The 144,179-nt window shown below is 39.5% G+C and overlaps 7 protein-coding genes and 1 non-coding gene across 16 annotated transcripts in view; 5 read left to right on the top strand and 3 right to left on the bottom strand.

Annotated features, from left to right (window-relative positions):
* Positions 1-12,259: 12,259 nt before the first annotated feature.
* Positions 12,260-14,015, bottom strand: LOC135475962 (uncharacterized). Its single transcript, XM_064755940.1, has one exon. The coding sequence runs from the start codon at positions 14,013-14,015 to the stop codon at positions 13,035-13,037; it is 981 nt and encodes a 326-aa protein (XP_064612010.1). The 3' UTR covers positions 12,260-13,034.
* A 6,117-nt stretch (positions 14,016-20,132) lies between these two features.
* LOC135475210 (integrator complex subunit 11-like) lies at positions 20,133-38,725 on the top strand. Of its 2 annotated transcripts, XM_064755019.1 has the most exons (16): positions 20,133-20,238; positions 21,785-21,858; positions 23,014-23,125; positions 23,708-23,824; positions 24,439-24,537; positions 25,553-25,726; positions 26,189-26,308; positions 27,568-27,663; positions 28,797-28,919; positions 29,150-29,239; positions 30,043-30,205; positions 30,523-30,633; positions 31,816-31,880; positions 33,647-33,789; positions 36,044-36,167; positions 37,617-38,725. In XM_064755019.1, the coding sequence occupies exons 1-16, from the start codon at positions 20,200-20,202 to the stop codon at positions 37,668-37,670; spliced, it is 1,704 nt and encodes a 567-aa protein (XP_064611089.1). In that variant the 5' UTR covers positions 20,133-20,199; the 3' UTR covers positions 37,671-38,725. The 2 variants fall into 2 exon arrangements, with proteins under 2 accessions (XP_064611089.1, XP_064611090.1); XM_064755020.1 differs by lacking the exons at positions 31,816-31,880; positions 33,647-33,789; positions 36,044-36,167; positions 37,617-38,725 and adding an exon at positions 31,374-31,571.
* Positions 38,726-39,221: 496 nt separating this feature from the next.
* LOC135475410 (prostamide/prostaglandin F synthase-like) lies at positions 39,222-44,405 on the bottom strand. Its single transcript, XM_064755295.1, has 6 exons — positions 44,264-44,405; positions 43,726-43,930; positions 42,915-42,966; positions 42,562-42,625; positions 41,787-41,862; positions 39,222-40,143 (listed from the first exon to the last, which is right to left on the bottom strand). The coding sequence occupies exons 2-6, from the start codon at positions 43,832-43,834 to the stop codon at positions 39,971-39,973; spliced, it is 474 nt and encodes a 157-aa protein (XP_064611365.1). The 5' UTR covers positions 43,835-43,930; positions 44,264-44,405; the 3' UTR covers positions 39,222-39,970.
* Positions 44,406-46,562: 2,157 nt separating this feature from the next.
* On the top strand, positions 46,563-61,598 carry LOC135475420 (NACHT and WD repeat domain-containing protein 2-like). 2 transcript variants are annotated; one of them, XM_064755307.1, is made up of 9 exons: positions 46,563-46,632; positions 49,931-50,079; positions 50,470-50,558; positions 51,647-51,763; positions 52,715-52,912; positions 53,596-53,719; positions 54,434-54,665; positions 56,316-56,640; positions 57,783-61,598. In XM_064755307.1, exons 2-9 carry the CDS (start codon positions 49,980-49,982, stop codon positions 61,590-61,592), a joined length of 4,995 nt encoding a protein of 1,664 aa, XP_064611377.1. In that variant the 5' UTR covers positions 46,563-46,632; positions 49,931-49,979; the 3' UTR covers positions 61,593-61,598. The 2 variants fall into 2 exon arrangements, with proteins under 2 accessions (XP_064611377.1, XP_064611376.1); XM_064755306.1 differs by lacking the exon at positions 46,563-46,632 and adding an exon at positions 46,702-46,827.
* Positions 61,599-70,051: 8,453 nt separating this feature from the next.
* LOC135475195 (cytochrome P450 2B4-like) lies at positions 70,052-83,425 on the top strand. 4 transcript variants are annotated; one of them, XM_064754999.1, is made up of 7 exons: positions 70,052-70,155; positions 70,913-71,809; positions 73,381-73,593; positions 74,280-74,400; positions 76,978-77,243; positions 79,727-79,854; positions 80,708-83,425. In XM_064754999.1, the coding sequence occupies exons 2-7, from the start codon at positions 71,234-71,236 to the stop codon at positions 80,916-80,918; spliced, it is 1,515 nt and encodes a 504-aa protein (XP_064611069.1). In that variant the 5' UTR covers positions 70,052-70,155; positions 70,913-71,233; the 3' UTR covers positions 80,919-83,425. The 4 variants fall into 4 exon arrangements, with proteins under 4 accessions (XP_064611069.1, XP_064611068.1, XP_064611067.1 ...); XM_064754998.1 differs by having other exon boundaries at positions 70,078-70,200; XM_064754997.1 differs by having other exon boundaries at positions 70,079-70,214.
* Positions 83,426-93,888: 10,463 nt separating this feature from the next.
* On the top strand, positions 93,889-108,833 carry LOC135475135 (mitochondrial 2-oxoglutarate/malate carrier protein-like). The gene is made up of 10 exons (XM_064754895.1): positions 93,889-94,031; positions 96,325-96,386; positions 97,938-98,028; positions 98,639-98,722; positions 99,284-99,403; positions 99,806-99,896; positions 101,765-101,855; positions 102,680-102,779; positions 103,402-103,453; positions 108,273-108,833. Exons 1-10 carry the CDS (start codon positions 93,958-93,960, stop codon positions 108,447-108,449), a joined length of 942 nt encoding a protein of 313 aa, XP_064610965.1. The 5' UTR covers positions 93,889-93,957; the 3' UTR covers positions 108,450-108,833.
* An 18,742-nt stretch (positions 108,834-127,575) lies between these two features.
* On the top strand, positions 127,576-127,648 carry Trnai-aau (transfer RNA isoleucine (anticodon AAU)). The gene has a single exon. It is a non-coding gene; the product is annotated as a tRNA-Ile (tRNA).
* An 8,091-nt stretch (positions 127,649-135,739) lies between these two features.
* LOC135474886 (APOBEC1 complementation factor-like) overlaps positions 135,740-144,179 on the bottom strand; it is a 9,018-nt gene continuing 578 nt past the window's right edge. Inside the window, exons 1-9 of one of the 4 annotated variants that reach the window (XM_064754547.1) lie at positions 144,171-144,179; positions 141,830-142,010; positions 140,764-140,819; positions 140,313-140,411; positions 139,227-139,294; positions 138,100-138,196; positions 137,479-137,595; positions 137,056-137,191; positions 135,740-136,570 (exon numbers count right to left, since the gene is read on the bottom strand). The exon at positions 144,171-144,179 is cut by the window's right edge and continues 578 nt beyond it. In XM_064754547.1, coding sequence (XP_064610617.1) covers positions 136,476-136,570; positions 137,056-137,191; positions 137,479-137,595; positions 138,100-138,196; positions 139,227-139,294; positions 140,313-140,411; positions 140,764-140,819; positions 141,830-141,983 — 822 coding nt within the window. In that variant the 5' untranslated portion in view covers positions 141,984-142,010; positions 144,171-144,179 and the 3' untranslated portion in view covers positions 135,740-136,475. Of the gene's footprint in view, positions 136,571-137,055; positions 137,192-137,478; positions 137,596-138,099; positions 138,197-139,226; positions 139,295-140,312; positions 140,412-140,763; positions 140,820-141,829; positions 143,485-144,170 lie in introns of those variants that run through there. The other 3 variants (XM_064754545.1, XM_064754546.1, XM_064754544.1) reach the window with 3 other exon arrangements.

Genomic DNA, 144,179 nt, shown 5'->3' on the forward strand with positions numbered 1-144,179 from the left:
TTGCACAGGTTTAACCTACATGGCTCTGGCCTTGTGTTAATTGTCAGGTTGATGAATTCACTGCGCATTTTATGTTCCATTGCAAACCGTTTTGTGCCCAGAGGGCTGAACTATATTTTAAATTGTTATGTGCAGGTATCCCTGACTCTAGCCTTGATTCTGTCTTAAAGCCGGTAAGGGATCTTGATAACGTTTTTCAAGCATCATCCAATTTTATTATTAAATGTCGTAGATTTTAAAATGTCATTCCCTTTTTCTCCTGCTTGTTGGTTTTATCGGAATACTGTACTTACTGCCATGATGTTCTTGTGATGTTCTATTTGCATAATGTCTTTATCTGCTTGATGTATTTATCAGCTTGATGTTCCTAACTGTGTGCATGTTATTCCTGTCTATGTGATTTGTTTGACAGTATATACATATCTATAATTTTTTTATTTCTATGAGCATATATATAAGTAGGGTGTCACCCTGTCATATTTTCTGAATTTAATGTACATTTAGTTTAGACGCTAGAAAGAAGCCGCGCTCCAGGAGTTCCTTTTAGTTTTCTTTACGAATGTCTGTTATTCTGTATATTCGTTTTCTGTAGGTGGACAGGTGAATAGACTGAAAATGAATGGCCCTGTCCATCAGGCTTTATCTGTGGAGGATAAAAAGCATTTCGCGCAAAACGACTTGGTAAATGACAACACGTAGCGTAATCATATTTACACAATTATAACAACCGTTTGGTGAATCACAACACGTAACGTAATCATATTTACACAATTGTAACAACGGTTTGGTAAATGACAACACGTAAAATAATCATGTTTACACAATTTTAATAACCATTTGGTGAATAAAAACACAAAACGTAATCATATTTACACAACTGTAACAACCATTTTGTGAATGAAGAAACGTACCATCGACATCTTTACACAATGGTCACAACGATCTGGCGAATGAAAAAATGTACAACCATCGTGACGACAATTTTGTAAATGACAAAATGTAACAACGTTACCTTTACACATTCGTGACGAAACGGCAATATATTACTGCGTCATCTTTGCACAAACGTGACGAGCAGGCAATATGTAACATCATCATCTAGTTGTGACGAAACGGCATGTGTAACTGCATCATCTTCAAACAATTGTGACGAAACTGCAGTATGTAACGCCAGTTATCTTTACCAGACCGTGACGAAACGGCAATACAAAACGGCTTAATCTTTATACAATCGTGACGAAACGGTTATATGTAACGCTGTCATCTTTACACAATCGTCATGAACAGGCAATATGTAACATCGTGATCTTTACACAATCGAGACGAAAGAGCAACATGAAATGGCGTCATCTTTACACAATCGTGACGAACTGGCAATGTGGCACGGAGTCAGAGTTACACATTCGTGACGAAACAACAGTATATCATGGCGTCATGGTTACAAAACGGTTACAACAATTGGAAGAGGATGGCAAAAATGTGTATAAACTCAACCCGTTTATACAAACGTGACCAGTTCCCACAAGTCTCATATTTTGGCCCAAAATTAATGCTAAAACACACTCATGGTTACTTGGAATAAAGTCAGCTAAAGCAAATCAACATTTACCCAGTACTTCACCTTTTGGGATCATAAAAGCTTATTAGAGTTACCATGGAAACTAACATAAGGACTTACGTCACCTGCATTAAATACAGCATACACTCAGCTCAGAGCTCAACTCACGCTGTGTTAACTGTGAACAAGTCAGAACAGTGAATGGAATATGATTTCACCGAAAGGGAATTCGAAGACGGAATCAAGAGGTTTGGGAGAATCTAGCCTCAGGTCATTAGTGAAGCCTTTGATGGCTCTCTTGCGCGTTGGTGGCATTTATTACAACCCCAAACGTTCTTCCTCGTCATTGAGTCGGCTGATGCAGCTACTTCACTGTCTTGTGGTCAACCTGTTTCAGTGGAGTACAGTTATCAGAATGATTTGGTGCACCACGGAGTCTGATTCCATTGACACTAACGTTCTCATGAACACCTCGTTTGCTTTGTTTTATGGAATGGTCAGTACAGTCTTGAGTTTCTTCACGATTGTCAGCTCCTTATATCTACCAAACGTTATCAGCTCGATACAGAATATGCATGAGAAATATGGACAACCCTTTTACATAAGGAATGGTGAATTAAAATTTCGGAAATGTGTAGGTATCTGCACTGCAGTGGTCTACGGTACAACATTAACAATGATCCTCACATTCCTTTTTACCAAGGAGGTGCGAAAAGGGCAGATGTGTCTCATGGCGCCGTTCGTAGACACTGAACCTGTAAAGTTCCACGGATTAATGCTTGGCTTTCTTGTTATCACAGTTTTCCAAATAATGGGCTTCACTGGGATTGTGTTGGCACTTGGAATGACGTGTTACTTTTTAGGAAAGAGTTTTCGTTAAACTCAGAACGGTTGCGTCAGCTTTTGAATGAAAAAGTAATCGTTACATCTCATGACACTGAGAAAGTGCGTTTGCAGTACGAAGACATAATCCATCTAGTACACAAATGCAATCGGCTGTTTTCGTTCACCATTTTAAGTGTGTACGCCATCGCTGTTCCTTTTTTTTGTCTGACCGTGTTTGCCACTGTCACAGAGACCTACACAATAGTGTTCACTCTTCAGTCTGTCTGTGACATCGCCGTCATCGCTTCTGGCGTCGTAGCGTTGACCGTAGCCGGGGTGTTTGTGACAGCTAAGGTAAAACGCTCTTTTTATGCATATTTTGAGATTTTGTACTACTTTAATGGCTCAGTTTCAAGCTTTAAGAGATCTTTTTATGATATTGACTTTACATTCCAAGATAAGGCTAGGAGGCCTGTAATTTGCTACTATTTATACATTTACATGAACAGTTTAAATAAAAGCCTAACTGAGGTAAATTTACAACGGGTCCATATTTCACCAGTTATATATGACCATTTTCCAACTAACACTGTCGTCGCTGCTCTGGATATTCTTTCTATATTGTACGTCTTTTATAGTGTTGGTACATCATATTCTTTATGATATGTGGGGTCAATGTTATATCAAAACCGCTGTTACATCATAAGCTGTGGCACGTTCAAACGGTCTCACTTCCCAGACTGTCACATGACCCCAAATCCGCAGAACGCGTCGCCTCCTATTCTGCGCCACCTCTCAGGCCATGTCATATGACAGCCCCTAGTTACATCACAGGCTGTGTAACGTTCAAATGGTGTCATTTCCCAGACCGTGTCACCTCCTCGACCGTCCCATATCTCAGACCGAGTCATATTCCAGACCATGTCGCATCCTAGTAAGTGTCACATTACAGACCTTGTCACATCCTAGCAAGTCTAACATTCCAGTCCATGTCAAATCCCGGACCTTGTCACATCCCAGGCCTTGTCAAATCCCAGGCCTGTGTCAAATTTCGTTCCGTGTCACATCCAAGGTCTTGTCACATCCTAGGCCTTGTCACATCCCAGACCTTGTGACATCCGAGACCTGTGTCATATTTCAGTCCGTGTCAGATCCCAGTAAGTGTCATATTCCAGACATTGTCACTTCCCGGTAAGCGCCACATTTCAGCACGTGTCACATCCCAGTAAGTGTCACATTCCAGATCATGTCACAACCCAGTAAGTGTCACATTCTAGTCCGTGTCGCATTCCAGACCGTGTAACATCCATTAAATGTCACATTCCAGTCTGTATCACATCCCAGTAAATGTCACATTCCAGACCTTGTCACATCCCAGTAAGTGTCACATTCTAGTCCGTGTCGCATTCCAGTAAGTGTCATATTCTAGTCCATGTCACATTCCAGTCCGTATAACATCCCGGAGCTTGTCACATCCCAGGCCTTGTCACACCCCAGTTTGTGTCATATTCCAGACCTTGTAACATCCCAGCGGGTGTAACATTCCAGTCCGTGTCACATCCCGGAATAAATTTGAAATCGTTCTGTAACTTGCGCTGTCCTGAACATTCCAACGCTGTACGCCAAAAAAACGGATTTAATTTAATATGTTTTTGGCTTCACAATTCCTTTTTGTTCTTTGATAACAACTACCATAACGTCACAATTAACATAAATCTGTGTAATTGTTGCAAGGACTGTCATTTTGGAATTACGTTGCTAGAGCATGGTAGCTTCACTCGGCATCGTCCGAAAGAAGGATGAACAAAAAGTGTATAGATTATGTCATGGAGGTAATACAACTTATCAGTGTGGTACACTACATTCACATGTTTGAGTACAGCCTTTATCTATTCTACAAATGATGAACAAAAAGTGTATAGATTATGTTATGGAGGTAATACACATTATCAATGTGGTATACTACATTCACATGCTTGAGTACAGCCTTTATCTATTCTACAAATGATGAACAAAAAGTGTATAGATTATGTTATGGAGGTAATACAACTTATCAATGTGGTATACTACATTCACATGCTTGAGTACAGCCTTTATCTATTCTACAAATGATGAACAAAAAGTGTATAGATTATGTTATGGAGGTAATACACATTATCAGTGTGGTACACTACATTCACATGCTTGAGTACAGCCTTTATGTATTCTACAAATGATGAACAAAAAGTGTATAGATTATGTTATGGAGGTAATACACATTATCAGTGTGGTACACTGCATTCACATGTTTGAGTACAGCCTTTATCTATTCTACAAATGATGAACAAAAAGTGTATAGATTATGTTATGGAGGTAATACACATTATCAGTGTGGTACACTACATTCACATGCTTGGGTACAGCCTTTATCTATTCTACAAATGATGAACAAAAAGTGTATAGATTATGTTATGGAGATAATACACATTATCAGTGTGGTACACTACATTCACATACTTGAGTACAGCCTTTATCTATTCTACAAATGATGAACAAAAAGTGTATAGATTATGTTATGGAGGTAATACACATTATCAATGTGGTACACTACATTCACATGCTTGAGTACAGCCTTTATCTATTCTACAAATGATGAACAGAAAGAAATAGTATTAGAAAGGAAATATTGCTTTTGAGTTTTGAGAAGAGATGAGTCCAGCTTTGGTCACGTGAGTTGAAATGTATATTAGAGCACAAGAAGATATGATCATGAATCAGAGTTGCTTGAGGTTTAACAAAGGCCTGTTTTACAATAACAAAAAATAAATAAGTAAAACTTTTATATCCCTTGTACAAAACTTCCAGTAATACGTTTGAAAAAGGAGTAGCAACTCCATAGCAGGAGTATACATATGCTATGGTGAAGTTTATCTAGAATACATGTTACCATGGGCGTTGAACATGGCGTAAGGCGTAACAGGACCCTATCATGTTTCTGCGCCAAAGTGCAAGTGTAACATTACAACATGAAATAAAGGAACATGATTTACATTTCACGAAATACGAGCCAGATTTCCCTTCCTTTTTCAGTCTCAAGCTGCAAATGATGTCATTCTACAGGCAGATTTCAGCAAGTTGGATAATGAAGTGACAACGTCTGTGAGTTCCATTCGTGGAATATTTAAGATATTGTTTTATTGTACACTCATCGTCCTATTATATATTCCACACGTCAAGAAATACATCGAGGAAGAAAAAGATAGTTATAAATCGATCGGCAACTAGGGTTGTTTGCTCAGAAATATGTATGGTTTTTACTCTTTCTCTTCAAAATTACATCACTCTCTTCAATGTAAAAGAATGCACTGACCGTATTTCTATATTAGTAGCAACTATGAATGCATAAATCTGCGGCATACTGTCATCTATTTATTATATTTCCCTGGTGAATAAGAATTAGCATTGTACCTATTTTTGACTGAGTTAGGACAATTATTTTCTGTTCCTTTTTTCTTTGCTAAATGCATGTGTCTCAGGCAATAACGGCTTCAGCAAAACGAAAAATTAGCATTCTTCTGACTTGATTCTAGGACACGTATCCTTCTGGATCAATTGTTTTACAATCGAAAATACAGATGAACTGTGGACTACATCCATTCAAAACCTCTAATTTTAATCTTCATTTTAGCTATCCATGTTCCTTGCCCGTCTGTCCAGAAATCAGGTCGGGATGTCGGCCGGTGGGCTGTTCAAGGTTGATGGTCGCGCCTTTCTGACGGTATGTTCTTGTGCATATCATCATACCACCATGGTCTTCACACTATTAACGATTTATCTCAATGCAATCGCTGTGAGTTCAAGTCCAGCCTATGCTGGCTTCCTCCGGTCGTATGTGGAAAGGTTTGCAGCAACCTGCGGATGGTCGTGGTTTCCCCAGGTTTCCTCGCACCATGATGCCGGCCGCGATGGTCTAGGTGAAATATTCTACAGTATGGCGTTAAACAGCAACGAAATAAATAAATCGTTAATAATTTTTGCAACTGCACTGCAGGTATTGTTTCGGAAAATCCCAGACGTGTATGCTATGTGTCATGTATTTCAGATCTTAGGACTGGTTATCACGTACACCGTTGTGATCTTCCAGTTTTACCCGGCTATTGGGTTGATCCACGGGGCCACCATCAACAACACCGGCATAAATTAGGTCTTGTGGATCCCATCAAAACCTGTAGCGCCATTGACAGTTAACTATCCTATGTATTCCCATCAGCAGCACCGCCATCATTTAGGTGCTCAGTAATCCCAACAACAATACCATTAGAAACAAAGTCCTGTGTATCCCTATCAGCAGCAGCACCATGATATGTTCAGTAATCCCACCAACAACACCATTAGCAATAAAGTCCAATGTATCCCCATCAACAGCACCACCATCATTTAGGCCTTCTGTAATCCAATCAACAACATCATTAGCAATAAAGACTTATGTATCCCCATCAACAGCACCACCATCATTTAGGTCTTCTGTAATCCAATCAACAACATCATTAACAATAAAGTCCTATGTATCCCCATCAACAGCACCACCATCATTTAGTCCTTCTGCAATCCAATCAACAACATCATTAGCAATAAAGTTCTATGTATCCCCTTCAACAGCACCACCATCATTTAGGCCTTCTGTAATCCAATCAACAACATCATTAGCAATAAAGTTCTATGTATCCCCATCAACAGCACCACCATCATTTAGGCCTTCTGTAATCCAATCAACAACATCATTAGCAATAAAGTTCTATGTATCCCCATCAACAGCACCACCATCATTTAGGCCTTCTGTAATCCAATCAACAACATCATTAGCAATAAAGTTCTATGTATCCCCATCAACAGCACACCATCATTTAGGCCTTCTGTAATCCAATCAACAACATCATTAGCAATAAAGTTCTATGTATCCCCATCAACAGCACCACCATCATTTAGGCCTTCTGTAATCTAATCAACAACATCATTAGCAATAAAGTCCAATGTATCCCCATCAACAGCACCACCATCATTTAGGTCTTCTGTAATCCAATCAACAACATCATTAGCAATAAAGTTCTATGTATCCCCATCAACAGCACCACCATCATTTAGGTCTTCTGTAATCCCACCAACAACACCATTAGCAATAAAGTCCAATGTATCCCCATCAACAGCACCACCATCATTTAGGCCTTCTGTAATCCAATCAACAACATCATTAGCAAAAACGTTCTATGTATCCCCATCAACAGCACCACCATCATTTTGGCCTTCTGTAATCTAATCAACAACATCAATTAGCAATAAAGTTCTATGTATCCCCCATCAACAGCACCACCATCATTTAGGTCTTCTGTAATCCAATCAACAACATCATTAACAATAAAGTCTTATGTATCCCCATCAACAGCACCACCATCATTTAGGTCTTCTGTAATCCAATCAACAACATCATTAGCATAAAGTTCTATGTATCCCCATCAACAGCACCACCATCATTTAGGTGTTCAGTAATTCAATCAACAACATCATTAGCAATAAAGTTCTATGTATCCCCATCAACAGCACCACCATCATTTAGGCCTTCTGTAATCTAATCAACAACATCATTAGCAATAAAGTCCAATGTATCCCCATCAACAGCACCACCATCATTTAGGTCTTCTGTAATCCAATCAACAACATCATTAGCAATAAAGTTCTATGTATCCCCATCAACAGCACCACCATCATTTAGGTCTTCTGTAATCCCACCAACAACACCATTAGCAATAAAGTCCAATGTATCCCCATCAACAGCACCACCATCATTTAGGCCTTCTGTAATCCAATCAACAACATCATTAGCAAAAACGTTCTATGTATCCCCATCAACAGCACCACCATCATTTAGGTGTTCAGTAATTCAATCAACAGCATCATTAGCAATAAAGTTCTATGTATCCCCATCAACAGCACCACCATCATTTAGGTGTTCAGTAATTCAATCAACAACATCATTAGCACTAATGTCCTACGCATCCCCATCAACAGCATCACCATTATTAAGGTGTTCAGTAATCCCTCCAACAGCACCATTAGCAATAAAGTCTTATGATAATCCCATCAACAGCACCACCATTATATAGATGTTCTGTAACCTCGTCAACAGCACCGTCATCAGTCAGATATTCAATAACCTTATCAACAGCACCACCACCAATCAGACGTTCTGTAACCTCATCAACAGCACCACCATCAATTATAGATGTTCTGTATCCCCATCAACAGCACCACCATCAATTATAGATGTTCTGTAACCTCATCAACAGCACCACCATCAATTAGGAGTTATGTAATCCCACCAACTACACCATTAGATCTCAAGCTTTATGTATCCCAATGAACATCACCATCAATTAGGTGATCTATATCCCCATCAACAGCACCATTAGCAATGGCGTTTTATGTATTCCAATCAACAGCACCACGATCAATTAGATGTTCTGTAACCTTATAAACAGCGCCATCATAAGTTAGATGTTCTGTAGCCTTATCAACAGCACCAACATCAATTAGGTGTTATGTAATCCCATCACCAATACCGGTAGCAATAGAGTTTTCTATATCCCCACCAACAGCACCACCATCAGTCAGATGTAATTCCTTTAACAATACCATCAGCAAAAATGTTTTATGTATCCCAATCAACAGCACCGTCAATTAGGTGATCCATAACCCCATAAACAGCGCCATTAGCAGTAAAATTTGATGTATCCCAATCAACAACACCATCATCAATTAGGTGTTCTGTGTTCCCACCAAGAGGAGCATCATCAGTCAGATTTATTCCGATCAACAACACCATCATCAAATTTGGGTTTTTTTCACCTCATCAACAGCACCATTAGAGGTAGAGTTTTATTTATTGATTAATTTCATTGGTATTGTACGTCGTACTCAATAATGCTCCTCTCTATACGACGGCGGCCTTTAAAATTTTATATATCCCAGTCGATGGCACCATGACCAGTGAGGTGTTTATGCCTTTAAATAGAACCAATACAACTTAAATGTTGATCATTAATTGCATCAGTTAATTTTCATCTACTTGAATGTTTACCTAGACACTTTTATAACGATTATCACAACAGTAAGGCTGCAATAGTGTCGAAGAGGCGTTAAGCCATAATCATTCATTCATTCCGATTATGAACTGTATATTTGTTGTTAGATTTATTACCGAGTGTGTATTATTGTAAGTAGTGTAAATATTATATCTGTGAAACGTATCGAGCTCCTCACAATAAAGACACCATATGAGCACTCTCGATAAAAGCCTTGTTTTGATGTCTTCACTAAACAAGGTGGCGTACACTTACAAGTGACGCGTGGACTGGGATTGTTCATTAAAGTCAAATGTTAATATCCGACTACAGCAATACCGGATGCAGATACATTCTATTACGCCTGTCATATTTGGCCCCTGTACAAATATAGCTATGCAGTTGTCCATCAAAATCGATCAGCCAAATCCAAGCGCATTTTTGCTATAATTGTAGAATAGTCCACAAAGCATCAGCCTTCTCTATCCACGTTTCACCATTTAAAATTTGTAATAAAGTTCGTAAATTCATAATGCAATACGTTTTATAACAAACTTAAGAATAAATTTAACACTATAAATAGTACATCTACCAATCTAATATTTTCTGAGATGTAATTATTTGGGCGATTCTAAAATAAGAGCAAAAATTCTATTACAGGATGTGCGATGACAGATTTTTTCCCAAAATCTCCGATGTAATCTAAACAATGCCCTGTTAATCATTGATTGCCCTTAATAACATAAAATCTTGCCATTTTTGGCACAGAAAATCAAAAACCTATATATCTACCTCATTTTATGAACTTGTTGCCGTGTAATACATTACCTATCGATATAAATTTTCCCTATACAGTATTAATTATACTACCTTGGCAACTCTTCAATTATTCATAGACGCTGATTAGCCAACACGATTATATGTCTCAAAAAGCTAGGAATATGCTATTACAAGTTGACAAGAGAAATGAGATGAATGTTTGTTCTATTTATTTTGATTCACCATTCAACACCATTCAACAAAGTAAGCAGTATAGTATTATAAATACCTAAACATTATACTTATTTCCGTCTGGCATACAACCCAAGCTCCCTTGCGTAATTTGTGCAACAGCCCTCCACAATATCAGGTTTACGTAGATGCCACAATATCAGGATTACATAGATGTCACAATATCAGGAATACATAGATGCCACAATACCAGGATTATATAGATACCACAATATTAGGATTACATAGATATCACAATACCAGGATTACACAGATGCCACAATATCAGGATTACATAGATGACAATACCAGGATTACATAGATGTGACAATATCAGAATTACATAGATGCCACATTATCAGAATTACATAGATGCCACAATATCAGGATTACATAGATGTCACAATATCAGGATTACATAGATGTCACAATATCAGGATTACATAGATGCCACAATATCAGGATTACATAGATGCCACAATATCAGGATTACATAGATGCCACAATACCAGGATTACATAGATGCCACAATGTCAGAATTACATAGATGCCACAATACCAGGATTACAAAGATGCCACAATATCAGGATTACATAGATGCCACAATACCAGGATTACATAGATGCCACAATATCTTGATTACATAGATGCCACAATATCTGCTTTACATAGATGTGATAAGTTTCATTTCCCTAAAACTGTTCTTTCATGCTTTAAGGATGTTCTGGACTGTAGCATTAGTTGGTTCGCTGGTGTTCCATGCTGTACTCAAGAATATTTCACATATGCGGAGAAACTGGAGTATCCAGAGTGATCCACCGACCTTTGCATAAAAAATGACTTCTCTGTTAAGCTTTTTGTATTTCACCACTGTACTGACGGCCCATTTGAAAATACAGGGTCCATGCCGTCAAAGTGCTGCCGTCACTGAAATATCATACCAAAGACACCAGACAAGACACCTCACCCAGTCGCATACTGAAACCGGGGAACCAGTCCTGTTTCCCTTGCTAAACCTATCAGTGCTGAGCGTAAGGCGAGACAGCAACAAGCACCATTTTTAAAGTCTTTGGTATAGCCCGATCCAAGTTTGATCCCAGGTCGGAGGACTTCGAGGCGGATACTCTAACTATTGGGTCATCGAAAAGAGGCGGATACTCTAACTATTAGGTCACCGAAAGGAGGCGGATACTCCAACTATTAGGTCACCGAAAAGATTCCATACCGGTGTTGGATTATCAATCAGAATTCTAATTCTCCATACAAGAATTGTTTATTTACTTATTTATTTGAGCATTTTTTAACGCCATCCTCAAGAATGTTTCACTCATACGATGTCGTTCATAGGCAGAAGAAAACCGGAGCGAGTTAGTGACGAACTTTAATTTTTCCTACGAGTGAAGTATAGATTTGCATATCGTTGGTGGAAGGCAAGTGCATGGTCTTCAAAGAACGTTAAACTGAGCAACGACCACACCAGCGTCGTTGATCGCTTATTGCGTCCTCAGAAGCACTGAAAACTGGGGAGCACCCGAACTGACAGGTCTGAACCCGCGCCTTGCATGTGTTCCAGCGACTGAAAGGCAAGCGCCTCCAATCATGATGTTGGCTTCCCCCACATACGCAGAATGAACGGAACAGTCAACGTATGAGATTCTCACAGTGGATAGTCAATCCCATTGTGAATAGCTTGATATTACATTTACAGTCCATGGAGTCATTTGTTACATTTTCACAGCCCATGGAATCAGATATTACATTCTCAAGTTCATGTAGTCAGGTATTACATTCTTTTTACAAGTCCATGGAATCAAATATTACATTCTGACAGTTGATAGTCGGATGTTACATTCTCAGAGTGGATAGCCAGATATTATTTTCACACAGTCCATGGAGTTACATGTTACACTTTCACAGTCCATGCATTTAAATATTCCATTCTCACAGTCCACGGAGTCAGATGTTACATTCTCACAGCGAGTCAATGACGCCAGATATTACCTTCACATAGTCCGTGGAGCCAGATATTAGATTTTCACAGCTCTTGGAATCAGATATTGCATTGTCATAGTCCATGAGTTAGATATTACATTCTCATAGTCCATGAGGTCAGATATTACATTTTCTGTGTCCATAGTGACTCGCGTGTAGATGTCTGTTTTGAATGTGAGAAATTAAACGACAATGGCGATTAACCAAAACAACAAAAACAATCATTTATCCGCATCCTCTAGATGTACAAATTTTAATTTACAATTTAAACATGCCAGTCCTTGACCAAGGCCTGTAGATAACTCCATATAAAATTCTCTGTTTAGATTATTTTCATATAATAATCTATACTCGCATCAGAGAAACTGTATTGTTAACATAATGAGTGAGTCTTTCGGTTACAAGTAATGTATAATGCACGGTCCCACAATGTGTCATCATCAATGCATACAATAAGACCTGAAATTAAAGCACACATTGGTCCGTCTTGAAAAACGTCCCTATACATGTGCGAATGCAGTAACATTGTTGTGCTCCATCGTCCCGTTCTCGTGTTTCATACCAAACCGTTGTAATTACTGCCGAATTACATCATTGTCCCATTTCGGAGACCAGTCTGGTCCATTCGGTTCGCCATCGTCAAAATCATACTTCACTACTCCACAAAGCCTCTTGGCGTCCTCCGATCGGCCTATCTCGGGCATTTCAGTAATGGCTGGAATATCAATAAATCCTTCCGGCGGTGATTTGGGGAAAAGTACGACATACTGAGATGCTCGATGGGCTGTTAATACAAGTCTGTTGTATGCATCAACTTTCTTTTCGATATCTTTTTCCGGCGCCCAAATCGCTGGTGTCATGCAGACGAATACAACTCTGCGCCATCTACCGGCGTGTTGTCTCCCCTGAAGGGCACGTGCGTTGGCGTGGACAAGTCGTGAGTCCCATAGCACCATTCCTCCCCTTGGTACAGGCACTCTTTTGAGCTTACACCCTCGCTCTTCAAACCACAAAGTGTCATCTTTCTGCAGCCTGCAGGACATCACGTTCGGGATCCGAATGTTAAAGTCAGGTTTAGCTTCCTTGAATTCTTCCAGGAGGTTGTGGGATCCTTCGATGACGCAAAATGTCCAGTCGTCTTCGTCAGCCGTCTCCAGGTAGACTGCCCCTTGGTAAGAGTGTAGACCTCGTTGTTCCGGGAACTGGTCGACATGGAGCCAGTGTTCGCCGGGGGTGTGGAAAGGTTCTTCGCCACCCTCCGGCGGACGCCCTACAGCGATGGCGTCCACACTACTGAGCAACTTATCTGTGCCCCACAGCTTGGAAAAAACGGGCTTTGCGGCAAGCCGGACTCTCCAGGACGGGTCAGAGTAACCGATGCTGTAATGATGGATGATCGAGTTGTAGGAGCGGGGCCACGCGCCTTTCTCTGTAAACTCGGACAGCCATTCGTCATACTGAGCAACACAACTTTGGCATAGCGAGCCTTCTAACACGCCCTCAACGACTGTCATGCCTTTTGTCTTCAGCTCATCCCGATGTCTCTCAGTAAACATTTTGGAAGTTCAAAGCCTGCAAGAAAATAATAAAGAAGAAAGTACTCAACGGCACCACGAATAACAGTTGAACGACGGAGACGTTTATATTTATTTATTTCATTGGTGTTTTACGCCGTAGTCAAGAACATTTCACTTATTCGACGACGGCCAGTATAATGGTGGGAAGAAAACTGGAAGAGCCCGAGGGACACCCACCACCATCCGGAGGTTGCTGACAGACCTTCTCACGTTCGACGGCCGGACAGGAAGTCATCACGAACCGGACTTGAACTCATAGCCACCGTATTGGTGAGAGGGCCCTGGGTCATTGTGCCTTGCGGGCACGCTAATCATGGAGGCTACCCGAAGACGCTTATAATTTTTACATATAGGTTTCCTTGTTGTGGGCGCACCGTTAGTTCAGGAGCACACCAGTCTATGTAGGGCCTACGTTATTGTCGGTTGAATGCATCTTCTGATTCTGAATCATTCTTATCCGTATATACATGCGACTATGTCCGTTGCGTGTGACGAAACCGACCGACACAAGAGATGTCTTATCAGAGTCAGGTCAAGGGCGGGGTAGTGAATAACGGCACATAAAGGATCTTCGCTATAATCGGGATGTGTGGTCAGTCGTACCAAAACATGAGACGTCTTTCTCAAGGCTAGGAGAGGATGTGTAGCCCGTACTACCAACACATGCTGGAGGATGTGTAGCCAGTCATACCAACATATGAGATGTTTTCCTCAAGGCTATGCAGGATTGTGGCCTGTCATACCGACACATGAGATGTCTTCCTCAAGGCTAGGGGAAGGATGTGTGGTCGGTCATACCGACACATGAGATGTCTTCCTCAAGGCTAGGGGAAGGATGTGTGGTCGGTCATACCGACACATTAGACGTCTTCCTCAAGGCCTGGGGAACGACGTGTGGTCGGTCATACCGACACATGAGACGTCTTCCTCAAGGCCTGGGGAACGACGTGTGGTCGGTCATACCGACACATGAGACATCTTCTGCAAGGCTAGCCAGGATTTGTGGTCTGTCATACCGACACATGAGACATCGCTTCCTCCAGGCTAGGTGCAGAATATGACCACTCATACCGACACATGAAGCGTCTTCCTCAACGCTATGCGGAGTATGTGACCAATCATACCGACACAGGACACGTCTTCCTCAAGTTTAGGGGACGGACATGTGTGTCCCCTTCCTAGGGGAAGGATGTGTGGTCGGTCATACCGACACATGAGACGTCCTCATGGCTAGGAGAAGAATGTGTGGATAATAGTACTGACACATGAAAACGTATGGACATATCATCAGGGATGTCGGGGCCAACAGCATTGCCATTCACTTAAATCCTGACACATAAGCCTATAAAGAAGCTACATGGCCCACGGAGTTTGTTAGCTAATTATCCACGAGCAAGGAGAGACTATAGATGCTGCGATCTCTATGGAATCTACATTCAAGCAACAGTAAGATGTTGCTCCAGCTTAAATGCTCCACCTTAAAAGTCAGAGTATATTGCATCAGTATGGGCGGGAGAAGTTGCAACATTACAGACACATAGTAAAAATACACAGCTGTTACCATTCGTTTTATTGAGGAAACGGTGCAAAACGACTTATATCTTGCAAAATTCCCGTCATTGAGTCACTTCACGTACCACTATCTCTTCGTTAGCGAAGGTGAAGAAGTACGTGGGGTTACTTTTTGAGCAGGCTATAACATGGAACATTACACTGACTCTAAACCACATCTCGCTATACCTAGTTTATGGTCAAAACTTCAATCACAAACTCAAGAATATTTCACTTATACAACGGCGACCAACACTGTGGTGGGAGGAAACCCGGCAGAGCCCGGTGAAAACCCACGACCAACCGCAGGTTGCTGCAGACCTTCCCGCGTACGGTTGCACATTTCGAATTTCAACTAAGGTCAAAACTGGCTGAGTGGAATCGTCCCCTACATTTGACTGACAATATCCTGGCTGTTGTCAGATGTAGGCCTATGTATGATAAGAAGAATGGTGTAGGAGACCTACATGGCTGATATCCAATATTGCTAGTTATACGTGTAACACATACATACAGTTACAGCTGTCCCTACGCCCTGACAGACTTAACTGACCAATGTATTGGTACCAAATTTGGTTTCCTAAAGAAGCCAATAAAAGCAGTGTGATTGGTGATCTAAATTCGAACCAATGTCGCTGTGGTATGTGTTCAACATTGGGCCTGATGTTCAAAAGTTCAGTAAAAGTTAATACCGGTTTGCAATAAAAAATCTAATGAGTATTGGCTCGTAATACACTTTTAAGCAATTTGGTAAACCTAACTGTAGTCTTAAACTGGATCAAAATGCCCAGAGAAGCCAGCATACCTGTTAAACGTTAGCCACAGGCACAGGTACAAAGTATGCCATGCTCGTACACTGGTAGGCCCTGAATATAGTCTACTCAATCGTCCGACCTGTTTTCACACATCAATATGCATGGGAAGAATCTACATGTTAAATGATGTCCGCCGACAGTCACCTGACTGTTATAATGTGAGATAAGGCAGCCTGTATAGCGTCCATATAAAATAGTCGCCTTGTTGGTACTATTTTTATCTTAATAAAATCTTACACGTATAGGTAGAGGTGACCGCCTCTATAAACCAGCATGCATAAGACATGGGGGAGGGACAGGAGACGGGGGCGGGTTGTGAAGGGCTGTCACATCTACCTAAAATAAGCCTTTCACTACACACAGTCGGTGATATACAGATCGACGTGTACAAAAATCGCCATGTAAAAGCCGTCGTACTCCAGTTTTAAAGGCATATCTGGTACTAATATGACAGTATTGTATTAACTGGTCATGTACAGGCCCTTATGTGCAGTCACATACTCAAGAAGATAAGCGATATAGGCCTATAGTATACCCTTGTTTACACTAGACATGTTATATAGGCTACAGCACAAATGCACAGCTAAAATTACATAAATGAACAATTAAAGTGAATTATTTTGACAAATTAAAACAACAAATAACAGGGAGAGGCATAAAACAACACGCAGTTGTACACAATTTAACTGTTAGCTACCGGTAGACTACATGTATTTGTCACCAGGAACAAAATACGCTCTGAATGCATGCGTAGGCCCCTATTACCTCAAAACCAACAAGGGCAAACAATCCCATTTAATTTACATAAATTATTTATGTTACATTATGAATTGAAAAGTAGAAAAAAATATTGCCTTATATATATAATACATATGTCATTGGACCATTTTTCACATGAAAAAGCCCATTCTAAATTTATACGGCCAGGCCTAGCTGGATTATAAAATTAGCCTGCTTACACGTTACCACTATCAACAAATAGGGCCTATATACGTCACCAAAAAGAAAAGTGAACAACCGCCCGCTTTCTTCCCACCATAATGCTGACCATCGTAGTTTAAGAAATATTCTTAAGTATGCCTATGCTGCGGTATAAATCACCAATCAACTAAATAAATAAAGTACTTCATAATGCATATAAAATGTTTCGCAAGGAGAATACCGCACAGTTGCTTACGCCTTACCTCGGCCAAAAGCACCACCGTCGACTGGCCCAGATAGCACAGTTGGTAGAGCGTCCATTTCGGAGGCGGTAGATCCAGGGTCAATCCTGGGTCGGTTCAGGCATAAAACCTTGGCTTTCAGCATTAAGGGAATAGTGCAACGGCTGGTTGTCCCGTATCACTATCAGTATAATGGCTCGGGCGGGGCAGCTTACTTGCCTTCAGTGAAGCAGCACTAGATAAACGAGCAATGGAAATCCGTCCCGCAGCAAGAATGTACATTTCATGCACTTTAAGGACTCCTTCGTCATCATAAAAATGACTGAAAAATTGTCCATACAACGTTAAACTCCCCAAACTCTCACTCACTCACTCAGCTACTAGCCACTCGTAGACCTACTTTTCAGACTGCAGAGATTGTTTTCCTTTCTGGAAATTCTGCGTGCCACAACAAATGTGCAGAGGACTTGCTTGAAACTCCAGCGGACCTCGCCAGAAACCTGAATATGACAGAAATTAAAGTAGTTCCACTAGGTAAGAGACATATTAAACATGAGAGTCACTTGTAGACTTACGCAGTGAGAGGCCAATGTTAAATCTCAGTGTAAAGCAGACCTGGCCAATACTAATCGTCTCCTCTCTTTACGGTTTTGTGCTATAAAGGGGCCAATTTTCGTATCGTACCTAAGACAACTGCTGTTCGTCGTATACAGGACATTTTACATTCTAACATTGGTGTTATTTTCCCAGTGAAAATATCCTTATTATGCATGCTGATCAGTTCAGATGATTATTTCTTGTGTGTTTAGTGTTTTGTGTGTGATGCCTAAAGCCATTTACCTATCTAAGCTAGATCAGTGGTCACAGCTGGACTGGTCGGTTTATGACTGATATGGCTGTTTTTACAGTTCGACCTAGAGAGTGAATTATTGATTCATCTGAGAAAAAAAAAAAACATTTATATTAAACCCTATGGAGGGTATGAAGTACGCAAAGCATGAAAATAAAGAGTGCAGTAATGTACATGTAAGCCTATGGAAATGATCTCTTTCTACTGAGGCCTGCCAGCAACCTGGGGATGGCTGTGGGTTTCCTCCGGGTTCTGCCCGGTTTCCACCCACCATAATGCTGGCTGCTGTCGTATAAGTGAAATATTCTAGAGAATGGCGTAAAACAAATAAATAAATCATTCTATTGAAGACATGCATACAAAGTTAGCACCCACAGCTTTTCAACTGCCAGAACAAGAGTGCCCTATTTAAACAAACAGCAGTCAATTACTAACAAAATTTCGGAGCAATTTTGGAGGTGGCTCAGCTAGTGAATACAAGTAAGGTATGCATTTCCTGGTCATAACACACAAGTTGCGGGTTCAATCCCCACCTTGGACAAGGAGTTATTTAAACCTGTATATTAGCATTTTAGGGAGCATTTTTAGATGTGGCTCATCTAGTGAATACATGTAAGATGTACAATGGGGTTCAGTCCCAACCTGGGGCAGAGTTTGTAGATTCCTCCCCCCTCCCCCCACCCCTTCCCCTTCTGCCATTGTTAGAAAGGATCTTCTTGACAATAAGTAGGCAATGGGATTTGTGGAGGCGTTTGCATGTGTTACATTAATCACCCTTGTCTTCCAGTAGAATGCATATGGTGTGCAAGTTTGTGGATCACAGGTGAGAAAAATGGTTAACTTGCCAAAGGTCTGTGGTTTATTCTCCTGTATCATAGTATGTATTCTCATGTGTGTGTTCTCCAGTATGTCTGTTTGCATAATCCTGGGTTCCTTTTCGTGTTTCAGGTGCTGGCCAGGGTAAGTAGTTATGCTCAGTTTCCTGGTAACATAATACATTTTCAGGTGATGATGTTTTAAATAGATGTACACTACCCTAATTCCTCAACCTTTTCGCATATGAAAGAACAACTTCCAGTGCAATTTATGCAGCCTGTGGAGTTGATTTTGGATACAAAACTACATTGCTTCACAAACAGTATAATTTTATCAACAGACACAGAATAATGCCTTGAACAAACATGTGAAAAAGTTGAAGAATTACAGTAGATATCATCGCTTTGCTGGGGTTTGATAACAGGTGAAAGCTTCCGAAACATCGGTAGGCATATTCTTGTACACTTTAATATCCATTAGGGTTTGGGATTGTGAAATACAACCAAAATTGGACAATGTTTTGGTTCATTCTGTCAGTATGACATTTCTAAGGCTTGTGGTAAATGACCCAAAATTTAGCCAGTTAAAGTGCATTTTTACAGGAAGACAAATGTCACAAAAGATTACCGTTAAGAGAAAGTTACATTTTTCAGGAGAATACCATCCTACTATCCAAACAAGCAACAAAACACCTTTCTTTCATCATTGTAAGGCAAAATGTGCAACTTTCTGTTTTATTATTAGTTGTTGTTAATTTATTGATATTAATTTAAAATGCTACGGCTTTGTTTCAAATTGTATGTACAGATACCAGGCTTATTTGACATCGTAAGCTGTGGGTATAGTACTGTATGTGCCCATCCTCAGTACATGTACATGTTCATGATATATGTCCACCTCACAGCTGTGTTGTGTTTACAGATGTTGGCAGGAGCTGTATTATCATTACATTGGGGGGGAAGAACATTATGCTGGACTGTGGTATGCACATGGGCTATAATGATGAGGTGAGTGGTTACTGAACAGCCTAGCCATTTTAGGAATAAAAAAAAAATGGATGAAGTTCATAGCTGAGTCATTTCAGGATTAGAAAAAAATTAGCAGAGCTTATAGTTTAGTCATTTCGAAAATAGTAAACAAAATTTATGAACCTTACAGATTAGTCATTTCAGGAATAGAAAACAAAGGAAGAAGCTTATAGTTAAGTCATTTCACGATTAGAAAACAAAATATACGAAGTTTATAGTTTAGTCGTTTGGAGATTAGTAAACAAAGTTGATGAAGCTTATAGTTTAGTAATTTCAGGAATAGAAAACAAAATTGACAAAGCCCTTAGCTTTGTCATTTTCAGAGTAGAAAATAAAATTGACAAAGCCCTTAGCTTTGTCATTTTCGGAGTAGGAAACAAAATTGACAAAGCTTATAGTTTTATCATTGCAGAGTTAGAAAACAAAATTTACTGAGCTTATGGTTCAGTAATTTCAGGATAATAAAACAAAATTGGTGAGGCTTTAACGTTTGTCAATACAGGATTAGGAAATAAATTTGACAGACCTTTATACAGTTGAGTCATTTCAGTTTTAGAAAACAAAATTTACAAAGCTTATAGTTTTGTGATTTTGGAATTTGAAGATAAAATTATGGCAATATTGACAGTTTCTTTGTTCATATACAGCAGTTTTGCTATGACACATATATTTGTGATAAAAGTAAGCCTGTTGTTAATTCTAGATGTCATCATGTTATATTCAATAGATGTACACTACTGCAGACCGGCCATTTTGGCTATAATTGGCTATAAGGCAGTGTCCACTGTAACACTTGTCACAATATTAGTCGTGGTTCAATGATGAAAACAAGTAAACGTATGGCACAATCATTTTTATTGAGTACATAATAAAGACATTCAATACAAACACATTATGTGTTGAGCAAATGAGTAAAAATCATTAATATTTTTTATGCATTTTTAATGTCGTACTTAACAATTTTTCAGTCATATGATGACGAGGAGTCATCATTTATGTGTATATATAGAGTGTCTTCTTGTGGTAGGGTGAGTCCACGTTGCCAAAGTGCTATTGCCTCTGAAACATCGTGCAGAAGACACCAGATGTGACATCCCAGCAAGTCACATTATACTGACACCGGGACAACCAGTCCTGTTGCCTTGCTCTAACCTGAGCACCAAGAAAGGCAGCTAAAAGTACAATTTTTAAAGTCTTTGACATGACCTGACCGGGTCTCCTGATTGCGTTCAAACTTGGAAGTAGTATGACACCAGTGAGAAGACTACTTTCAGTTAGAATGTTAACTCCATTAGACTACATTTAACTTACATTCTATATTCATGTTTCTTTTCCTTTATGTCTAAGAGGTATTTACCAGAAAAAAATAATGTTTGAAAATTTGAAGTACTGGCTGCTATGACAGTAACTATTACTTTGGAATCAGTCATTATGAGATGGATTCTGAATGTAGTTTGATTTTTAGTCAATAAAAATAGTTGCTCTGTTTGATGTAAGGTATGTCCGTTTTGTTTTATTTCCACAGAGGCGGTTCCCAGACTTCAGCTATATCACCAAAAATGGAAGTCTGACAGAACATTTGGACTGTGTTATTATCAGGTCTGACATTGAATTAATATGAATATAATTGTACTAGTAGAAATGTAAGATTCAGCATTCAGGCTTTGTACATGTAGTATGTCCATATCAAATCAGGGATTGGGGAAGTTCCATTGTGGCTACATGCTAGCCAGTTTGTGATACACGTAGCAGCACATTTATGATGTCACACCACCCAAATTCTCCGACCTTTTCGACCACCACTGCAACCAGTATTTTGAAACATTCTGAGATAACTATGGAGTGTAGAGAAATAGTTTGCTTCATAATTTTATGAAGCTTGCATCTTTAATGACACAAACAAATCATTTTTAGCATTATTCTCATAATAATTGTACGCATAAGTTCCACTGTAAAAAGGGAACAGTGGTTGGAAAGGCTGAAGATTTACAGTACATGTTTATGGGTTTGTCAAGTAGTTTGAGTGAGTGAGTGCTTGGGGTTTAACGTCGTACTCAACAATTTTTCAGTCATATGACGACGAAGGAATCATTAGGGTGCATGTACGTGTAATGTGCCTCCTTGTTGCAGGACGGATTTCCACCGCTCTTTTATTTAGTGCTGCTTCACTGAGACGACTTACCGAAGGCAAGTAAGCCGCCCCGCCCGAGCCATTATACTGATACGGGTCAACCAGTCGTTGCACTATCCCCTTCACGCTGAACGCCAAGCGAGGAAGTTACAACTTCCTCTTTTAAAGTCTTAGGTGTGACTCGATCAAGGATTGATCCTGGATCTACCGGTCCTGAAGCGGACGCTCTACCAACTGTGCTATCCGGGCCGATCCAAGTAGTTTGATGATCCAAAGCTTCATGTTTGTGTGTGTCCGTAAAGTACTTTAATGGTATGAATCTTCAGAAGGGGCCTCTACAGGGCAATGACCCAGGAGCCTCCCACCATTGCGATCGCTGGCCGTGTGTGAAAAGGTCTTCTAGCAACCTGCAGATGGTCGTGGATTTTCCTCCTACCATAATGATGGCCACCGTCATATAAATGAAATATTCTTGACTACGACATAAAACACTAATCATATAAATAAATAAATAAATAAATAAATAAATCATATCAGAAAAAAGCTTTCCAAGTTATGTCTTCAATTAAAACAAATGTGAAAGTAAAAAATGAACATTGAGCAATTGTGTTCACCATTTGCAGCCATTTTCACCTGGATCACTGTGGTGCTCTGCCATTCATGTCTGAAATGGTCGGCTATGATGGACCGATCTACATGACACATCCTACCAAAGCCATCTGCCCCATTTTACTAGTAAGTGTCATTGTTACATGCAGCTTCAAAAAACTAAAAACATCCAGTTTTCTGATCACTAGAGATTGACTGATTAAGTCACATGTTCAAACCCTGCTCCTTGTAGTGCTTCACCATTGATTTTCATGATTATAAGTAATATGTTATTTTTAGAATACAGCTTTTGGTGTGGCTTTATATGTAGACATTATATGTTTTCCTGGGGGGACCTTTATGGTCAAGGTGGTTAGCATGCCAGCACGGCACAATGACCCAGGAGCCTCTCATCAATGCAGTCGCTTCCTCTCTGGCCATATGTGGAAAGGTCTGGTAACAACTTGCAAATTGTCATAGGTTTTTGCCTAGTTTCTTGCTAACATAATGCTGGCCGCTGTCGTATAAGTGAGTATGGCGTAAAACACAAATCAAATAAATAAATAAATTTATTTTTTCCCTGTGAAGGTGTTGTTTCAGAAACCTCTGCAAAGCTTCCTCTTCTTACAAATGTGCGTGCTAACTCAGAAGTTAACTAATCTCTTTCGTAGAATCAAACCTGAATTTCCATATATATGTATTAAAGTAAATGATAATGTTTCTCTTCAGGAAGATTTCAGGAAGATCATGGTGGACAGGAAAGGAGAGCTGAACTTCTTTACATCAGAGATGATAAAGACATGCATGAAGAAAGCTGTGGCTGTCAACCTGCATCAAACAATTCAAGTACAGTGTATATATCTTGAACTGACTGTAGGGCTTAATTCTCTTTTTGTCATTAACAAGTCAGATTTCTTGTTCAGATTGTTATAAAACGGAACTTTTGTAAACTGGTTTTAGGCTGTTAAAATTTATTATTAATATGAAGTGTGAGAATCTGACTGTGGGTTAAAGATATAGCAAAGTTCATTATGCTGGATAATGCATTATGCTGGATAAATTTACAGGGCTTTGAATATTATGTAACAAAGGCTGAATTCTTGAAGCTGATACAGGGGCTTAAAAGCTAGTTGGTAAAAAAGTATATTGCACAGTAAGGTTAAAAATGGTCGTTGAAAAGAGATGTAAGGAAAGCTACCTATTTCCATCACTGAGATGATTGGAAAATAAAGTGTGCATCCAGATGAAGAAAGTCTGTTCCAGTTTTACAACTAACAAACCTCAAGAAGGTATTTTGTAACCGTTCAATGTGGTTGAATAACACATATTGCAAGTCCAGTCAACACAACACAGCAGATTACATGTACTTTAAACAACAGCTAAATGTAAAAGAAAGCTCCTGTTAGAAGTTATGTACAAAACCATTACTGCGCAGGTTTAATTTGTACATATATTTGCAGGTTGATGATGAGATGGAGATTAAAGCTTATTATGCAGGCCATGTCCTGGGAGCAGCCATGTTTTACATCCGGGTAGGACAGCAGTCTGTGGTGTACACGGTTAGTACTTCAGCCAGCTGATTTGGTCTGTTCTTACAGTGGCATGATCGGTTTGGTCTCACCTTTAAAAGAATGGTTTGTTGTCATTGTTACAAGCGCACATGTTCAGTTTTTTTTCTCACCACAAGATTGACTTGTCCTCACCATTACACAGTTGACTTGTTCTCGCCATTACAGGATTGACTTGTTCTCAACAATACACATTTGGTTTGTTCTCATCATTACTCGATTGGTTTGTTCACATCATGACACAACTGCTTTGTCCTCACCTTTACACAATTGTTTCTTTCTCACCATTACACAATTCCTTTGTTCTCACAATTACACAATTGCTCCGTTGTGATCATTACATGATTTGGCTGTTCTCAACTTGACACAATTGGTTTGTTCACACAATTATATGATTGGTTTCTTCTCACCATTACATACATGTAATTGATCATTGGTCTGTTCTCTTGATTGTATGATTGGTCTTTTCCCACAAATAGTTCTCTCCAATTTCTTTGCTAATGATGTCAGGCTTTTGGGGGCCAATTGTACATACGTGTATGTTTTTGCTGTCAGTCTGAGAATTGAAGTGAATAAGATCACAGGTGCATTTCTGGCTCCAGCTCTCCACTTTTCCTGTCCAACTGACCTTAAACAGGGTTAAATGCAGGTTCAATCTCAGACTCTGACAGGGAATTTTCAGGATTTCTCATTTATTGCTCTCCATCGATGCTCTCTGTGTGGTCTGCCATGAAGTTCTTTGGAAACCACTTGATTTATCTATCTATATGTGGCACAAGCAGACAATTGGGACAGTTCACCAGTATCACGCCCAGACTATCAAATAAAGAAATAAATCTTCGAAACATAGACATGACCATGGTGCTGATTTTCTAGGCTTTCTCTAAGATCATATTACCACAACTAACATTAAAGACCAATCATGTAATTAATGAGCTTTTAAACTGAAATTGTGACTTTCTGAGGAAAAAAGCCTTGTTGTACCGATACACTGTTCCCTTCACAGGGGGATTACAACATGACTCCAGACCGACATCTTGGATCTGCGTGGATAGACAAATGCCGACCTGACCTCCTCATCACAGAGTCGACCTACGCCACAACAATTCGCGATTCCAAACGCTGTCGGGAAAGAGATTTCCTCAAGAAGGTGCACGACTGTGTGGAGAAAGGTGGCAAAGTAAGTCATTTGCAGGAAGGATGAAAGATAGAAGAAAGGCGATAAGCCCATATAAGCAAATATAAATTACATGTAGCTGTATATACACGCACATATATATATATATATATATATATATATATATATATATATATATATATATATATATATATATGTAAGCTCTCTTACATACCTAGGGTTTGAGACAAAAACACCAAACGAATGCTGTGTGTGTAAAGTCAGTTCACATTGTGTTTGGGCACACATATATGTGTTGTGGGTTTTCCCAGGTCATGTGTTTCCCCTGGGCTCTGTCCGGTTTCCTCCCATCATAATGCTGGCTGCCGTTATATAAGTGAAATATTCTTGGGAAATTACCAGTTCTAGGGTGAACATTTTCATTTTGCATGGAGAGAGCTAAATCTGAAGGAAATAAACTCCATAAATGATAAATGATACAGAGTACACCTTGGTGGTTTTCAGGTTCTTATTCCTGTGTTTGCTCTGGGAAGGGCTCAGGAGTTGTGTATTTTACTGGAGTCTTACTGGGAGAGAATGAATCTCAAAGTCCCTATATACTTCTCACTTGGCTTGACTGAAAAGGTGAGTAATTTTTTGTCTTGGTTTTTCAGAAGCATATTTTTATCATAATTAGAAATAATGGAGTGCATCATGTCTGTGTGCTTAAGATCCTTGTTAGCCAGAAACCACATGGCATGCCTACTACCAGTATGACTAAGGTTCTTGTTAGCTGGAAACCATGTGGCATGCCTATTACCAGTATGACTAAGGTTCTTGTTAGCTGGAAACCATGTGGCATGCCTATTACCAGTATGACTAAGATCCTTGTTAGCTGGAAACCACGTGGCATGCCTACTACCAGTATGACTAAGATCCTTGTTAGCTGGAAACCACTTGGCATGCCTACTACCAGTATGACCAAGATCCTTGTTAGCTGGAAACCACATGGCATGCCTACTACTAGTATGACAAAGATCCTTGTTAGCTGAAAACCACATGGCATGCCTACTACCAGTATGACTAAGATCCTTGTTAGCCAGAAACCACATGGCATGCCTACTACCAGTATGACTAAGATTCTTGTTAGTTGAAGACCATGTGGCATGCCTACTACCAGTATGACTAAGATCCTTGTTAGCTGGAGACCATGTGGCATGCCTACTACCAGTATGACTAAGATCCTTGTTAGCTGAAAACCACATGGCATGCCTACTACCAGTATGACTAAGATCCTTGTTAGCTGAAAACCACATGGCATGCCTACTACCAGTATGACTAAGATTCTTGTTAGCTGGAAACCATGTGGCATGCCTATTACCAGTATGACTAAGATCCTTGTTAGCTGGAAACCACAACCTACTACCAGTATGACATCCATATATGTGTTGAATTGATTGAATTTCAACCATTTTCAGGCAATGAGCTTCTGATTACCCACAGTCATAGCATTGTAGACATTAATATGATATTAGGTACACGTTAGTTCACCTGAATAACTCATCTTTAACACATTTGTCAGGTCCATTTATGATAACAGTTAATTTGGAGAAGTCTATGATGTGTTTTAATGTATTATGGTTGTAAGAAAATGTGCTTAGCTTAATCTTCCTGCTATGGGGAGATCAGAAAAAGCTGACCATCTTGTGAAAATATACTTTCATTTGCCGGTTTGATTTTGCTTCTCCTGTAATAAAACAAACTGTTGTTGTCTAATTCAAAAATTTACGTGGACTTCACTAAATAATGTGGCTGCATGATTAATGTGGTTGTAAGTTTTGAGCCTTAAAGTTTGACCCTTAAAGTCAAGTAGGCCTAACTTGCTTTTTATTTTTTGTCTTCAGGCCAATCATTACTATAAACTGTTTATCACATGGACTAGTCAGAAGATCAAAAAGACATTTGTGCAGAGGAACATGTTTGAGTTCAACCACATACGGGTGAGTTTATTTAGAGGAACATGTTTGAGTTCAACCACATATGGCTGAGTTTGTTCATAAGAACATGTTTGAGTACAACCACATGTGGGTGAGTTTGTGTAGAGGAACATGTTTGAGTTCAACCACATCCAAGTGAGTTTGTGTAGAGGAACATGTTTGAGTTCAACCACATATGGCTGAGTTTGTTCATAAGAACATGTTTGAGTACAACCACATGTGGGTGAGTTTGTGTAGAGGAACATGTTTGAGTTCAACCACATGTGGGTGAGTTTGTGTAGAGGAACATGTTTGAGTTCAACCACATATGGCTGAGTTTGTTCATAAGAACATGTTTGAGTTCAACCACATGTGGGTGAGTTTGTGTAGAGGAACATGTTTGAGTTCAACCACATGTGGGTGAGTTTGTGTAGAGGAACATGTTTGAGTTCAACCACATATGGCTGAGTTTGTTCATAAGAACATGTTTGAGTTCAACCACATGTGGGTGAGTTTGTGTAGAGGAACATGTTTGAGTTCAACCACATCCAAGTGAGTTTGTGTAGAGGAACATGTTTGAGTTCAACCACATATGGCTGAGTTTGTTCATAAGAACATGTTTGAGTTCAACCACATGTGGGTGAGTTTGTGTAGCGGAACATGTTTGAGTTCAACCACATCTAAGTGAGTTTGTTCAGAGGAGCATGCTTGAGTTCAACCTCACCTGGATGAGTATGCGTTGAGGGACATGTTTGAGTTCAACCATACATGGGTGAGTTGGATCAGAGGAACATGTTTGAGTTCATGTTTGAGTGACAGCTTGTCAATTACTGTGTTATCTTTGAACTGTTTCTAATATATTGATGACTAATGTGATTTTGTGATTTGTGTTTTTGATGGAAAAAATCACCAACTTCCCTTAAAATTTTTTAAGATATACATATACATGGTACAAGTGGTATAAGTTATACAACAATTTCAAATCCAATCTGTTCATTTAATAATCTTCATCATTAAACATGAAGATTAGCCAGAAGTGTTGTATGTTAGGTCACATATTTTTTGTAAGGTTTTGGTTGTTCTAGGTTAGTTTATGGAACATTCCTTTTCAAAAACATTGGGAAAAACATTGAGCCAAGTATTTGTATATTTGTTAGGCTTTTGACAAGGCTTACATCGACAACCCTGGTCCGATGGTTGTTTTTGCCACGCCTGGAATGTTGCATGCTGGTCTGTCGTTACAAATCTTCAAAAAGTGGGCTCCAAATGAAAACAATATGGTGAGTAAATACACAAAGGCACTGATTGTGACTGCACTGATTTCATTTAGATTTCCACAGCGCAGAGGTATTTGGGTGACAAAAGTTGCAGAATATTTAATGAATTTTATCTGAAAGCAGTTGTGGCTTGTAACTTTTGTGAATAGTGTTGATGTTTTAGGTTTCGTAATTCTTGTATAAGATAAACCATAGGCAAATAGGACATGACTAACTGTCTCCTTTTTTTCAAGGTAATTATGCCAGGATACTGTGTAGCGGGTACAATTGGACACAAGATTCTGAATGGTATGCGCAGGCTAGAGATGGAAAATAAGCAGACGGTATGTGAAAATTTTTGTTTTTATGTTTGACTGTTGTCTAACACCACACTCAGAAATGTTCCTCCTATACATATCTGATGGCAGTCAGCTTTATGAGTGGAGATGTGGTACCCACACTACACATCACGATATGGAATATTTCTTTTTTTTTATGCATTTGTGCTCAGTTGGTGGAGAAAGTTGTTTTCATTGTGTTTTAAAGAAAGAATTTGACATGTATTTCAGAATTGCATCATGTATGGGGTTCTTATTGCATGAAGGTAATAAATCTGACAAAGTAATGTGGGGAAAAATCACTTCCTGTGATGCAGGTGTCATATATGTATTTCAGATTTTAATATTAAACAACAGATGCATAAGTACCAACTAATGAAGTACTACCTTTAATACACCATTCATATGTAGCTGACCCCTGAGGAGATTGTATGCCTACCTAACAAAATTTTGTGCCTGCAAACATTTGCCTTTGATATCTTTGAAAAGGATTCTGCACTATTTTCAATTCTATTCACTCTACTTTGTTGGAGAAAGATTTATACACTCTTTCTGTAGAGTTCAGAAAATCAAATACAACACTGAAAAACCTGTGTGACAACATCATTCTGATATTGTCAGTTTGCTGTGGCCATACATGGGAAGTTCTTCCAGCAACCTGCTGGTGGTCGTGGGTTTCCCCGTGCTCTGCTCGGTTTCCTCCCAACATAATTCTGGTTGCCGTCGTATAAGTGAAATATTCTTAAGCACAGCGTAAAACACCAATCAAATGAATAGATAAATATATCAATCAATTTGCTGTATTTCAGCTTGAGGTGAAACTGTCGGTACAGTACATGTCGTTCAGCGCGCATGCAGATGCTAAGGGAATCATGCAGTTGATTTCTCAGTGTGAACCCAGGAATGTGTTACTCGTTCATGGGGAAGCTGCCAAGATGGACTTCCTCAAAACAAAAATACAACAAGAGTTTGGTGAGGATTTATTCTTTATATTGGTACATGTAGGATTAAAAATTAATATAATATAATATCGTAAGAGAATGTTATGACTTTGAAATTAGGCCCGTGGAAGGCATCTTTGAGACACTAAAATTTTCAAAAATTCCACATTTGACTTGCTTATTTTATGTGTAACACAAGTTTCTCCATTTCAGCCTTTGTGCTCTTCTGTCAACATTTTACAGATGTGTTGTAATTCATCAGTCAAATAAAAAATATAATATAATCAGTATGATTAATGAAAGGAGTGTTGCACTTATCGTCATGATGTTCTTGTGTTGCCTTGGTAGGAATTGACTGTTTCAAACCAGCCAATGGAGAAACAGTCTCCATAGCAACCCAACACAACATCCCTGTAGATATATCACTGAGTTTGTTGAAGAGAGAAGCTGCAGCTGCAGGTATGTGGCAAAACATAATTCAGTATTTTCCAGAATTGAATTTCTTATTCAGTAGGACTTTTACAGATACTGTTAGCATGGTTTAAAAACTGGAAATGAGAGTACAGATGGTCGTAAATTCCGTTGCCATTGTGTGGAACAGAAAGCCTGAATGATTTTCAGTTTTTGTTACGACAATATGTACTAGTAAAAGCCAATAAACCTGTTACTTTTCATGTGGTCCTGATTTCACAAAATGTCATTCATTTCATTGCTTAATTGCTAAAGTTGATATTTCTTTTGGTTCAGAGTCTTATGTCCAACATGGAGTGTTTCTTGATAAACTTAAGTCAAACACTTTGTAAATATAGTGTTAAGTTACATTTGCTTAAGCATGTTAAACAGAAGAATGTAAAAGTTTCGTGAAACCAGCCTTAAAGGAGAAGAAAACTTAAAAAACATGACACTATATGCTGAAAAGAGCACATTTTTTTCTCTCTGGTGGTGCCTGCTGCATAATTTTGCGATTTTTTCTTGCCATACATGTAAAGCCTGAAAACTGCAAAGCTGGCATAAATCGCCGAGTCCTTCGCATCTTCCATCTTTAATACCCTGTAATTTATGCTGAGGTGTGTTGCCTCTCAGCCAATGAGAGTCCTTAAAACTGCCTGCTTGTTTGTGTAAACGTGGAACCTACATCCAACATTCCGGTTTCCTGATCGTCAAGCGGAAAACAAACTGTACTGTTCACTACCTTCTAGGAAGAAGAGTTCTGCCGGAAATGTATGAACTGCACTTCGGCGGTTTCCAATGGCATTTCTCCTCCTAACACAGAAAACTTCAGGACTAGTTCTTATGCAAAGTGGAGTCGCCCACAGCAGATTTTGGCGCGGACTTTATATATAATTTATCAACTTGAGGTACATATTAGAATTTTTTTATGACATGCACCTGCGAGGCAAAGCATACTCTTTCAACGGTGTTTGCTTGATATTTAAATTTTCTTCTCCTTTAAATCTTTGTACTTATGTCCTAATGATGTTTTGAAGACTCCTCAACTGAGCAATGGTTTATAAGCACAACAAGTTTTAAAACAAAGGAAACGTCAGTTTGAAAATCTGTCCTGGAAACAGATCATTAATGTAGCATTGATTACTTTGTCCTTTCAACAAATATTCCTGTGTCTCTTATCATTTTCTACAGCACTGGTTCCACCAGACCCAAAGAAACCCAGAATTCTGCATGGAGCTCTTCTCATGAAGGGAAATGTAGGTTTGGATTCTGATACATGTACTTGATAGTTTTTACATTTTAAAGAACTTTTAACTTTTAAAGAAGTTTTATTTCAATTGACCATTTCTGTACATTGTATGTGAGTCGTACAGTGTATGTGGAAGAGTAAATGTGACATGTTTCCTTGTGTAGTAGAATTATATAACCAATTCATTACATGGGGAGAACATTTGTGAGATTTCATGTGTGCCTGACCGAGTTCATGGGCTCTTAAGATTATGCGGAAACACCACTGTCACCAGCTTACGAGGACCAATCACCTAACAATAACGCCGATTGACATCACATGATTGGCTAGACTAGGCTGGTAACGCTGGTGTTTCCGTATAATCGTAAGTGCCCCATATGTCTGTAAAGTTCAAATTCTGATGATCAGTTAAACTGTGTTGTTGGTTCTGATAGAAGTGGTGCTGAGTGTAAAAGTGGCTGCTCAAGAGTTGTGAACAGAGGTTTTTGCACAGGTGTGGTTCTTGCACAGGTGTGGTTCTTGCACAGGTGTGGTTCTTGCACAGGTGTGCTATTCCCAAAAATGGGATATTTCAGTTGCTGTTGATATATCTTGAAAAGATAATTATATGAATCATTGTGAATGAATAAGAAATAGAGAGATGAACACGAATACATGTTCTCAATGATGTCAGGATAATAAAATACATGTTCTCAATGATGTCAGGATAATACCATCCAGGTGTTTGAATGACATGCATATGAATCTGAATGGCATGCCTTTTTCGAAATTTGCATTCACACTTGTCAGGCAGCTTTCATACATTTGAATGATTGGGGTATGGACAGTCACCCCCTCATCCCCACCACCCCGGACGTATTTGACCCCCCTGGGCTATTCATTACAAGACACCCCACTTAGAAGATCATGTTTATATTTCCCACTGATCGTATATACAAGTAGATATATAGGGAGGGGGAAAAATGTCCAGGAGGGGAAAATGTCCAGGAGGGAAAAATGTCCCAGAGGGGAAAATGTCCGAAAGGAAATGTCCGAAAGGGAAAATGTGCGTGGGAGAAAATGTCCTACAGTTGAATGATCAGGTCATAACATATAGTTTTCTTCATCAGATGTAGTTCATGGTGTCCTTGTTAATAGGGGCATTAATTTATCAAATTATAAATGTTAAATATTGGGGGCCTCCGTGGCTCATTTGGTTAGCGCGCTAGCATAGCGTAATGACACGGTAGTCTCTCACCAATGAAGTCACTGTGAGTTCAAGTCCAGCTCATGCTGGCTTCCTCTCTGGCCGTATGTGGGAAGGTCTGCCAGTAACCTGCGAATGATCATGAGTTTTCTCTCGGGCTCTGCCCAGTTTCCTCACACCATAATGCTGGCCGCCATCGTATAAGTGAAATATTCTTGAGTACGGCGTTAAACACCAATCAAATAAATAAAAGAAATACATATTAAATATTAATACGGCCGTATGTGGGAAAGTCTGCCAGAAACCTGCAGATGGTCGTGGGTATACCCTGAGCTCTGCCAGGTTCCCTCTCACCATATTGCTAGCTGCCATCATATGAAATACATATATTCTTGAGTGTGGCATAAACCACCAATCGAATAAATAAATTAATAAATGTTATCACCTGGGGATCATTTGTATAGAATATCTTATACATTTTCTGAATAATATATAACAGCTGATTTGCAAGTTTTTGAAGCATTATAAAATATATTCTAGAAACTGAAGAAGTGTTGACTGTTTAAAGATGATGTGTCTTGTTTTAGAAGCTACAGCTGGTAGAGCCTGCGTCTGCCATGAGAGAGCTGGGAATAGATGAGCACCATATCCGCTTTACCTCCACTGTGTCCATAGAAGATGATGGTCCACCCTCCAATACTGCAGACAAGATATACCAGATGGTCAAGAGGTAGGTACAAAAGTCCACATATCATGTACCTAAGTGTAATACCCACCACATACACAGCATCATTCTGATAGTTTTTTTGTATCAGCGGCTGATTCCACAAAGCCTTTTCTGACTTAAGTCAAATTTAAAATTAAACTTTTTGGTACTGTAAGGTGAAATTTGTACATATTTGTCTAAAGATAACATTGATGAAGTGCACAAAATTTTCATGTCTAAGGAGGAAAAAATAAGCTTTGAGGCCATACTTCAAAGTTTGATAGTCAGAAATGGCTTTCTGGAATCGACCTCAGATTCTTGTGCTTGCAGACTACTTCCAAGTGTTTTATTGTGTGTAAGCACTTTCTACAGGGGAAACTTCCATTGTTCGTTGTTCTACAGGAATGCCACGTATATGTAGGATACAATGATGCCACGACAGACGTCTGCTATATATGTGCAGTGAAATATATGTGAAAGGTTAAAAACAAAAACAAACAAACTTGTTTTTGGTGACATTTATGCTTATTTGATTTTATCAAGTCCTTTTGTAAAATTCTAGAATACCCTGTTCATGTTAAAAACATTGGACCCCTTGGAGTCCCACATCAAATATCCTGAATTAATTATTTGTAACTTAATAAACAAGAAACAAAGTTACTCTTGATTCACCTGCTGTGTGTAAATGTAGTAGCTTTACACGTATATAGATACTGCTGAGTTCATCCAAAGCCCTAATGTAATTTAAAAAATAATGCACTCTAACAGTTGAATTTTACTTAAAGTTGTATTTATTCACTAATGGAAATAAAAACATTCAGAGTTTAAAAAACGTAGATCCAACCACAAAAATGGCGCATCCAAAGCCTGAAATACAGAAGAGTCTAACGAAGCAAATTAATCCAGTACACTGGCATGGTCTGCCCTCACTTGGTCTGCCCTCACATGGTCTGCCCTCACTTGGTCTGCCCTCACATGGTCTGCCCTCACTTGGTCTGCCCTCACATGGTCTACCCTCACATGGTTTGCCCTCATTTGGTCTGCCCTCACATGGTCTGCCCTCACATGGTCTGCCCTCACATGGTCTGCCCTCACTTGGACTGCCCTCACTTGGTCTGCCCTCAGATGGTCTGCCCTCACATGGCCTGCCCTCACTTGGTCTGCCCTCACATGGTCTGCCCTCACATGATCTGCCCTCACTTGGTCTGCCCTCACTTGGACTGCCCTCACTTGGTCTGCCCTCACATGGTCTGCCCTCACATGGTCTGCCCTCACTTGGTCTGCCCTCACATGGTCTGCCCTCACTTGGTCTGCCCTCACATGGTCTACCCTCACATGGTTTGCCCTCATTTGGTCTGCCCTCACATGGTCTGCCTTCACATGGTCTGCCCTCACTTGGACTGCCCTCACTTGGTCTGCCCTCAGATGGTCTGCCCTCACATGGCCTGCCCTCACTTGGTCTGCCCTCACATGGTCTGCCCTCACTTGGTCTGCCCTCACATGATCTGCCCTCACTTGGTCTGCCCTCACATGGTCTGCCCTCACTTGGAAGCAACATCACCTTGTCTGCTTTCAAAGCAGTCCACAGCCAAATGCATTAATTTCACTGTTCAGATTTTCTAAACCTTCTACTAGTCATCATTTTAGAAATTATACATTTCACTAACCATCCAGTTTGAAATTTCACGTGCTGAAGCTTTGCCTACACTTTCCATGCACAATTTGAGCTTTAGTTGCTGTGGATGGATTCCTATCATGTAGCACAGCTGAGCTGGTTATCTTTGGTATGTGAGCTTTAGATAGAGTAAAAGCTGTGAAAGTAAGAAAGCCTGTTAAAACACAAAACAATATCTGCATTATATATAGGAACTATATATTCTAGACAAAATGTTACAATTTGAACAATTATGCCATCTTTTAAAAATTTAGGTGCAGAAATTGACGTATATAATAAACAGGTTATCATGCCAATGTCCACGCAGTTTTATCAGCTTGTTGGAGATCATCTTTGAGCTTTGAGCTTGGTTGATAAATTAGACTGACTTCAAATAACACACTGTCATGACAAACCTCTACATTGGTAATTATTTTTAGAAGTGGTAGACATACATTAGTATAACAAATTGAAGTTAAAATGAAGATCAAAAAACTCTGTTAAATTGGAAGAGATAAGCTGGAACTTATATGACAAAAGAACAAGCATTAATAGTTAGTGCATTATAGATGTATTTCAGTTTATGTATAGATGTACTGCATTTTCTGGAGTTCTTTGTTTCAGTAAACTGAGAGAGTACCCGGCGCAGTATTCCACTGATGGCTCCATAACTATCTCTGAGTCTGTGCTTGTCAAGGTGTCTGGTGAGGATGAGAATAAAGACATTCTGGTGTCCTGGTCACATCAGGTGAGACTGATGACATCGAAAATAATGATATCATTTTATGAATGAATATATTGAATTTATATTTACTTGATTGGTGTTTTACATCATACTCAAGAATATTTCACATACACGATGACAGCCAGAATTATGCTGGGAGTAAAAAGGGTAGAGACTGAGGGAAACCACAAACATCTGTAGGTTGTTACATACCTTCTCATGTCAGATCAGACCGAAAGTCAGCATCAGAGGAGCATGATGTCAATGAGAATAAGGATACCTTGTTTGTGAAGGTCACATCAGATGAGCATGATGTCAGTGAGAATAGTGGTACCTTGTTTGTGAAGGTCACATCAGATAAGCATGACGTCAGTGAGAATAATGATACCTTGTTTGTGAAGGTCACATCAGATGAGCATGATGTCAGTGAGAATAAGGATACCTTGTTTGTGAAGGTCACATCAGATGAGCATGATGTCAGTGAGAATAAGGATACCTTGTTTGTGAAGGTCACATCAGATGAGCATGATGTTAATGAGAATAATGATACCTTGTTTGTGAAGGTCACATCAGATGAGCATGATGTCAGTGAGAATAATGATACCTTGTTTGTGAAGGTCACATCAGATGAGCATGGTGTCAGTGAGAATAAGGATACCTTGTTTGTGAAGGTCACATCAGATGAGCATGATGTCAGTGAGAATAATGATACCTTGTTCGTGAAGGTCACATCAGATGATGTCAGTAAGAATAAGGATACCTTGTTTGTGAAGGTCACATCAGATGAGCATGATGTCAGTGAGAATAATGATACCTTGTTTGTGAAGGTCACATCAGATGAGCATGATGTCAGTGAGAATAATGATACCTTGTTTGTGAAGGTCACATCAGATGAGCATGATGTCAGTGAGAATAAGGATACCTTGTTTGTGAAGATCACATCAGATGAGCATGATGTCAGTGAGAATAATGATATCTTGTTTGTGAAGGTCACATCAGATGAGTATGATGACTGCGAGAATAACGATACCTCATTGTGAAGGTCACATCAGATGAGCATGATGTCAATGAGAATAATGATACCCTGTTGTGAAGGTCACATCAGATGAGCATGATGTCAGTGAGAATAAGGATACCTTGTTTGTGAAGGTCACATCAGATGAGCATGATATGATGGAGGTCATTCTTGCATTTAATAAATTGACACGTGAGACTGGAAATAAAGGTTTGATTTTTATTTTTGAACTGCAACACGGTGCACTTGCACAAAGAACAAAGACGAAATGTTATGAGCTTACTGTGGTCTGCATACATCTACCTTCAATACAGTGTGTGTAGGTAATGCTTAGTGGATTTGTGAAACTTATTCTAGATCCTCAAAAACCTGTATGTTGTGCTTTTTTATATACATAATACAGAGAATTTTTGCGTTGTTTCAACCATTACTCATGGTGCTTATATTACGTCTTTCAGGATGAAGATCTCGGCAGTTATTTGTTGAAGCTGCTTCGTGGAGGATTACGCTGATCATCTGCACTGTTAATGCTCAAACTGCTGCAAGGAACAACACTGTGGCTGTCTACCCAAACTGCTTAAAGGAGAATTACACTGAAGTCTGTCCACCCAATTATACTGGTTCACGCCTTGATGTAGTTGTCTGTGTTCAGAGACAAGGAGATAAGAACAGTTGACCTGGTCTCAGCTCCACAATAGCTACAGTTAAGAACTAAAGACAGACAGCATGCAGTAGGAGTGTTGTGATATGACTGTCTATGCCAGTCTGCTACATCTTCAAGTGTAGCCTACTGCTGATCCGTGCTCACTTTCCATCACCGGGGAACTCCATGGTAGTCTTCCTCAGTTGTTTTGTGGGGGTAATTCTGAAGTATAGAAGGTTATTTTTTGCCCATATTTTAAGCATTACTTGGTACAAAACTTTGTTTGGAGAGCAGAGGCAATCATTGATTCAGAATAGATCCAGACATGTCTTGTGACACCATATTGTATATTCCAAGCTTTCAAAAGCACCTTATCCAGACAATTCCAAAAACCATTCAGAAGAGTGGTTATACATGTATGTAGGAAATCAAAAGTGTAAATAAAAAAATGGTCTCTGCATTTGTTAAAATAACCTTACCAAAATGCAGGACAAACTTTCTTGTGTTCATTTTCCTTCACATCATGACGTTTTTTAAGAATATTTTCTTCAACATAAATTGGAATGACTGCCTATCAATGCCAAGGACAGACAAGGTGCCATTTGCATGGTCTAACATTATTGAAGACCACTTGCCTTCCACCAATATGGTGTGCATATCTATGCATCGCACAGGGGGAAAGTTTACCTGCCAAAGGTGGGTGGTATTCCCTGGGCACTCTGGTTTCCTCCGCCAATAAAACTGACTGCCATAGGGGAGACATTCTTCAGTATAGCATTAAAAAAAATTGACTGCCAGTTGTAAACATTGTGTACAGTCAATTGATCTAGATGTATGCCTGAAATTCATTGCTTGTATACACTGATGTATGCTTATTACCTTGATATAAAAATTTGTACTGGAATCCCTACTGTGATCTACTGTCAAGTCAAGTCTGGACAGTACATGCATGTACGTTACTAAAGCGCTCAACTAGGGAGACCTAGACTATCCTGAATACGTCATGTACATGGATGTGGCCTTCTGGCTAGAGCACAACCACAGATGCAGCTGTAGTAAACAAGCACGTGAGGATTATGCAAACAAATCCTTTCTTGGTTAAGCTTTTCCGTGTCACTTTGTACTCGGCTACATGTGGGATCCTCCATGGTTGATTTGACAGGTACGTTTTACCTGTACCGACAGCTGTAGTAACTGGTGGATTTAGGTATTTTTACTGATGTACAATGTAGTAGCTGAAATAGAAATGAGTGCTGACAAACACTTGTTGCCACCAACTCCCTGAGAATTATGAAGGTTTGGAAATCTTGAAGATTTTCGGTCCACCACTTAAATTCAGCCATCACCTTCTTCACCCTCGCAGGTGAAAAAGAAACATCTCAACCACTTCCACAAGTAAGAAAGAAATTAAAAACAGTGGGCAACTTTACTCTTCGCAGTTTATTCCAAAATATACAAACAAATCATATAATCTGCATAATCTGTGATGGGAATACACACTTTGTGAAAGTTGATTTTTCATCACTAGTAAAGACAAGAATAGGGCAACAGTTAAATATACAGGTACCTTGTACACATAATCAGACTTTGAGCATGAACAATTTTGTCACCATTTGCCTGAATTTATCTCGCTAAACACAAAATCTATACCACAGACCTTCAATATGAAGCAGCACCCCCATAATGGCAGTTAAGAGAAAGTTCCTATTCAGTAAATCTGTACTCGACGAGAGTTTCCCAGATCCACGTCATACAGCCAAGGGAGGTAATCCTTTCATATTGAACAACAACAACTCTGCAAACGTCACTTTGACAGTAAAGATATTGAAATTGCTTATCTGGAGCATGAAGGAGAGGAAGATGTTTAAAATAAAGGAAAATATAACAATAATCATTGACTGAAGATGAAACATGACACAGGCAAATGACTAAATCGCGGAATGATTCTAATCGTTTGCCTTTGTGCTGCGCTAGAAAAACACATTGCTTCCTGGCAAATCAATGTCGACTTTACCAGTTTGGTTAGGGAAAAAATTGACAAAACTTGTGTCCTACACACATTTTTTACTAAATAAATCAATACATTTCCAAACTACTGTGTTAAACGCTGAAACTGGTTAAGTCCAAAACATGTCCACGTTTGTTCATTTCAGCACAACGAATATAGTTTTATGTTCTCTTGCACACATCTCCGTCACATGTGACCCCTGATGTCTTGGCCTGCCCACTGGCAGCATCCTCCTCTGGAGCGCCCTCTATTCCCAGCGACTTTAGCACTTCTGACAACTCTACATGATCTGCCGGGTTCTCCTGCTTAAAACTCAGCAACACCTTGTCTCCCCCTGAAAGGTATGCACCAACAATCAGACAAATAGACACACATGTATTAATAAGGGAGGAGGTTTTTGTCAACTGCATCTTCTCCAACTTGTAGTTCTACAAATTTCCTAAATATTCAGTAAGAGAGAACATGTGTTCTGCAATAGAGAACGTGTGTTCAGTAATAGAGAACGTGTGTTCAGTAATAGAGAACGTGTGTTCAGTAATAGAGAACGTGTGTTCAGTAATACAGAAAATATGTTCAGTAATACAGAACGTGTGTTCAGTAATACAGAACGTGTTCAGTAATACAGAACGTGTGTTCAGTAATACAGAAAATGTGTTCAGTAATACAGAACATGTGTTCAGTAATACAGAACGTGTGTTCAGTAATACAGAAAATGTGTTCAGTAATACAGAACGTGTGTTCAGTAATACAGAACGTGTGTTCAGTAATACAAAAAATGTGTTCAGTAATACAGAAAATGTGTTCAGTAATACAGAACGTGTGTTCAGTAATACAGAACATGTGTTCAGTAATACAGAATGTGTGTTTAGTAATACAGAAAATGTGTTCAGTAAGAGAGAACATGTGTTCAGTAAGAGAGAACATGTGTTCAGTAAGAGAGAACATGTGTTCAGTAATACAGAACATGAGTATATTCTGACAAATTTGACATTCATTTTCAGTAGATTCTACACTAGCATGTACCTTTGTCATATACTCAACATACACTCAATGGTAGGAGAAAATCAAAATAACATTGCCATGATCGTAATACTGGGAGGGATACACCATCACTTATGACTATTCATTTGATAGCTCATGGTTAGAGAGTCCTGCTTGAAGTCAAGACAACTGGGATCAAACCTGGATCGACTCTTACCAAAGACTGATAAAAAATGATACTTGTTGCTACCTTACTTAGTGATCAGCACTGAGAGGAGCAAGGAAACGGGACCAACTGGCCCTGTGCGAGTATAATCGGACTGGGTGAGGTGTCATTTCTGGTGTCTTCGGAATAATACTTCAGTGGCTTCAGCACTTTGGTGGCATGGACACACCACAAGAGGACACAGTATATGTACAAAACTTAAATCTGTATCCAAATGATCATACCCATTTTATTAAATTGGTTTTACCACCCTGGTTCACATAACTTCAGTGTGACATCTCCACTATGAACAAAGAGAGAGACCTCTTCCAAAAAGAAAAATACTCTGTCTTTTTTTGTTTCAGGCTTAATGACTACTCATTGTCATATGACTGAAAAAGCCTGACATTGAACTCCAAGCATTCATTCACTCCATTATCATGGAAGGAAACCACTGCCAGCCAGTTACCATGGTTACCTGAAAAATACACTTGTCAAATCAACAAGAAAAAGGTCTCACTCTTGCTGATCCTAAAGAAGATGTCACACTGAAGTATAATGCTTAAAACAGGATAGTAAAACCAATTTAATAAAATGGGTGTGATCTTTTGGATACAGAGCTAAATTTTGAACTTCACCATATCAGTTAGCATTTCTGTACATGTGCATGTGGATTCCTTTCTCAGCCTAGCTTAATGAACAATGTCATTCATAAACAGTTTTTGGTGACTACCTTTAAAGGTCTTCATTCAAACCCAAGTGACAAGTGCAATAGATTACGTGCTACATACCAGAACTGACCACAAGAGCACCTCCATTTTGAAACCCATCTCCTTTTAGGTTGCCTCCAAGTGCATCAGCTTTTGCCTACACAAATTGAGAATTGAAGAACTTAAGTAATCTCCACACCCAAGTCAGCATTGCTAGAAACTACAGGTTTGGTTATTTATTTAAACCTGTAAAAATATATAATAATACATGTAAGAACAGGAGTCTATGCAAGTAGTTTCATACTTAACACAGAAACAGCACAAAGTTGTTTGTGTAATGACATTCCTGGAAACTAGGTTACCTCCCTTGGAGAGAGGCGCATGTGTGGAGTTATGCAACTTCCAGGGCTATTCCTGCTCAATTAGCGCATGGAGTTGTGTTAAGGATAGTTATGCCCTTACTTATCATCTGAAAACACTGAATATATAGACTTGCTGTTTAAACATGATTGAGCCTCATCCTGATAACCAAAGTATTCCACATTAATGTGGTCATTGCCTAGATCGGCCGAATAAATGCATGTTTTTATTTTACACGTAATAAAAACATAAGAACCACACATGCTGCATCCTTGCATATACCATTTTGTGTATTATTACATCAAGAATGTACAAAAAGGTGAGACATTTTCAAATATTAGGAAGCGAGCACAATTTATGAATTGTTTAACCTGTTTATCATATATTATCTGCTTGCAAGCCCCTAAAAATTAAGCTGGTCTGCACAGATTATGGCATTTGAATATATAACGGAGCTGATGTGAGAACTGGGCCCTATAAAGACATTTAATCTTACCTGAGATGAAGCTTCTCGTCCTTTCTTTGAAAACACTGAGCCTATTGCACTAAAGAATCCTAGTCTGAAATAAATGAAATGAAACCAGAAAGATTACTGCCACTTACTGTTTGTGTTCTCAGTGTACATTCCTTTCTTGAATATTGTAATACATGTAATGTAATATCTTGACCTCTTGGAAAGGCCACACATATCAGTATTATGTATAAGATCCCTGACTATTATCAACTTTTGTAAGGTGTTCTGCCACTCATAGAACTGGCTGTCACTGAACATGTGAAAAACTCTGGAGCATGACATAAGAATCAAATTACGTATCACATATGCCTTATGGGGTCAATGATGATCTTTACCTCTTAAATCCCAAGTTTTGGTAGCACTCCTTCTTCAGGTCAATGTACAATTCTGTGGACAAAAACGACACAAGAAACTACATTGGTTCTTTGGACAGACTTTTTATTTTACATCAGAATTTTCTGAGGGAACTGTGAGCATCTGATTATCAATCAATTGCCAGAGGTTTGAAGACGAACAGGAGGCCTCCATGGCCTAATGGCTCGTGAGCATCCCACCAATGTGATAGCTGTGAGCTGAAGTTCAGCTGGTGCTGGCATCCTCTCCTTTTTTTACGTGGGAAGGTCTGGTCATGGGTTTACCTCGGGCTCGGCACGGTATCCCCCAAGTGCCGCTATATGAGTGAAATGTTCTTGAATATGTTGTAAAACATCAATCAAACAAATAAATGAATGAGTGAGTGAATAAAGAAATAGAACATCTAACACTGTTAAAAAAAAAAAATGGAAGCTGCCTGTTGACAAATTTGTGAACATGTTTTATCTGATGTACTACTAATACTGTAATTCTTCAACCTTTTCACATGTTTACAAGGTGATAAGTGAAATATATTCTGGAGGCATTATTCTGTGTAGAAATTTTTTTGAATCCCTGATATTGGCCAAACGAGACATGTAGTTTTGTCTCCAAAATGAAATTAATAAATGCACATAAACTGCATTTAAAGTGGCTCTTTCATACACAAAAAGGTTGAGGAATTAAGATACTATCTAGTATAAATGCATTAAAAAGAATAATGAGCAATACAACAGGTCTAACTGAAGATCTACCATATGCACTGTCTGTCTCTACATGATGTTTATGGCATACCTCCTGAGAAGAAATTCCCCTCCACAAACTCCTCTACCCCTAATTCCTCCAAGCCTATGCCTACCAGTCGCACCTGGTGGGCATCCAGCTGAGGTTTCAAGGTGCTCATTTGCCTCGCTCCGAGGCGACAGAAGGGTCATCCAAATCTCCGCAGGAAGAGGATCACACAGGCTTGGTCTTTCCAAAATGTTTCCATGGCAACCATCTGCGGAAAGCAAAACTTGTCTGACATTTATCTTTGTCATGATGAATATGAGAATTTTTAAACAGCACAATGAGACCACCAATCAAGACAATCATCTATTTTATTTAATCACTTTCCACGATGTCGAGTCGGTGGTGCACGATGTTAGGCTTTTAATACATATTCAAATATCAACATTCTCACAGTAGTTGCTGACAAAAAAATATAAAACACCTTACATCAAATTAGTCAGCAGCCGTACGTAGTTTATTAACTACTTAGTATATGTTGTTGTTGTTGATCCATATAGCCGTAAAACACATGTAAACTTTAATTATTAGGCCCCAATCTTACCTGACCAGTTGTCACACTTTTCACCAAGCATTTTGCTATCTTTGATATCTCCATGGCTTAAATGTGTGCGCTCAATGGAACGCATAACACATGTTCTTTATGGAGCGCTCATCAACTTCGCACTTACGATTTCATGGTTACATAAATCTCGTCACGAGACTTCAAGGGAGATAATTTACCAAGTTGTGTCCCTTGATCCTCATCTTGACAAGAGTCGGAGAACCCATGTATCTTGTTTAACTCTCGATCTAGCCTTGGAGGCAGGATTAAATCTATTTATTTTCTTATTTATACACCTTTTAAATTTCATACTTCTTGCTTCTAATTTATATCTTAAATATATCTTAAATTATAGACAGTAATTCAAATTTCAGATCAGAACATGACTGCTAGTCTGTCAGATTAATCCTTGCCTGCTTTGGAAATAACTTACCCTAAATAGAATCCTGCTTGGATAAGTTCTAGTTAATCATCCTACTCTCTGACACAGAAAATGACATTGCCTCTCAACACTATCGTGATATCCTTGGTTACCTCACCTCAACTGTAATTGGGATTTTAAGGGCATTATGAGCAATTGTCAGCACTTGCTAAGCCATTTAGATGTTAGTGGCATAAGCTTATAAGAATTTTTCACTGGCCTTCCCTCTATAGAAACACTGAGTACACTCAAAAGCAAATCTGTATGTTCAATGTGGAAAACTTCATCAGTTACTTAGCACTTAATTAGTAAAGCAGCCCCCATCTGTATTTTTTTTTTTTTTTGTGAAACATTCTTGAATATGGCATATTCTATTCAGGTACATACACAGTCAGGCAACATTTATAATGAACTGATTCAATTAACAAACTAACTACTGTCAAATGCTTTTAAAAAGGTTCAGTGGCACTTATCCTATTTAACAGGTAAGAAATAAATATACATGTCAAGTATCAATTTAAAATATTGACAAAAATAGTTTTTCCACTTAGTAACCTGTGAAAATTGAATCAAATTTAACCACTGCACAAGGATGACATATGCTTATTTCTTATATTTAGTAAGTGAATTAATAAATAAATACACATACTTACAGTTACACATATGCAATATATGGGCATACACATATACAACAGACTGCAATACGTAAACAAAAAGGGACCACATACACATGTGTACATGTGGCATAAAAAACACATTGGGGACTACATAATACTACTCTATACAACATAAAACACATTGGGGACTATATAATACTACTCTATACAACATAAAACACATTGGGGACTATATAATACTACTCTATAACACATAAAACACATTGTGACAACATACACATATAACATATAATATAAAACTATAATATATAACCATAATGAACAAACAAATAGGGAGCACACTCTAATGTGTGATTTATGTGACTGGTCAGGGTTATAAAACATTAATCTTTGGCAGGTACCTGGCAAACCACCCAGTAATACTTATTATATGAGACTACATACATGTACAGTACAAACACATAAACATAGTATGAACTACTACATGAGCTTATGTACTGTAGCACACCAACATCGCTACTTTGAGGAAGGTGAAAAATTAAGTGCTGCATGTTGCAGGTGTCTATACTTCAGTATCATCTGGGATGTAGACAGATGGATGTCTGCATTAATCCCAGGTTTTATTAATCTATCAAGACAACAGTTTAATCATGATATAAAACTGCAGAAATATGGTTTAATAAAACTGAAGCATACATATAGAAACTAGTAACTGTCTACTACATTATAATATTACTTGCAATCACACCTTACACGTAAACGGCATACTGTATACATCAATAATAAACATACCTATGCTATATTACCTGGTATTACCTTGCTGCAAAGTTCCAATTTTCTCAAGAACTCTACACTGCATGTATAACAGCTATATGAGGCAAAGAGGCAAATTTTGCTTGATTTGGATTGATTCATCAACCGTACCGGACTACTTAAAATGTTTCTTGTTGTTGTGAATTTCGGTTAATTTTTAATAAAACAAACGTGACTATAAGTATTGGCACCAAAACTTTTATTATAAACTGAAGCCTTCACTATGTGCCTGACAGACCAAACTGATCTGGGTAAAATAAAGTAACTTCAGACAGCCTCAAATTTTCCAGTGTATAGAATGCAACACAAAAACAAAATATGAAGTCCATATGTGTCAGTATACACACAGAATATATCGCGATGTCTTCAAAGTGGGCTGTCTGACCAACGTATCCTCCCCATTTTGGTTTATGGGCTGATCCATTTTGGTATCGCAGCAGCGCGGTAAACAGTAATGGCGGTCGGGCACTCCATTCGGGTACAATGGAATGGTGTTGACAACAGATACGTGACTTGAGGTGGATTAAATTTATTTTTGTTCCCTGTGCTGATAGAGGGATGTGGTAAACGTGTTTTCATCAATAAGTTTTAGGGGAAAGGCGCCGGCCATTTTGGACAGCAGTACGTTGGATTTGTCTGCAACAACAACAACGACGTACAGCTGTCGCAATGCTGCGTCAAACTCATTCACCGTGGTGACGTATCCCTTCACTGTAAGTTGTCATGGAAATTGCGCCAGTTGCAGTTTACGACTGCTTCGTAGAACAGGCTTCTGGTTTGCATGTTTTAGACGCATCGGGCTGTATGTTTCATTTCCTCCTACTACAAAGTAATTTAGATGTCAAAAAAGAAGAAAAAAACTTCCTCGAGTAAAGCCGAAAGTTAACAGTTGAGTTAATGGGGTCTGTTTTGTTTTCAGTGGTACATGTATGTATCGGTAGGCTACTGTACGTGGCTAGCTCTGCATACCTCTACAGGAACCTCTGTAGAACTATAGAATGTTCTATTTGATTTTCATAGTGTAGGCCTATAGTGCCAGAGTTCTGCCAACTCGCACCTCGGGCACCTTTCTCGTGTCTCCTATGAAATTATAGTCCAACACTTATATGTGTGTTACCATTTCAGTGGCCTTACCTTTATTCCTTAGGAGACTGCCAGCCTCAAATCTGATCTTCGAGATGAGCCGGCTGCCTATGGGCATAAAGGTTAGGTCACCAAAATTGTAGCCCACATGTTTGTGCAGTTCTGTATTTTTGCAGGAGACACAAGATAAGTATCTGAGGTGTGAGTTGGCAGAACTCTAACACTACACCAAGAAATCAAATGGAATGTTGTATAGCTCTACCCCAAAGTATTAGTGAAGGTGCAGAGATATGTAGAGCTATACTTGGGCAGGAAGTGACCAGCAAGCAATGTGTGTGTCAAAATCAGTGGCAGAACACTAGTCCATTCAGTGTAGTGTAGGTGGGGTGAGGCGGACTGGCATTTCCAACCTTTCCATTTTATAAGGCCTATAGAGTATAGTGCATATAGCATGGTGTAAGAACCTACGTAAAGGTGTCTTCTTGTTTGTCTTCTTTTTTTGAGGAAATCCTCTTCATTGCAACAGAAAAATGTTCAGAATTCAATTGAGAAACCCTAAAAATGACAAAATTATAAGTGTGTTGTATAGTTTCCTCTTTTTCATCCTAGTGTCTGTATCATCCCTGTGCCTGAGACAGAGATGGTATATATCCTCATCTTAGAAAGTTACTAAGACAATAAAGCTGTTGCTGCTATCCCAGCCTGTAACGAAGAAGTTTAGAGATTCCTATGCCACAGTTCGGGGGCCTCATTTAACGTAGGGCTGTCCTGTCCCTGGGATCATGAAGCTGTCTTAAACTGAAGTCACACTCGATAAGTTGTAACTTCAAAACAGTATATTGCGATTCTGTACTGTTATAGAAGGGCGAAAAATATTTACAAAAACATCTACACATGCCCAGGATATCGTCCCAACCACTATAAAGCAAAATACTGTACATTTCAAGACAATAAGTTATGAAACATACAGGTCTCTGAATTGTCTGGATGGGTCCTTTTGCTAATATGAGGCATTTGGTATTGCTTGTGTACTGGCAACATATACTTTACAGCCGTGCTAAATTGCATTTTGCTCATCACAAAAAATGACGAAGACTACAAAACTGTCATGGCCTGTAAAATGAAGTATGCATATACCAACGTAGTCATGGTGATCCTTGTCTGATACCCCCTTGTTCTGAATATGAATAAATACTGTCATGGTGTTTTTTCGGCCAAGCATAATATTCCACTGAAATTTATGATACACCGGGTGTTTGTCGACCACGGCAAACCTTCAGACTTGTGTGGCATTCTCCAAGTATAGTAAAATCTGCGTGATCCCAAAGGAGAGTTGACAGACATAGATAACCAAGGTTACCTATGAGTGAATTTAAATATAATATGCTGTTCCACAACCTTTGCAGTATTTTAGTATATGTAGGTGTTTTAAAGGTTGGTAATGTAAATTTAAGTGAATAAAATTTCTTTTAATAATCTGTCGTGCTTTTTTCTGAAATTTATCGATTGAAAGGAGGGAAAAGAAATTTAGTGTTAAAAAACCCACTCCCTGTGATCCTCTCCCATGAATTCTTTTTCCTCAGCTGCAAGGAGATATTGGCTCACGATGTATAAGTAAACATTAAATATATCAACAACCGTGTGTGTGACAACCTACCATTCTTTAATGGCATGCTTAAGGCTCAAACAGCAGATGAATGGGGGCTTAAGTGTATAGGCCTGCTGTGTAGGAGTTGTCAGAAGATGGGGAAACGGTTGTTTCCCTATACTACCAAATGTGCAATAATTACTACCACTACCCCCTGTCAGACATTCAGTGACCACATGTGTCAGGCTGTGTACATTGCTTGGCCTTGTAGTAGCTATTGGGGGGTGGGGGGGTGGGGGGCAGTCACTTGCCTTGGTCATTACATCCAGTTTTCGTACAAATAATTAATAATCAATAGCTAGAAGGTAAGACCCATAGAAGAAAGGTATATATACTTGTGACTGAAATTTGTTCAAGTCCAGCTCATGCTGGCTTTCTCTCTGGCCGTATGTGGGAAGGTCTGTCAGCAAACTGCAGATGGTCGTGGGTTTCTTGTGGGCTTTGTCTGATTTCCTCCAACCATCATGTTGGCCGCCGACATAGATGTGAAATATTCTGAGTACGAGCTAAAACAATAGGCAAATAAAAAAACAAATAAATAATACTGCTTGTTCATCTCGCTCTGTATGCAAACATCAGGTACACTTAGTTGATATCAGCATAAACCGTGTAAAATTAGTGATTTTAAAGTGCTGTGGTAAACCTCAAATTGCCATGGTAAATTGGTTTTTCGCCGGCATTTTTTATGCCGTTGCTATTGCTCTGATTTGGTAGGGCTGATTTTAACAGCATGACTAACCCAGATATAATGAAAGTAGGAGGTGTTGGCTTTGAGGGAAAAGACCTGTATGTATACAGTCCCTGAAACAATCTGTGACTGAGTTAATTTTCTCAAAATATAACAAATTTGCATTTTCAGATCAATTTGTAAGCTTGGCAATTAAAAATTGAAAATAATTCAGTTTTTAACAGAAACTTACATGTGAAATTGATATAGAATATTTACATGGGATGAGAAAATTGAATAACTCTAATTTTCAGCCATTTCTCTTGGAGGGCTTAAGTTGCAAGTTCAGTCTAGTCTTCTGACAAAACTTTGAAGAGCTGTGCATGCAATTATTTTTGTAATTTTTGTAATTGTTCAGATCATCAAGCTACCTGAATTCAGTTACCTGAATTGACCATTAGGAAGGAATGGAGAAGAGCGTTGTCAACGTACTGCGGGGAAGTCTGGAGAGGCTGCCACCTCTCAATTCTAGACTGGTTCGTATCTTCATCAGCTCCACATTTACAGGTGAGTGAGCAGATTACCGTAATTGTTTTGATAAACTGAAGACGCCTTTGTGGGAATGGGGGATTAGGCCAGTTCCTCCACATGGGTTTGTGGCAGTGAATTTTCAAATACAAAATTTTGTTGACTTCAGCAAAGAAGAAACATTACATTATTGAACTCGAAAGCAGTTGTAGATGATCCTGTATGTAATGGATTATGGTTTTGGTTATTTCCATGGCTTTGAATCTTTTCTGTTTTCATTCTGTACTAGTCTACATCATGTCTTGTCTCTTGTGAACTGCAAGTCTAGAAGAGGAATCCAAGATCCAGGACCTCTCCTTTAATTACAGTAGTTTATTATATGTGTTTGACATAAAAATTTCTGATGTTTTCTGTCATACATGCTCATAGATACAATTTTGGAAAGAAACATTTTGATGGAAGATGTGTACCCAAAGATCAAAGACTTCTGCAAGAGAAGATATGGACTTGATTTCCAGGTAAGTTCAAAGTAAACTACCTGTACCGTACATGGAAGATTATTATATTTCTTTCATGTTGTGAACAAACTTCGCATTTACATGTTTTTAAACTCTTGAGTGAGCTAAAATTATGCTCTGTGTCTTGATCATTTGAAGACTGCATTCATATTGGTTGAACAAATCTTGAAATCTGTGTTTCTGTGCTGCATACTTTTAAATCTTTAAATCATAACACCCTTCATCAATTCTTTGTTAATATACAGTCTGTAGATTGGCAACACTGAATTGATACAGTTAATCTAATCAGCTGAAGTCTGTACATGTCAACACAGATTTTATACAGTGTAGTCTGAGCAGCTGAAGTCTGTAGCATATGACAACATAGAGTTCATACAGTGTAGTCTGAGCAGCTGAAGTCTGTAGCATATGACAACGTAGAGTTCATACAGTGTAGTCTGAGCAGCTGAAGTCTGTAGCATATGACAACATAGAGTTCATACAGTGTAGTCTGAGCAGCTGAAGTCTGTAGCATATTACAACATAGAGTTCATACAGTGTAGTCTAAGCATTTAATGTCTGTAGCACGACAACATAGAAGTGATCTGCTCTTAGCAGCTGAAGTGTGAAGAATGGCAACACCGAACTGTAACAGAGTAATATAAACAGGTCAGGTCATAAGCATGACAACACAGAATTAATACAATGTGGCTAAATTTTGTTTTATTGGGATACATCATCATACATGTAATGGAGGTGAAACCCTCTGTGAAAAAATGCTTTTGGTCTAGTTTAGTGGTACATGTTGTTTTGGGGTGGAATCAGATACAATTGAAATCTTTTGGTGAATTAGGATAAGAATAAGTGACTGATTATGAATTCAGATTCTGCCATGTCATGAGAAAATTATGACCATAACTTTTTATAAAGCTACAAACAAAAATTCAAGCCACTTCAGACTGGAATGATGTTGCTCCAAAAATCTATCCCAGTAGGAAGTCATTGGGATCTATCAATTGTGTATGTCTTCTACAACTCACTCTGTCTTTGAGGGTTGTTCCAGTTTTTGAGGGAGGGGCACCTGACACCTGAGTAACTTGTCATTACAGATTGTGGATATGCGCTGGGGGGTGAGGCGAGAAGCCATGGATGACCACTCTACCTCACAGCTTTGCCTGCAGGAGATTTTCAACTGTCAGAAACTCTCAACCGGACCAAACTTTGTGGTGAGAAGAACCTAAATGTAGCCCTCTTGTTAACCCCATGTCATTTACCTTCAGCCATCAGAACCTCTGGAAAACTGAACCTTGGTTGTCAGATTAGCTACACCTGTCTATAATTATCTTTGTTTACATGAACATGCACATATAATTTCCGTTACCTTCCATTGCAATAAAACGTTGCTTATAACAGCTATGTATGTGGCAAAAAGACAGAAAATGACAACTCTGTGAGATGTTGTTTTTTTTTCAACTGTCTGTCCATCCTTCCACCTTACAGTTATGGCAGTGATTTATGGTGAATTAACATGCAATCTCTCATGGGTGTTGGAAACTGGTTTGCTTGGAGTCAACCTGTGTCCTTTTTCAGATTCATGTACCTGCCACACCTCCTGACTAAAACCCACCTCCATTTTAGCAGGAGCTGGATTTGAACTAGTGACTATGGACTTTGTTAATCAGGGTTCTGTTGGCTGCTGTTAGAAATAAGGTGTTCACTAATGAGCCACAGAGGACCCCTTGAATAACAGATGTAAATAAGGCATGGGGGTGAGGGTGGGTGGGAGGACCCGTTTGAATGTGAAAGTTCCTAATTCTCATTTGTAAGGCTTTTCATTGCAACTCTGAAGCAAACTTCCATCAGCAGCCATGTTTCTTTATCCATTAGTGGATCCAATCAAGTGTACATAGCCACCATAAATTCATGTAGGAAAACAATTTTCAGATGTATAATGTGGGAAAGAGATCATGCAGTGGTCATGTATGTGATAATAAAACCTTTACAAATTACAGATTCTAATTTCTTGAGTGTTTTCAAAGCTGGCCATTTACTTGCGTGGTGTGAAATTTCCAGAATTATCTGAAGTACACTTGGATTAATGTTTTCAAATCATTTCTTAACTGATAAAGCCTGGATAATTTTGGAAAAAATAAAGTTCTCTGTCACTTTTGTTTCAGATATTTCTAGGTCAGAAGCACGGGTTTCGTCCTCTTCAATGTACAATAGCAGAAGAAGAGTTTCAGAAATTAAGAAGTGTACTGTTGAAGCATGACCATGACACCTCCCTCGTTGACCAATGGTATCAACGGGACGATAACTCCGTTCCCCCAGTCATGGTTCTTCAGCCAATCAGCTCATTGCTCTCTGAAGATCAGGTATCTTTAACCAATGGTGTTGCTGATATTAATTATTATTAGGATTTATTTATTTGATTGGTGTTTTACGCCGTACTCAAGAATATTTCACTTATAGAATGGCAGTCAGCATTATGGCGGGGGGAAACCTGGTAAAGCCCAGGGGAAACCACGACCACCTTATGGTACAGGATGGTATGTGACTAAGTTTTCACCCAGTCTTGGATGACTCAAACATTTTACATGATAATATATGGTTAAACACTTGACCGCTGTACATGTAACTGCTCCTCCACATCCAACAGCCTGTGTAGTAAGCAGAAGTTCTGGGGCCGGTTTGATGAAGCTTACTTAGTGTTAAGTGGCACATAGCTAACGTGGCTCAGTGAGCTTCATGAAACCGACCCCAGAATGTTTAAGTTAAGTATGCACAGGATTCCATGAGTTTTTGGTAAAATGAAAAGTGTCATTGCACAGTCATGTTTGCCTGCTTAGGCGGTGTACAGGTTGAGAGTGATGATACAACAAAAAACAGTGTTGCGTTTTGATTTAACATTTTACCATTAACTTTGTAATTAGCATGGAATTACATGATTGTGGAAATCCTAGGTTTGGCACGGAGTAACTTTATACCTGTTACTTCAAGTATGTTATCCTGTAGAATTTATATGGCTGATCTAAATAAACTGTTCTTTTTTTTTCAGAATAAAGCTGGAAAATGGAAAGAAATTTCCATTAATCTCAAAAACAGTTTAAAATTTGCCAGTCAGGAATGTTTTGAGAATGGCCTCATCGATGGAGACACAAAACACAAATATTTCATGTCGGGTATTTAAGACATTTAGTTCACACTGATCATCTTGGTCAGTCCTCTTAACTTTATAAATGTAATGTATTTAATTGTTGAGAAAGGGCTGGAGTCTCAATTTATACCTCATTCACTTCATTGATTGTATTTTTGCCTTTAAATTGTTTGCCTTTTGTAATGAGAAAAAGAGCAATGTATGCCCAGTATCCTGGTGTCAGTATACTGTGAATGGACTGGGTGTCACTGGGCTATTGTTAATAAATACAGAAAATTTGATTTGATTTGATTAGTGAATATGGATTTTAATCAAAATCTTAGGTATAGCCTCCTTAAGGAGATCGGCATAACAGATCTCACAACTGCTCTGCGTCAGTAAGGTGTACATGTAGGTAGTGTGTGAAAGAAAGTTGTATTGACATTGTGATTTTTTGATTATTTTGATTATTTTGATGACAACACAGTAAAGATTACAGAAGTACATGTAAGCTCAGCTATGTGACAGAGTTGACATCGGCATAACAGATCTCACAACTGCTCTGCGTCAGTAAGGTGTACATGTATGTAGTGTGTGAAAGAAAGTTGTATTGACATTGTGATCTTGATTATTTTGATGACAACTCAGTAAAGATTACAGAAGTACATGTAAGCTCAGCTATGTGACAGATTTGACTTCTTTGGCATCAGTGAGTCACTGAGATTGTTAGGAAGAAATGATGTTGGTTTTTCTCTTACAGTAACGGAGGAGGAGGTGATCCATGGCATTTTGAAATCTGACAGCGATCCATCTCGTTCCTGTTTGTGTTTTATTCGCATCATTGAGGATCTGGACAACAATTTATCAGACAATATAGCCTGGCGCTTCATTGACATGAATAACTCTGTCATAGACACTGAAGCTCAGCAGCTGCTGCAGACTCTCAGAGATGAAAAAGTGGCGAAAACGGTCAAAGAGAAAAATATTCACAAGTAAGTTTGAACCACAATTAGAAGGCCAGTCATGCCAGATTGTATATCCTATTAGCGTGGTTATCGTGTCAGAATTGCCTTTTGCACATTAGTATTGCTACTTTGCATCAGTGATTTATACACGTTGATTTAATGGACCGATATTCGTTTTATAAAATTGAGTTTTAAACTTAATATTTATGTTGGAAACTTAATATCTTCAGTGAAAAAAATGTTAACAACAATAATAGAGCTAATCTTTCTGAACAGATTAAAAACATTTCTCGTCAATCACAGCATTGTACATGGCCCAATTTCCATTACCTTGCCACTGCACATCTACACATTACTGAGGCTCTTAACAATAAACTGGGTCATTATGTATGGAACAGAGATGGTGTCTGGGCTTCCATCCATTATCCTAGTAGCATGTAGTGTTTTATTTATTCAGTTAAAAGGTTAGGTTTTCAGATGTATAATGTGGGAAAGAGATCATGCAGTGGTCATGTAAATGGTATTAAAACCTTTACAAATTACACATTCTAATTTAACCTATGTTTGTGGAGGTGACATCATAGATGGCATTTGTAGGTGTCCCCACATTATGCATTCTTGGTCAATCAGTAGTAAGATCTAGCTGTGTCACATTGGCATAATTTTGTACAAGTGCCATATCAGCACAAATAAGAAATTCTATTCAGATCAGAATTTAGAAGGTTATTCAGTTGGGACAACAAAGTAAGGCAAGAAATCTATTGAAGCAAAGATCTTATTATACACTTTTACTATTGTTTGTTTGTTTGTTTGATTGGTGAGAAGAATATTTCACTTTTACGACGGTGGCCAGCATTATGGTGGGAGGAAACCGGGCAGAGCCCAGGGGAAACCCACAGCCATCCACAGGTTGCTGGAAGACCTTCCCACATACGGCTGGAGAGGAAGCCAGCATGAGCTGGACTTGAACTCACAGCGACTGCGTTGGTGAGAGACTCCTGGGTCATTACGCTGCGCTAGCGCGCTAACCAACTGAGCCACGGAGGCCCCCTTCTTCTTCTACTATTGTGTCTGTGAAATAAACAACCTCACTTAGAAGGAAGCCTAATGTAATGTGAATGCCTTTCAAATTGGGCAAAAACTAAATATGGAACTGAGAAGGTTAAGCTAAACAAATTAAGCCATTTTCTCAGGGAAAATAAAGCAGAAAAAGTATATTTAGAAGAGAACTGCAGTATTAAACAAACAGTGCTTAACGGTGAAAAGAAAATGTGTAAAGGTGTAATAAAAATATTATTTGAATCAGAGAAAATAAAGACGTTACTCTTCAAAATAATTTGCTTTATTAATTGTATTTGTTTAAAATGTGCCAAATTTATGTTACATGGATGTTAACAGAAATATATAGACACTGGTGCAATACAACATATAATTTAGCTCATTTTGTAAAATATATTTTAACTCAGTTGGGACTCCCAATTGGTCAGTAAATTTTTTTTTAACTCAGTTTATTAAAAAAAAAATTTTGAGTTTCGGTTTGTAAGAATTGGACTTCTATGAATATCTGTACATGCTAATACTAAAGGCCACCCTGCCTTTAATGATACTATCAGGACAGGCTAAGAAGCAGTAGCAATGCTATCTTATGTATATATTATAATTTTGATCTGTGCACAGAGTAAGATGGAGTTCAGGAGAGGGCATTGGCAAGGAAAAGCACCAGGAATATTTGAGTGCATTTTGTGAGCAGTTCTACTGTGGTGTTACATCTATGATCGACAAAGCAATGAAGGAAGAAAACTTTGCTATGGCCAATGACTTGGTGGTAGAAGTTCTTCAGCATGCTCTAATGGCTGCCAGCAGGTGTGACGTGTTTCATGGACGAGAGGACATCATGACAAAGGTTCAGGAACATGTGACCAGCTCTTCTGCCTCTCCATTGGTCATTTATGGAGATTCAGGTTGTGGCAAAACATCAGTCATGGCAAAGGTTGCGAGCCTGGTGAGTTGATATCTGTTACACTAGAACATCACAAAGGTCGTGCCATATTAGTTGTTGGGTCTGGTTTACACATCAAGCTTAACGTACTTAAAATGAAAATTTTTGGATTTATAATTTATTTTGTGTTTTTACATTTACTGCTACGGTTTAGTACATTTACTACTAATCAAATAGCTTTGATTTTAAAGCTACATTGCAAAGGTTTTTAACATGAAACTATAAATTGTCAGAATGAAAAGTTGGTATTAAAATGTGTTACATCGTTGTATATTTTGTATTCGTGTATGCAGTTTGTAGCTAATGTTTGGCCAGAAATAATCTGCACATATCTGAATAGATTATAATTTGTTCAAAGTGTCAAGGCTTGTTTCCATTTGAATTTAGTTTACTTTATTCATCTCACCATCAATTATGCTGGGTCACATTTTTTAAATTATGAATGACAGGAATCACCAACTCTAAAAGTAAAGGGAGATAAGCAGTGGACATTTTTAGCACAAGGTTACACCGGACAGTTGGAAACACTTAGATTAATAATACTTCATAAATTTTTTTCACACAGAATACTTCCACAATTGTCTATGACAAAAAGGAGAATCTTGGTGACAGCTTTTGTGAAAATTTACAGTATGGAGTTCACCCTTAAAATCTTCTGTAAAGTCAATAATCTGATGTAGCCAGAAGTTGTCAAAAACAACTATAGACAACACACAGTGCCATATTACAGCTGAGTGCTGCATTGAATTTAAAGTATTTGTTATGGTTTCAGTAAACGTGTACACAAATGGGATTTGTAAGTAATGGTAGCTGATGTGATTAGCGTGCTGCTGCAGAGCAAGGACCCAGGAATCTCCCACCAATGCGGTCACTGCTAGTTTATGTCTAGCCCATGCTGGCTTCCTCAGTGGCCGTACGTGGGAAGGTATGTGCCAGGAATCTGCGGATGATTGTGGGTTTCCCACCGACTATGCCCTGTTTCTCCCAATCATGATGCTAGCGGCCTTTGTATAAGTAAAAATATTCTTGAGTGCAGTGTAAAACACCAGTCAAATAAATAAATGTGAGTAATGGTGACCATCATTTGGTATCATCACTGCTACCTACCATAAATTGCAAGTGTGTATTGTTTTCTGTTTACACAGATACCCAAGTGGTTTGACCCAGGACGTACCCCAGTTGTGGTCCTACGATTTTTAGGCACATCCCCAAGGAGCAGCACCATTCGCAAGGTTCTCTTCAGTATATGCCGACAAATAGCTGCCAACTATCAACAAGATCTTTCATCTGAGGTACCGTGGGAGTTAAATGAACTTTTGACTTTCTTTAACAAACAACTGGAGAGGATCCCAAAATCCAAGCCCCTGGTTCTTATCCTGGACTCCTTAGATCAGCTCTCCGCAGAGAACTTTGCTCATAAACTTAACTGGTTACCCAAGGATCTTCCTTCACAAGTAACTGTCATAGTTTCCACCTTGCCGCAGCATTTTGGTATACTGAAGCGGCTACAAGACGTGCTCATTGACAAGTGTTTCCTACACGTACCGTCCCTAGGGGAAGACCTAAGCCTTCAGGTGTTGCAGTCTTGGCTGACAGCCAAGGGCAAGTCTCTAACTCAGGAGCAATTAGCATTGGTCCAGACAGCGTGTGAAAAATGCAGCCTTCCTCTTTACGTCAAACTGCTGTATGAGAAAGTGATTCTGTGGCGGTCTTACACAAAGGATCCAAGTGAGCTAGCCCTTCATTACACACTTCAAGAAAGCATCAAGAGTTTGTTTGAAAGGTTGGAGGGGAAACATGGTGAACTCCTGGTACGCCATTCCCTGTCCTACCTAACAGCGTCTCAGAATGGCCTTAGTGAAGTGGAACTGGAAGACTTGCTCTCATTGGACGATGATGTACTGAATGATGTTTATCAATACCATGTCCCACCCATTCGGAGAATCCCTCCTCTAATTTGGGTAAGAATTCGGCACGACATTGCTGCATACCTGGTTGACAAAGAAGCAGATGAGACTAGGGTGTCTTTCTGGTATCACAGACAGTTCATTGAGGCTGCTAGGGAACGCTATCTCCATGACAACTCATTTGCACAAAAAATACACTCAGCAATAGCAGAGTATTTCACTGGTCTGTGGCATGGCGTTGCTAAGCCATTCTTTTATAACAAGGCACAACAGGAGAAACTTGGCTTGTTGGAATCGGGATCATCAGCTGACAGGAAAGTTGCAGCTCAGCCTTTGACCTTTAGCAATGATGGTGGAAATGAGAAGCGATATAACAAGAGAAAACTCAACCAGTTGCCATACCACCTGGCAATGGCTGGACGTGATGAGGACCTCAAACACATGTGTCTGTTTAGTTATCAATGGCTTCACACTAAACTTGTATCTACCTCAATACAACAGGTTCTGGATGACTTCAAACCATTGGAGAAAGACTCTGAAGTTGCTCTGTTACAGAAAGCTCTCAGCATGTCACAGGTCACCCTGAACACACTGCCAAGTTCTTTAGCATTGGAGATAAGTGGACGTCTCTTGCCATACATTGCCACGGACAAGTTTAATACAAAGAGTTCATGTCTGTATGCGTTGTTGAGGGAGTGCTTTGATCAGGGTCCTGGTCAATTGCATTTGGTGCCAAGACAACAGTGTTTCACCTCTCCTGGGGGACCAATGAAATACCAGTTTGAGCACCCACAAATCCCCGTTGGTACCACCAATGTGGCGTTATCTCCAGACTCTCAGCACCTGTTCACCCTGACCAATACCAATGACCTTCTAATGTGGGATTTGGATACTGGAGAAATTGAAAAACAGCAGCAGTTACTTCCCCTTTCAGAAGGTAAACTTAATGTAATGAAGCTCATGCTGGACCAGAAGAACCTTGTGGTTGGATCAGTGTTTCAGAAGGAAACAAACACAAATCCTTTGGTTATCATAGATTCAGTAACGGGTGACGTGGTTGAGTCCTTAAAACTAGGCACGATTTCCCTCCCTTTAGGTTTCACGGACAGTCTTAACTTTGGAGTGACTGAGGACAAAGTTTTACAGATTATTACAGCACAATATGTTTGTTGTTTTGCCCGCAACACCGGCTTACTCCTTAAGCAGATTCCTCTGAAGTGCAATGAGTCATTTGTGTTTTCAGACAGACAATGTGCCATCTTCCACATTCAACAAAGCAACGTATATGAAATGTACAATCTGGACACTTTGGAGAAACGTGGGGAAGTAGTTTGTAAGAATACACCACTCAGACTGTGCACAAGCAAGCTTGCACACCAAGCATTTATTGCCTTTAAGAACAGTTCCTCTGTTCAAGTTGTTAATTTAGACCCAAAAGATGGAGATATTGGGAAAACAGTGCTAATGATTGACCATGGTAAACACACAACAGGCCTGTTGAATGACATGGTTATATCCCAAGACGAGCAGTACCTTTTGCTAATGACCAAAGATGGAATTACCCTTTGGAACCTGGCGTTCATGAAATTCTTCAGGTTCTTTCCCATTCCCGATGATATCAGACCAAACCGAAATGTCCTTGGTTTTACATCCCTTCTGAGTCCAGACTCCGAAATTCTATTATCCACGTATGAAGAGCATTTATTACTATGGAGGGTTAAGTCTGGCCAGCTACTGAGAGTGATTCTAGCAGATAAGTCTCAACTCATCTCCTTGACTATAACTAATGACGGCAAATATGCAGTGACCACTTCAAAAAACAATAACAGCATCAAGGTGTGGAAACTGAGTAGTTTTGATGAGCAAACTTTTGAGCCTTTAGCAATGTCATCATCGTGCAGGTATTTAGACTTGTCACGGGATGGGGAGTTAATGGTTGCCAGGAGCAACCAACCATATGATGTTGCTGTGGTGTCTGTCCAACAGGGCCAGATAATTTCACGGCCGTCCAAGGACTTTGATGTCCTGTCGCCATCTATGTCCCCTGATGGAAAGTCAATAGTCCTACGAGAGTACACCTCAGAAGAAGCTGTGAAAGTATGGGACGCTGGTACTGGCTCCCTGACAGCCAGAATTCCTGTGTCCAGCATTCAGTTAAAACTCGTTTCCATCAGTGCGGATGGTACAAAGGTTGCCACTGTGTCTGAGTCAGAAATAACAGCAGAGGTGAATGCAAAAGTTTGGTCTGCAAGGGATGGAAAAATCCTTCATACTTTGCAGCTTCAGAGAGGTTTTGTCAATCAGGTGCATTTTGTGCTTGATGACAGCAGTTTGGTGTTTAGCAAGCAGATGGCAGACAGCCAAGATGTACAGCTTCTAGAAGTGGCAGTCTATGACTGTCAGTCTGGCAACAAAGTCCTGTCATTCCCAAATGTGAAAAGAGAAACTTTGCATATATTCCATGATGACAGTACAAAGGTTCTGGTGGTTAGAAGCACAGCAAGTTCTCCAGGCATACAGACGGAAGAACTTGTCTTGTTGAGTCTAGTGACAGGGGAGATAATTGTAACCTGTCCTGACACTCCTGTGAGGCGGCTTTCCATTTGTGGGAATGGAACAAGAGGCATTGATGCTGGAAAGTATATATTTGACCTTGTTGAAGGTCGGCGTCTGTTCACATTTGAAGAAGAGGTCACCAAGCGTTTTCACAATCCACAGTTGAGCTGGGAAGGAACACATGCTGTATGGATCAGCCTGGAACCAGGTATTTTTAAGCTAGGACATGTTCCTTCGCGGCAGATCCTAGCCATCTGTCCAGTACACAGCATTCTCATGGCGCTCTTCATCACACGTAACAATACTGTAGCTGTTGGGTGTGAAGATGGTAGACTAATGCTGCTGCAATTGTGTGAATCGTCAGAAGATGGAATCGAGTTGTTTGAACAAGCTTTAGAAAGACAGCGTGTGATTCTGGGCAAAAATCCGAACAAAACTGTTAATCCCCTGGTATCTCAGAAGACCCAATCAGGCTTTTGTTATCTGGTGTAGCCAGAGTTAATACATGTCTGATTTGACAGGCTGCATAATTCCATACGCTTTTCAAGACGTATATTATTCAAGACCAAGCATTCCATTCATCTCCATTTGACCATATAATAGGTTTCACGCTTATTTATCTGGGAATTTACTGTATGTAGTACATCAAGTTTTCTTGGATGGAAAAGTGAACTCGTAATTTATGTGCCATTTTGTTTTAGGTCTTTACTTGTGTATTGGTCTGTGGCAGCTTTGCTAGCTTCAAATACTGGTCTGTGGCATCCTACTGCTGGTTTACTGGTCGTGGCATCCAAATGCTGGTTTACTGGTTTTTGGTAGTCTTGCTGGCCTTGGGGTATAGCTATATTAGCCTTCCTGGTTTGCTGGTCTGTGGCATCCTCACTGGTTTACTGGTCTATGACATCCTTGATGGTTTACAGGTCTGTACGTGGCAGCCTTGCTGGTTTGCTGGTCTGTGGCAGCCTTACTGGTTTGCTGGTCTGTGGCAGCCTTGCTGGATTGATTGTCTGTGGAAGCCTTGTTGGATTACTGGCCTGTGACAATCTTGTTTCTGTAGTACAATTAATTTACATGTTTGAGTACATTGGTATCCAAGTAACAAGTATTTGCTTCAGAATCTGTAATGTTGTTTTAAAGATACATAGATTGACAATGCACATTTTGATATTTAAATACATGTAGTAACACATGGTAAAACTATATTTATATTTACGGAAAGTGTGTAAAGTTAGGGCAGATGGATGTATGTCTTCTTCACATATATGTAGCCCAAGTATATATTTATCAACTGTGTGGCATCCTTAAATGGTATAGCATGTTGAGAGTTTAGCAGAATGTGTCCTCTTATACAATTTCTTATACAACATATACATTTATGTATGCATCTGCCGAGGGAGATTCTCTTCATATTTATGTATTTCATATTGTAAATTATTGTATTGCCATGTGTTCAGGTTTATGAAACACCTCCACCCTGCCAAAAAATCACTTTGTAACAGAAAGGACATTTTTTAATGTATGTAGACATACATTTTTTGTGTAAAAAAGTTAAATTCGGCACTTAACGAAGACAACTCATTGTGCACCAGTTATTTTGTTTATGGAATGTTCAGAAGCATGATTATTTACATTTCTATTTTTACAATTTTTTTTGATTATTTGCTCAATACAAAAACAGAAAGGCATTTGTGAATGTTTATTTTGTACACATATATTGTAACTTTGTATATACTTTCTCAGTAGACTCAATTTGTATATTTTTCAAGATGTATACTTAAGCTGTGATATTTTAATGTGATTAAACTTCAAGACTGACAGTTAAAACCAGTGATTTTATTATCCAGGGTAACACTTGAACACACAACTTCTGTTGTATGTCAGTGAAATATTCTGCCACTGTGAAACTGGACAAGTGGTGAAGCAGTGGGTCAAAATCTGAAGTTTTGAGTGCATTCAAGTCCTACTAAAGTCACTGATTTCAATTTCAGTGTTGGCAGTAAGTTGTACATCTTATATCAAAAGTGATGCTTTTCTTGATGTGTATAAGATTTATACACAGCTGTACAGTTGTTCATTTATAGAAAGGTGGTCATGAAAAAATAAAATCAAACTTCACAAATTTTTTGTCCAGTTATCCTGAATAAATACATTTATTCTGGTTATGTAGGCAATTTTCACAAATTAAGTTCTCATACAATTGACAGACCAAAGGCCATACCTTTGAGTTATCCTTTTATTAACCAGTTATCATGAAGCATGATAAAAATAGCTCCGCCCATTGGTCTGTTGACCATAAAGTAACATCGCTCTTGTACATTTAAGTGGAGGATTTAATCCAGGATTAAGAGAACTTACAACACCAATTCTGACAACAGTTGCTCGCCTGAATGTTAACCTTGGGCAAACTTGCACCTTGGAAACCACGCAATCATGGCAAACATGTAATGTTGTAACAGTCTACAATAAACACATGTTTTTGTTATGTTGATAAGACTTTAATCTACCTTTAACCATAGAGAGCTGTAATATTGCATAATGATTGGGTAATAATAGACCAGCCCGGGACTACACTGTATCACTTCCTCCTGCCTTGAAAATACAGATGTCAAAGTTGTACCTGTGTGCCCTCTTAAATACTTATCCAGCCATGTTATAAGGTGTGACAACAAAACATTACATGTACCTTAGTCAAACCTCAAGAACCTTTTGGAGAGGACACAACTGTAGCACCCATTTTGGACTCTCAGATTGGAATCCACACAACTGTAGCACTCACCATGTAATTAACAAACTTGCACCTTTTGGAGACCACACAACTGTTCATGGAAAAATGCTTTTGCATATAGGTCTATGAACACATTCACTGATTAGACCTTGAAGGGAACTACATGTATATCCAGCAAATAATAAGGATGTGATGTCACTAACACCCTATGGGTCACCATGGACCACCATAGAATCTGATGTTTTGAAACAATTTGGCTCGGTTGGAAAAATTTACAAAAAAGTAAACTGAACAGTGTTTAAAGGTCTGTCTCCTTGTATATACTTAATATTAGTGTTTCCTTGACCTTTATTAAACGTGTTGCCATAGCAGTTACAACCACTGAAGCTGCAAATGCTTTGCGACAGGGCTCACCTAAAATCTAGCCACCTTGGACAAAATTTACCATACTGGTGTAAAGAGATGGCGTCTTCAGCTGAATGATAGGATCACCATGGTGATCACTGTGTGGGTTGGTATGGTACCCAGCCCTGTGCCCCCTCCACACGCACACATTTTTTCAGTCAAATCTATGCATAAAATGAGGATAAAATATTTGGTTTGTGTCACTAAAGGCGGAAGTTTCATAAAACTGTGCAAATAATTTCTCTGCACTCAATTATGTCAACACTTCTCTCAGAATGTTTCAAAATATTGGTTGAACAGGCAGTTAGAAAGGGTGAAGAATTAGTGTATGCGAAGTAATAGAAGGCTTGCATATAGGCCTATTACAGTCATCACATGACATGTACAAAACATTATACCCCTTGATGTACTCATTGATCTATAAATCCATGATACATTGGCACTGTGCCTCAATCTTCTGAACATTTTAATTCAATTCCTTCCAAGCTAATACACAATTTGAATCAGATTCAATACACACAGTGAACTCTATTATACATACTGAATATAATAAGGGAATATAGTATGTGGATATGTATACTTCAACAAAAATAAAATATATTCTATACATCAGGTAATGGAAACACCAAGTAAAACCACAAGTTTTGGCACATCTAAAAAATTAGCAAGTGAAAATTATGGCATCCCTTCTTTGGATGATTAATAAAGCTTTGCACATAATCAGCTGGCATTTTTGACAATTTAAAAAAGAAACCAACAGGGATATCCTAGGATGGGGCTGATTTGTTCAGTTCATGTATAAGAACATTTTGACACGGATATAAAATCAAACATAAACAGAAATAAATAGCTTAAATAGCTTAATAAAGTCAAACAGAATATATACATGCCAAAAGTAGCCTACATGTTGTACATGTAGGCCTATACTAAAACCTTTAGGGAATTTTCCACTCTCACAAATGACACATACTTCACTGTTTTTCTTTTTTCAAAAGTCAGCTGTTACAGGAATATAGCCTACATACATGTCTAATAGAACACTATATTATGGTTACAATTCTTGTTGAGCTGCCTCATAAAATACATGGCACATGTACATGTAGCCATCTGCTAAGGTCAACATGTTATTGGCTACCTGAACATGTTATAAAAACTGTATGTATAATATATATAAAATATGTGAAATACATGCTTAAAATACGAACAGAAGATTCAACTGGAACATAGGACAATTAGATACATTAACAATATGTCCATGTAAAACAATTAGAAACATTAACAACATGCTCATGTAGAACAATGAAACATTAACAACATGCTCATGTAGAACAATGAAACATTAACAACATGTCCATGTAGAACAATTAGAAACATTAACAACCATCCATGTAGAACAATTAAACACATTAACAACATGTCCATGTAGAACAATTTAAAACATAAAGATAGTACATGTGAATGTGAGCAGATATGTGTGGAACAATGAAACACGTTTTAGGAACAATGTGTCCAAGTAGAATGATTATAAACATTAAAAAAGTTTTCAACACTATGCTTCAAGATGTACAACTTTAGATTATTGCATAATATTTTAGGAAGTAATTAAATCTTAAAACTAATGACAAGTTTTTTCAGATGTACATGTAATAACAAATTATCATGCAATAAATCATTTCAATGACTTGATCTTTGCTTGTTTTGTTTTTTTTCCTTTTTACCATTTTAATAAAATTTTACATTTACTGAGAAATTTCACTGGAAATGACAAGAGATTTTCCAGAGAAAAATAGAAGAATTTGATTTACGCCCTTTTAGGAGTGGGTAAGATTACGTGAAACAACCATATTTCTGAACATGACCTAACAACTCAGTTCTTAATTGATTTCCATGTGCATCTAAGATGAACGATAAAAATATCCACATAATGTTATCTGAGGAAAGAAATACAATTTGATGTTTTTCATATTTCCCTTTCATGTAATAGCTGCATTCATGCGGTTATTAGTAAATGCTACAATTTTTCAACATTTTTTCAGAGGAATTTATGCAAACAATCATTACAAAAATGATGCAAGCTTCCTAACTGTGCAAGTTATTTCTCTACACTCCATAGTTCTCCCAAAATGTTTCAACCCAATGCTGGTGGCAGAGGTGGTAGGAATGGTTGAAGAATTAGGTACTGGTAGTAAAGATCTCTGCCTCCCTTATGTTAAGAGTTTGTATGTATCAGACCATTATGCAAATACTCCATATTGAATTGTTAACCATTACAAGAAATAAGATTTCTCAGTATTGCCAACAACATATCTACTAAAAAGGCTCACATGGTGCATTTTACCTGGGACTGATAATAATCTGTTATATTAGTTCTCAATTTTACTGTACAGTTTTGTCTTGGACCAACATCTCTTATCCTTTAGAAGCTCTGAATCAATAGTGGTTCATTCAGACCATTGCAGACAGAAAACTGGGACAGGTTTTTGAACCAGGGCTTTACCATAGACATCATTGTGACAAACTGTTTGTGGTTGAATTTGATCAGATCCAGAATATGCATAAGCTCCATGCGTGGAATATGCAAAACTGCTGCTGTTACGCCAGCACAGGTAACCCACAGTCCTGTTTTCACCATTTTTTCAAGCCCTGCATTTTCATACACAGAAAACATGAGTCGACCTACAGTGGGGAAAAAAGAAAAGAAAGAATCTTGATAAAATATATAAAAAAAGCATCATTTCAACTGTTTCAGGTTTTACATTATTATAAATGTATATAAAATACAAACAATGTATTTCATATGATGCATTGGAGCAGCACAATGACTTGATCAAGAGCCTTTCTCCAATGCTGTCGCTGCGAGTTCAAACCCAAATGCTGTCTTCCTCTCTAGTCTAATGTGGGAGGGCCTGCCAGTAACCTGCGAGATGGTCGTACATGAAGTATTCCTGCGGGTTCCGCCCAATTTCATCCAACCATAATGCTGACTGCCGTCGTACAAATGAAGTATTCTTGAGTATGGTGTAAAACACCAATCAAATAAATCAATAAATAAATATTTTATACTATACAAAATGATATAAACTGGATACCATTTGCATGGTGCATGTTTTTTTTTAATAATAAATCCAAACCATTCGCATGTTTCTAACATTTGTAGTAATTGCCATGTAGAAGATTTTCCTTAAGATTACTAGGTAATAGCTAGGTAGGTATTGCTGTTATATGGTTTCTGTCATCTTCCTTTCATACATGCAAATCAACCTTGGTTACCTTAATACCAATATGCAATCAACAAGCACAGCAGCAAGATTCATGCCAGATATTTGTTCCAATTATTTATTTAATCATTTATCTGATTGGTGTTTTACACTGTACTCAAGAATATTTCACTTATACGATGGCAGCCAGCATTATGTTATGATGGAAGGAAACCAGGCAGAGCCCGTGGGCGGGAGGGGGCTGGAGACCCTGTTTCAATTATTTATAACTATAACCATGACATGATTACACAAACGTGACTAACTACGCATCATCAAGATATAACATATATTTAAAGCCAAAAGGAAAAAGTTAGGAAATTTTGCATTAAATATCAACTAACCTGCACCTAGAGCTCCCACTGACAGGCATGCAACCTGAAAAAATAAACTTTCCGACTTCACTTTTTCAGTGACAGCCTCTTTGCAGAGTGTAACCATATTATCACAGTCATGTAACAAATAGTGCACGAGTTTATGAGCCATGACTCTCCTCGTATAAAACTCCACATCCCCTGTGTATGACCTCTGTCCCTTCATGTCATTCACTTGGTTCAGTATTTCTAGGACATGCTTTTCTAAAGTGGCAACATGTTTGATTGTTTCATCGAGTAAGATTCTTTCTCTGAATCTCCGGGAAAGTTTTTCACAAACTGATTTGCATATCGCACAAGTCACTGATATTTTCACGGCTTTCAACATGACAATAAGCAGGTAACCATGGAGATATTCAGTCACAGATTCTTTCTCTTCTTCATCAGCCGACCTGAGATTTGAATGAAGCTCTCCGATTCTTGTTTGTAACTGGTTGAAGAAATTGTGGTCTGTAGTTTTTATATACAGTTGCCCTGACAACCATTCCAAGTAGTCATAGAGATATGCCAGTATCTCTAAATCAGAATTGATCAGTTGCAATTTTTCCTCTCTTGCCATTTTGGTAACTGTATATATCAGTGCCACAACCACATTCTGCAAAAGTAAACAATTAATGTAAATGAAATAAATGATATTGATTAATAAGACTGTACATGCTATACAGGTCAGAAGACCTATGAAGATCAACACAGATGCAAATTCTTTAATGTAAAAATTTGACCTAAAGAAGCACGTCGTAAACAACATACGTGCATGGGAATCTATTTTTCTTTGAATTATTAGCTCCAATATCCCCCTGCAACTGGTGGCAGGTTTGTCCTTGAAATGTTCACATCTGTTTGTAGCGCCTTATATACACCTGTGCATAGGCTATATACATGCATCCGTGTCAAGTCTATACGTGCCATAAACCGACCCCCATACGCATGCAGGCGTTTAAACAAATGAATAAAATCCTTTTTAATCCTTTATATTTAGATTGCTTAGCTACATACAAAGCTTACCTGTGTGGTTAGATAATTTGATCAAATCATTTCAGGTGCGAATACACGCACACCTGTCATTTTTACCTGAGCTTCTGCATGGCTTACCTGAGCACCTAAAATACTTGACCCACACAGACTTTCGGTAGGTATATAAAAATGAAAAGCGGACTATAGCGCTATACAGACATTAGTCTATTATTTCTTTGACAGGCCGGGAGAGAACTGATCGAGGTAATATTACATTTCTCTTTAAGAATATTACATAATTATCAATTAAGAGCAATGACATTTCATGACCATCAAATGTGTAAAAAAAAATAATGATAATAAAAAAAAAATAAAATAAATAAAGTGAAAGTGCTACGTGTATGTATATATACTGGCATAAAGCCCAACTTACAAATTTAGCGGTTCTAGCAGTTCGGTGTATATTTAATTGCAACATAGCCTGTATTGATGTCGGTGCATGGAAAATCAACCATGTATATGGCTTCCTTTTGTAATTGTCTTTAGTGCTTGTATAAATTCATGCAATGCCCATCGCATATATACCTGTAGCCTGCCCTGAACAAAAATGGAGATTTGTTGCATGCACGTAAGCCTATGTGTGGATCTAAACTTGGCTAAATTCCAAAATTCTATCTTTTAGGACACCACGGCATATATGCTTAGGTCTTTCATTTCTTTTACACAGATTCCTAATAACTTGCATCTTCCTTCATGCAAAACTTGCCAATAATTATAACAACTGAATAATAATGACGTCACTCGTGGCAATAAGTTCTTCGTGTTGAAGAAAGGCTGATGGACTTAAACATAATGAATTATAGAGAACAATTTTCCTGGCAATTATATATGGACGTACAGAATTTATAAACACTTCAATTTAACGAAACCCATAACTTGGTGTGAATGAATAATTACTGTGCATGGTTTAACGCCATTTCGGCAATACTCCAGCCAAATGGTGGGTAACCTCGTGTGAATCACACCTGTCGTGCTCTTGGTTCTCAAAGATGTGGGATCACCTCACTGAGGGGAATTACGCTGAACATATTTTCCCGGTTAATGCCTTTCAGGAGTTATGACTGCATTTTCTTTGATATACGTGTTACGTGTGATTATGCGTCGATTATATTGCTACGATCACGCCTACATACCTGTTTGGCTTCTAAACTGATCACGTGGTATTTTTCTACTAATGTTTACTTACCCTTGAGCACGCCGACAAAACGGACATGTTTTATTTGAAGGTCATTACTAGCCAGTTCGACATGTTTTAGAAGCGACGGAAATCCACTCTTTAGGTAATTGTGACATAGATTAACGTAAAATGTCATCAGTGTTGCAATGTAAGTAAAACAGGGTGAGTATAATGTCATATTTGTCTGTAATTTCGTCATTCTGGTACATTTTTATGCTTTGAAAACCGCGACGTTCTGAGGGCCAGTCCATTTCTGTGTAGGGTGTACAGGTTTGAATATATGTGTTATCCTCATCTACTCGTAGTTGTTTTTAAATTAGATTGTATTCCGAGTGCTCTATAGGGGTTTTATTGAGGTTAAAAACGAGAAAAACACGTTCCAAATGTTTGAGAAACTTTGAAACACTAGACCAAGCTATCACCCCTACTGTAGACTAGACCATCTTCACTTCAGCTACGGCATTAAGTGCTATCTGAGTAGGCCTATTATGCAGAATGATTTCGATGGAATACGATGATCTGTCTTACTTTGACAAATGAATGTTTATTAACGTGCCAACAATTTATAGGTAAATGCACATTACAGAATGTATAATTTTAAGAGTTAATATTTCTGTGATATTCCGTCATCAGTGACCGATTTTGGGGATCGGTACGTTATACACCGCTTGAAGAGTCAACTATTTACTATGCATGGATAGGGATATTTTTAGTTGGGAGTTTCTTAGAATTTCCAGTTTTAAACGTTTAACGGATAATGAGTGACGCCAAAACATTTTTGTGGTTAAAGTCTTGTTTTTTAGTTCAATGTCGATGTTTATTATCGTCGGCTAAATCTGAGTTTTGTATTATTGTTTCAGAACTGAGTCAGTCATTGCACAATACAAGAATTTAAAAGAAATCTCGGGTCGTGCGAGTCCTTCTGAACTGGAATATATCACACTGTCGTCGTTGCTGTGGTTTTACTCTTTATGCTGTAGTCGTTTTGTACTATGGATATAGTGTAATGAAAGAGCTTCGTTTCACCTTTGAGTAATCCCATTGACGAGGTAGGTTACCAGTCACGTGAGAGGACCTGTGCCCACCAACATTTTACGCTGAGGGTCAGTAGTTGAAGTACAGGAGAAGTTTATGCCCATTTGCGTTTGTGAACATAGTCCGTATAATTAAGATACCGGTTCATGAAAAGAGGAGGATTACAAATGGAGAATTTTTTTGCATATATGTTAGTTCTTCTTCTTCCCATTCTGCTGTTATTGTACCGACGGATAGGTGACCGGAGGTATAAGCTGCCCCCTGGACCCAAAGGTTGGCCGATTTTCGGCAGCATTTTTAGCATATCGCCTGAAATGTCCCATGTGGATTACACAAGACTCTCTAGGGACTATGGTGATGTTACGTGTTTCAGCATGGCCGGTGCTAACGTTGTTATGCTGAACAGTGGACAGGCAATCCGAGAAGCCCTGGTCAACGAAGAGACGAGAGACGCTTTCGCTGGCCGCCCTGATAGCTTTTATGTCAGGTATTTAGATAGCGGGCCGTCGACGGCTTTCATGGATTTCGGTGACATTTGGCGATTGCAGCGAAAATTCTTTGTAAGAACACTGAAGATCTTCGACGGCGGCCAGCATGCGATAGAGAAAACGATTCACGAAGAATTATCAGTTGCCGTGAAGATGATCAACGACACACGAGAACAACCCTTCCATATCGACTCAATCATCGTACCGTCACTGGCAAATATCCTGCTTATATTGGTAAGTAATTGTTTTTATATATCTATAACAGCTATTTAATACTACAACAACGTTATGTCACAAGTAGGCTCTGTCAGCATCCCGCGGATTGTTTTGGGTTATTCTAACCATGGGCTCTGCCCGTCCTCCATAATGCTGTCGGGCGTCGCATATAAATGAAGTATAGAATTCTTAAAAGTTCAATGAAATGAATTAAATAAATATTGCAGGTATGCGGAGCTGTATATTGGAACCCATTTATGAAAAAAAGAAACAATAAGAACAACTTATTTCGAAAATGTATGTGCATAAAGTCATGAGGATATCTATAATAGAACGTATACAGCAAGTGAGCTAAGCGCGATGAAATACAGTATTGGATGAGAGGAGTCATTTGTGGTGAATAGGTTGTCGTCTAGTAACGAAAATGTTAAAATTCTTATATTTAAGCAGACATTTACAGACAGTGCTTTAATTATGTATAGCTTACAGTTCAAAAGGCGGTAGCATTGAGAGTGAATTTACCTTAGGAATTACTCAAAGTGGTGTGTTGTTATCACATTTAGTAAACATTTACTTGAAAACAGTGTTCAGTACTGTCTTTGATTCACCCGGAAAGCCTGGCAGTTGACGTTACAGACCACTGAACATGTTTGAGAAAATCACTGATGCGATTCAGCAGGTCAGATGGGTATATATATATATATATATATATATATATATATATATATATATATATATATATATATATATTGTTATAAATAAGGGGCCTCCGTGGCTCAGTCGGATCAATGCGGTCGCTGTGAGTTCAAGTCCAGCTCATGCTGGCTTCCTCTTCGGCCATACGTAACCTGGGGATGGTCGTGGGTTTCCACCCACCATATTGCTGGCCGCCATCGTGTAAGTGAAATATTCTTGAGTACGGCGTAAAACACCAATCAAATAAATAGATAAATAAATAAATAGTTACAAATACTTGGCTAACCTTCACGTATACAGACCCATTTCTCCAATCTGATGTTTTAATAGAGTTTTACTCCGTTAGTAAAATTCTTAAAAAAATAAATCGAACTATTTTCCTGGAAGGTTTTTAATGGTCTTTCATCTGATATATACTTCATTTTAGAGTGATCTTTGGTTTTAATAAATAATATTAAAACAATGCTTAGTCTCCAGTAGAATCCTTGTTTATGCAGGAATATTATATAAAACACAACACAAAGAGAAAAAGCAGATTATCGAAAACAAAGGTTTCAGATTATTTTAGTCATATAATTGTGATACCAAAGTGTTCATCTTTGTCTCAAAATTTTCAGGACGAATGTCCATTTTGCTTACGAAATTTTCATACCGGAATCACCAGCCGTCGGGTAATCTGTGCGTTGGCCATGGCATATTAGGTTCAATTGCTTGTCCAGCAGGTTTGTCTTCACACAAATTGTTTCTTCCACGTTACTTTGGGCAACATAATCACAAGGCAAGAGGAGTTATCTATAGCATTGTTAAAAGTAAGTCTATCGTAGCTTCCATTCGACAACCATTTTGTGTTTGGTACATCATCTTTTACATCTTACAAAAATCTTCCGTTTCAGATCGCCGGAAAACGGTTTGACTTCAATGATCCTGCTATGAAATCCGTTCTGGAGTTTGACGATATAGACTCTCGGATACTGGCGGGTCAGATCATCAACATACTCACGTGGTTTCCGTTTTTACGTCATCTTCCGTTCGGATACGGAAAAATGTACCGGCAACATCGGCAAGCACAGATAAAATGCATACACTACTTCTTTGATTTACCCAAGGTACATTCTGTATTGCATCCCTTTTCGAACGTTAAATATGCAAATGAGTGTTTTGTGCAAACTTGACAACATTTTGTCACTGTATTTTCATGAGCAGAGCATCCCGTGGCCATCAAGCTATATAACTTTATTCACGTTTCTCTACAAATGCTACATCGCTTTGGTGGCTTAATGGTTAGGTGGCCTCGAAGTCGGGACGTTTGGGATCAAACTCGAGTTGGGTCATACCAAAAACTTCAAAAATCGTACTTGTTGCTGTCTCGCTTGGTGATCAGCATTGAGAGGTTAGAGTAAGGAAACAGGACTGGTTGGCCCGGTACGTGTCAACATATTGTGACTGGATCGGGAGTCATGTCTGGTGTCTTGGGCATAGTGCTTCAGTGGCGGGAGCACTTTGTCGACATGCACTCGCCCTGCCTCAAGAAGACACAGTCGATGTACCCAGATATATTGACTCCTGGTCGTCTTATGACTGAAAAATTGTTCAGTAAGACGTTAAACCCCAAGCATCCATTCATTACTCCGTTTTACTTACTCTGTTTACATCACAATCAGGAAACAACGTATCTCTACCAAGACACTCTTCTTAATCATTTCCACAAATGGTGAATTCCCCCTGCGGATATGAAAGAAAACATATTTCGTTTATTCCTCCAGTCCAAATATTACGTTTTTTTCACCGACAGAAAACTTTTGACCCATCATTGACAAGAGGGTTTATAGACGAACTGTTCCGACTTCAGTCTGACAATCCTTGGCTGGGTGATGCAAACATTAAAGGCATGATTGGAGAAACCATCGCAGCTGGTGAGTGCACCAATTAACCTCCGTTTCGGGCTGTACATCATGGGTAAATTGAGTTTTATTTGGTTATATCGTTGTGCGACAATTTCAATCAACATCACAAGTTATTACTGCAAGATCTGGTGGGTCAAGTTTAGTCCATCAAACGCCGTCACTGTAAGTTTAACAAATACAGTTTTTGTTTTTTATTCCCCTTTCGCAACGTGGGATATATGAACGGTTTCATTCAAAGCGCAGCTGAGATACATATTTTCATTTTGACACCTTATACACATGGTAGACGATTTGGATACTGATTTAATTCATTCGCCTAGAACATTCCCCGCGTCTTTCGGTCGTCTCGGGAAACTCTTTCTCTTTGCATGAATCCACTATGATCATTTACTTCGTGTGTTATTAGTTCTTTAGTGGTTTCTGTTGGTCTTGCGATTATTGTCTCGGAACGAATTTTAGTTGACGTCTGGTATACAAATGCCTGTATCAATATAGATATGCAGCTCGCACCCACACGTGTTTGAAGAAGATCAGTAATTAAAGAACAGGACCAACGATGTTCGACTGGGTTTCAGTTGTTTTTAGATGTCTTTTCATATAAGCGAGTAATTTTTTAACCCTAAAACGGAAGTGACGCATGTGGTCATTTTCGACTGGGTTTCAGTTGTTTTTAGATGTCTTTTCATATAAGCGAGTAATTTTTAACCCTAAAAGTGCAACAACAACATTATACTACTGTCAAAACACACAGCCAGGCGATAAGGCAGAGCTGTGTTGTAGCTATTTGGGGAAATACATATGCGCCCCTCATATCGACATTTACTTGTACTTACAGGTACGTCCATCATGGGGTGTACACTGTGTGCTGTATACAGCCGATTAATTATTGTTTATATAAAACTGCATAAATTCACATCTTGCTCATAAGTTGTAACAGATCTGATCAGCTACAGACCTATTGCCATTGTAATGTTTTATGATAGCTGATTATTTTTAAGTTGTATAGGAATTATCCAACTTCAATAAAGTACTACACAGTCTTACCGCACTTACATCGATTACACCATTATGTAAATTTACTTTGATCTATAGATTACATCCTACTCAAAAACATTTTGCTTATGTCGTAGGCGTATAGAACTTGCCATTACTGCGCGTTTGTTTTATGTAAAGAAATCGGGCATCAAGCAACCTGGCTTCAAGTATATGTACTTTTGACTCTGGTGTATAGCAAACATTTATTAATAATGGATAAACCTTTCTCTTCTGGCTCATGTCTGTATATTACTTTTATTATAAAATTAGGGTGAGACAGGGTTAGTCACATTGCTGAGATATTTTATATTTAAATTATGAGTTTCCCCACGATTTGTATTATGGATATACCGTGACTTGTGATCGGATGAACAAATGTAAAATTTTAGAGCGCAGTGGGAGCGAGATATCCAAAAGGTGGGTGATAATATGTTTAAAAACCTTTATATTTTACATATAGGCCGACATAAAGTTGTAAATGTCGTATAACATTTCCTATCTTACGTTCGAGTACCTAAAATCACGCTCTGTCCACCCCACCCCACCCCACCCCACCCACCAAGCACTACTAAAGCACAAATTTCAAACACTCTAGGCATGGGTTTGTCACTTCAGTTTCTAAGATGAACGAGTGCACTCGTTGAGCATTTGGACGGGCAGACCTGAAACCGAAGCCTAATGAAATACAGACTAGCATAAAATGCCCTGCCATACACCAAAAGATTTTTAGTATGAATGTTAACAGTCGGAAAGTCAAATGCTGTGTGACCCGGTGTTTCGAAACTATGTATGTGTAGGCCTATGTCTAATGAAAGTGATTTGACAGGTTGCGATATATATCCAGCTGTTTGCAGGTGAACATTCAAAACGCTACAAACACTACACAGGCCCATATGATGTGTGGAGTCCATTCCGGGCAAGATGTGGATTTATGCAGGTTCATATGTAAACAACACTACCTGTATCCAGAACACAGCCTATGGATGACGTATGTCTTGGGAACAAATCTTTAATATGACCGATACATATATATTTTGGCAAATAGCTGCAACACAGGTCAGCATTATATCACCAGACGTATGCATGCTGACAGTATATAGTATTATGTTGTTGTTGCACTGCTTACCTCCACCACCTGCGTCACTTGCGTTTTAGGATTAATTAATTAATCGCTTACACTGAAACCGATTTAAGAGGGCGCCGGAGTCATGTTCATGAAAAAGCATCTTGAAACAACTGAAACCCAATCGTAATTCGTTGGTTTTATCCTTTAATGCATTGGTCATAATTACTCTAATGTTCGCTATTGTTGGCAGTAGATCAGTTCTGCGGTAGAGGTAATGAGTAGGCAAAATGTTAATTTGCAAGCAACACTTCCACCATGGTTAGGTATCGAACTACCATGAAATTCGTCCCAAACGATGATGTCATTTGTTGATAGGTTAGAATGTGATTTAACGATATTTCAAAGACAGACCAGACTAAATGGCCACGCGTAGGACGTAACTTTAGACGCAGGGCCTACTATATTGTACGTTATAATGTTGATAGGTCTGGGCACCACGAGGGGAACGCTGTTGAGCTTTTTCCTCATCATTCTTCACAAGCCGCACGTCATGAAGAAAATTCAGGAAGAGATCGATACAGTGATCGGGAGAGATCGATCACCGAATCTGAGTGATCGGGGAAAGATGACGTACACAGAGGCTGCCACAATGGAAACACTGCGCTACGTCTCTGTGACTCCTCTTGGGGTACCACGCACAACAACACGTGACGTGGGATTTCAAGATTATGTGATGCCGAGGAACACCTTAGTAGGTTGACACGGTTCTAGAGACAGCGTGAAAAGGTTGATTTGTCTCAAATCTGACTTGGGGGTGGAGGTTGGGGCAAGATAGGGGCATTGTAGATGACCGTAATTTATTTGATTGGTGTTTTACGCCGTACTCAAGAATATTTCAATTATATAATGGCGGTCAGCATTAAGGTAGAAGGAAACGTACAGCCGGAGAGTAAACCAGCAAGAGCTGGACTTGAACTCACAGCGACCGCGTTGGTGAGAGACTCCTGGGTCATCACGCTGCGCTATCGCGCTAACCAACTGAGCCACGGAGGCCCCCTAGATGCCCGTAATGTAATCAGTAGTATGATCACCATACAGTATTACATTATGTTGTCGGCGCGATCACCAAGGAGACTCTCACCAATGCCGTCGCTGTGAGTTCGATCAAGTCCAGCTCATGCTGGCTTCCTCTCCGGCCGTACGTGGGAAGGTCTTCCAGCAACCTGGTCGTGGGTTTCCCCCGGTCTTTGCCCAGTTTCCTCCCACCATAATGCTGGCCGCCGTAGTATAAGTGAAATGTCGTTGAGTACGGCGTAAAACACCAATCAAATAAATAAATAAATAAAATACCCATTCTGTAACAAAATGTAGGCCTATTCACTTCTACTCTAATATGTTTGTGTAAATATAAAAGTGGAGTTTTTCAAGTTGGAACCCTTTTGTTATCAAAGGCAACCTTTGTTCACATTAATTTATCACCTGTTTCTCCCTTTTCCAGTGGTACAAATGACACCTCTCTCCTCTAGGAACTTCTCAAGTTCACAAACATTCAGATTCTCAATCTTCTCTATCATCACATCACTCAAAATTATTTTTGTGACACTTTTTTGAGACGCCTATGTTATAGTGAATGTGATCAAAAGTAGTTGCCACAATTTTTGACAGGTCACATGATACAGTTGGACTTTTTCTACCTTCAACGATAAACGAGTTCAAACTCGAAACTCCTGTGTTCTATTTACAGATGAGTAATTATCTGTTCATTATACATTAGACGCAGCTCGGTCACAATTTCTTAAGCCTTTAAATGTCATTTACTTCCGTTTGTCTGGTTCCTGGCCACCTCTGCGCAGTCCCAGTTATTTCACACAGGAATACGAGAATATGTATCTATGTGTCGAAACAGACATTCGTATACTAGCCGTCGATCAATATGGACGTATTAGGTCAATAATCGCACGACCAGTTCCCAAAACGACGTAACACAAATCACCAAAGAACTAAGGAAGTATATAAAGTAGGAAAATGGGACGGTATCGTGCACAGAAAAGTAAACAGTAGTTTTCAATGACGCAAGGAAATAATGTTCTAGATGAATGAGTGAAATCAGTATTCAAATCGTGTACCATGCCAGTATAAAAGTTGTCTCAGTTTTGCCTTGCAGTTGTTCATATATCCAACGTAGTGGTCTAATTCAACACGATGAGTACCCAGCCCCTAGCCATGTTTCTAGCGGTACCACACACAATCATGAAGCAGAATCTTGCAGTTGGTATCTTGAGAGTTCTTGAACTTGGAAAGCTTCATGGGAGAACGTTAGATACATGCTTTTTTTTTATTTTTTATAAAAAATGGTGTTTCTAAAACTTTTCATCGGTTATTCTCTCATAAGATTGAAGGAAAGACGCACAACAACAACAAAAGCAGATTTAAGACCTTCCACTGCAGATGTGTTACATTATGTTAACCTCGATGCAATGCTCAAACATTTTTTGGTCAGACCTATCTGTGATATTACCTGACGTGATTTTCGTATACTACGGACGTTTAAAGGACATTCACTGTGAATGAGAAAAAGCCGTTACGCCGCAGTCTAACATTCCACCATAAAGCTTCGAAGATGCCTTTCGCCTTGCCTATCGCCACGATGTCGTCGTAATATTGCCAGTCAGCAGAGCGTTAAACCTCATTCATCCGTTAATTCACCATGCCTCAAACCCTGTGCCATTTGGAGTTCTTGACGCTTTCCGATGAAAAAATCTTGACGGTTTCCGATGAATTCTGGAGGAAACATGCAAGACTCATGTGGATTTAACAGATGTTGAAGAAGGCGTATTGATTGGCGATCAATAAACCATAGATTGCAAGCATGCCATACGTATCACTCTTATTAACAGCCTGTAGACCACAGTGCCTGGTTCTTAATTTAGAAATTAGATTGTCATCGCAGTCCTGTAAACGGATGGAATGTTCTACATTGACATTAAAAAGTTTCAGTTAAACAAAAGGTCATATGCCCAATGATTTTAAATTTTTAACAAACTTATCTTATTAGACATGCACGTATAGACAGCTAATCCGATTGAATATTCGCTGTATGGTTTTCTTGTGCTTCTTTGATGCAATTTGCCGTCGACTTCAAAAATATGTATATTCGGCTAAAGCTGACTTGCCCTCTAAGGGTTATTTTCTCTGACAAACACTGACCTTGGCCTGTTCTATTCTCATCACCAGGTTTTCGCCAATCAGTGGGCAGCACATCATGACGAGGCTGTTTGGGGAGATCCTTGGGAGTTCCGGCCAGAACGATTTCTGGATGAAAATGGACAGCTACTGCCTCTAGACAGCAAGATAAGGAAAAGGTTAGTTTTTTAATCAGATCAACGTTTTGACAACTGGTGTGAAAACATGAAGGCCACAGTTGAAGAGCTGTTTTATGTTCTCTCCTCACTCCCTCTACACAGTCCGCACCTATACTTATTCCTTGATAGGATCAAAGGATTGACAAATCTGTTATATAACTAAGCTATTGTTATTTGTTTTAACTGCCGTATTAAATATAATCTTTCATTTTGTTAATTTATATTGTTTGAAGATATTCATATTTGTTTATTTACTAATTTTAAAATATATTAATTTTCTCCGCAAGAGAGGGCTGAAATTTTGGCGACTTTTATTTGTCTAATTTTTCTTATGAAACTGGTCTTTTGGGGATAGGAGGGTCATGGGTTTAGGACCATTTCCTTACATTTTGTTTATAATACCCATTGGGGTATGGCTTCCCCAATGAACATTTTAAACGATTCTTTACAACTGCGAAATCAGACAGTTTTGCCTCTGTCTGGAGTGAGATACATTTCTGCTGTTAGCTGATTTATTTATGTGGTTTACTGCGTGTTCAAGCTTGGTTCTGTGATTTTTGTAACATTTTAGCATATCTTCTGAGGTAACTAATTCATTTCCCGTTCAAGTAGTCCATGTAAAGAGTCGATTTATATGCCTCATGTAATTTCAAATTTTGAGTCTCTCAGACAAGTATTTGTGCGTCAGAAAAAACGGTGTTTACGCTATAGCCTTCAAAGAATTCTCACGTAAACCATTTTATCTATCGAAAATATGCAACAAAACAGAAAATATCTCGCCATATTTTCAAGCTATATTCCTGAGACATATACATTTACCTGCTGAAAAGTGATGTTTTCTCTTTTTTCCCAGTTGGGTTCCGTTTGGAACGGGAAGGCGCATTTGCTTGGGAGAGACGTTCGCCCGCTCTAGAATATTCCTCTTCATCACCACCTTGTTACAGCAGTTTGATTTCCGGCCTTGCGCAGATGAACCCCTCCCATCATGTGATCCAAGAGGTTTCCAGGGTGGAATAATACTGAAGGCTCCGAAATACAATATTCGTGCTTTCCTTCGGCAGTAGTTGAGAGGATGAGATTCTCAGGGGATCAGGTGTTAGGGAGTTATCTTAGCCTGCAGTTGATAGTGAATTATGTTCGTAGCGGGGAAAGTTGGTAGGGATGGATTTGGTATAGGGCGAGGCTGGAAAGGGTTGTTGTTCGCAGAGGGACAAGGTTGGCAGCAATAGACTTAGCAGGGTATGAGGTTGACAGGATTGGGTTTGCAGGATATGAGGTTGACAGTAATGGGTTCAGCAGAGTATGAGGTTGACAGGATGGGGTTTGACTGTGGATTAGGTTGGCAAGGAATGGGATAAGCAGAGGGCAAAGCTGGTAGACATGGGTTTGGCAGACGAAATAAGGTAGCAGGAAACAGGGTTCGCAGGTGGCAGAGTTGGCAGAAATTGGGTGTTGTATGTTTATTCATCTGTTTTATTCATTACACCAAATCTGAGTATATTGCCGAATATTATGTGCTACAAGGTTGATACCTATATGATATCTTTACTTTAATAAATCCATAAAAACTCTTGCTAACCTGAAAAAATAAATTGTTTACCTGTTGGGGAATGTATATGCTTTATAATGTAATTTAGTGATTGGCAACAGATTTGACAAATTAGACGATTGATCGGTTAGCATAAACCCAGTGTAATAGGGAATATTCAGCTTCTTGCCGCAAAAATACCATATTCGTTGTGTTTATTTATTTATTTGATTGGTGTTCTCGGGAATATTTCATTAATAGAACGGTGAACTCTTCTAAACTTTTGCACATTATTTGAAGACACGAGAGATAATTTCTGCTTGGACATTGTTCTGCTGTATTATTACAGCAGGACATCGTCTTGCATATGGCATGTACATCTCTTGTATTAGTTTTTAGATCCGATGTGTTATGTGACGATTTCAGTCACATTTCGTCACAGGCTGTTATTGCTAAAACTGGTCTGTCAAGGACATCCCAGCAGACGCCTGGTAATCTTATGTTTCTTAATTTTTTCAATGAATACAGTTTCATAATTGTGTCTTCCCGTTAACCTAGGGGTTGTATATTATATTCATCGGGTTGAATTAGATCGCCACTTTGGGTGTATGAATATTTGCAATTTAGGTGCAATTAAGGCGCAACTGAGACACATATTTTACTTACCATAGAAACTGACCTGGTGTACGATTTAGACATTTAATTCATTCGCCTAGAACACTCCTCGTCTTTTCATGAAAGTTGTTGTCTGCTTTTCTTTGCATGAATTCGTCCTAAAAGTTGTTTATTTACGCTTAGCTCTTCTGAGGCCTGGTACGTTAAATGTGATGACATTACAGCATTTTTAGTAACCATAGACCAGTGACGTCTAATAAATTGCAATTTGCAACTTTTTCTGGGAAATTGGTCTTGCGATTATGTACAAAGGATCTAATGAATGCTACAAGACGATATATGCACATGCCTCTTGTCGAAACGTCGGCGTGACAGAAAACCATTTTGATCTTTCTACAAATACATGTGTAGGTAAGATGTACCATCTGGTGAGTCTGTACCGGTAGTTTCCTCCACATCTAGTGAAGTTGGATATATATCTTTCACAGGCTTTGCTATATACGGATTGTTTGAAGCTAACAGACTATTGTGGACTTTTTAACCTCAAACAAAACAGCTCTGCTGTAATCTAACTATGCAACATGCAGGTCCCAATATTCGGCCCCATTCCCAAATGGTTTGTTATCCAATTCTCGGTCTTAATATTTCCCAAATGGTGACACCTTGCACAACCAGCTCTTTTGGTCCCCACCTCTCTGTTTATTGTTTCAGCCGTGGCAGTAAATTTACTTGGTCAAATTAACCAAATCTCACTGTCCACCGCAGCTGCCGTATCGTGTGGGACAAAAACCCTTCTGTCTGATATAAACTGGTTTCCGATTGCAGGGTTAAATAGATTTAACTAAAACCTCTACATAGACTGTTGGGGGCGGCGGCATATTCTTCGTGTTGAATTAGATCTCCACGTTGGATATATGAAGTGCAATTGAGAAAGACAGTTTGTTATCAACAACTGGCATTCTAGCATGGTACACGATTTGAATACTGGTTTCACTCGGTCGCCTACAACATAGCTTGCGCTTTTCCTACATCATTGACAACTGCTTCTTTCTTTATTATTCCGTCTTATTTTCGTACTTTATTTTCATAGTTCTTTGGTAATTTGTGTTAAAAGTCGTTGTGGGAATTGGCCTTGAGATTATTGATCCGGAACGTCCTTATTGGTTGACGGCAGGTATACGAATCTCTGTTTCGACAATCAATGTGCCATTGAAGAAAAAAGGTCTAAAAACAGACATATTTGTTCTTTAGGAATATTACTGATACAAAGTGGTTAAATCATCCGGACTGCCTGGTTGTCTCTTTTTGTGATAAATTTATCCAGGATCCATTTATTCTGTTTCCATGATCAGGGTGCTAATAGATACATACAAGTTTACTCTTTCAATTAAATAACCGTTAACTACATTTTTGTCGAAATAAATACCTGAAGTGAAATTTATCAAAGTTCTACTTACTGTTGTAATTTTCTTTCTTTATGTTATTCAGCGATGTATGCTTGGGTTTGACGTCGTAACAGAAGTCCATTACCTGGACTTCTGGTCGTACCTTAACAATTTTTCAGCCATACGAGGACGAAGGTTTGTGTACATATTGCGGAGATAAAAAATGAGCAAAATTGTCCAGCCATTATGGAAAATACCATTCTGTCAGACAGTCCATGAGATGCTTTGAAAAAAAGCACCAACATGAATCCGTGAACATATCATGATAGTTGGAAAACAACGGAAATATCCATGGTTAGGGGTTAAGGAAGCCTCAAAGACATTGTCAGATTTGATAGCGTTTGTATGAGCCGTCACCAAAACACAGCAGGGAACAGGACTGCAAATCATGTTTTTACACATGAAAAGTAAGAAAAATTCAAATTGTCATCACTTTAGGGTGCAGAAATGGGGTGTAAAGGGAAGGTATTCAAAGGCTATCCGCATAATCGCTGTAGCAGATTATGCAGAATGGCCCTGAGGACGCAGTGCCGCGACTGACACCTGAGGAACGAGAGCTCGCAAAATTGTCCTGACTAGAAGAGCCATAGCAGCAAGGTTTGGATGTCACGAAAGTACCATCACAAATCTGAATCGGCGACTTCAGCAGACGGGACGTACCATAGACCAGCAACGACCAGGACAATTACGTGTGGCAACAGCAAGGGAAGACCGAAAGATTGTGAAGGCTCAATCTGCGTGATCGAACACTTACAGCGTCCAAAACAGCAGCTACCATATAGCAGGTACACTAATGTAAAAATTCAGCTGAATACATAAAGTGCTGGGAACGGTTGTTCAAAGCTGTTTTAAGTCTTAGTTCCAGATTTCACTTCAAAAGGGCATATTACCAAGAGAAGTTCAAATTTTTGAGTTGGTTCTGCTAAATACAACTTAAATTTGGTAGCAGGGCTACCAAAGAGCTCGCCTGTAGAATACACGTGAATTTAAAACCTCAGCTCAATACATAAATTACTAAAATCGTGAATTTGTTAATTTACGGTAATTAATATGCACAGAGAGCATCACCTCTTGTGTTATTGTGCTTTATATGCATGCAAACTCTCTCGTCAATACATGCTGTACTCCTTGAGACACCACCCCTAACATTTTGCTTAACTGCGATTCTAATCCACACTACAATAAGTCGGGAATTTGGTACTTTAAGGTATTTAATATGCACACACCGTATCAATGATGGAATACCCCCCTCGTGTTATTGTGCTCTACAGGGGTAAAAGCCTTTAGCTCAATAAATGCAGAATTTTTTGAAATACCACCCCAAACACTATGATGAACATTGATATTAATACACAATAGACTGTCAACATTTTATGGTATTTAATATGGACACACGCTGCCAACGGCCTACAATTCGAGCCCATCACAACCTCTGTCGACGATGTACGGCTGTCAACAACTGCCCTCTGAATGGTCGATAGGCCATGAGTTTCCTGGACACGGTCTGCAGACTGACCCGGTGACCTATGGCATTGATTGACGATGACGTCACTGTCAGGAATCGGTTCATCAGGTGTAAGGTGCGCATGTACCCGTCTTCTCTGGGCGTAGTTACATTAGACCTGCCTGTTCTTGGCCTGCCCGATGTCTGCCCTGTTTGTCTGTAACGTTGCATCAAGTTTGACACAGTTACAGGAGAGCAGCCGAAGGTCCTTGCAATGTAGGCATGGGTGGCTGCCATGGATACCATACCCAGGGCCCTCTCGCGTTGTTCTGGATTCAATCAAGGCATTACTTTGGTGTTTTTCAGTCAGTGTGCAAGCACACTATGTGTAACGTTTTTATACACTTATAACATGTGCAGTTGCGACCATCCATGAGTCACGTGATTTTTCAACTTTCTTCGTTGTCACAAAACAAATTCGTGTGGGCGTATATGACGCTTGTCGCATATGGGAATATGCTTCGTACATATTTTTTTTGTTTCAATAATTTGGTATTAATTTACTGAAAAGCCTGGTTAAATTTAACTCACGGAGTCCAACAGTTTCTTTTGGCGGTCAGTTTTTTTATTTGATTGGTGTTATACGCCGTACTCAAGAATATTTCACTTGTACGACAGCGGTCAGCTGGCATGATAACTATATCTGCCACAGAGGCCCCTGCTTCTGATTGTGGCGACAAAAGGGAGTTGATTGTTGAATTCAAAGCCTGTTTAATACTGAGCATTCCTACTCAAAGTCAGATACATGTCAGTGTACATTATGCACATGGCGTTTAAAATAACAGCACAATTTATTCGCTGTCGGCAATATGTCTCTTTAAGCCAAGTCCTCAGTTGTCTATATGGCCCAAAAATAATTGCGAAACAGTATATTAGATATGAACTAAATCTGCTGCTTTTAAATGCTGACTTTGAACAACTGCATTGGCTGCTGAGTTTGCTTAAAATTTAAACCTTATAAGGATTTAATACCACTATTAGCTAATACACTTTAGAACAACCGGGTCTGCAAGTCATGAATGTTGTCATTTATGGTAATAAGTAGGTACACAGTACATCATTGATGGAACATCCCTCTCGTGTTATTGTGCTTTGAATGTATACAAAACCTGAGCTCAATACATGCATCACTTTTTGAGATACCATCCCTAACATTTACTGTAACACTGATTCTAAGACACAACGCGCCAAGGCCAACTGTCAAGCTGTGCATCAAATACATAAGAATTCAAAGCTGCTGGATAGCAAATATTTCCAATACATTTCAGCATATGCATACGTCAAGGTCTCTCACTTTACATGCTTTCCACGCCTAACAATGAACAACTATAAAATTCCAAGCTTTTCAAAGTGGGTAAAAGTTTATTTCAATTTGAAGGTTTTTACCATTTTTTATGGTGGAAACTCCTGGCCTGCAGGCACTGTCGGCAAATCTTCCCATGCACGATCCAGACAGGAAGTCAGCATCAGCTGAACTTGAACTTAGAGCTAATGCATTGGTGAAAGGCTCTGTCGTCAATTGTTAATGTCATAGTTTCAATGAAAACAGGAAAGAATGAAATTAAAACAAGAACACAAACGAACATAGTCATTAAAATTCTCTCACCAAAGTTACTTACCTACAAGACTTCCATACAACATATATTTAAATCCCTGGTGCATGTACGTTTCCTTCCATCAAAGTTGTCCATGGAATGGTGGTATTTTAGTTTACATTTTATCCACTGTCAGGGATCGATGTCTTTGGCCACATACTTGATTACATGGGTATATGACTATATACATGTAGCATTTTCTCATCACAGCTCTGGAGGGATTTCAGTCAGTGTTGTTTTGGTGAATGGATAACACACACTGCTGACAGTCACTACAATGCTCTTACACGCTGTGCCAAACTTAAATTTATATTAACAAAAATTATTTGTTGTCACAGTGAGCACTTTTACATAGGGTGATTCCTAGAATTTTCCACCACATGTTATCAGAGTGATCTCCCTTTAGATAGCCATTAAAACACTTCACACGTGTATGTAAATGTGGACCAGGTGCTAAATACTATTGGCGAATAAGTTCACAAATAGTCATACATAAATTCGTTTCTAATTATTAACTAACACTTGCTCATGCTGAAGACAGACATTTCTCAATACTCTACCACTAAAAACAATCACTTGCCATAACAATATTTTGCGAGAGGTCAACTAGGGGTTTTTCTATGGACATTCCATGGCTGTTACGTACTCCATTTCACCGCAGGCTTGTACTGTACATATACATGTCAACACTACCACTGATAATTTTACACTGCTAGCATTTGGTATCACTGAAGAGAGCAGAAGTGCGAACTGCAATAGGATAAACCTGATGTAGAAACTGGAGAAGGCTTTATTGTTTTTTGTCTTAAACATGAACATACCTTGTAAGTATGGCTTTCTAAAGATAGATCACTCTGAGCGCCTGTGATTCAAGTGACAGCTGCCGATGATTTTAACGCTTTTCCGCGGAACTTGAGTCCACCTGGTGTGAAGCCTGTGTGCATCAAGGGCAACAACTGTTGAGGAAAGCTGTCATCTGTGTTGGTTTTTCCTGGTGAAGGTGATACCCTGAGGCACGGTAGCCCGTTCAAAATTTGTTTAGGCTAATTCTTACGGGTGTTGTTTCCTAGTGTTCTATGCTACAGGTTTAGCAAGTTGAAAAGAATTTGATAACACATTCTCGTTTCTGGTGCTGAAGTCTTCACCATTGAGGTTACCTCCCTTGTAACGATGTTCTTGATTGTTCTAGTCTTGTATGGCCGCATATGGAACCAATTTGAAGAGGAGAATGTTTTAATTTAACAATTTCATCCAAACCAAATTATTCCAAAAAAAAACAAAACAAAAAACAAAACAAAAAAAAAACAAAAACAAAACAAAACAAACAACCAACCAAAGCAATGAAACAACAAAAACCCCTTATCATGTTCTACTACAAGTAATCAGAAAGCTAAATGAACCACTCCCAAATATTAATAGCATATCTGCACGACGAAATCAAGAATTTTCCAGTGAATAAGGCAAAAACAGTGCCTCTGTCTTATCTCCCAGTTTGAAGATTCTCATAATACAGTGATATATCAGTCATTTGATTATCGCCCTCCCAGTATTAGTCTTACTTTTGTATAATTTAAGTCATAACCATGGAACAAAAAAAGAGAAATAAGGTGAAAACCCTGAATATTCACATCACCGATTATAAAATTAATGTTTATCTCTCTGGAATATCTAAATCTATAAGATGTGATACATGACTTTTCATTCATTTGCAATAGGTATTAATACACACAAATCTTTTACTTTATTAGAATGCACTTATTTGATTGGGGCCTCAACCCAGTACCCCAAACCGTTCCACCTACAACACCACAGTCAGCTTCATCTGTGGAGGAAGCCGAGTGCCTGGATTAAACCTCCAGCCTTTGACAAGTAACTGATGAACTTTACGACATGTGGCACATACAGAAGGGTAATGTAACAGGATCTAAATCAGTGATACATACAGTACAATATCCACTGCTTTAATACAGGTATTAACAAATCAAAGACTTACTTAACACTTGAAAGTAAAATGAAAGCAAAAAATAATAAGTCAAACACATGGAGCTGCTTCCAACTTGCCACCCAAAATGTTTCTTGCTGTGCCCAAACTAGCAAGTAAGAGTTTAATGTCAGCACTTCAAATATGTGCTGTCGCCATGCTATGGCTGCAGTATTGCCAGAGTGGCGTTAAGCCGTATACATTGATGACTAATCATTTAGATGTTATTGAGCTTACAGTGGTTCACACCATACCCACAACAACATTTCCCTTACGTGATATTATTCTGGTTTAGAGGCGGAGGAATCGAGGCAGAGGCCACTTTAAAAAACTTCATATTTCTGGTTTCTTTTTTCAGAAAAGACGGTCTCTGTTAAGAAAAATTGATTTCCGACGTTTGTGAAAGAGGACCCACAGCTAGGTTAGAGCACCTAGTCTAACTGGTCCATAGCTGATCCGCAGAGAGTGACACTGTAGATGAGTCAGCCAACAAGGGCCTGTTGTGCTGTTAATGTTTAGAATATCGTCGACAGGTACACGTGAAGAAACTGTGCCCCATGACATAGTGTTCCATGATACACAGCGTCACAAGAGTGCCCCAAGAGGCAGTGTCCAGTGAGACAATGCTCCGTGTCGCAGTACCGCATGAACTGGAGTTGCCTTCTTTTAACTAATCTAGATCACTGCACGGTATATCGTGTTTTTAATACAACATAAACTAACAAACCTCAGGCATACAAAAGACATCTGAGACTACAAAACAGCTAACCAAAAAGAGCTGAATAATGTACTAACAAATACACCTTTTGTCCTAGTTATAGACATTTCGATTCTATTCGACTGACGGTAAAGTCTATGCGTGAATCGAATTCTTCCTGTTGATATGAAAGTTAAATAATTTTGCCAGCGAAAATCAATATGTACCGCAGAGTGTTTTAACATAAAGTTAGATCCCACCTCAACACCACAGGCTTTTATTAAAGACGAGGAAATTATCGCTTCTTAGTCCTGTGTTTAAAAAAGGTGAGCGAAATGAGATCACTAATATAGACCTAGTTCTTTACTATCATCATTATCCAAATTGTTAGAAAACGTCGTTTACAAAAGACACTACCAATATTGCACGACTAATAACTTACTTATTCCTGAAAACTCTGGTCTTAAAGAAAACGACTCTACTGTTTAGAAGCTCTTTCAGATTGTCAAGAATATATACCAGGCCTTGGACAGAAGTGAAGATGCGTGCGTTATATTTTTAGACGGCAGTAAAGCTTTTGATAAGGTATGGCACCCTGGACTTTTGTATAAACTTAGACAAATAGGAATCGAAGGTAACCTGCAAAAATGGCTAGAAAGTTATTTAAATAACAGATCATTTATTGTATGTGTAAATGGAGCTGAATCTCATCTAGAATACATCTATTCTCGAGTGCCACAGGGTTCTGTCCTTGGCCCCCTATTATTTCTTATATTTGTAAATGATATAAACAATGATCTAGAATGTAAAATAAATGTATTTGCTGACTATACTTCTCTTTTTGAACCCATAAATGATATTATTCTTTCTGAACTAAAATTCAATAGAGATGTCCAACCAACGACTGGTCACACCATTGGCTAGTGACTTTTAACTCCCTAAAAACTGTGTCTTTACTTCTTTCACTTTGAAAAAATCCATTTCGTCCTAATTTAATTTTGAACGGCGTTGAGGTGAAGCTCGTTGAGTCTCCTAAACACCTCGGTGTAACATTGCAGGAAAATGAAAAATGGGACTAACATGCTCTGGGCATCATCTGCAAAAGTAACACAAAGTTAAGCATAATGACCAGGATTAAAGCAGTTCTTAGTAGAAAATGCTTGATTAATTTATACTTTAGTACTGTCCAGTCAACCATGGAATATACTGATGTTATTTTTGGTAATTGTAGTATAAAACTCACTCAGAAATTAGAAAAAAAACAACGTCGGGCAGCGCTAATCTGCACTGGAGGGCTTCGTCGCACTCCATACAGTACCCTCATTGAAGAGTTAGGTTGGGAACAACTTTACGTTCGTCGCCGAAAGCACAGGATACTTCTGTTTTACAAAATAGTTAACGGCTTATCTCTCCCATATCTTCTAAAATTATGTTCAATCAGAAATAGTAACTGTAAACAAAGCCCTTTCGCCGTATTTTTCGGTGACCAATCGCTTCAACAATCTTAATCTCCATTGCACGGATCAAACTGAAACTTGGCATAGGCTATGCATGCTGTTGCTGCGTTGACAAACGGCGATGAATTCCAATGAAAACTGATGTATATAAGCTCGCCATGGGCCATGTAACGTCACGTAACGAGCCTCTTTTTGAATTTTTTCTAATAGTTTGGTCTGTTGAGCTCGGGTTTGGTTTAGTTTCTTTCTGCAATGTTTAGTTTTCTTAAAAATTGCGATTTTTTGAAGGTTATGAAACCGGAAATTATTGCTGTTGCTTTTCATTTTGGCCCGTTTTTAATAATCGTTTTGTTACAATTTGTTATATTCAGTTTCATGCTATAGGCGTACATCAGGTATCTGACAGTTATAACTAGAAAGTGCGCGAGTACCTCATGCTGTGTGTAGGCGAGTGAGCTGCAAGGGCTACATATATATGTATGCCTTATCTGTGGACCAGAGATATTTGAGTTGTGTTGATGAAGACAAGACTTTGAGCTGTTTTTTAAAAGGCCATATAACAACATTTGGACATTTTAAAGGTAGGGCCTATACTTGCTATACACATGCATATTGATGGCATAGGAAAGGTGTATACTGTACGCTTTGAACTACGAAAGGTGAAAGTTGTGCATATATCGCACTGTACGTGATTATATATGCCATACATGACTATACAGCCTATATATGGATATTTAATTTGTACACTATCTTAACAGTTGTACATTAATTGTATATATATAGAGCTATATATTAACAGCTACTGGGGTTTTTAACCTTGATACCGGTATCGCTGTAATGTGCTTATAATTAGCAGATGCAATTATTATATTCTCTGAGTTGTGCAATAGCTGTATAGTGAAAACGAATATATAGGCCCTACAGTGCAATGCATGAAACACAAACACTCAGACCTACATGTATAGGCCTATATGTATGGTCTAACTTACAGCAGAAAATGTGGCTTCTTATAAAAGTTCAAAGCATATATATAACAGTTCAAAATAAACAAAATGACTAAAGTTTCTTTGGAACTGTATGCAGTGCCCAAAAATGCACTTAAATCTTGTACACGCATAAAGCAGAAATAGGTTTTATACTGCTGTACAGTGTTCATTTAATTTCCGGTATAGGCCTATGTCAAGCTGTAAGATTGTAATGGTTAGAGTGATATTATTGTAGTGTGTAACTCTTTTTATACAACAGTGCATGGATGGCAGAAATATACTAGCTTTCATCAACTCAACCAAGTGTAGGCATATAGGCAGCAATCTACAGTTGTCTGCTATATACAGTCCTATGGCGCCAGTGCTATGCCGCCTAACCAATACAACAGCGCTGTGCCGCCTATAACCAATACAACAGCGCTGTGCCGCATATAACCAATGCAACAGCGCTGTGCCGCCTAACCAATATACATATATGGCATGTTATGTAACAAATTTGTCCTCTGTGTATACATGTACATGGTTTTACCTCGTACCGGTACATAGCAATTTTTAGTGATGCGTATGATGAGTTAGCAGAGAGAGAGTAGGGCATAACGGACCCAAGGGGCTAACGGACTTTTGCGCAACAGCTGATGCTATTTGTCGTACCGTCTTCATGGTCACTTCTAGTTTTAGATATACCTATTTGTACAACATAAATGTTGCTGTCGATGATAAATGTCGACAAATACTTATCCTAGAGGGCCGACGAAACTTCAATCACCTTTGATCTATGGTAAGCTTGTTTTTACCCAAAGTGCTGAAAGATTTTTTGGGTGCCTATAATTGCAAAGTTGCATGAGTTTTCAAGACCACATCATCAAGTTAAAAAAACAAAAAAAAAAACAAAAAAAAAAAAAAACAAAAAAAAAAAAAAAACGCACACCAGTCCGTTTTGCCTCGACTCACGGTCCATTTTGCCCCCTGTGATGTATGATATTTAAAATATATGAAGAGTGTAGGCCTATAATGTACACTTTCACAGTAGCCTGAAATGCCTTATATTATTTTATTTTATAACATATTATTATTCCTCATTAATATCGCAAAATTATCCAAACATGTTATAAACTATATGCCTAAATATAAAGCAGACCCATATTTAACTTCTCATTTTAAATTTTAAACTCTTCTACAAGTACATTCACTGCATTTACTAAAACGAACAACAAAGATAATATGTGCAATGTATTCAACAGTTAGAAACCTAGTAAATCATGGAACAGTTTGTCAATTTTCGGTTCTATTTTATATTAGTGCATGACAAATTGCCTAACCACAATAACGTGCACACAGAAACATTAGAACAAAAAAACGTAATACCAGTGCAGAGTTCCGTTAAAATGTCTAACTTTTGGGGCAAAAGGACTTTTCTCAGGTGAGCGGTTTTTCACCTGCTGTCGGAACTGTCGTCATGTGAGGTTCCTGGCTATATGTTTATAATGAAAGTTTACGTAGTCTATTATAACATGACCATTTGTACAATATCTATGGAATTATACTGAGACTAGCACCTGAGCCTCCAAAGTTAGCTCTCTCCCCTAGGTTCACGGGCTATATCAGGCGCGCCTGAAGCAATTTGAAAGTGGTCCGGAAGCTTTGGGATGCTAAACAGCTGGGGATGCGCTGAAATGGTTTCATGGGTTTTTTATTCTTCACGTAGATCCATTGTAATTTCATGTACTGAACAGTCTTCATTTGCTGCTCGCCATTAAATTGGTTCGACTTTTCTTTTGATTTATCATTTTTTTTTCTTTTTTACGCCCAGTCACACTGTAAGCCAACTAATACCGGGTCAACCTGCCCTGTTTCCTTGCTCTAACCTATCCGTGCTGAGCACCAAGCGAGGCAGCTACGCGTACCATTTTCAAAGTCTGTGGTATGTTCCCCGGACACCAGACTAGGAAGCGGACGCTCTGACTACTAGGCCTCGGAAGAGGTTCACATTTGTCCTGAAGGAAACCATAATTGTGTGTTCAGACCCGTTGGAGGCCGTAAAACTCTTCTCTGTTCTGGTTTGCATTGGAACTATTCAGATGTGTTTCACATGATGTGTTCAGTATATTTTATGTCTATAACGTACCGTATTCATCGATCATTGCCTGAAGAAAAAGTGATATATCCTGTCAATCCTGCTTTCAGTTCTGAATATAGTTCTAGTTTTTACATACCCTGCACTTGCAGCCAAGGTCAACGGGCTTTCACGTGGAAAGAAAGCAGCGTCTGTCGAAGCTGGTTTGTCATCTGTAGAAGATGTCTGGTCAAAAGCAAACACCGGTCAAGAGGATACCTAATGGGGTCAAATTCTTATTCGGAGGCGCTGCAGGGTATGGCAGATAGCTTCCGTTTTCATTATGCACTGTCTTACAGCAAACTTTTTATGCAGCTTTCACCTTGGCTTGAGATGAACTGGGATGAAATCACTCGGTTCCTAGTTTTCGCGACTCTATAAATTGCTCTACATTACGTTAAATGTCAACAATCAAATAGGTCAGAGACGACAGGTGTCATCCACTGGCCACTTGAAGTCTGATATGGTTAAAGGCAAATGGTATCCGCTTAAACACAAAGAAATGATACGACAAGAAAGAATATAGAACATAGGCCTACCGTATTTATTATAATATTAATAATTCGTGTGCGCCTGGCAGTATAAAAGAAATTATTGGTACAGTAATTGCTTATTTATCAATTACTGGTGCGTGTTATGTCACAGACCCATATGTCTTTGCCATTCAGAACTGCCAAGAATTACATGTGATATACTACAAGTAATCTTACATTTGACCCAAATGTAAGGTTCATCTGTAGTTTTATCGCATTATACTTCTTTAGTTCGAGGCACAGGCACTCTTGTGTCAGATTAATAGAGTGAGTGAGTGAGTGAGTGCTTGGGGTTTAACGTCGTACTCAACAATTTTTCAGTCATATGACGACGAAGGAATCATTAGGGTGCATGTACGTATAATGTGCCTCCTTGTTGCAGGACGGATTTCCACCGCTCTTTTATTTAGTGCTGCTTCACTGAGACGACTTACCGAAGGCAAGTAAGCGGCCCCGCCCGAGCCATTATACTGATACGGGTCAACCAGTCGTTGCACTATCCCCTTCATGATGAACGCCAAGCGAGGAAGTTACAACTTCCTCTTTTAAAGTCTTAGGTGTGACTCGATCAAGGATTGATCCTGGATCTACCGGTCCCGAAGCGGACGCTCTACCAACTGTGCTATCCGGGCCGGTCCCAGATTAATAGATTATCCATACCTAAACCTGCCGAACCCACCTCAGCTATGCTGAATGGACTTAAAATAAAGCATTCTGCCACCAATTTGGACACATCTCATACTATCCAACACAGTCTGGCATTTATTTGTCCAGGTCACGTACATTTATTGGGCTCACCATCACTAACACAATATATTTCCATATCCTATCAGTGAGTAACCATGGAATGAACTTACATATAGACCCAGCAATTCAGTGCCCGAAGTCTGATGTATAGGTGAATCGCTTCAATGATGTGCAGTGACCATTGTTTTCACAACTGAACAAAGAGAGATACTGAGCAGACACATCTGATGTTGTCTGCAGGATTTAGGAATATACATGTTGGTTTCATGTGTGTATCAATTGACAGGTTTAGAATGGGTCGTTATTGTGATAAACCAAACACATCATTATGGTCAACCACCATTTGTGACAGGGGTGAGAATGTAAGGATTTTTTCCAGGGGCCACTTTCACAAAACTTTATATGTCATCTTTCTTGTAACTTTTTGTAGTGCGTGTAGTGCCATAAGGCAGCATCATTTACGAGAAAACAGCCCCGATGGCTCAGTTGGTAATCCATCCGCTTTGGGGGTGGTAGAATCAGGGCCAATGCTGGGTCCTCTCTTGGCATTAAGCATTAAGGGTATGGTGCAATGACTGGTTGATGTGTATCAGTATAATGGCTAGAGTGGGTGCTTACTTGCCTTCGGTAAGTTCTCAGTGAAGCAGCACTAGATAAAAAGAGCAGTGGAAATCTCTCCTGCAACTAGGAGGCGCATTACATGTACATGCACTCTAAGGACCCCTTCGTTGTCATATGATTGAAAAATTGTTAAGTTCTCACTCACTCATTTATGAGAAAAGTTATGAAAAATTGATCTACAAAGGTTTGTGAATGAGGGTTCTGATCCCCAAACTTTAATGTTGACATTGTTACCATGCATAATGAAATTTTATAAAATTCAACTCAAAATGATGCTTTCTGAGAGCTCTTATAAGTTTGAAATTTGTGTGAAAACTTAACTTTTCATTGGTAAACTATCACATTTTTGTTCATTGTACTTAATGAACTGTGGTTAGTTTGGGTGCACAACAATTTGGGAGCATTTCCTCTAAATATGGCCCTGTTGGTAAAGGTGGCCATTCATTTTAATGATTGATTATCAGATATGCCCAAACAAAGTTCCATTGGTAATAAAACTGTTTTCTGGTGATAAAAAGTTACTGAAAGTCCTGTTCTTTCTTAGCCTTGAAACAGATAGCCTTGGTTTTTATTTGAATTTTTTCTTTTATTCTTTTTTTCTAGAAAATGTCTTTATTTTTGCTATTTAACACACTTTTTTTGTTGTAGAATGGGTGCCACATTTTTCGTGCAACCTTTGGACCTGGTCAAAAACAGAATGCAGCTAAGTGGTCAGTATTTTGTGTACAGTGTGTGCGGTGGTGTATGCAACTGAGTGGTCACTGTTTTGTGTACAGTGTGTGCGGTGGTGTATGCAACTGAGTGGTCATTGTTTTATGTTCAGTGTGGGCGGTGGTGTATACAACTGAGTGGTCAGTATTTTATGTTCAGTGTGTGTGGTGGTGTATGCAGCTGATTGGTATTTTGTGCACATTGTACAATAGATGGGTGAGTATTGTGTGTTTAATGAATGTAGGTGACTGGTGAGTATTTTGTGTACAGTGTGCATCTGTGGGTGAGTATTGTGTGTATAGTGTATGTAGATGAGTGGTTAGTATTTTGTACACTTACTATTGGTGTGCATTGTGTCTAATTTGAATGTATGTAGCTGATGTATGAATATTGTGTGTACGGAGAATAAAGTGGAATGGTGAGTATTATTGGTGTGCAGTGTGTGTAGCTGATGTGTGAGTATTTTATATACAGTGTGCACAGCCCTGGTGGTGTGTAGGATTTGTATGGTATGTATGCAGCTGAGAGATGAGTATTGTGTGCATAAGGCGCAGGTAACATGTATGCAGTTGTCGAGAGCTGACTATTGTGTGCACAAGGTACAAGTATTATGTATGTGATAGAGAGATGAGTATTGTGTGGACAAGGTACAAGTATTATGTATGTAATAGAGAGATGAGTATTGTGTGCACAAGGTACAGGTATTGTGTATGTAGCTGAGGGAAATGTATATACATCTACATACACAGTGTGTACAGGTGAGTGGTGAGCATTTGTGTGTACAGTCATTGTGTAAGATGTGTATGATATAAGTAGCTGAGAGATGAGTATTGTGTACACAGTGTATACAGATGAGCAGAGAGTATTGGTGTGTACAGTGTGCACTGCTTGGTGTGTAAGATGTGTATGATATAAGTAGCTGAGAGATGGGTATTGTGTGCAAAATGTGTACAGGTGAGTATTGGTGTGTACAGTGTGCATTGCTTGGTGTGTAAGAGGTGTATGACATAAGTAGCTGAGAGACGAGTATTGTGTGCACAGTGTGTACAGGTGAGTGGTTAGTATTGTGTGCACAGCGTATACCGGTGAGAGGTGAGTGTTGGATGCATGGTTTACACAGCAGAGTATTAAGTGGTATAAATGTTCAGCTGTTACAGAGTAGTGAATATCGAAAGTATGATATATATGCATGTACCTATACACGTGTGCAATTATTGTGTTCTGGAATGGTATTGCTTTTCCATCAGGGATTTTATATTGGAGATAACAGTATTGTGTAAAAAGTTGTTTTAGTTGCTGTCATAAAAAAAATTATCACTATCTGGGATGAGTGTAAACATACAGTTGTGTTATCTCAACAAGTGGTATTACTAGAACAAAAAATCTTAAAAGCCCTATCGAAATCCAATATGAGAACATTTATTTTGTTGACTTCATCTGCATGTTGATCATTTCAGTTTGATAAAGCTTTCCACATGAAATGTTATTCAGGTCTAATGATTCTATAACCTACACCTGCATTAGATACAGGTATGAGTTTCTCCCCACAGGTATGGGAGGTGAGGCCAGAGAGCACAAGACCAGTTTCCATGCTGTTCGCTCAATCCTGAAGAATGAGGGCATATTTGGCATCTACTCTGGGTGAGTACTGACATCCTTGTGAGCAGTCATGGACCTTACCATAATATTATCAGACGAACCCTGGGAACTCCTGTTTCATTCCACCTATGAAACTGACAACCATGCTACACAAACTGAAATATTCTTAAATCATTTCATTCCTGAGAATGTCGAATCGAATTCCTGAGAATTTTGCAACATGGTGAAACAAGTACATATACAATTTACTGGTTTTGTGGAGTTGCTTTTTTTTTAACTTTGTGGAACAAAGCCTGACTGATTGGGATGTAAATGTACATAAAAGTGAAACGATTTCAGTCAACTTGAAGAGAGTTTGGTACACAATTTTGGATAAATCTTATATGTCAGTCTGTATCACTTTGAAAAGAAGGAGTAAAATCTGAAAATTAGTGTTAAATATATTAGAGTGCTTGTTGTGTTAGAATAGATATGGTGTATGTTATGTGATAGTTGCAGCAAAAAGGTGTTGTTTTGGAACTGATCTTTTTTTGTACTCTGGCCTGTGGGTTTGTCCAAAAGCAGATGAGCAATCAGTTGTTGAGTACACTTTAATATTACAGTGTATAACGCAGTAACTATTGCGTGTTTTCTTATTTCCATATATTTGCAGATTGTCAGCCGGATTACTACGTCAGGCTACTTACACCACCACAAGATTGGGCATCTACACTATTCTGTTTGACATGGTGTCTGGGTAAGTTACCCACTTACGCCACCAGGAGATTGGGCGTCTACACTGTTCTGTTTGACATGGTGTCTGGGTATTTTACCCATTTACGCCACCAGGAGATTGGGCATTTACACTATTCTGTTTGACATGGTGTCTGGGTAAATTACCCACTTACGCCACCAGGAGATTGGGCATCTACACTATTCTGTTTGACATGGTGTCTGGGTAAATTACACACTTACGCCACCAAGGGATTGGGCATCTACACTATTCTGTTTCACATGGTGTCTGGGTAAGTTACCCACTTACGCCACCAGGAGATTGGGCATCTACCTATTCTGTTTGACATGGTGTCTGGGTAAGTTACCCACTTACGCCACCAGGAGATTGGGCGTCTACACTATTCTGTTTGACATGGTGTCTGGGTAAATTACCCACTTACACCACCAGGAGATTGGGCGTCTACACTATTCTGTTTGACATGGTGTCTGGGTAAGTTATCCACTTACGCCACCAAGAGATTGGGCATCTACACTATTCTGTTTGACATGTTTACCAAACTTTATTAATTGCTTTATTTGTTAGAGATGGAAAACCTCCAAATTTCTTCACGAAGGCTGCCATTGGGATGACTGCAGGAGCTATTGGGGCATTTGTTGGGACCCCGGCGGAGATCTCGCTAATTAGGATGACAGCAGATGGACGGTGGGTTGTCTCCCTTGATACCATAAATACGGTGTACATGTAGCTGTATTTCGTCAGCCAAAGGGGCCTCCTTGGTCACGGTGAGTTCAAGTACAGCTCCAGCTTTCTGGTTGGACGTGGGAAGGTCAGCCAACATCTTGTGGATGGCCGTGGATTTCCCTGGGCTCTGTTCGGCTTCCTCTTGTTATAATGTTGGCCGCCGTCATATAAGTGAAATATTCTTGAGTATGATATAAAACACAATCAAATAAATTAATAAGTACTAGGTCAAAGTGTGAATTCGACATTAGACGTCTGGACAGAGACAGCAAACTGTAGTAAAATCCCTCACAACTGATCCTCTGTCAAGTATTAGATCATTTTTATGTGTGTACATAGTGCTTTATGTTTTGTTTTTTACAGAATGCCAGCAGAAAGTAGACGAAACTACAAGAATGTTTTTGATGCTCTTATAAGAATTACCAAGGAAGAAGGAGTGGTAACATTATGGAGGGTATGGTCATGTGTGCTTGTATTTTTTCATTAATTCTGCACTTAATTTTGAAACAAGTTACCGTACCTTCTCAATAATTACAGATACTCGCTAATTGAGACACACTGAAAGTAAGCGGGTAGATCATAGTCATGTGCATAAAAATATGCATACATAACGCTGAAAGCTGTTCTTTCATATACGAAAAGGTTGAGGGTACATGTACATGTGCAGATCAGATTGAGGTCCAAACTGAGCTTGCCAACAGATCTTCTACATGTAGGGCAGTTCATAGGTGAGGTACAAAAGCCTGACTACTGCTAACCTCTCCTACAATGTAGGTGGTGGCAGACAGGGTTTAGCGAGGGTTGATTTGACCCATGACAGTGAGGAGTAGGCAGAGATTCTCGCATCAGTGGGGTCAAAGAGGGATAGCAGAATCTTGGTTTGTCATTTCAGTCATCATCTTACTGTAAATTTAACAGTAATTTACTTGCTGCTACAAAAATGATTTGGACAATAATTTAAGGGCATCTTTTTGCTTGTCTGTGGTATCTCAAAGAGTACTGCATGTATTAAGTTGAGGTTTTGCACAGTAATGAGGATGTTCTCTTGTTCAATGCAGGTTAATTAACGTAAATTACAAAATTCACGATGTTCACACTCTCTTGTGTATTAGAGTAAATGTTTGAGGGTTTAAAACTGCCATAGCGGAATTGTGTAACCCAGTACCGTTCAACCTTGTTACATACTGAATCAGGTTACATGGTTCAGCGATATTGGGCTACACAACAAACACCAAGACGAAGGGGGTACATGTGTAAAATTTCTTCTACCCCAAAAAATGAAGAAAATGTGTTAACAAAACCTCGGCATATTTCATACTGCGTTCTTTTTTACTCCCTCAGCAAAGGTCATGCATTTAGACCAATCAACGATAAGCATAGGCTGTTGCAGTTGACTTACATGTTCATGTAGGTACATCAGGGCTGCATATGTGCGAGGTCTTGTCTTATTGTTGTGTGATGTAGGAATGTAAAAGTTTACCGTACATGTCTTATGATGTCATACTACTGGTGTCAGATGGGATCGTCATTAAACATATGTTTTGTTTTTCCACATCATAGTGTCTTGATGTAAAACATCAAAAATGTCAAAACAAAAGTGATATCTATAAACTCTGTGAATTAATTAACGCCTTTATCAATGTAGGAAATTTCTGTAGTTCGCCTTTATATAAACGATAAAAGCAAATTTAACAAACTCAAATTCTTTTATTTGTAGAAATGAACAGCAAGGAATGATATTATTTGGGGAGGTAAACGTACCGGCTTGTGTGTTGCATGACACACTTGATGTTTTTTGAAAGGTCATCACTATTTAATACGTATATTTGCATATGACCTGTCACTAACAGTGGGATAGAATAAGGTGTTAGGGGTGGAATCTAAAAATATACTGCGTATGCGGTTACTTCTGATAACACCATTCTCAGCCCAACCAATGTAGTTGTGTCTGTGAAAGCAGATGAAAAGGTGCATAAATCTTACTGTAAGTTCCTCTTTCACCTGCGAAAAAGTTGAGGAATGAGGGTAACTCAGGTGTTGCACATATGTGAAGCACAATACCATTAAGGGGGTGTTCCATTAATTGTTGGTGCCCTGAATGTGTGTTAGTTATTGTAAATTACCAAATTCATGATCTTCTTGTCACTTTGCTGGATTGGAACCCCTACTAAGGTAAATGTTAATTTATTGAGTTGAAGTTTTGGATTCATACAGGTGGTTGTCATCAAATGAAAGTTTGATTATAAACCTGTGCAGTAAATACGACTGTTCCTTATTTGTGTATCAATCTGTAATTCCATATTGCCATTGTGGATATTACAGGGCTGTATTCCTACAGTTGCCAGAGCTATGGTTGTCAACGCAGCACAGCTGGCTTCTTACTCCCAAGCAAAGCAGTTCCTTCTCTCAACATGTAAGTTCTGTCTTCCCTGTCACGCACTGCTTCGGTGGCCTGATGGTTGAAGTGTCTGCCTGGAAGTTGGGAGATCCCGGAAATAGACTTGGGTCAGGCCATACCAAAGACTTCAAAAATGATACTTGTTAGTGCCCCGCTTGGTGCTCAGCACTGAGAGGTTAGAGCAAGGAAACAGGACTGAGTGGCCTGTTGTCAGTATAATGTGACTGAGTGGTTTCCTCCCACCATAATGCTGGTTGCCGTCGTATAAGTGAAATATTCTTGAATACGGCGTAAAATACCAATCAAATAAAATAAATAAATAAATCTTTCTACATGTGAGCTTTGTCACATCAGTACAGTCTTCTCTCTACATGTGAGCTTTATCACACCAGTACAGTCTTCTCTCTACATGTGAGCTCTCTCACATCAGTACAATCTTCTCTCTACATGTGAGCTCTGTCACACCAGTACAGTCTTCTCTCTACATGTGAGCTTTGTCACATCAGTACAATCTTGTCTCTACATGTGAGAGACTCTCACCAGTTCGGCTGCAGCTTTAAGTAAAGAAGTTTACCATTAACCTGGATTAGGGCCTTGATTTCCCTGTAAACCTGTCCTCTGTCATACACATATAAAGTTAACATTTTTTGGATATGTCATTTCACCTAAATCAACTGAAGAAATAAACTTATACACCTGAATAAATGCAGAGTAGATGTGTTTACCTTGAGGAGTTTACTTGGTTAGATATTTATTTAGGGTACAACTACATTTACATTTTGTATCAGAAAAACTTATGTCTTCTTTTAATTGGCTTTTCTCTTCTTTTCTGCTTGTAGCATACTTCCAGGACAACATTCTGTGTCATTTCGGTGCCAGTATGATTAGTGGCCTGGTGACCACGGCAGCCTCTATGCCAGTAGACATCGCTAAGACCAGGTAAGATGTTTTTAGGGTCATACAGTTACACATGTAGCGCTCAGGCAGAGAGTTTCAGGCAAGTATACATATACTTATAACCAGATAGGAAAATCCTACTGGAGCTTTTTTTCTTGTATTTCGCAAACAAATGGAGGAATAGTTAATCAGAGGACAGTATTACTGTCTTTGTTTATTGTACTTTTAAACCCAGCCCAAAAATCTTGAGGACTGATTTTTTGTGCATGTAAGAGAGGGATTTTATTCATTCCGTTTAATAGCATTTTCCATTGCTGTCTATAATGCACACCCAAACTCTGAACTTCTGCAAGTGTGTCATGTCTCCTGTTACAGTTTTGTGCAGAAGATAATAAGAAAAATCACTCCAGTAACTACATGTACACCATCATTTTGAGAACGAATCAAACAGTGTAATTCTGTATGAAATGCACACAGGGCAGACATGATGGGCAGGCCTCAAACTACTGACTGGTTCATACATGTAAGATGCATGTAATTTGCTTTGTGATTGAAGGTCATTTTGTGATGGACTGGACAACCCTGGGGTTTTTATTACTTACGTACTAATAATTTTTGTCTACATGTATGTGATATATATGTATGTGTTTTATATTAATTTTAGAATTCAGAACATGAGGATTGTTGATGGAAAACCAGAATACAAAGGAGCTCTGGTAAGACCTGCTGTTTTTTATGTTAAAAGTTAATACATCAATGTAGTATCATATTTCTTAAAATGTTTATTATTATGATGTATGTAGGATAACAATAGGGCTGCATCGAATTACCTCCCTTGGGGTAACTCTCCTGTTTAAAAGGTGCATTTTTAGGAGTAAACTGTTGCTAGGTGCGGCCTCAGTAAGATGGTTAATGACAAGTTTTGGAGTTAAAGAGAAATAAACTAGATGAAGGTCTAGCTTTAAGACAGATTTTAATTTCGCGAAGTTGCATGAAAGCCCAGGAAAATGTTACGAATTTCTTATTATCAATTTGGAAGTAATTTTATAATCCAGGCAAGAGTCAGCTTTGCCTAACTCTTTAAGCTGAAAACCATGGATTTCTTTCAAAATATCTCTTCATCTGCGACTCCCAAAGGCTTATATCATGTTTTTTTTTCACATCTTATTCCCTAGAAATTATTTGTCTCTGTCGTGACATAACCTGTACACTGCATGCTTTAATAGGAGAGGTTCCACTTCTTGAAGTTTCATGTCTCAAAAGCTAATCTGGTGTTACGTCATAGTTGCTGTCGGGTAATAAGGGAGGTAATTCAGAGCAGACCTATTACTGATATGCTGAAGATCATTACATGAAGCCATTTTGAAGACAAGCCCAGCCGAATTGTGAAGCTGGTACCAGAACAATTACAAGTGAGGAGAAATATAGCTTGGGTGATGGCCTACCCAGACACAGTGTCATATAGTGTTTTAGTTCTAGAGAACTGGACTTTAAAACTTAGACTTTTCACACCAACTTCAATTACATGTCAAGAGAGTCTAGATACATGGTGCGTCCAATGAACATAAAATTTGCAGAATCGTGTCGCAAAATCTTGGGGAAAAGTTTGACAGTCACCATTTGCCTAAGGACAGTGGTTTATTCCCTGCACTTTGGTTTTTACCTCGCCTGTGCAGAGTAAAGCCCTAGGGGAAGCAATGTTATACAAAATGGTAAGGACGGCATCCTAAAAATTACTGCATGTATTCAGCTCAAGTTTGTATGCATTTATAGCCTAATCACAGGATTGAAGTCAGGAGACTTCATGATCTAATCTGGGTCCGGCCATCTCAGAGACTTTAAAAATAGCACTTGCTGCTGCCTTGCTTGGCACTCAGCACTGAGAGGTCAGAGCAAGGAAATATAGCTGGTTGGCCTGGTGTCAGTATAATGTGACTGGGTGGGGTGTCATGTCTGGTGTCTTTGGCATGATGCTTCAGTGGCGGCAGCACATTGGCAGTATGAACATTGAACCATCATTGATTCGCTGCGTGCAGATTAAATACCTGCAGGCGAGCTCTTCAGTAGCCTTGCTCAATCTATAAATCTGCTGCTAACTTCAGTTACGTCTACCTAGGAAGCAATGTGTAAACGCAGTTATAAGAAAATGTTCAAGAAAAAAATAGTGTATCAATTAATCAGTCACTGTGACTGATCACCATTTGCACATTTTGCGAATTGTTCTTCATCAAACTGAAATTTACGGAAGTTCATTCTGTACTTGTTAATGCTTCGTATTCAAGTGAAATAATCCAGAAAAATCATCTGGTTTGTGTGCGTTTACATGTATATGTGTGTGTATTGAGTTGCTCCCCTGTACACCTGCAACACCAGGTGTAGTCCTCAAGCGGGAAAAGTTCATGTTGTCTATCATTTTGAGGGGATAGGAGATACTGGGGCTATAAACATTGAAGTTCACATTTTATGATTTATTTAATTGAATGGTGTTTCGAGTTGTACTCAAGAAGATTTCATTTGTATGATGAGAACCAGCATATAGTGGTTGAATTCTGCGGCAATCTGCAGGCATATCTCCGCAGAAGAAGCCAGTCTGAGCTCCAGGATCGCACTGGCGAGAGAGTCATTGTAGTACATTACAAGGAGATTAGCAATGCTGTGGCCAAGTGTATTTTACTTTGTTACATGTGTGCTTTACTGCCACACACTACAAGCTGTTAACAGTGTATTGTCAACTGCCAAGGCTTTGCAACTACAAGCACTGTCAGGAGCTCAACAGAATTGTGGCCCATTGTCATGCACTGTCAGGAGCTCAACACAATTGTGGCCCATTGTCATGCACTGTCAGGAGCTCAACACAATTGTGGTCCATTGTCATGCACTGTCAGGAGCTCAACACAATTGTGGCCCATTGTCATGCGCTGTCAGGAGCTCAACACAATTGTGGTCCTTTGTCATGCACTGTCACGAGCTCAACACAATTGTGGCCTATTGTCATGCTCTGTCAGGAGCTCAACACAATTGTGGTCCATTGTCATGCACTGTCAGGAGCTCAACACAATTGTGGTCCATTCTCATGCACTGTCAGGAGCTCAACAAAATTGTGGTCCTTTGTCATGCACTGTCAGAAGCTCAACATAATTGTGGCCCATTGCCATGCACTGTCAGGAGCTCAGCACAATTGTGGTCCATTGTCATGCACTGTCAGAAGCTCAACATAATTGTGGCCCATTGCCATGCACTGTCAGGAGCTCAACACAATTGTGGTCCATTGTCATGCACTGTCAGGAGCTCAACATAATTGTGGCCCATTGCCATGCACTGTCAGGAGCTCAACAGAATTGTGGCCCATTGTCATGCACTGTCAGAAGCTCAACATAATTGTGGCCCATTGCCATACACTGTCAGGAGCTCAACACAATTGTGGCCCATTGCCATGCACTGTCAGGAGCTGAACAGAATTGTGGCCCATTGTCATGCACTGTCAGAAGCTCAACATAATTGTGGTCCATTCTCATGCACTGTCAGGAGCTCAACAAAATTGTGGTCCATTGTCATGCACTGTCAGAAGCTCAACATAATTGTGGCCCATTGCCATGCACTGTCAGGAGCTCAACACAATTGTGGTCCATTGTCATGCACTGTCAGAAGCTCAACATAATTGTGGCCCATTGCCATGCACTGTCAGGAGCTCAACGCAATTGTGGTCCATTGTCATGCACTGTCAGGAGCTCAACAAAATTGGGGCCCATTGTCATGCACTGTCAGGGGCTCAACAGAATTGTGGCCCATTGTCATCCACATTGCGGAGAGTAACATGACAGTGGCTCACTGTCATCTACCATGAGGAGTGTATAATACATGAAGCTGTGGCTCACAGTCATATACTGTGAGGAGGGTATAATACATGAAGCTGTGGCTTACTGTCATATACCATGAGGAGGGTGTAATACATGAAGCTGTGGCTCACAGTCATATACTGTGAGGAGTGTATAATACATGAGGCTGTAGCTCACTGTCATATACCGTGAGGAATGTCCAATACATGAGGCCGTAGCTCACTGTCATATACCGTGAGGAATGTCAAATACATGAAGCTGTAGCTCACTGTCATATACTGTGAGGAGGGTTTAATACATGAAGCTGTGTCTCACTGTCATGCACTGTGAGGAGGGTATAATACATGAAGCTGTGGCTCACTGTCATGCACTGTGAGGAGTGTATAATACATGAAGCTGTGGCTCAGTCATATACTGTGAGGAGGGTATAATACATGAGGCTGTAGCTCACTGTCATATACCATGAGGAGGATGTAATACATGAAGCTGTAGCTCACTGTCATATACTGTGAGGAGTGTATAATACATGAAACTGTAGCTCACTGTCATATACCATGAGGAGGGTGTAATACATGAAGCTGTGGCTCACTGTCATATACTGTGAGGAAGGTTTAATACATGAAGCTGTGGCTCACTGTCATGCAGTGTGAGGAGTGTATAATACATGAAACTGGCTCACTGTCATATACTGTGAGGAGTGTATAATACATGAAGCTGTGGCTCACTGTCATATACTGTGAGGAGGGTATAATACATGAAGCTGTAGCTCACTGTCATATACCGTGAGGAGGGTGTAATACATGAAGCTATGGCTCACTGTCATATATACCATGAGGAGGGTGTAATACATGAAGCTTTGGCTCACTGTCAAGCACTGTAAGGAGGGTATAATACATGAGGCTGTGGCTCACTGTCATATACCATGAGGAGGATGTAATACATGAAGCTGTACTCACTGTCATATACCGTGAGGAGGGTGTAATACATGAAGCTATGGCTCACTGTCATGCACTGTAAGGAGGGTATAATACATGAGGCTGTAGCTCACTGTCATATACCATGAGGAGGATGTAATACATGAAGCTGTGGCTCACTGTCATATACCATGAGGAGTGTATAATACATGAAACTGGCTCACTGTCTTATACTGTGAGGAGTGTATAATACATGAAGCTGTGGCTCACTGTCATATACTGTGAGGAGGGTATAATACATGAAGCTGTGGCTCACTGTCATATACCATGAGGAGGATGTAATACATGAAGCTGTAGCTCACTGTCATATACCGTGAGGAGGGTGTAATACATGAAGCTGTGGCTCACTGTCATGCACTGTGACTAGGGTATAATACATGAAGCTGTGGCTCACTCATATACTGCGAGGAATGTATAATACATGAAGCTGTGGCTCACTGTCCTATACTGTGAGGAGGGTATAATACATGAAGCTGTAGCTCACTGTCATATACCGTGAGGAGGGTGTAATACATGAAGCTGTGGCTCACTGTTATGCACTGTGAGGAGGGTATAACACATGAAGCTGTGGCTTACTCATATACTGTGAGGAATGTATAATACATGAAGTTGTAGCTCACTGTCATACACTGTGAGGAGTGTATAATACATGAAGCTGTGGCTCACTGTCATGCACTGTGTGGAGCATAGAATAATGTGCCGCTTTTTTCTTTGTATATTTGCAGGATGTGTTGGTGAATGTGGTCAGGAAAGAAGGTTTCTTCAGTTTGTGGAAAGGTTTCACCCCATACTACGCCCGTCTGGGGCCACACACAGTACTCACATTTATATTCCTAGAACAGATGAACAAGATTTATGCTATATATGTTCTACAGGATAAGCGTGCTTCGGGTGGTTTGTGATTTACATAAAGGTGACATGCACACACATTAGAGCATCAAGGTCAGTGTTTTTTTTCCTGCATTTATGATTGTGAAGTACCAGTGAGCTTGAGGTGAAAAACAAAATAATGTCATTGACATACACTTCAAGAAAAACAAAAAATCACGGTGTGGTGACTTTAAGCTATAAACATTTCTTATAAGGGCAGTTTTAAGTATCTTATGAGTGTGTTAAGATGTCATTTAGCTCAGCAGTATTGTCTCAAAGTGGATTAGGATGTTGATTGTCCAGCTAATCAGTGTGTTTGTTTCTGGCACAACATTCATTTTGGCCAGTTCTAAATTCTTCATGTGTAGTTCTGGAGTTTCGGAAAGAAATACACTTGTAAATGTATACATGAGTGCACCTCTTTATGACACATCAAATGAAGTGACAATTGTTATTATTTGTAACTTTGGCAGGCCAAAAGTTTGTGTTACTAGAATGTTTTTCTGCACATTGTTGTCATGGATTATTGGAAGGTGCAGCAAGATCCAGTTGTATATGATGCCCAGAGTATATGTTTGTTCGTCCGTCCGTCGTTTTGTCTGTCTGTGTGTCTCACGTATGTACAAAGAAAGTTCCTCATTACTCACATTTTTATGATTTCTGTCAAAATTCAAAGAGCTTACATTGTCAATTGAGATATGATGCAATCTCATTTCAACAAGACTTTATGTTAACTCTCAGGAGTACCTAGATGTGGTATTTTTAATGCTCCATCTTATGATTTTTAAGCCCGTATTTTGTTACATTGCACCAATAGCATCACAAGGCTGTGTGTACATTGTAGGTCACCAAGTTGTTGCATATAGGATTTCAGTGTAAGTATTCGTATTCTTTTTAAAAGAAACAGATGTTTATTTTTTCCCCCAAATTTGGAGGACAGGGTGGTCAGGAAACAATATTTTCTATATGTGTGCTGCGCCGCGTGCATTGCTAGCAGCAATATAATGTGGAAAGCATTTTGAGGTGAGCCCAGTTGTTTATTCTTGATGAAGCCATTGCACCCTGGCATCATTGATGGTTCTGTATCAGTTTGACAAAGGTTAAACAACCTAATTAATGAACCTAATTGTCTTCATGTGTATTGTAAATAAATTGATATTTTCATCATTGTATCCAAGATGGTGTGTGTGTATGTAAACTAACGATGTTTGTTGGTGCGCTTTTTTTAGTTTTGATCTTGTTGATTATCGTAGCATAATATTTCTCTTGGTGCTTTTGATGGATTTGTGTACTCATATCATAAAGTATTATGTGTGCTGTTGTGTATAGCGCTAAAATAGTGGGCTAAATTTTGACTTGTTAACTTCAGAAATGGTGGATTGGGGAATCGAATTTACATGGAGTATCTAGGAAAAGATGTACTTTGGTAGTGCGCATTTTTATCCGGATATATTGTCTTTTTTCCCACATCGTAAGTAGTGGCTATTTGGCAGAACGTACGGCACAATGTATAATACGGTGACAATACATTGGACATGAGAAATACAAGACAGAGTTGTGGTTCTGACACACCTTGTTACATGTGGATGAGTTGTACAGTTATTTCATCAGCCGTGCGTAATTTTCAAGGTTAGCACTTCTATCTAATATCAAGTGATGTTAGATTTAATATTTGTCAATGGATTTGTCGTAATCGATTGTTGTTGAGGCAAATGTCATCAAAACAATGTCTCAGGAGCGTCTAAATGATGTAGTTGTTGTGAGTTAAAGTTCAGCTGAGGCTGCCTTCCTCTTCGGTCCTATACGTGTGAAGGTCTTACAGCAACATTCGGATTGTCGTGGGTCGGTTTCCTCCCACCATAATGCTGACCGCCGTCGTGTAAGTGAAATGTTCTTGAGTACGGCGTAAAATAATGACTAAATAAATAAATTAATTAATTAATTATATTTTAGATTGTCATCAGCACAATTGACTTTCGACCGACTGTCTCCGATCAGTGTCCATATATGGCTTGTTAACTTATCCCTCAAAGTACTTACCATTTTCAATCTAATGTACTAAGATCGGGTGGCGAAACCCCCCAGCTGGTGAACTTTGGCCCACTTTATGAAGACTTGATGTCATATTAGAATATTAGAATATAGCGTCATTCAAAGGAAAGGGCATTAACATATGTGATCTTTGTAATTGGGAAGAACCTACTGTGATGCGGCCCAGAACTGGGAAAAATTTGATTAGAGCAGCCTCAGTATGTGTACTTCTCCTGTTATGAGGCTGGGGGAAGTTTTCATGTTTACGCAGAATCGTAGTAGATATTTCATGGCCCACCAGTTTTTACACCCACCTTATAGGCCGTGGAGATAATTTTGTAACATTTTTGATTTGTGGTTGAAAGTCGCTGTATATGAAAATGATACATTTAGTGATGGTGCAGGGGATCTTCCTTAATTATATGTTGTGAACAATTATGCCGTTTTGAATTTGTTCAGAACCAGGTGTAAACGTTTTTAGCATTGTGAAAAAAGCACCTTAGTGTATAAAATGAAATCTGTAGTAAATGGTCAATACATTCTGCTTGTATGGAAGTGATAGGTTAACAGTGAATAACGCTAAGCCGATTACTTGGCGTTGTGCCTCCAGCTCTGTAATAAGTGTATTTCTGAAATTTTCACTTCCCATCTCATTTGGGTTGGAAGGGTTCAAAAGGAACTGCAATGGACACAAGAGCCGTGCACTAGGGTTACATAGTAACGTGGATCCGACTACAGCCGTAGGGTTAGAGACTGGCCCATTTTGTGATGTTTGCCAACTATTGATATGCGACGGTGTGTTCCAGCTATGTCAGTTTTTCTTGCATTGTATTTTAACATTCGGATATACATATTCAATTAAAATTAATCCGCTTTCGACATAGGGTGTTCTTGGCTAACATTTACTTATCGAAATGGGAGACTTTACAAGTCACATTTATATTATATGTATTATCTTTAAATGGAACAAGTATTCTGCGGAACACCTGAATGCTTTTGAGAGGTTGTGTAGCGTTGTGCAGCACAGTCTATCTCATCTACCATCGCGCATTGTCTTTTATTCATGTATTGCCTACCTCTGTTATACCTACGTATAGTTTTTGTCCTATTTTTCTCCTCCTGTCACCAGTAAGGTGTGTGGAAATTTGGAACTGGAGTTCAGTTGTGTGACCTAGACTTGCTTCTCACAAGGTGATTGACAGTCTCTTCGTCTGGAGATCCATTTCTTAGTTGTGTACATGTGTATACTGGAAAGTTTTGTAAGTATACTACCAAGACCACTATGTGATTGTTTTTTCCCCCATGAAATATGTAAAAGAGTGCAACAACTTCCCGTTGTGCACAGATTTAATAATCAAATTCAATAAGTTCAGAAAACGTGGGTTAATTTCGCAAAGAGGTTTGACATAAACAAATGAAAAGAGATTAGAATATGTTAAAGCATAAGCATACAGCCAACGAAATTTTTGAAACGATGTTTCAATCCAGCTGCGGGCTGAATTTATGAAGAAATGGTCTCCATCACAAGATACGCAATGTTGAGTATGATATGAAAATGAAATAAAATATATGAAGTAATGAAACTGTGTGAATGTTATCATGTGTAAGTGCATGTACAATATCTATAAGTAGGGGGTGGGCGCTCGATTATTGTGTATGCCAGGCAATCTGTCGCATGATAGCCCGGCCGAGAATATGGTACAACCTCAACCTCCCCGAATTTCTCCTCTGGCACTGCTGGTGGGGTTAAATATGTGGTCGACGACGCTCGTGCGACCATTTGAGTAGTCTTTCGTTCGAGGCCACTGGGTATGTTGTGCATATCTGTATGTCACACGTGGGAAAGATGGTCAGTTGATCAGGGCTCCACATTTTCACCACGGCAGGGCTCTGGTATTATGGATCAACAGGCCATGTTCTCGTCACGCTGTGAACCTGATATTGTCCATCAGGGTTCCATGTTCTCGTAACGATATGACTCTGATGTTGCCGATCAGGGCGCCATGTACTGATCACGATTTATTTATTTTGTTGCACTTTCATGCCGTACTCTAGAATACTTCACTTATACGACGGTAGCCAGTATTATGGTGGGAAGAAACAGCCCGCGGGAAGCCTACGACTATCCGTAGGTTGCTGGAAGACCTTCCCACGTATTTCCCACGCACGTAAGGCGGTGCCAACATATGTTCTGGCCCCTCCACTTCTCAACCCAACCATATAGAATAATACACCACAGCGAATATTCAATGCTTTCCTTCACTAATACGAATCGGATATTAGAACATTTCTTTTAATTTGCTCAAGAAAATTAACACACTGTAATTTTATTGGTCAGATATGTTAATCAGGGGAAAAGTGATCATGCGATTGAAAATTGGTATCTAAAATTTTGTAATTTACAAAATATGGCTGTGTAAATCTGCATTCGAACGGAGTTAATAACACGTACGTCTATTCCTCTGGAAGGCTTCCTGTCCACCAGCAAAATTCAGTGCAATATTTCACGGCATACGTTCAGCAAAGCGATAATTTTTACGAAGCTAATGTTTTGTGAAGCCATTCCTGCATGTTTTCTGTCACATAGAACGTTAGAATATCGAGTCGACCTAGATTTTTATCATCCTGTTGGATAGGAATTCCCTATTGCGATTTTGCCGATGCTACCTCCTGTGAGCTTCATCTTAGCACACAAATCTTTAAGAGTTTTAAGGCATTTAGAACCTGTCTCCGCACGTCTGTATTCTCAGGGTTCCGACGCCTGGGCGGCCCCTGAACCCTCGGTTATAATTTGCTGGGATAGCCGTTCCCCTTGCCTTTGTACGACTCAAACCATTCTCCACCCCGCTGGCTACGGGAATGGTGACTCTGGTCAGTTTCAGGGGCGGCGGAAGCATATTAAGATTGCCCCGATCATCTTAGCCCAATAGGCGTGGGTCCACCTAGGCCCCGGAAGATGAGGACCGCTAGACTGCCACAGAGACGCTGAAAGCGATTTCTGGTGTCTAAAATTAGAAACAACATTAAGATATATGAAGTGCTGGAATCCTGCCATATTTTTTTACCTAGTTCCAAATAAATTTTCGAAATTCGGGGCTAAAACGATCATACATATCGGAAAATGATGCCGTCATTTATATTTAAAGTCCAAAAAGTATAATTTTGCATCTAATTTACTCACTTAACGATATCGAATCTGTGGACCGTCAGCTGACGCACCTTCGACATCTTGGTCCCAAATAACCCCACAGCGTACTCGCACGACACGTGTGTCATCTACTCCCAATCAACCCAGATCGTTTAATTTTCCGTTCCGTGAGTTTGGAAAAAAATATCGTTAAACGAAAGTTTCAAACAGAATGGTTTGATATCAAGATAATATCAAGTTGCATTATCAAGAAAATACCGACTTAGCTTTCTGTTTTCTGTATGAAAAAACGTAACTTTATCGTCAAGGTTATCCTCCAGCAGTAAGACTAACCCCACATTCATGTCTAAAGGTGTCAGCAACTGGAAAGAAGCATAGGGCGTATTTAGATAACACGAAGCTAGCAAGTGTCATGAAGAAGCCGTTGAACGTCCTATTACCTTACCAGCAACTACGAGAGATATTGGCGAATCGCTCAGTCAAGCGGGTGCTGAAGAAAAGGGGGGGGGGGGGGGAATAGAGGCATTGTATATAAAACATTTGAAAATATACGTCACATTTAAACAAGGTTTATCATTCCGTGGAAGCAATGCTACTGCAGATGAAGACAATGGGAACTTCACGCAGCTTCTCATTTTGCGTGGAAGTGACGACCCTTCTCTTCTATCAGTGGCTAAAAAAGAAATCAAAAAATTATGTATCGCATGACATTCAGAGTGAAATGATTTATGTTCTTTCAAGACAGGTCATAAATGAAATTCTGAAATCTATCCATTGCTCCGAGTTTTACTGTATAATGATAGAGTTAGCTGACCTTTCCAGTCATGAACAGGTTGTACTAGTTTGGGTGCGAGAAAATCCGGCGTGGCCGTCAGGCTACAGCAGTTGGAACCGAAAGAGTTGTTCACACACTGATATGGCCACTCATTTCTGATGGGCGAATACCAGCCCTTACATGTCCGCTCCTCCGACTCGTTTTGTCCTTTTCAGTATACTACATCACTATTATATCGCTGGTTTCATAGGCAGCAGCCTGCACGCCAAGCTCCAAAATATAATAGGTCTACCACAACGTCTAACATCTTTCAGAGGCATTTAGAAGTTGAGTTGGATAACACAACGAGATGTATGGATAACATCTGCTGTTTATTTGGAAGCAACGTTTCGTATAGATGCTAATACCGTTTTCAAGCACAATGAACAACCATAGCAACTCTACTTATAGTACTCTCCTTATGCAGAGGGATTGTAGCCGTAAGTCTACTCAACTTTTGCTGAAAAGCCAGCACAACTCGCATACGATGACGTAAACATAGCTATTTAACATGATCCTGGCCGACAAATGGAAACGACTCTTACTATCTTCTGGCGGGAAGTCGTACACGGTAAATGAGAGTTGACATGTGCAGACACCTATAACTGTATATACGACAATCATGCGATTCAATGGCCACGTCCCCAAAATGAAAGATTATGTGGATTTCAAGGTTTACTGTAGAATTTGTTTAGCACAGCTAGTATCCACATTGAATAATCGTGTTGTGACAGCCCAAAGGCGTGATTTGACGACGGAAAGTAAGACTTCTAAGGAGCCCTGGACGCTTTCCACTTCGTCTTCCCTGACGTTGTTGTGGTAAAAGGAGAGGGCTATGCTCTGTGCATGTCATGTTCCGTGAGATTAAATAAATTAGAAAAGGCTATTCGGAAAGAGGAAGCCTGCAACGAGAGATCGGGGATATTTGCAAGGATATCAAGAGCAGTGGGACACGAACAAACAGCCCTTCTTCGGTCGACCTCTTACTTTTGCTAAGTTCTTGCTTTGATGATGAATATTAACGAGATCCCCCCCCCCCCCCCACCCACCCACCACCCGCCACACACACACACACACAGACATCAACCAATGAGAACTTGTAGTCTTCCGCGAAGTCTTTTTTCTCAGACGGAGCGTTCATTGGCTAACACTGATTACATCACTTGTATATGGATGTGATAGGTATTTCGACAGACCGAAAGTCGGTAGGTTAGGACGGTCTGTTTGGTTTAAATCTGGTTTTAGGGTCACTTTCCTGAGTGGCCCATCAAATCAGTGTTTTATTTTTTTAAACACATGAATATTTTTGGTAGATAATGGCAGTGCGTTGCTATACTATTTACATATGTACATGAGTCAGTTACTGGAATTAATCATTTTTGTGGTAGCATGTGTATAGCTTATTGATTGGGTTCAAATACTTCCATGGTTATTTAACAGAAAGGGGAAAAATAGTAAGCTATTTACAAAGATTTACGTTATTATTATAGTCTTGGTTCTGTCCTGATGCTAGTACCCTTTGCCGTTTACAAAGGTATGCTATAGGTAGAGCTGTAATAAGAAATACGAAGCCAGTCAGTCAATTATCGAGCACACAAGTGGAAGTGTTCTTTTATTAAAGAGACAATATTAATATAAACAGGTGCATACATGTATATCCGTAACATTTGCACCGCTTATTTACAAGTATATAAATGTCTTTAATATTTAACAATAATATTCGACAAACCGTAAATTATATAATATTCGATAATCGTACTTATGAATCAGTACGTACATGTAATACAATTTAACTATAGGTCTTACGCTGGGACACCTGTTACTTACCTGTAATAAGAAATACGAAGCCAGTCAGTCAATTATCGAGCACACAAGTGGAAGTGAAGTCCTACCACTCTGTGCCCGACTTTATAGCTGACCGATGTGGCAACGCATTCACAGAACAGGCAAGAACAAGTGTCTCCACGGACGACCGTAACCTTGTACAGGCGCCCTAGAGAGCGGCCCCTTTCTATACCTGTACGCTCCCGCTAATCGGGTTAATCCTCCACCCCGAGCCATTCATAATGACTCGGTAGCAGATGGGTATCCCGACCACAGGAGCGCGTACATACAATCTTTAAACATGTAGGTAAACATGTAGGTAAATATATGATATATTCTGTATAAGTAAATAGGTGTAGCATATTGATTTACATATACACCAAATGATACATTTTATTATTAATTTAATACAGTGGTATGCCCTGTGACGTAAGTAAGTAATACATGGAGTAATATGTGAACTTAAATAACATACTGGGAAATTGTGTGTGCATGCTGTGACGTGCATGTACACACCTTATCTTATACAATTCTATCCGTCTGAGTAAGGGCTAATACATATATCAAATAATACAAACAATACTGTCAATATAATATAACAAATAAATAATGTGATTATACATGTAATGAATCATATAAACAACATGGTCAATATATAAATAATCGTAATTATGTAACCTATAACATTATCTTTACATTAGAAATACGTAGATCTACATTACAGAATTACACGCAGTTTCCTGTACAGAAATTTACACATAGAGAAAACAACCATCAACTACTGATGGTCAAATCAGTAGTGCTTTTATTCATTCGTTAACAGTTTTGTTCTCTTGCTTCGTCCTCTGTGACGTGGAGTTCAGGTGCTCCTGCCACTAATACCGGACGCCGTCCTGGAAAAACCAGCGTACTGGAAACCGTGCCTGTAACAGGTGCGACAAGTATAATTGAGGAGCAAGGATGTCAGGCCTCATCCATTTAATTGAAGCAAGAGATAGCCCTACTGTTATGATGTCTTTCATGTTTCTGGTCTTCGTTTTCTTGGTATTAATTTCCTTTGGTCGCATGGATCTTCTTCTTGTTTTTCCTATCTTCTTTGAGTTGATTTCCTTTTCTGTTTGCATTTTTTATTTGTGGCCTCCCACGGCGGCGCAGACAGCACTTTTCATAGACTGGTAGAGCAGTTCCTGGCCTAGAGTGTTTAGGTGCACTCCGTTTGGTTAGAATTTGCTTTTGTGGTCAAATCAGTCCCCTATGACTCCAAAAGGTGGCCAATTGGTTGTTTGTCAGCTTCTTGTTAATTTCATGAATTTTTGTGTTATAAATGTGGACCGATATCGCTGAGTTACCTGACGGTAAAGAAGCTGGATGATGTAGATCCTTGGAATTTTGGAACTTCGATTTAAATGCACCAACATAGTGTAAAATATCAGCGCAAATTGCTGATGCTGATTTGTGGGAGTCCGCATCGTTTCCCCCAATGTGGAGGATAACTAGGTCAGATTTTGTCTCCTGAAGGAAACTTTCCAATCTTCCAGAGTATCTAAGTATCCCAACTCTAGCTCCTCCAATGCCAAAGAAGCGAATGTCTTGGCCTGTTCTAAAGTCGATTCTAGAGTTTGGGATCGGATTTCGAAGGATACTTTTCTTCAGCCTAATGAACGTAACTGCTGCCGATAATTAAGATTTTCATCGTTGTTTTTTGTTTCGGTGAAAACAAATAGAGAAAACAAATATACAAGATAGTTGTATTTTTGATTAGCGAAACGGTTTTGTTTGTAAGATAATGTATATCTGAGGCAAGAAGATATTTGATCAAACAGATACTTAGGAACAAATTAATGGTATACCTACCAATCAAAACTTGATAGAGGGGTCTGCCCTTGTATGATCATATACACATTTGTAAATAAATAGAAAATAAATATCAACTAATACGAAAAGTAACAACAAGCAAATGGGCAGATTAGTAAAACGGAGAAATATTATTAATCACTACAGTCATCAACTTCTGTGGTTACATTGTTTTCGTGTGATGTGTTTTGCAAACCGGTGCATAGATGTTTTATTGGTCCTCAAGATCAAGGTATCGCCGATTTAGTCGGGGATAAAGTTGTAGAAAGGAATTATGTATCTGTGGAATAAACGGCTCTCAAAGTCAGATATTTTGAGATTTTGAGAGCCGTTTATTCCACAGATACATAATTCCTTTCTACAACTTTATCGCCGTTGTTAGTATATCGGCGTTGTTAGTATATGTGTTTGGTAGTTTGGGAAAATGCATTGTCTTTAACCAGAGAATAGGGACTTAGTGTTAACCAGAGCAGAAACGGCCCTCAGAATAAAGATATCGGCGTTATTGGTCAATAGTGTTTTATTAGATTCGGCTTTCGTAACCCGTCGATTTTATGTATTCTTTTAGTAAGGAGAATATTTGTGCTCTCAGATGTGGTTTGGGGGTTAACGATAGTCTGAAGGTTAAGCTCAAATTTGTAGATTTTCAGGCATTCTGCCAATCGTCGTCGTTCTTTACTGTGTTTAATACATTGTAGCAAATAGTGCTCTATGGTTTCATCATGCTGTTGAAAGGCTGGGCATGTTGGTGAAGAATTTTGGATTATAGTTGCTAGATGCACTTTGAGCCCTGTTTCCCTAGTTTCAGGCGTGATATATTTTTGTCATCTTGGTTATTCAATAATTGGAACGAATTTAATTTTGTAATCGTTCCGTCTAATATTTTATAGTGCGACCGTCCGCGGAATTCTTTATCCCATTCCTCTTTCCACTGATTGTTAATTTGGGTGTTGATCAATGTATATATTTCATTTTGGCTCAGGGGGACGTCTATATCTTGTTGATATTTCTGTAGAATATCTGTTCTCAAGAATAGGACGGCCTGGTTTAGAGAGACTCTACTTATATAAGCACATAAAGTGATTAGTGTCAACACATAGAGGCGAACGATTAAGGGATTGCAATGAGAAAACAAGGCAACAATGGTAGATGTGAGCTGAAGATCAATGGTAGATGTGAGCTGAAGATTAGCGGGTGGCTCGATCTGTCACTTCTGAGATCAGTTTACAGTAGGCCGCTGTTGATCTGTGGATTTAATCTTTGAATGTGGATAGCTTCCATTAGCTTCCTTGCTGTGGTATTGGTGATGTTCGTCTCCAATGTCCTGACGGTAGACCAGTCAATTTTGTGTTGGGAATTAGATTTGATGTGGTCTGAAATGGCTGCAATGAAGAAATCTTACTGAGTTCTGATGTTCTTTGGTTCTGTGCGGTAATGATCGCGAGGTCTCTCCAATGTAGTGTTGGTTGCAGGAGCACTGAATTTGGTAAATACAGGCTTTAGGTGGGCGGGGGTTTGACGTAAGGCGTTTTCCCGAAGCTGATAGGAAATCCTTGATTGTCCGGTTGCTGGCGAAGACTGTGTCAATGTTAGCGATTTCTAAAAGGCGTTTGACTTGGTAGCTGGTTTTGCCAATATAGGAAATAGTAATTCTGTTACTATTCTGTTCTGTTACTCCGCCTCCCCCATCCCCAGCTCTTAATTTGCTTCAAACGCCACTGTGATGTGCTGTCTACTTACATGTATGTACTTATTTATAGTGAAGATGAAAGGCTGGCGCGTTAATACACTATCGAACCTTAAATAACAAGTTCATTTGATTATAAAGGTTTACTCGAATATGGCCCAATTAACACTTTAATCAAACGTGCTTCCAGCATACTTTTCGTTTTTCGCCTCGCCAGTAAGAAACATACTCGAATATAATGCAAGCATGTAAGTAATATCAAAGAGCAGAAAAGTACAAATCTCTGAGCACAATACTCGTTTGAACATCTTATTTGAAATCCAGTCCGAATAACGAGAACATGCTTGCACCATATTTTGATTTCAAGAATAACGACAACAATCCTGGGAGCTGGTAAACTTCTTGTTTTAGAGCCGAACCATAAATAACCGCGCTAACACCATGTTAGAGGCAGCGCGTTATTGAAGAAATGAATGACGACAAACATTATCCTGGCACCAGTTAAACTTCTTGTTTAATATCAGAACAACGAATAACGCTATAGCACGTTTATGAAGACGTGCCATAGACTTCCACGCGGACAGTTTCACTGAAAAACCCAGCTGGAACCCTACCTTATATTTGCTATCCACCGATTCCCTAAAACACCCGAAATGTAATATGTCAAAGCCAGCATTTGTAAACCATCTTTCAACAGTAATCCAGCCGTTTAAACTTTCGAATCGGACAACTCAAATCAACGTCTGCCATTTTTGGAATTTTTTGTTCAACTTCGTGCAAGATGATGGGCCGCGAAAATTTTACCCCTACCCAACATATTTTCTATGAACGCCCCGTTAGCTTTGGGCTAGGTAATGAAGAATTGTATAACGAAAAACACGGTGGAACAATACTATACACCTTGCAGAAAACTTGTTATTTTACAATAACTCACCACTACCATACTGGAGCCAGCGCGATACCACATGGAAATAAAAATTCAACTAACGAGTCCTGTGTTAACTTCTGTACACCCTGTAAATTATTTTACATCTGGCTATCAAATTTGGTGCTGTAGCACAACGTTCGTTGTGTCATCAACGAAAAACAGATCTGGTGCTGACTTCTACGTTGTCAGCACGTTATTCGAGAGCCATAACGAATATGGTGTTGGCACGGTATTCATCATTCGCACAACGCATACTGAATATGATGCCATCTGCTGGCCTCCGCATTTACTGCGAGTTTTACAAGAACGGATAAAATATTCAGTGTGCAATTCTAATCCTGTAGCGCTAGTTCAAAACTCGTGAGCCCAACGCGGGTCAGTCATGAACGAGATCTAGGCACTCGTGACAGAAACGTTGAACTACACTGCACCTTTATTATCACATGCAAATGGAGTGCGAGTGCCCGTTTACTTTCATTTCATTTATTATATGAAGTCACTTGACGATGGCGCCATATTTTTCAAAAAGTTTAATTCATCTTGAGTTGTTTGTTTCCAATGCTGCTTAGCAACTGTGGACCCATTAACGGAGAAGCCAACAGAAAGTTTTTCTGAAGTATTAAGAATATCGATGTTTTTGAAATAAATGTATAGTTTATAGTCAAGCTCAAAGGAACACGAGCCGTTACCTATGCTATAGCTTCAAAACAGACGGCATTGCTGCGGAAAAGATATTCGATGTATTTTCTTTTATTTTGTATTAATACTTATACATTGATAATGTATTTATTCCACCAATGTAAGTGGCGTGCATTGGGATAACAAAGGCTGTTGAGGGAAATATCGCGGTGTGCTACCGCACTACCTAACCCGCGCATTAGCTTCAATATATATAATTGACGCCATTAAAGAGAAAGACACTAATGCCTTGAAAGTTCTTCTAGACGCACAGCTTCAGCTGTCAATAAAGAGAGATTGTAGATCAGTTTCTCCAATATGTTTATCTGTGTATTGTTTGTGGAGCTGATTTCGTCAGTTAAATGTCACTCCAAACGTCCAACAATCCAACTGACCAATCTCCGTTTACCCTGACACGATTGTAACTATCCTGGCAACACTATCAATATTCAGAGTCGATATCTCCAGTTTTCTTTTGTCAAAACAAAACTTTTTGGCTCTGGCTTCTTCTTACAGTCGAGAACTAGTGGTGTAGACTGAACACTTTGAATGTGGACTTGAACACGATGACTTTCTTGTCAGATTACAGTGTCTTTCCTCATTTGAACAGCCACGTGCATGTCTCCGTGATCTTATGGCTATTGTGCCTATGTGTACAGTTCGGGAGCACAACTACTTCAGGTAAGTAGAGATGTACATGGCTTGACGCAATACTGTGATCTTGGCAATATACGCTACGCAGGTGTATGGAGCCATTTGTGATGGAACATTTCCCCTAACATTGCTGTAAAGTGATCTGTTCATGGAACCTTCCAACAGAAAACAATAGGATCTAAGCGTAAAGTCATACATTCGTATACCACTCGTATTAAGTCCAAAAGTCCAAAACAACATTTTCTGCTGTAGTGCTGCAATACTTTTGCAACTACCTCAGTATGACACAAGGACACAAGACACAAGAAGAAAAGAGGAAATATTCTGGCCATTTTTTTAAGTGCAGGAAGAAGTCTTACGAGTTCTACATTGGGCGTCTGTTTCGGCACAAAACATGCCTGCTTCGATTCTCTGATAATTCTAATTTTCTGATCATTCTGGCTTTCTAATAATTCTGACTTTTTGATAATTCTGACTTTCTGATAATTCTGGCTTTCTGATAATTCTGACTTTTTGATAAGTCTGATAATTCGTTCTGGTGGATAGTTCTGTTATAGAGCTAACACTTGCATTTGCCTCACGAATAAAGTGAAGACAAATACAACTCGTCCTTTTCTTGTATTAAATGATTCGTCAGATACTGATATTCAAAAGTCAACACCTTTATTATCCCAGTGCACGCCATGAGACTTCATGGGAAGAGACGGCATTTTTATGTTAGCGTTTTTTGTTTTATTGGTTCACATTCTTTTCTAGCCTGGGAACTAGGACATGCACTCATTTAGTGTATCGCTGTTTTTAAGACGCCTAGCTTTTTGGCCAGCCGCTGAATTCCCTTATTTAATGGCTGCAAATAGGACAGTGCGTGGGAAACACTCGCATGTGAAATTGCGTAACCGCCATACAGTGTCATGTGTAATGAGCATTCTGGTACTGGAGACGCCTACGATAATTTATTTATGTATAAATTTTATTTATTTAATTGGTGTTTTACTCCGTACTCGAGGATATTTCACTTATACGACAGCAGTCAGCATTATGGTGAGAGGAAAGCAGACAGAACCCGGGGAAAACCCACGATTATTAGCAGGTTGCTGTAAGACTTTATGTGCAGACGTACGACCGAAGAGAAAGTCAGCATTGTTGGAACTCTTATTGAAATAATTGTAACATTCAGCCTTACGTTGATAAATAATTATTTCTCAAATAATGGTAACACTTATTGAAATATTGCTGGTTTTATTTCAATATAACACATTCATAGGTAATATTGGTCACTGAAGTATTATGAGAATGAACTGTGTGAAAGAATTAAAATATTTTAAAGATAGCTTAGCAAACAGTTTAACACCGGTAATAACCATGTACATATATAATCTTAACCTGATTTTACTTTGCCTGTGGTTTTGGAATTTATTGACATAATGTATTTCTGGGTGTATTTATTGTTACACTTATTAAACAGTACCCAGGGAAATTATATGTTTACACAACGTCTGTCAGTTTGTCAATCCGTCAGCCCGTCACTATATATAGACATACTTGTAGAAGTACTCAGACTGAAATTTGGTTAAACTTTGGTTCCGCTGGGTACAGTTTGGTTAGACCCAAACTGTGCCCAGGGGAATTATATATTTACACAACGTCTGTCAGTGTGTCATTCCGTCACTATATATAGCTTTCCAAAAGTTATTTGAAAACAATTCATCACACTGAACTGAAATTTTGCGCATGACATCACTATGACAAGTTTTAGATCACCTATGTCTTAATGAAATAGATTCTGGCCGCTTTTCCCACACAATGTTGCGGACTATTTTCAAAAGGAGTCATTGTATTGAATTGGATGTTGGTATTTGTCTTTACCTTTACCAAGTTACAGTTTGAGGTTTGGACCTTATTGTCTAATTTCCAAGCAGTTTTCTGGACTTGCTTTAAAAACTGTTCATAGTAATGAATCAAAGATGGTAAATGTCTAGTTACAGATCAATTTGCCTTTTGGACCTTTGTGTCCATTTTAGACAGTTATTTGTCGAAAGAGTTTTCCTGAATATTTTACAATTCGGTCCATCTTATCGGAATTGAGCTTGATGTATGACTACCATAACAAGTTACAAATGAAACCCGAGCTTGCCACCCAACTTGAATACAATTATTGTCTCCTTGTCCAAAGAGTTTTCTGGACATGTGTTTAAAAAAAGGGTTCCTCCTAGTACTCTCACTGATCCTATAAGCTACCACTGGTGGGCTGATGGGCAGTTTTGAGAAAAAACATCAGGATGAAGCAGGAAACTGGAACAAACTTCAAAGACATAAGAATGCACAAGTGGGCTACCATCTCAGTCTCTGCATCAACCGCACTTAAAGAAAGAACAAGCACACGAACGATAACACTAAACCCACCACTTCCTTTGCTCTGGTAAGTAGTATAGAAAACTTTTGGAGAGGCGAAATTAAACCCACAGGAAGAAGTCCTGAATTTATAATGATCATTTCAATAGGAGACTTCACGTGCCACGCCAGAATTTATGGACAGGCCTTTTTCAAATAAACATTTCATTAAGCTTCACAAATGTAATGCAACTGAAAGCCCTATTGAAATAATTATTTCATGAATGGTTACAATGTAACGCTTATTGAAACAATTATTTCAATAGTGGTACTTTATTTCAGTAAGAGTTAATTACAACACAGCACGACCTACGATAAGCTAAGTAGTGGAAACTATCGTATGTCGACTACGTGCGGGATGGCACAGATACTACAAATTTGCACATACTAATATTTAAACGTAAATGTCGAGTCTCTGAATGTCGAACATTCGTTTTTGTTTTTTTGCTCGTTTTCGTCAATACGATTACTGATTTTTACCTTTCGCTTATGTATTCTATGTTTATTCAGCTTATACAAAATATACAGGTATATACGTTTGCTTAACCCCAATTAAGTTATTGAAGTTGACCATATCATCCTATCTACGGGCGTATCTGATTATGCTGCGCTTACATCATTTCCGATTAGGAATACCAGCTTTTACATATATAGGAAAAAATTTCTTTGTTGCTTTCACCGTTCGTTTTTGAAACATTGAGAATTGTGATGGTAATGCACGTTTATATAATGTTGATGAAAAAACTTTTTGACAGTCCAGCTACGAGATGGTTAGCGTGTCAGTGCGTTGCAGTGACCCAGGAGCCTCTCACCAATGCAGTCGCTGTGAGTTCAAGTCCAGTTCTTCCTGGCTTCCTGCCCGTCCGTGTGTGGAAAGGTCTTTCATTAGCCTACGGATGCTCATGGGTTTCCTCCGAGTTCTGATAGGTTTTCGCCCACTATAATGATGGTTGCCGTCCAATAAGTGAAATATCCTTCAGTACGGCGTAAAACACCAATAAAATAAAATAAATAAACAAATACATTCCGGCTAGGGTTATACATGTGTCGATTTTCTCATGGCTACCAAGTTTGTGTCAAATTTGTTTTACAAGTTTAACATTATATCTATCACGAGGAAACCCACGGCCTTCCATAGGTTGGTGCAGACCCTCCCACGTACGACCAGGGAGGAAGCCAGCTGGACTTGAACTCACTGCGACCGCGTGAGGTGTGAGGCGCTGGAACGCTAACTACTTTGGCCACGGAGGCCCCTGTCTAAAAGGAAAAAACAACTGTCATAAAACATATTGTCATATACAATCAGAGTTCTTGGTTTTGTGTCGCCAGGGCACACATTTATTACCCCGACACATAGGCCACATAGGAGTCTAAGCTATTTCTCTCCAAAATCTGAATATACAAAACATTTATGTATTAACTGTAGCAGAATGAATCGCTACGCGATTTGTTAAATAACAAAATAAGATTGACCGTTTCCTGATTGTTTGCACCAATCAATATGCATCGATTAGGCCTACTTAGATAAGCAATCACACAAACAGAGCGTGGCCCACTTGTCTATGTTAACATACCTATAACTGTGATATGACATAATGCTCTTCGCAGACAAATCCAGTCCTATTAGGTGTTTTGGTTGCAAATATGTAACGACAATAACAATGCAAAACATGGTCGAATGTGTCGTAATCGCCGAAGAAACATTTTGTCCAAGCGATTTCTTCAAATGAAAGCAATGGTTACATCCACAACTGTCACGGGTAGTTGTATAATGTATTCTATCACGTGCAGGTAGGAGAAATGTCACCGGCAAGCTGGCATTTTCGCCTTATCTCCGATTTCTGAAAAATGTCATGCTCTTTGTTTTATCCTAGACGCTAGTAGTTGGGAATGTACGTTTGGTGTCGTTTTTGGGAGGAGGTTTTGAGGGAGGAGGTTTTGAGGGAATGCCCAGCCTGCCCCGGCTGGGGCAGGTTGGGTAGGTTGGTGGTGCCGTCACACCTGCCAGCCCGAAGGGCTGGCAGATGTTGCAGGTGTGACGTCACCCCTTCGCTGGGGAAAGTTTGGTGGGTTTTTCCACGCCGCGGGGCCTATGTGTATAGACTAGTGTACAGTATAATAGTAAAGGGAAAAAAAGAGAAAAAAAAGAGGCAAAACGTCGGCTTGTAAAGTCGACTGGGACAGCTCGAAAAGTACTCCCTGGCGCCAAAACGGGCCAATGGGTGAGCCGGATTTGCCCCAAAACTGCCCAATGGGGGGCCCAATCAGCGTGCGAGAAGGGGTTACGTAAGAAAAAACGAACCAATCAGCGTGTGGTTAATTTCCGCGTGTCTCAGGTACAAAAAGACAGGTGCAGCAGTAGCAGATCACTTCACCAGAAGACACCGACCGAGCGAGCGAGCGAGCGAGCAAACAACCGATGATGGACCGAGAGGATTTCGAGGGCGATACAGAAAAGAAGACGTTGGAGGGGAAGAAGACGGCGAAGCTATTTACCTGCGAGGTGTGAGAACGAGGATTTACCCGACGCGATAACTGGCGACGGCATCACCAAACACAACACGGCGACAAGGAAAAGAAGACGGCATTGACCTGCCGGGTGTGTGCCCAGCACTTTACCCGGCGGGATAACTGGCTCCGACACCGGCGGAGGCATCACCAGCCCCAGACAAAAAAAAAAAGATTCACCTGCCCGACCTGTGACCGGGCGTTTTTTCGCCGGGAACATTTGATCCACCATCAACAGCGGCATGGCAACAAAAAAGAACGTGTGTGGCATTGTGAAGACTGCAAGAAGTCTTTCTACCGGTTGTGGGATTGGCGGACCCATCAACGTGGGAAACACGACCCGGTAAGTTCTTTTTTTTAATTTATTTTAATTTATTTAAAAATTATCTTTGAAAAAAAGTTTAAAACACGTAGACCTGATCTTCCGCTGCCTGATATACGTATGTGGGGATGTAGTTCCTGTTCTTGAAGGAATTATGGTGGAGTAACATAGCATGCGCGATTTTAATCCTCAGGGAAAACTAGGTCAACGCTGATCAATTGTTTAAATGTCGGTGTGTCGAAAAAAAAAAGAGAAAAAGACGCGATACAGCAGGCGCCGCTTGATTATGGAGGTTGAAAAGCCACCGTATCGCATGAATGGCCGGTTAGCTTAGTCGGCAGAGCGTCGGGCTAATAACGCGAATGTCACGGGTTCGAGCCCCATATCGGCCAGTTGACGTTTTTCATTTTTGATGATGGGCATTGAGTTTTTTTCATTTTCGTTTCTTTCCATACTATTTCGTTTTAAATAACGACGAGTATGTTGAATTTGGGGATAGTCTTTGAAGTCCAAATGTTGAATCATGTGCATGTATGAGTAGTTGCTTTCCGTATTCAGCGTTGGTCATCTCAGACTTGGTGACAAAAAGGGTCCGTTTCCAAAAAAATCATGCGCACAATAAATGTACATATATAAATCATGTACATGTACACAGGCCTGCACGTACAACGTATTCAGTATATACATGTATGTAGTTATGAGCTAATGTATTAATATCCATTAAGAAATGTAAACAGTTCCAGGTAATCGTTCAGAACAAACACTCTGACCCCCCTCCATGTAGTATACCATCACACTCTAGATTTGGTGCCTTTTCTATGTAAATTGGAATAAAACAATAATTATTGGACATCGTAGATGGCGCTGTAGGGCTCTTCTCATATTTTGTACTATGAATGGTTCAATTTTCGATACTTGAGACTCACGGGTGAACTGCTTTCGCAGTGGCACAGCGAGTGCTACATAACCGTATGCCTCCAAGTTATCAGCTTATTTGTTACCTTACACGTTTCTGTGGTCATATTCTCTGGATTTGGTGACATTTCTATGTAAATTTGAATAAAACAATAATTATTGGACATCATAGATGGCGCTGTGGGGCTCTTCTCATATTTTGTACTATGAATGGTTCAATTTTCGATACTTGAGCACCTGCTATGTATATATGTCTAATACTGACAAGCCTGCCCTCCACCGACTGACCCACCTGCCTACCAGCCTACCTCCCGACCAGACTGCATTGAAATACATAAGTAACAATCGGAATGGCTCCTATGTATTATGTATTAAAAAAAAAAATTTTATACCTTTTTTTTCACTGAGGATACGGTACATCATTGAATAAGTGGTCATTGTATGCTTAGATGTCTTCTTTCTTTCCTGAACCCGCTTTGCTTCTTGAAAGTTAATTTAAGACAGTAAGAGCTATCGCATGTTACATGTTTGTAACAGTATATGAAAAGTATAAAAAAAAACTTCTTTACTGGATAATATGCAATAAGACATGCTGCATTTCATTGCTAAAAATTACTATTCACAGCTGAGATCGCTAGATTTCTTATTGAAATAACAGTAGTTTTAGTTCAATATATTTAAGGATAGTTGTGTCTTTTAATAGTTTGTAACTCCAGTAAAGCTAGATAGAAAGCTTGAGTAGCTTAGAGGATATTTCCTTATGTATTTTGTAGTAGAAATCCACGAATGTGTGCGATATCAAATGTATGTAAACAAGGGGTATAACTCCTGATGGAATACGCTTAGCAGGGGCGACTACTTTTGTTGGAATAATGGAAATAAGGGGCATAACTCTAAATGTCAAACGACAATACGTGTCTGGAAAGAGTAATATATAGTAATTTTCTTTATTTTTTGTTCCAAAACTGTATAGGGGTTTTGCAGAGTTAACAATTGTATCAGTATATATATATATATATATATAGATTTATTTCATTTAGTTCATAATTGTGTAAAGCAAACTCATGTCACAATTCATTTAAACACATTGTATTACTTTATTTCACTTAATTTACAATATCCCAAGAAAATTAATTATGATTTGTTGTTATTTAAATCGGGCACTCATTTACCATCCTTGAGACGATCGCAAATAGTATGTATAGAGTATGTCTAGGGTTTACTTGGGTTATAACGTCTACACCCTTCTATGTTACAGAGACCTGTTTCATCTACCACCACCACCAACACCACCGACGACAACAAACCCAGCACGAGTAAAGCTCAAGTGAGTTTAGCGGGGGCTGCCTCGCTGAAAGAAGAAGAAGAAAAGAAAAAACAAAGTCCAACGAGCCAGTTCGAACCCGACCCGGTACAGCCTCACGAGGCTGTCTTGTCGAGCGGTGACAGTGACGTACGGGAGTTGTACCAGCGGCATTGGCGATCGATCAGAACGCATTTCCATCGCCACAAACCAATTCAAGACTGCTATAATTACCGACTGAGTGATCTCGGTACTATCCCAGCCTATGTAGACGAGATTTACGAAGACCAGCCGACCACTTTCACTATCAATTACAGTTTTGGATATATCCTCCGCCACAAAGAGACGGGTCAGGTGCGGTATTATTACCCGAGCACCAACAACACCCGAGTACTCGACGCACCGTACCGCGTGGCGAGTCGGGCTGACCTGCGAGGATTCCACACCCAGCATCTCCTCACCCAAGACCCGCTTACCTGGGCTCAAAAACAACGCCCCAATACGAAATGGACCGTCGACCTCATCACCAACGTGATGTTTTTCGTCCACAAACTGCCACATCAACCTAAGGTGGGGTAACGTTACCCTCTTACCTGACGGGAAACAAGGGGTTACACACGTTGGTGGGTGGAGCTAATGGTCCTTACAGGGACTATTTGTGTTTGTTTCGGTGTCTGGCCGTCCATCTAGGCCAGGCCGACCCCAAAAACTGCGAGGCCCAGGCTGGGGTGTATTACCGCAGGTATCTGGAGGAAATGGAGATGGAGCCGAGGTATTTCCGCGGAGTACCCCTCAGTGCGCTGGACACGGTTGGAAAGCCTGTTTCAAGTGAATATTCAAGTCTACCACCTCATCCCCATTGACAGGTCGTACTCAGCACAACTCATTCACCGCAGTGCCGAGCGCTATTCTCCCCCTACCCTGCGGTTAAACCTGTACCAGCGACATTTCAGCTATATCAAAGACATGGGGCGTTATGCTCGATCTTTCACCTGCCAGGTGTGCCATAAGAGTTTTCGGACACTGCGGGAGTTACGACGGCACGGTCAAACGTGCACCGACGCCATTCGACGAAAGTACCCGGGGGGTGTCTTCCGCAATCGGCCCACCATTTTCGAAACGTTGGCGGACATGGGGATCGAACTCCAGGACGGTGACGACGGCATCTTCCCATACCGAGCGTGTTACGACTTTGAGGCGTACTTGGCTCCGGTGAACCCGGTGGACGATGCGGCGACTGCCTCGACGGAATGGACGGCTCAACACATGCCCATGAGTGTCAGCGTCAACTCTAATGTACCGGATCGCGACCAGCCCGTGTGTTTCATCTCCACCGGCGATCCCCAGGCACTCGTCGAGGCCATGATGGCTTACCTCAACGACATCAGCGAGATCAGTAGCACCTATCTCCACGAGCGTTATGCTTACATCCTGGACGCCTTAGACAAGCGGATCGATCCCGACGAGAAGAAACCGTCTTACATACGCCGAGTGCGGGACAGATTCGTGACCTATATAGACCAGCTCCCCGTCCTCGGCTTTAACTCGGGTAACTATGACCTGAACTTAATCAAACAACAGCTTTACCCCCACCTGGTCCAGAGCGGTGATTTGGAGTATGTATTTAAGCGGAACAATAATCACATGGCCCTCACCACACCGCAGCTGAAATTTCTGGACATTCGGAATTACCTGGCCCCGAATTACAGTTACGACAAGTGGGTGAAAGCTTACGACTGTCACGTGACCAAAGGGAAATTTTGTTACAGCTACATAGACTCCCTGGCCCGGCTGGAGGAAACGGTCCTGCCACCGCAGCATGCTTTCGACAATGATCTCACCCACCAGCCGTGTACGGACGCAGAGTACAAGACCTTACAGACGGTGTGGCGAGAGCACGGCATGCGGACCGTCAAAGACTTGCTGCGGTGGTATAATAACCTAGACGTCATTCCCTTCATGTAGGCTGCTGAGAAGATGTCGGTGTTCTACCGAACCATGCATGTGGATGTCTTCAAAGACTGCATCAGCATACCAGGGCTTACCCTCCACTACTTATTCCACGATTTACGCTCTGTGTTCACCCTCGTCGGTGAGAAAGACAAAGACATGCACGATTGCCTCAAGAAAAACATCGTGGGTGGGCCGAGCATCATTTTCCACCGCTACCACGAACGAGGCGTGACCCGTATACGGGGAGGAAAGCTGTGTCAGCGCATCGTGGGATTCGATGCCAACGCGCTATACCTGTACTGCCTGGCCTCACCTATGCCGGCGATCACTGCGTCCGTTGGCGCCGTCGGGATGGGGGAGAGAAGTTCGTTCCCTCCGGCACCGCCACCCGTCTGGCTGAAAAATGGCTGGACTGGGAGTCACAGCAGCTGGGGGTATCGATCCATCACCGACTCAATCACACCGAGAAGCGGATCGGTGACCGACAACTCCCCGTAGACGGGTTCGCCTATATCGACGGACAGCCTACTGTGTTTCAATTCCACGGGTGTTATTTCCGCTATCACGGCTGTCACCTGAATCACCCTCGCCCAGGAAAGGTGTGTTACAACGAGCGGCGGGGATTAAGCCCCCAGGACTTACGGCGGGAGGTGGATGCGAACGACGCATACATTCGCTCCCAGGGCTATCCATTGGTAACGATATGGGAGTGCGAGTTCCACCGCCAACACGCGACAAACCCAGCCTTACGGGACTTCCTACAACGATACGGTTTACCCCCGTCACAGCGACAGCCCAAGACACAAGCTCAGCTCATGGAGGCTGTCATTCAAGGCCAGTTGTTTGGATTTGTGGAATGTGACATCCACGTGCCGGACCACCTGAAAGCGGACTTTGCTGAATGTCCACCCATCTTTAAAAACACCGAGGTGAGTCGGGCTGATATAGGCCCCACCATGGCAGAGTGGTATCTCGGTCGGGGATTGGTCGTCACGCACGTCTACCAAGCGATGGAATACACACCGGAGCGAGCGTTCGAATCCTTCGCAGACGCCGTCACCCAAGCTCGACGGGAGGGAGATGTCGACCCGAACAAAGCCCTGATCGGGGAGAGGATGAAGATGTTGAGGAATTCAGGTTATGGAAAAACCGTCACCAATCAAGACCGACACGTGGATGTCAAAATCTGCGATCTGGCAAAAACACGAAAATTACTGGAGAGTGTTCGGTGTCGAACCGTCGACCCCATCGACGAGACCACCTTTGAAGTGACGAGTAGCAAGAAGACCATTCGCTACAGTCTCCCCTTGCAAATAGGGTGTATGGTCTACCAGTATGCCAAACTCCGCATGCTGGGATTTTATTACGATTTCATGGCTCGTTTTTTAGACAAGGCGGATTGGCAGTACTGTGAGATGGACACAGACTCTGCTTACATGGCTTGGTCTGACCCAGACTGGGAATCCCTCGTCAAACCCGAGCTGCGAGCCGTGTACGAGACCGAGCGGGATGCGTGGTTACCCCGTCGCGACCATTACGACCACGATAAGCGCACACCGGGGCTTTTCAAAGTCGGTGATGCTATCGTCAGTTTGTGTTCCAAGACTTATTATTGTTACGGCGGGGAATCCAACGCCAAAGACAAACTCTCCTACAAAGGTGTGAGCGCACGAGGTGTGGACAAGGCCGTGTACCTCTCTGTGTTGCGCGATCACCAAAGCGCGAGTGGTGTGAATCGGGGGATGCGGATGCGGGGCAATACGATGTACTCGTATACCCAACACAAAGACGCATTCACGTACTTTTACGGGAAGCGAAAAGTGCTCCCCGACGGGGTGAGCACCACCTATTTAGATCTGTAGAACGGTGCTATGGATACTCTACACGCCCTGCTCCCGTGCTCTTGTGACACTTCCGACGGCCCTTTTCAGGGCCAACCAACTCTTCCCGAAAGAGTACTTTCTCAATATAAGCACTAAAAAAACAGAAAGAAAAGAAGCCCCACACCAAACACAGTCTTCCCATCTTTTTTTTTTTTAATTGTACAATTTTTTTTCATGTGTTATATCATTCGCAGTGGTACATACGTTAAAAAGTTAAAAACACCTAGCGGGGGGCGGCGTAATAGCCTGACACACTGACCCGACTTGCCGTGCCTGCTACATCGTCATACATTGTTGCCGAGCGGCGCCTTGCCGGTATACCGCAGACGGCCTGGTAACAATGTATGACGCAACAATGTATGACGATGTAACAGGCGGTGAGTGGGTCAGTGTGTCAGTGTGCTATAGCTGGCCTGCATGCTGTTGTGGTAGTCCTCATAATAAAAAAAGAAAAAAGTCAAACCACCACGGTATGCGAGTCTCATAGTCTCTTTTTTAAATTTTATTCCATACTGTATGGCGTATGACGTCACCCCTTCCAAACATTCGCTGGGGCAGTTTGGGCAGTTTGGTGGGTTTTTTCCACGCCGCGGGGCATATGTGATAAGGAGTGATGTGTGTAGTAGACTAGCGTATAGTATAACAGTATATGAAAAAAAAGTATAAAAAAACTTCTTTACTGGATCACATGCAATAAGACATGCTGCATTTCATTGCTGAAAATTACTATTCACAGCTGAGCTGTTTACCGTTATGTAAGCACTTGCGACAAATGTGTTTTCCATCACCTGTAGATGGTGTGTCCATAGGGTTTCCACTCCATGTAGGTGACATGTATAAGGGTGTACTCCCCAGCTCGCTGGCGCAGTGGCTGACGGCAGTGGCTGGTTGACTGACTGGCAACAATGTATACAAGACGCAGCCGATCAAAACAAAAACCACGTGTCAAAACAAAACACAGCTGACAATGATATGTTTCCTGAACAATGGTGAACGGGAATACCTATCTGGATGGTTCCTATGTTTTATGTATGAAAAAAAGGGACTGGGTCAGTGTGCCAGTGTGTCATGCTAGGGCTGCTATCTATCGGAATGGTTCCTATGTATTATGTATTAAAAAAAAAATTTTTTTTTAGCGGATTGACGCTTGGTGTGACGTCACCCCTTCCAAACATTCGCTAGGGGAGTTTGGTGGGTTTTTTCCAGGCCGCGGGGCGTATGTGTATAGACTAGTGTATAGTACACTAGCGTATAACAGTATAGGGAAAAAGAGAGAGAAAAAAAGAGGCAAAACGTCGGCTTGTAAAGTCGAGTGGGACAGCTCGAAAAGAGCTCCCTGGCGCCAAAACGGGCCAATGGGCGAGCCGGATTTGCCCCAAAACGGCCCAACGGGGAGCCCGTAAAAAGGACCTCCCCGTGGGGAGACGGGGAAAAATGAACCCAACCCAAAGGGCTGGTAGGTGTGACGTCACCCCTTCGATGGGGAGTTTGGTGGGTTTTTTCCACGCCGCGGGGCGTATGTGTGTATACTAGCGTTATGTATTGACGCACCGGCTGGCTGGCTGGCTGGCTGGCTGGCAACAATGTATACAAGGCGCAGCCGATCAAAAACCACGTGTCCAAACAAAAACCACGTGTCAAAACAAAGCACAGCTGACAACATTGTTGGCGTGACTGCGGGCCGGCTGGTGAATAGGATCGCTCAGCGTGTCTTTGCAACACTGTTCGCCCAGGAAGGCTCACTGCTGCAGGCAGAGGGTCGGTGTTATGAACCGTAGACCCTGTCGGTGGGATTTTTTTTGGGTGATCTGCCTGTCTGTCTACCTGCTGGTTGTGGTAGGGATGGATGGATCGACACCACACCCAAACATGCACGTACACTGGAGACTCTACTCTACTCTACTATACTATACTATACTATACTATACTATACTATACTCTACTCTATACTATATATAGGCGGTGTAGTGGAATAGAGTACAGTAGAGTATAGGGGAAAAAAAAAAGAAAAAACTTGGATCAGAAAATCTCGAAGCTTATAAGAAACTTGGAGGAGATCAATGTGATGGTATTTCGCACATATTTTCAGCATCTATATTTTCACCAACATCCACATATTTAAGCAAGATATGTAACAGCCATTTCTTAAACGGTTAAATTCAATTATTCTTTATCAACTAATCTTAACACACATATATACAAGACAACCAAATGACCATGAAGGAGAAAACAACTACCAGGTTATATTAAAAAATTCTTTTTTTTTCAATGTTTTATTCTTTTCTATCAAAAATCTGAAATACGAAAGGATATACCGAAACATACTAATATCTTCAACAGAAACTTGCAGTACTTGCTATGGGGAACCTAACAGAGCCCATACGTGTAAATGATAAATACATGATATTGAAAATAAATGATAAATGGGTGCACTGAACAGCTAATTTGACTTTGAAAAGACCGGTCAAAGCAGGTGTCAAAATGTCTGGCTCTATTAGTACAGATGCGCTTTCCAAAACATGAGGCAAAAATGGAATTAAATGCTCACAGCAAAGCCATCTAAAATACAACAATGGTTTTCCAACACAAACGTCAAATGTTCTGTATTTTCACGAACATCCACATATTTTAGCAAGATATGTAACAGCCATTTCTTAAACGGTTAAATTCAGTTATTCTTTATCCACTAATCTTAACACACATATACAAAACAACCAAATGACCATCGAAGAGAAAACGACAACTACCAGTAGGTCATCCATGGCTTTTCACATGATCTGTTGGAAGCGTTCCACAGGTGGGTCGGGGTGGTTGGCATAGCTCGGCTGGGTGTAAGGATATGGTGGGCTAATGTACTCTAGGGCTGCAGCACAAAACAATATCTGGCTCTATTAGTAGAGATGTGCTTTCCAAAACATGAGGCAAAAATGGAATTAAATGCTCACAGCAAAGCCATCTAAAATACAACAATGGTTTTCCAACACAAACGTCAAATGTTCTGTATTTTCACGAACATCCACATATTTTAGCAAGATATGTAACAGCCATTCCTTAAACAGTTAAATTCAGTTATTCTTTATCCACTAATCTTAACACACATATACAAAACAACCAAATGACCATCGAAGAGAAAACGACAACTACCAGTAGGTCATCCATGGCTTTTCACATGATCTGTTGGAAGCGTTCCACAGGTGGGTCGGGGTGGTTGGCATAGCTCGGCTGGGTGTAAGGATATGGTGGGCTAATGTACTCTAGGGCTGCAGCACAAAACAATAAACTCTGACAATTCTAGTTATGCAAATAGTTACTTTCCTGGCTAATATGTATTCAAAATATACTTGGGTAACCGCATGCATGTATGTATGTGAGTATTTAACCATTCATTCTTCAAACGAGTTGCTAAGACACAGAATACCTGATGCATGTCACGAGTGCTTACATAACGGCAAACAGCTCAGCTATGAATAGTAATTTTCAGCAATTAAGTTTTTTGCAGCATGTCTTATTACATATTATCCAGTAAAGAAGTTTTTTTATACTTTTCATATACTGTTACAAACATGTAAAATGAGATAGCTCTTCCTTTCTTAAATCAAGAAGCAAAGCTGGTTCAGGAAAGAAAGAAGAAATCAAAGCATACAATGGCCACTTATTCAATGATGTATCATAAGTGAAAAAGGGTAGAGCTTGGGCGGTGAAGCATTTGTTTGTCTTTCCTTTTTTCTCTGGACACTAACTTTACCTTCAAGAGGCACACCTAACTGCATCAAAGTGTACTCTGCTGCAAAAACCTTTGCCCCCTCAACAGTAGAACACAGTTTATTTGGGGTAAATGGGTTACAATTTGGAAACTGAGTACCGAGAGCTGGTATGGTGATCTGAAAGACAAATGTACTTTACCATAGATTAACAATGTAAATGCCCAACATCAACTTCTACATGACACTTATATATGTATAAATCACAACCACGACATCCTTTTTTCGATTTACTTCAGATCAATTATTTTTATAAGATAATTTACTTCTTATTCTTTCTGGTACACATGGACATGATTAATTGTATAAATAAATAATAAAAAAAGTTACATTCCAGCAAAAGAACTTGATTCTTATCTCTTCAAACAAGTTTCTTATCAACATTTTGTTGAAACCTATGGTAGTACCTTGTACAAAAAGAGCTCTAAGAGCTGTTGGGCACCACTTCCATCCCTTCCCATGGGAGCATGAAGCTGGTATACAGGACTTCCCCATCCATTCTTCTGGCAAAGGTCATCCAGCACCTATAGTGAACATCGTTACATGCATGACACTCTTGATTTACTGAAGCCTCACTAGGGCAATCGGACTATAAATTAAAGGTAATTAGTAAAACAAAAAATTCTTCCACAAAACAAAATCATAGTCAAACGTTAAACACAGAGCCTTGCATTATGACAACTTTCAATGATAACAAAACAGCCAATTTTTTTTAGCTATTAACACACCTGATTAACGAAATTTAATTCAAAACTCATTACATGTATAGGAAATATTAGATAAGAATTAGTTTCTAAGTATGTTACCTGTTACTTCAAAGTTTAAACAAACACCCATCTTCAATGAAACTGAACTAACTCACCTTCTGGTTAATTGCACAATCGGTTCATGTCTTTTAGTACGGCGTAGGCAGATTATAGATTTTAAGACTGCGTAATCCTTTAAGCATGCTCCAGAATAAGTTGCAATGCGCAACTTTTTAATGGGATATGGGACAGGAAACCTTCTGCATTGACAACGATACACACCTCTGCTGGATGTTTCCTAAAGCCCCACCCCCTCATCATCCCTCGGCCTCGCACAGGGCTTCTGATGCCCATGGGACCTGGCTCTGCCAACGCCCTGCTAACAGTACAAAAAGCACAAATATTCAAGCTATTTCATGGTAAAAATTATGTGACTGAGCCTTCTTAAAGTTTCTTCTTCCTGCTTTTCCTCCTGAGATGTTCACATAAAATCAAATATATTGAGCTATTCAGGTTTGGTTGATGAAACTTAATGCTTCTTTGTATACTTACATGTAAGAAGCTCATAAAACGTTTTTTTTTAGGACATTGCATGGATAACACATAAATGTTACTTCTTTCACGTTAAATGACTCTATCAACCACAATGGCAAAACCACTAAATATGGTAGTGTACCTTTCCTACATGTATGCTGTTGAATGGAAAGCTACAGAGTGACAATTAAAGAATATAGGTCACAGGTGGTATGAAGTTCACATTAATTCTTGGCAAAAAGCAAGCCCCTCCCATTCAATAAAATCGCCTGTTTTCAATAAAGCTATGCCTTGCACAGCCTTGCAAATATTTCTTCTCCATGTGAAGCACCTTCCAACTGAAATCCGTCATTACCTCATTTTGGATTTCTGTTGCCAAAGTAGACTTACCCATGTCATTTTTCTAGTTCTCACTCTGTACTCTGTATCCATTAGCATATCAGCAGGAGAGCTACAATACTGTACTTTGTAAAACCCACTTACATATGCTTATTTACAGTTACAGTTATTACAGACAAATCATAAGGTAAAATTTAATCTTAGGTTATCTAAGATTTCATCTTAGATGATCACAACTGAAATGATTTAAAAAAAAAAACAAATATCCTGTTCCTGGTCTGAAGCACACAAATGACAGAGCATCTGACACTTCTGAGAACCCTGATATTAAACAGACAAACTGGACACACACGGTGGAATATGACAACCTATGCTCTTAATTCTGCAAATATCGTTCTAAGCTAACCGATTTTTTATAAAAATTCCAAGAATACAACTCTATTCTGACTGCAAGATCATCTGCTGTGCTGGATTCTCATCTGTATTCTTATATTGGGTGAACAGAGTTGTGGATTTCAGGCCAAAATAGTTCTTACCTTGCGGGTGGTGGAGACATCGGGTTGTAATACGATGGAGGCGAGTAACTAGGATCATTGCCATAGCCCTGAAAAATTTGTCACAGTATCAAGTACACTTGTCATACAACCAAAGCATGCATAACCCCCTGCCTTAACATACGAGGAACTCTTACCCTGACATAACAGAGCCCACTACCCTGACATATGAGGTACTCTTACCCTGACATATGAGAACCTCCTACCCAGATATATGAGAACCCCCTACCTTAACATATGAGGAACTCTTACCCTGACGTAACAGAGCCCACTACCCTGACATACGAGGAACTCTTACCCTGACATAACAGAACCCCCTAGCCTACCACATGAGGAACTCTTACCCTGACATCTGATACTTCTTTCTGCTTCCAAGATTCCAACGCTTCCTGGCCTCTGTTGTATGCTCTATCAACCTCACCCAAGTGGCAGTCCTGATTAGCCTGCAATAAAGAATTTTCATCAGTAGTAAAATTCAATTATTTACCTGATATAAATATATATAAATAATTTGGTTTTTATATGCAAAGCTTACTTCACACCTATCCTACCACATGAGGAACTCTTACCTTGACATATGATATTTCTTTCTGCTTCCAAGATTCCAATGCTTCCTGGCCTCTGTTGTATGCGCTATCAACCTCACCCAAGTGGCAGTCCTGATTAGCCTGCAATAAAGAATTTTCATCAGTAGTAAAATTCAATTATTTACCTGATATAAATATATATAAATAATTTGGTTTTTATATGCAAAGCTTACTTCACACACACCTGACATATGAGAACCTCCTACCCAGATATATGAGAACCCCCCTACCTTAACATATGAGGAACTCTTACCCTGACGTAACAGAGCCCACTACCCTAACATACGAGGAACTCTTACCCTGACATAACAGAGCCCACTACCCTGACATATGAGGAACTCTTACCCTGACATATGAGAACCTCCTACCCAGATATATGAGAACCCCCTACAGATATATGAGAACAACCTACCTTAACATACGAGGAACTCTTACCCTGACATAACAGAACCCCCTAGCCTACCATATGAGGAACTCTTACCCTGACATATGATACTTCTTTCTGCTTCCAAGATTCCAATGCTTCCTGGCCTCTGTTGTATGCTCTATCAACCTCACCCAAGTGCCAGTCCTGATTAGCCTGCAATAAAGAATTTTCATCAGTAGTAAAATTGAATTATTTACCTAATATAAATATATATAAATAATTTGGTTTTTATATGCAAAGCTTACTTCACACATACACGACAGATGAGTTAAAAGAAAGCTGATGGGGGAAAAATGTGGACAGGTCCCGGTTACCGACCAAATACCTTCCACAAACTCTCAATTTGAAAACATTTGAACTCTTCCAACTTAACACAGTTTACTCCACATACTATGTTGCAGACAAACTTAACCTATGGGAGAGGATGATCGCTGGGCTGTCCTGAATTACACATTTGAGACGATTTTCACAATGTGGCAGCAACATTGACCAAATGATTTCTTACCTGCTTTCTTCTTCTCGCCCATGCAGCCTCAAGGCAAGCACCTTCAACATTCATTCCTACAGAGAAATATATATATGACTTATTATATAATGCCTTCTCACCTTGATCTTCCTTTAATTTTATTTCTTGAAAGAATGAGGACGTAGTACAAATGATACACATCAGTTAAAAAGTGTTCCAGATACAGTCTACCTAGAGTTTCTCCCAAAGAAAACTTCTTATTTTCTCAAAAAATTCCTGGCAAAATGGTCCTGGGAGCTTGGGTTCAATATTCAGCCTATTACATGTAACTGTTGAAACAACTTCCCTCTTTTAAACATTTGATCATTTAATGTTCAACAGCTTCTTTTCATGCTGAATGATTTATTGATTGGCGCGTTTTTACGCTGTACTCAAGATTATTTCACTTATACGATGGTGATCAGCATTATAGCATGAGGAAACCAGGCAGAGCCTGGTGGAAACCCACAACCATTCACAGGTTGCCGGCAGACCTTCCCATCCATGTTGAATGAGGGGTGATATTAAGTTAATAATAAGCTAACATAAAATCCAATTTATACAGAAATTTATCCAAACAAATATTCTAGAGAATGCCCACACCTTATGTTTTGAAGTGTGAATTTATACTGTATGTGCTCTTCTGTAAATATATGTAAGTCTGTCCCATAATTGTGAGCCATTTCCTGTACGTAGTTGGAGTATCAAACATCCTATAGGCAAGCGATGCGTCAGTTATTCACTGTTTCATCTTAATTACTTAAGTTAGCATGTTTTCCAAATACTCTCCCTTAGATGTTGGTGGATATTCTATCATGTAATTTTCTGTAAACATCAATCAAGTGAAAAACTAGTTAAAACATACTAATGTGCCACATGTGACTGACAAACGAAAATGAACTTTTACTTATCAGAAACAGAACTATCCAAATGGAAATATATCACACTTTATAAATGCACACAAAAACTACATTTGCCTACCGATAGAAAAAATATACTTCCGTTAATGCATTTGTATTTATCCAAAACCAATCAACACAACTCCAAAATAAATAATTTTTCTCACCATTAAGTTTAGTCATGGCCATGATAGCATCATCTCTGTCTCTAAACTGAATGAATGCATAATCTTTTATCTTCTCTACTCTTTCCACAGCATTGTCTTTTCCCACAACTTGACTGCACAGCTTTATAATTTTGTCTTCTGTAGTTGTTGACATAAGGTTCCTCACATGCAAAACTCTCCTCTGTAATACAAATATGCACAACATAAATATTATTCCAGTCATACAAATATGCACAATATTAATGTACAAGATGACGACGCATCAGTGCTTTTCGGCCATAAGTGACTATATTAATTATTACTGCAGCCTCATATACAAAAGAAATCACTTGTTGCAAGAAATGTTGTGCGCGCGCGCACACACCACCCTCTCGTGACAGAAAATGCAACAAATGCTGCACGCGCACACCACCTTCTTGTGACGGAAAATGAAAGAGCAGACGATAAGAAATTTCAAAAAGTTACACGACATTTTACACATATCCACCCACACAAAATACCCCTTTAATACAAAAAACTTTAGTTCAATTATAACTTTTCAAATAACGGCTTACATAAAGGTCAAATTTGTTTGGACTGTGATACCTACTCGTGAATTTTACAACTAACCAACCGATATTTCCGATGTCTGGTGCCGTCTACATTGGCAATTAAATGTGTTTTAATTTGCGACGAAGAGACAACCAAAAAAGCTTCTATAGTGGAAATTACATGACTTACGGGAGAGTTGCAAACACCCAAGAGCTGGCCTTTACGAATTTCGTAGTTGCTAAGCTCCTTTACCGCTTGATTCGCGTGTTCTTTGTTAGTGTATATAACGAATCCATATCCTCTATGGGATCCAGAGCGGGGGTTCATTACGAGTTTCAGTTCGTAAATCTTCCCTATCTTCTCAAATACTGGAACAAGCTCGTCTTCGTAACAGTCTTTTGGAATACCTCCGACGAAAATTTCGCAACCCTTTAAAGGAGCCGAGCTTTCCCAGTCGGGAGGTGGACCGCCGTACTTTCTTTGCCATTTTTCTTGCCGTATGGTGTATCCTGTTCTTTCCATAAGTTTCAGCGAGGCTTCGTTTAGCTCCCGGGTCACACGACGTGGCAAAGCCTCCACCGCGGACGCCATACCTACACCTTGCTGCTGGACTCACTGCTGACGAACTAGAAGTAGGCAAACTGGACTTTACCACGCACGTGCGTGGGCTTAGAAGAGCCCTACAGCGCCATCTATGATGTCCAATAATTATTGTTTTATTCAAATTTACATAGGAAAGACACCAAATCCAGAGAATATGACCACAGAAACGTGTAAGGCAACATATAGGTAAAAAAAATAAGCTGATAACTTGGAGGCATACAGTTATGTAGCACTCGCTGTGCCACTGCGAAAAGCAGTTCACCTGTGAGTCTCAAGTATCGAAAATTAAACCATTCATAGTACGAAATATGGCATGTGTTTATACTTCAGTGAGTGTTCGGCTATACCAACTTTTTTTTTTTTTTTGGAGACCTAGCGAGCATGATGGCGAGTGGGTTTAGATTAGTCATACAACGCGAACAGCGACGTCCCAATACTTATTATTTTCTTCCATTCATAGTACGAAATATGGCATGTGTTTATACTTCAGTGAGTGTTCGGCTATACCAACTTTTTTTTTTTTTTTTTTTTTTTGGAGACCTAGCGAGCATGATGGCGAGTGGGTTTAGATTAGTCATACAATGCTAACAGCGACGTCCCAATACTTATTATTTTCTTCAATTTGACATCACATGAGTTCTGCAAAAAACACCAAGGCTATCTGGGTGATTGAAAATGACCCAAATCCAATCTACTATCGCTGACATCGATTTGACAACAGGTATTGTCCTGTGTAATATTCAAAAACAGAAAAAACATATTTTGTTTTCACGTGGTTCTAGCTTCTGCATTGTCTTCTAGAACAGCTTATCATGTTCCAGGCAAACCTTCGCACTGCGACGTCCAATGAGCGAGGGACATGACAGACCAATGAGCGTGACAAGGAGCAAAACGTTGATCATGTGATCAGCCATGGATGACCTACGGTACATGTATATTGATCCGGCACTTCAATCTTTCAGACATGGATATACATGTATAACTTAGATTAGGGCCTGTAAACTAAACACCTGCCTAAACATGGCCCGCATGAGAAAGGTTTGTATTATAATGTGTTATAATAAAGACCGTATATTTTGACAAATAGAGTTAATTTTTTTTCTTTTTTCATTTTGAAATTTCAGTTTAATTTTCTATCATCTGTATCGATCAATTATACAGAACCTGTTAAGTAAACATGACACGTCTGAGTAAAAGTCAGACTTACCTGGTGACG

Source organism: Liolophura sinensis, chromosome 9, assembly GCF_032854445.1.
Source record: "Liolophura sinensis isolate JHLJ2023 chromosome 9, CUHK_Ljap_v2, whole genome shotgun sequence".
NCBI lineage: Eukaryota > Metazoa > Mollusca > Polyplacophora > Chitonida > Chitonidae > Liolophura > Liolophura sinensis.

Coding starts and splice junctions, on each gene's coding strand:
- LOC135475962 (XM_064755940.1), bottom strand. CDS start 14,015: ATGTTTACTGAGAGACATCGGGATGAGCTGAAGACAAAAGGCATGACA.
- LOC135475210 (XM_064755019.1), top strand. CDS start 20,200: ATGCTGGACTGTGGTATGCACATGGGCTATAATGATGAG. Junction 25,727..26,188: donor GTGTGGAGAAAGGTGGCAAA/GTAAGTCATTTG, acceptor GGTGGTTTTCAG/GTTCTTATTCCTGTGTTTGC. Junction 29,240..30,042: donor AGATGGAAAATAAGCAGACG/GTATGTGAAAAT, acceptor GCTGTATTTCAG/CTTGAGGTGAAACTGTCGGT.
- LOC135475410 (XM_064755295.1), bottom strand. CDS start 43,834: ATGAGCACCTTGAAACCTCAGCTGGATGCCCACCAGGTGCGACTGGTA. Junction 42,967..43,725: donor GGGGAATTTCTTCTCAGGAG/GTATGCCATAAA, acceptor TTTTGTCCACAG/AATTGTACATTGACCTGAAG. Junction 41,863..42,561: donor GACGAGAAGCTTCATCTCAG/GTAAGATTAAAT, acceptor CAATTTGTGTAG/GCAAAAGCTGATGCACTTGG.
- LOC135475420 (XM_064755307.1), top strand. CDS start 49,980: ATGGAGAAGAGCGTTGTCAACGTACTGCGGGGAAGTCTGGAGAGGCTG. Junction 51,764..52,714: donor CAACCGGACCAAACTTTGTG/GTGAGAAGAACC, acceptor CTTTTGTTTCAG/ATATTTCTAGGTCAGAAGCA. Junction 53,720..54,433: donor ACACAAATATTTCATGTCGG/GTATTTAAGACA, acceptor TTTCTCTTACAG/TAACGGAGGAGGAGGTGATC.
- LOC135475195 (XM_064754999.1), top strand. CDS start 71,234: ATGAAAAGAGGAGGATTACAAATGGAGAATTTTTTTGCATATATGTTA. Junction 73,594..74,279: donor ACTTCTTTGATTTACCCAAG/GTACATTCTGTA, acceptor TTTCACCGACAG/AAAACTTTTGACCCATCATT. Junction 79,855..80,707: donor GACAGCAAGATAAGGAAAAG/GTTAGTTTTTTA, acceptor CTTTTTTCCCAG/TTGGGTTCCGTTTGGAACGG.
- LOC135475135 (XM_064754895.1), top strand. CDS start 93,958: ATGTCTGGTCAAAAGCAAACACCGGTCAAGAGGATACCTAATGGGGTC. Junction 98,029..98,638: donor ATATTTGGCATCTACTCTGG/GTGAGTACTGAC, acceptor ATATATTTGCAG/ATTGTCAGCCGGATTACTAC. Junction 99,897..101,764: donor GAGTGGTAACATTATGGAGG/GTATGGTCATGT, acceptor TGGATATTACAG/GGCTGTATTCCTACAGTTGC.